At 32.0% G+C, this 111,674-nt stretch overlaps 13 protein-coding genes and 1 long non-coding RNA gene across 26 annotated transcripts; 9 read left to right on the forward strand and 5 right to left on the reverse strand.

The window, feature by feature from the left end:
* LOC109326208 (protein DOG1-like 4) lies at positions 990–1,857 on the forward strand. The gene has a single exon (XM_019558906.1). It carries the CDS (start codon positions 1,027–1,029, stop codon positions 1,711–1,713), a length of 687 nt encoding a protein of 228 aa, XP_019414451.1. The 5' UTR covers positions 990–1,026; the 3' UTR covers positions 1,714–1,857.
* LOC109326724 lies at positions 3,480–13,176 on the forward strand. Its single transcript, XR_002105285.1, has 3 exons — positions 3,480–3,492; positions 8,895–8,902; positions 12,875–13,176. It is a non-coding gene; the product is annotated as an uncharacterized LOC109326724 (long non-coding RNA).
* Positions 8,960–12,544, forward strand: LOC109326721 (receptor-like protein kinase HAIKU2). Its single transcript, XM_019559476.1, has 3 exons — positions 8,960–9,718; positions 9,880–11,772; positions 12,161–12,544. Exons 1-3 carry the CDS (start codon positions 9,043–9,045, stop codon positions 12,541–12,543), a joined length of 2,952 nt encoding a protein of 983 aa, XP_019415021.1. The 5' UTR covers positions 8,960–9,042; the 3' UTR covers position 12,544.
* LOC109326722 (receptor-like protein kinase 5) lies at positions 18,894–22,575 on the forward strand. 2 transcript variants are annotated; one of them, XM_019559478.1, is made up of 3 exons: positions 18,894–21,645; positions 21,960–22,395; positions 22,435–22,575. In XM_019559478.1, the coding sequence occupies exons 1-2, from the start codon at positions 19,152–19,154 to the stop codon at positions 22,361–22,363; spliced, it is 2,898 nt and encodes a 965-aa protein (XP_019415023.1). In that variant the 5' UTR covers positions 18,894–19,151; the 3' UTR covers positions 22,364–22,395; positions 22,435–22,575. The 2 variants fall into 2 exon arrangements, with proteins under 2 accessions (XP_019415023.1, XP_019415022.1); XM_019559477.1 differs by having other exon boundaries at positions 21,960–22,575.
* LOC109326767 (tubulin alpha chain) lies at positions 35,138–37,556 on the forward strand. Its single transcript, XM_019559570.1, has 4 exons — positions 35,138–35,378; positions 35,460–35,694; positions 35,793–36,163; positions 36,713–37,556. Exons 1-4 carry the CDS (start codon positions 35,286–35,288, stop codon positions 37,367–37,369), a joined length of 1,356 nt encoding a protein of 451 aa, XP_019415115.1. The 5' UTR covers positions 35,138–35,285; the 3' UTR covers positions 37,370–37,556.
* LOC109327063 (xylulose kinase) lies at positions 38,420–42,731 on the reverse strand. The gene is made up of 11 exons (XM_019560060.1): positions 42,533–42,731; positions 41,610–42,264; positions 41,379–41,467; positions 40,747–40,811; positions 40,327–40,382; positions 40,022–40,142; positions 39,831–39,905; positions 39,711–39,764; positions 39,522–39,613; positions 39,271–39,445; positions 38,420–38,881 (listed from the first exon to the last, which is right to left on the reverse strand). Exons 1-11 carry the CDS (start codon positions 42,589–42,591, stop codon positions 38,649–38,651), a joined length of 1,674 nt encoding a protein of 557 aa, XP_019415605.1. The 5' UTR covers positions 42,592–42,731; the 3' UTR covers positions 38,420–38,648.
* Positions 44,359–54,690, reverse strand: LOC109326943 (protein FAM135B-like). 7 transcript variants are annotated; one of them, XM_019559870.1, is made up of 17 exons: positions 54,450–54,689; positions 54,065–54,149; positions 53,834–53,971; positions 53,657–53,745; positions 53,095–53,249; positions 52,487–52,551; positions 52,201–52,395; positions 51,990–52,044; positions 50,892–51,137; positions 50,654–50,787; positions 48,148–48,337; positions 47,988–48,047; positions 47,677–47,901; positions 46,394–46,652; positions 46,114–46,319; positions 45,613–45,663; positions 44,916–45,206 (listed from the first exon to the last, which is right to left on the reverse strand). In XM_019559870.1, the coding sequence occupies exons 3-17, from the start codon at positions 53,935–53,937 to the stop codon at positions 44,916–44,918; spliced, it is 2,325 nt and encodes a 774-aa protein (XP_019415415.1). In that variant the 5' UTR covers positions 53,938–53,971; positions 54,065–54,149; positions 54,450–54,689. The 7 variants fall into 7 exon arrangements, with proteins under 7 accessions (XP_019415418.1, XP_019415416.1, XP_019415415.1 ...); XM_019559868.1 differs by having other exon boundaries at positions 53,834–53,998; positions 54,056–54,149; XM_019559869.1 differs by having other exon boundaries at positions 53,834–53,993; positions 54,031–54,149.
* On the forward strand, positions 57,531–61,265 carry LOC109326277 (amino acid permease 6-like). The gene is made up of 7 exons (XM_019558981.1): positions 57,531–57,651; positions 57,772–58,005; positions 58,225–58,318; positions 58,467–58,684; positions 58,768–58,910; positions 60,325–60,552; positions 60,639–61,265. Exons 1-7 carry the CDS (start codon positions 57,546–57,548, stop codon positions 61,062–61,064), a joined length of 1,449 nt encoding a protein of 482 aa, XP_019414526.1. The 5' UTR covers positions 57,531–57,545; the 3' UTR covers positions 61,065–61,265.
* Positions 83,917–88,928, forward strand: LOC109327002 (inositol-tetrakisphosphate 1-kinase 3-like). 3 transcript variants are annotated; one of them, XM_019559964.1, is made up of 11 exons: positions 83,917–84,026; positions 84,112–84,360; positions 84,872–84,953; positions 85,141–85,173; positions 86,662–86,782; positions 86,907–86,999; positions 87,238–87,357; positions 87,456–87,632; positions 87,821–87,876; positions 87,963–88,047; positions 88,275–88,928. In XM_019559964.1, exons 2-11 carry the CDS (start codon positions 84,158–84,160, stop codon positions 88,361–88,363), a joined length of 1,059 nt encoding a protein of 352 aa, XP_019415509.1. In that variant the 5' UTR covers positions 83,917–84,026; positions 84,112–84,157; the 3' UTR covers positions 88,364–88,928. The 3 variants fall into 3 exon arrangements, with proteins under 3 accessions (XP_019415509.1, XP_019415510.1, XP_019415511.1); XM_019559965.1 differs by lacking the exon at positions 83,917–84,026 and having other exon boundaries at positions 84,046–84,360; positions 88,275–88,398; positions 88,490–88,928; XM_019559966.1 differs by lacking the exon at positions 83,917–84,026 and having other exon boundaries at positions 84,046–84,360; positions 88,275–88,398; positions 88,493–88,928.
* LOC109327004 (50S ribosomal protein 6, chloroplastic) lies at positions 89,803–90,265 on the reverse strand. The gene has a single exon (XM_019559967.1). The coding sequence runs from the start codon at positions 90,197–90,199 to the stop codon at positions 89,858–89,860; it is 342 nt and encodes a 113-aa protein (XP_019415512.1). The 5' UTR covers positions 90,200–90,265; the 3' UTR covers positions 89,803–89,857.
* LOC109326150 (ergosterol biosynthetic protein 28) lies at positions 91,911–94,905 on the forward strand. Its single transcript, XM_019558827.1, has 3 exons — positions 91,911–92,098; positions 93,352–93,558; positions 94,527–94,905. Exons 1-3 carry the CDS (start codon positions 91,984–91,986, stop codon positions 94,592–94,594), a joined length of 390 nt encoding a protein of 129 aa, XP_019414372.1. The 5' UTR covers positions 91,911–91,983; the 3' UTR covers positions 94,595–94,905.
* On the reverse strand, positions 95,521–97,404 carry LOC109326232. 2 transcript variants are annotated; one of them, XM_019558933.1, is made up of 2 exons: positions 97,151–97,404; positions 95,521–96,231 (listed from the first exon to the last, which is right to left on the reverse strand). In XM_019558933.1, the coding sequence occupies exon 2, from the start codon at positions 96,188–96,190 to the stop codon at positions 95,693–95,695; it is 498 nt and encodes a 165-aa protein (XP_019414478.1). In that variant the 5' UTR covers positions 96,191–96,231; positions 97,151–97,404; the 3' UTR covers positions 95,521–95,692. The 2 variants fall into 2 exon arrangements, with proteins under 2 accessions (XP_019414478.1, XP_019414477.1); XM_019558932.1 differs by lacking the exon at positions 97,151–97,404 and adding an exon at positions 97,016–97,124.
* Positions 100,948–101,942, reverse strand: LOC109326497 (EPIDERMAL PATTERNING FACTOR-like protein 2). The gene is made up of 3 exons (XM_019559195.1): positions 101,691–101,942; positions 101,530–101,564; positions 100,948–101,380 (listed from the first exon to the last, which is right to left on the reverse strand). The coding sequence occupies exons 1-3, from the start codon at positions 101,917–101,919 to the stop codon at positions 101,123–101,125; spliced, it is 522 nt and encodes a 173-aa protein (XP_019414740.1). The 5' UTR covers positions 101,920–101,942; the 3' UTR covers positions 100,948–101,122.
* Positions 106,940–110,935, forward strand: LOC109327053 (RNA polymerase sigma factor sigC). 3 transcript variants are annotated; one of them, XM_019560043.1, is made up of 8 exons: positions 106,940–107,179; positions 107,429–107,592; positions 107,710–108,282; positions 108,362–108,592; positions 109,394–109,534; positions 109,636–109,836; positions 110,249–110,579; positions 110,634–110,935. In XM_019560043.1, exons 1-7 carry the CDS (start codon positions 107,041–107,043, stop codon positions 110,534–110,536), a joined length of 1,737 nt encoding a protein of 578 aa, XP_019415588.1. In that variant the 5' UTR covers positions 106,940–107,040; the 3' UTR covers positions 110,537–110,579; positions 110,634–110,935. The 3 variants fall into 3 exon arrangements, with proteins under 3 accessions (XP_019415588.1, XP_019415587.1, XP_019415586.1); XM_019560042.1 differs by having other exon boundaries at positions 110,249–110,573; positions 110,639–110,935; XM_019560041.1 differs by having other exon boundaries at positions 110,249–110,935.

Consider the following 111,674-nt stretch of genomic DNA (forward strand, 5'->3'; position numbering starts at 1 on the left):
ACACCAAAATCGATTAATGAAGCAAGTGCTTACTCATTACCAGCAACATATGGGATAAAAAGCTAAGGTAGCAGAAACTGAGGTGTTATAATAACAAGTGAAAATTATCTCAAATTTAATTTTCAAAACAACACTATTGATTAACCACAGTTAGTAACGTAAACAGTAACTTCTATATAATAATCATCATACAAATATAAGTTCTTCTACGACATAAGAAAATATATGCATTTATAAACTAATCATTAGTACATAAGATATCAGTCTGTAATAAATGTTACTTATCCTTTAATAGGAATATGAGTATAATATTATGTATTGACAGTGTAAAAATTTGTACATAGTCAATGTATCATCTACCATTCATTTGAAATATTTTTCTTGAAAAGTCAATCATGATTGAAAATAAATGATGGATGATGTATTGATGGTGTAAAAAATCTTATACTAATAGTGCATACATCTTTCTCTCTATGAATATATACCATCATCCTAATTTAAAATAGCCTTTTAACTCTTGAAAGGGGCTATTGGCGTTTAGAAAGGGTACTATAAGAAGATGCCACAAGTCGTTCCATTTTTTAATCTTTCTTTCTTCTCATTCAACCAAATAGTTGAGCATAACTGTATTTATATATTTTTTATTTTCTTTCTGTTGCACCCTCTACTTGTAGTTACTGACATCATCAATTATAAGCCATATAACAAGTTGTCAAATCACTAGATTCTGACACAAAAAAATAAGGTTTGGTTCTTGAAAATTCAATAAAAACCTAGAGGGTTCTAAAAAGTTCAGCAAGAATGGTTATTTTGACAAACCCAATACGAGAAAACCCAATACATAAGAAGCCCATAAATCATAATAGGTGTATCATCATCATTCATCAACCTTAACAGCTAAGAGAAATAATTATAAAAAAATGATATAATAAAAAAATCGTAGACGCTGTTTGAACACGCCGCAAATTCTGTTTAAAAAGTAGTTAGTCGGTCCATTCCGTTGTAAGTTGAAAAAATTGGAAGAAAATGAAAGTAGAAGAAGAATGGTTTCAACACTTTTTCGAAGGTTGGCTTCTACAAATGCAGAACCTTCTAGATCAACTTCTCAATGTGTTAGCTACACCAGATTCTGTAACCAAAACGGAACACCAGAATCACTTAATCAAAAAAGTGCTTTCTCATTACGAGCAATACATTGAAGCAAAAGCTAAAGTAGCAGAAGCTGACGTGTTACTCATGTTATCACCAACTTGGCTTTCAGCATATGAGAAATCGTTGCTTTGGATCGGAGATTACAAACCTTCATTGATTCTACGCTTAGCAAACGACGCCGTTGAGGGACTAAACGTTCGGCAGAGGGAGATGTTGGAGAAGATGATGAGTGCGATACGAAGGGTAGAAAGGGAAATTGGAACGGAAATGGCGAGGGTTCAAGAAAGCGTGGCGAGTCCAGAGATATTAGGGTTAGTGAGGAAAGTAGGGAGAGTGATGAACGGTGAGATTTGTCAGATGGATTCCACGGTTGAAGGGATTAAGATAGCGTTGGTTGGGGTTGTGAAGAAAGCTGATGAGGTTCGTGTTTCGACGGTGAGGGAAGTGGTGGAGATGCTAACCCCGCCGCAGACGGTGCACTTTTTGGCGGCGGTGACAGAGTTTCAGTTGCGTGTCAGAAGGTTGGGTTTGGAGAGGGACCAAGTTGTGGAATCATGTTGAAACTTGAAAGAGAGTGCCAAATTTCAATTTTGCAAAAATTGTCAAATTACTTGGGTCTTTGTCTTTAATAAAGTTTTAAGGCAATTTTAAGGCAAATTTAGTCTTCACTTTATTTTACTTCAAAATATTATTAAACATCCAAATAATATTGTATGGCACATCTTTTAGTTTAGTATATATTCTGGTATAAATATTTATATATATTTATTAAATTATTCATTATTTATTTATATTATCTGTTATATAGAATAAACAATAATTAAATATGAATAATAAATGATATAATAATAATATATAGATTTTGTTTTCTTTTTTTTCATATGTCTATTACATTATGAATAAGTGAATACTGATATATAGTCTCACTAATATATGAATTTGTTATGGTATTTATTTACTGATTTATTTATCATAAATAAGGGAAAAGATGGATGTCACTAAATTTGTATAAGGATTTAAGTGGAGTTTGCAGATGGTGTACATATTTGTCTTAAATTTTATACAAGTAATATTGATTGATTGACAATATGATTTCTTTTTGTATGGTTTATACAAATTGAGAAGTGCCATATGGTTTTACTTTTTTTACTACTTAATTTTTATTGGCTAAAAACGATAGAGAAAAGTGAAGCACTTGTAATTGTGGGCCATGGGTATTAGGATTGAAATTACTTGTCCTGGATGGTATTTTATTTTATATCTCAAACCAATTAAAATGTAATAGGCTTAGAACAGGAAATGAGACAAAAATTTTCATACTTTGCTAATCAAACTGAAACACTTGAGTATTCTCTTTTTATTTATTATTATTATCATAAGGGTGGAAATAAGTCAGACCGCCTATTAAGGGCTTATTATCTGGCCTATAACATGCTAGGTCATACCAGACTTTTTTCACGAAAAGACCAGACTCAGGCTTTCTTAAAAGTTTATTTAGCTTAACAGACGAAGGTTTAGGCCGCCTAAAAGGCTGTTACCTATTTAGTTATATTATATAAGAATGTTGACATTATACTATTTTAATATAAGCGATATTATATATATATATTAATATAAAAATGTATATAAAAATATAATATAATTATTAGTATTAGATAGACTCAACTAAAAATAAGCTTATAAGCACATTAAAATATAGACATGGTAGCCTATTTCATGAGCAAATAGTATAATATGTATTTAAATAGATTAACAGGTCAAACCAAACTTTTAAACAAGTCAGATCTATACTATAAAATTTTGTTAAACAGACTAACAAATCATGCTCATAGTTCTGTATACTATACAGCTGTCCTACAAACTGTCATCATCAATTTCAAGGCTACAAAAGCTAGCAACAACCCAAAACTAACTGGCCTACACAATCAATACAGCTGTTGGAACAATACAACAATTTGAGTATGCACAATAAAAAAGCCAAGGTCACAACTCAGAAGGCAATCTTCTGTTCATCAGAGTGTTCGGCCAAGGGCCCAAGGTTGTAAAGACCCAATTTGAATAAAATATATTACCTACAAAATCTTAGAAAATATTAAATGACATAAAGAGGTATGATTCGACTAAAATATTTCATTTAGATCATATTTTCGAAACTACATTAAAGATAAATTGAAAAATATAGTGGGAAAAAAATGAGAGTATAATTGAAAATATCCACTTAGGAGCAAGCATCCCCCACACCCCTCCTTGCCTCGTATATATTTTGCACATTTCATTATATTCATGTAATATTCTTTTTGTTGAAAAAAGATTCGTTTACACCAAAGTTAAATTATAATAGTTATACTCAATCTCAATCATTAATTTTTTTAAATTCAACAGACAATTTTTGTATCATGTGGATTCATCTCTTATCTTACGTAAACAAAATTTGTTCTCGTAGATATAGGTGTACAATGTACTCAGGTTTGCTCTTCTCGTTAATAATGGGTTAACCAGTTAAATAAGAATTGTTCTCGTAGATATAGGACTATATCCATATTAAAATTCCTTATTTCGCTTATTATAATACATAGATTTTGCTTAAATTTTCTAGTTTGATTTAATAAAAGAATTTAAAATATATACACTAACACTATAAGTGTTTTTACACTGTCAACAATCATCTATTATTTATGTGTTAATCACTACTGACTTTCAAACAAAAGTATTATAAATCAATAATGTATAATGTGTTGATGATGTAAAAAAATTTACACTGACCGTACATAGATTTTAAACTCTTCAACAAATAGTCTCGACCAAGCTAACTCAATCATAAATGTTTTTTCATCGGATTGGTGCTAAATATGGTGAACACAGTCACCTGCTTTCTTACATTTTCTTGAGCAGGAAAAGAGAAAGAAGTCTTTTTGCTTTTTTCTTTCTTCCTATTTTTGGGTCTGCACTCTGCATCACCGTTTCTATATTTAACGTGTTAAGATATTAATGGGTTAACCAGTTAAATAAGAATTGGGCTTTCATTCCAAGCTAAAATCCATTATCCATTTAATTAAGAAAAAAAATAGTCCTTAAAACATTATAAACTTTATCTCATTTGCAATAGTAATTATAAACTATTTTTTTCTTCTTATTTACCTCTTATGCTTTAATTGTTGATGAGATTGATCATTGAATAAAGATAATATTAAATTAATAGCAATAAAAAATTATGTCATCTATTTTATTTAAACTCAATTGTTAAATCATTATGATTTTTTTATATATGTATTAATATTAATGGATTAATCATTTTTAACTCTTAAATTTACTTATAAACATTTGAATCAATTTTATATTTTAAAATTTTCCTTTAGATTTCAATGCTGGATAAATATGCATTGTTGCATTGCAAATATTTTGAGTTTGATTACAACAGTTCTTTTATTGACCTACTAATAATTTAACAATATATTTATACAATTATCATTTCACTAAATAATAAAATTTAAGGGTAACTAACAAGAATAAATAATTCAAAGTGATAACTTGCAAAAACCATAAAATTTAGGAGAACTATATCCACTTTTCTATTAAAAAAAAAAGAAGAGGGGACTTCCATCAAATTAATGTAAAATGTTCCTCTCATTTTTAATGAGCCTTCTATAACTTCCACAAAAAAGTTGAGACTTCTAACATTGTAGACTTCCCTTTGTGAAGGGATAATATGAGTCATAGATATAAAAACTACATCTGCTGGCTGAACTAGAAATCAATTATATTAGTCAATACTTATCAAAACTAATCATATTAATTAATTTGTATTTAAACCATTAATTATCAAATCAGTTAAGATACTATTGTGATTTTAAACCAATATTTCTTCTTGGGAAGGAACTAATTCATTTCATGGTTTGTGACTACCCCTCTCAACAAATGTATCAAATGAATAATAACATAACTAAAGTTAAACTTTTAATTTATGTTATAAAAATGTTAAAACCAAAATTAAATGAGTAACAAAAACATTTATAGGAAGAAGAAAATTTGTTCCTCTATTATCTTTCACATAGAATAAATATTTGCCGTCTTACTCGTTTGTGTCACTCCTAGTCATGACATTGTCTCGACCCACACAAACTGCTAAGTGCATTCTCATACACATCATAGAATTGTGACCGTACCAGTGTGGTGATGGGACTGAGACTCTAGTCATGGGAAAGTAATTGCATGGCGGAATACACCTCATATTCAAATGTACTTAATTTTGCTATTGATTTTTATTTTATTTTTTATTCAGCATTTTTTACCCTTTGGACTAAGCATTAATCTTAGATTTTATAGTATATTAACCTTATATGATATTTGGACAAACGACTGTATTACTATTAACTCCTTGTTGACTAACTTTGCTATTAATTATTATAAGCATTTCTCATTGAAATTTATTTGATTCAATATCAATTTATGGTATGAAATTAAAATGATCCATGAAAAATATATCAATGTAAATTTCTTGATATGTTTAAAAAAAAGAGAATATTCTAATTTTGAATATGGTCTAACATGCTTGATAGAGTTCATCGAGAGTTTCAATGTTACTATATATTCTACCCGATTTTATTTTTTTTAGTATTATCAAAGATATTTCTCATTTTTTGGTAAGAAATTAACCATTTTATAATTTGTAGTTGTCATTTTCAATAAATGTTGCTTTTTATAGTCCTATTATAATAACATTTAAAAGATTTTGGTATTCATTTTTATTTTTATAAGTCATTTTGCAATTGTATGCTGTATTTATTGAGTTTGCTTTCAGCTCTCATCATTCAAGACATTAAGCATCTAAATTATCTTGGTTATTCATTACAAAACAATAAATCTGTCAACTTTGGAATTGACTTAGATGGTAAAGATGAAGGTGGTAAGACAGTAAAGGTGAAAGATTATATGAATGAAGTAATAAAGAGGTTAATAATTTGAGTCTTACCCCCTGTAAATACTAATATTTGTCTATAAAAATAGTTTTAGGATGATATACTACTACCAATGTTATAGTAGTTTTAAAAATCAAGAAAAATATTTGTTGTTATTAGTATGTGTCATTAAGTTAAAAGTATATTATCATAAGGATTATATTAATATATGTAAAAGGCGAAACAAAAGGATAATCTGTGCGTGAGTTGAGTGGTGAGCATGCATGGTTGATTTCCTATCTACCCAGAGTCTTGTCAAATTATGAGGATGTAGGACATGTTTGGTAAAATTGGTCCAAGGTTGGAAGTCAGGATCCAAAGACTTAAGATTGATAAGTCCACATGTTTAAGAATGACTGAAAATGGTAAAATAGGGAGGACGAACTTATGAGTGAGAAAATTACGAGATATCAGCTACTTCAATCGACCAAGATCTATTGTTCCAAATTAATGATAAAGAAAAAAAAACAAAAAGTAATGAATATTTATATTTTTTAATTGACATGACATAATTTCATTGGTTTGAGATCTACTTTGGGACAACACATTCTTATCTTACTTTGAGTGGCTTACCAAGTCATTATAACCTTGTAATTGTTTTTTTAAACCCCCTAACCAAATATAGCTATGGGCTTCTTTTTATTAAATAATCATTGAGTGGCTTATAATTTTCATCAAGATAGTAATAACTAGTATGGTTTAACATAGTAGCATTATAGTCTAATATATATGATATTCTTATAGTATAAAAAATCTTATGTAACTCTAACCATTATAAATTTCTCCGTTTTTTCTTCTTAAAATGGAAGCTATTGGTGTTAAAGTCAAGATTACATCGTAAAACATTTTTATGTGCTCAACTTCTCATCTTAGTGGTCCTATAACGGATCATAGGCTAATATGTTAAAGAACATCACATTGTGTATTTATAGAATCTGATTCAGTGTATAGTTGCGTAATTGTATTATGTTTCTCTTACCATATGTCCCTATATGCTTGATGCTTCCATTAACTAGTTGTTTACGGTTGGTACAAGTATATTGTGTACATAGCATTCTTTGAACTCTATTTTGGAATGGTCTTTCATCTTTTTCCTCGTGACCCTGCCAAGAATTCTTATGACATGTCACATTATATATTGAATTCTAAAATTATTATTTACATAACAATATAATTTCAAAAATTAATTACATATATATTAATATATTTTTATAAACAACCATATCCATTCATCCAAGCATAATTTTAATGAGTATAATATATATACATTGTATTGTTAATGTAAAAATTTATATATAACCAGTATATTCATAATTTACTTATATTACGTTTTTAAATAATTAACAATAGTTAAAAATAAATAATGAATGATATAATAATAATATATAAAACTCATATATTATTTTAATATAAAAATGGAGAAAATTTTATGATCATTTAATCTTCTAAAATCAAGGATGTTTTTATTATTTGAGCATTTTTTTACTAAATCTCATCCCCACGCAAAAATGATATATGTCATTTATAATCCAATCATTAATAATTAAAATATCATATTGTGATACATACCATTTTCTTGTGGATGGGAGGATTAGTAAGAATATATATTCTTGTGGAATGGAGTATCTCCTTATATAAGGAGATAAGTTATCTCCTTCTGCCAGTGAAATTATGACATGTGTCATGTTTCACCATTTTCTATAAAAATATTTTTAAAAATTAACAAAATAGCACACATGTCACAAGGAGATACATTATTCTCTATGATTTTTCTTTGATTTTGAATGGTAATGAGTTTTTAGAACCACGAGATACTCTTTCAAGTGAACCAATTGTACTGTAAAACTTTCCACGTGGTTCCTTATCTTTTTTTCGCAATATTAATGTGAGTCAATTTTGGCGGCTAAACTTCCGTGTTTCGTTGGCTCTACTCTCCCACCTCATTTAATCATAAACCTTATGCATAAGACTACATTTTGTCACACCCCTCTAACTTTATGTTGTTTGATCGATTGCACACTATAACTCTCACTAGATTTAGATTCGACAACTTTTATCATAACTTTAATTTTATAAGTCCGGTACTTCCCCTTCTAATTGGTCTTTTATGGATTATAATTGTCACTCCCAACAAATACCGTTTACAAGAATTAAATAATTAATTTTTTTGTCATGAAAATTATCAAATCCAATAATAAAGATAACATCTAAACATGAGTTAATAATGGTAGATGTTTAGTAGGAAGCTAAATCCATTATAATCTTCTATATATGTAATTATGGTAGACCTATGTGGTGATTAAAAAATTCATGACATATTTTTTATAAAGAAAAAAAATCTTACTATAATATATATAGGAGTTTTTATGCATAATTCATATGAGAATTTTTATGTATGATTTAATAGATATTTTACACTTACTCGACCTCATTACTTTTTTTTATAAGTAAAATTTTAAAGAGGAATAAATCTTTAAACACATCCTCTACAAAATCCATCCAAATTGCTCTATAAATTGACATTAACAAAAACAAGTAAGAAAAGAGAGAAAATACTAACAATAACAGTCTAAACTTAAGATAAAAATGAATTAAAAATAATCCATATTAATAGGCTTGTGTCTTGTTTTAGTTTTAGCCCATAATCATGACTTGAGCTTAATATGATCCACTATTTTGTCCAAAGACACTTGTGGTTGAAAATTACCACATTCTTCCACAAAGTATACTCGTACTGGAGGTAATCCTCTGAGTGGGAACATCTATAGTAATATGACTAATTTGAAGAAATGTGAGTATGAGTGTGACTGTTACCTTAATAATCTTGATTGGCATTGACCAGTTTCTTATATCTTGCACCATACTCCACTCAAAATGACACATCCAAAACCAAAACACTCTCTGATTTGGTTTCGTGTTCCACTCTCCAACAACAATGTTCACTTCCCTTCAACTCCTTCTTCCACTTCTTCTTATCTTCCTCAACCTTCTAACCACCGTCATTTCTAACGACCGTCAAATCCTCCTCAACTTCAAATCCTCTCTTCACTATTCAAATTCTAATCTCTTTCATACATGGAATGAAACAAACTCTGCATGCACCTTCACCGGAATCACATGCAACGCCGTTAATTCTGTCTCTGAGATCAACCTCTCCGATCAAAACCTCTCTGGGCTCCTTCCTTTACACTCTATTTGCAATCTTCAATCGTTACAAAAGCTTGAACTTGGTTTCAACTCATTTTATGGTAGAGTTAGTCAGGATATTAGAAACTGTGTAAATTTGAAGTTTTTGGATTTGGGTAACAATGGTTTTTCAGGACCCTTTCCTGATATATCACCACTTAACAAATTGCAGTACCTTTTTCTGAATCAAAGTGGGTTTTCTGGAACTTTTCCATGGCAGAGTCTTCTTAACATGACGGGTTTATTGCAGTTAAGCGTTGGAGATAACCCTTTTGATCTTACACCTTTTCCAAATGAGGTTTTGAGTTTGAAGAAGTTGAATTGGCTTTATTTAACAAATTGCAGCCTTGGAGGGAAAGTACCAGTTGGAATTGGTAATCTCACAGAGCTCACAGAATTGGAATTCTCAGAGAATTCTCTCACTGGTGAGTAGTTATTTCGCACTGATACTTCAAAATAGTTGTCGTACTAGTAATCGTATCGTTATTCGATACTTTTTCGATATTTTTCGAGTATATAGTATACATGTTGAAGTTATTTTATGATTTTTTGTGTGCTCTTGTCTTATATGTGTTGTTTCTAACAGGTGAGTTTCCTGCTGAGATTGGAAACCTTCAGAAACTGTGGCAGCTTGCTTTCTACAACAACTCCTTCACGGGGAAGCTTCCTATTGGTTTGAGAAATCTCACTAACCTTGAGAATTTTGATGGCTCAAAGAATAATCTTGAAGGGGATTTATCTGAGTTGAGGTTCTTAAACAACCTTGTTACCTTGCAACTTTTTGAGAACAGTTTCTCTGGGGAGATTCCAATTGAATTTGGTGAGTTCAAAAAGTTGGTGAATGTTTCTCTGTATAGGAACATGTTAACTGGTCCTATTCCTGAGAAAATTGGGTCTTGGGCTGAGTTCAACTTCATTGATGTTTCAGAAAACTTATTGACTGGTTCTATTCCACCATATATGTGTAGCAAGGGAAATATGCAAGCATTGCTCATGCTTCAGAACAAGCTCAGTGGTGAAATTCCATCTACCTATGGAAATTGTTTGACCCTGAAACGATTCCGGGTCAACAACAACTCACTTTCTGGTGTTGTCCCTCCTAAGATTTGGGGATTGCCTAATGCAGAAATAATTGATATTGAACTGAATCAGTTACAAGGTTCAATCTCTCCAGATATCAAAAACGCGAAGAACTTAGCTCAGATTTATGTCAATAAGAATCGATTAGTTGGCGAAATACCGCAAGAGATTACTCAAGCTACTTCTTTGGTGACAATTGATCTCAGTGAGAATCAATTTTCAGGTAACATCCCAGAAGGAATTGGCAACCTTAAACAACTAGGTAGCCTTCATTTACAGAACAATAAGCTATTTGGTTCAATACCAGATTCTTTAGGTTCATGTAATTCCCTCATTGACATTGATCTTTCAAGGAATTCATTTTCACAACAAATCCCTTCATCCCTGGGTTCATTACCTGCTTTGAATTCTCTCAATTTATCGCAGAATGAACTCTCTGGTGAAATTCCAGCGAGTATAGCATTCCTCAGGCTAAGTCTGTTTGATCTTTCATATAACCGGTTAACCGGTCCGATACCACAGACTCTAATCATTGAAGCATACAACGGCAGCCTAACTGGAAACACTGGTTTGTGCAGTGTCAACGCAATAGGCTCTTTCTTAACTTGCTCTTCAGGTTCTGGCATGTCCAAAGATGTTAAAACTCTCACCATTTGTTCCATGGTAGGTTTGGTTTTGTTGCTTTGTCTCACGGCTCTTTACTTGAAGAAGAAGAAGAAGAAGGATGAGAAAAAGAGGTTTGGAAGAGGGCGCTCTTTGAAGGAAGAATCATGGGACTTGAAATCGTTCCATGTGTTAAGTTTCACCGAGGATGAAATTCTAGATTCCATCAAGCAAGAGAATCTAATAGGCCAAGGAGGTTCAGGGAATGTGTATAAAGTCACACTCTCAAACGGGAAACACCTCGCGGTTAAGCACATATGGAACACTGATTTCAGTGCAAGGAATAATTCATGGAGTAGCACTCCAATGCTTGCAAAGCGCGGAGGACGGAATAAATCAAAGGAGTTTGATGCAGAGGTGGAGGCTTTGAGTTCAATCAGGCATATGAATGTGGTGAAGCTTTATTGCAGCATCACTAGTGAGGATTCAAGCTTGTTGGTGTATGAGTATATGCCTAATGGTAGCTTGTGGGATAGGCTTCACACAAGTAACAAAATGGATCTTGATTGGGAGACGAGGTATGAGATCGCGGTTGGTGCAGCCAAAGGGTTGGAGTATCTGCATCATGGGTGCGAGAGGCCTGTGATTCATAGGGATGTCAAGTCTAGTAACATTTTGTTGGATGAATTTTTGAAGCCAAGGATTGCTGATTTTGGGTTAGCTAAGATTGTTCAAGCCAATGTCGGCAAGGATTCCACACATATCATTGCAGGAACACATGGTTACATTGCTCCTGGTTAGTATCTCAGTTCTTTCATTCAACACAATTTCCTTCAAAACTATGTTGGTATTAAGTATTATAACAGTGCTATATGCATGCATTTACACATATATCACTTAGGTAGTGTTTAGTGCGTCGAAATAATGGCATGGAATGGAGTTTTATCATGATGTTCTACTTTTTAGTCTTTTGTTCCATTGTTTTCTGATGTCTACTAAATGATACCTTCATGTTGACATAAGCATTTGATAGATCCATTAGAATGAAACAAAATATAATATATTGCTCATGTGTGATGTTTGAGATATTTTACAAAATAGAACATTCAAACACTTCATTCCATTCTATTTTATTAATGTGCTATTATTATATTTGCTAATATATGATCTTAAAATTGATGCAGAATATGGTTACACATACAAAGTGAATGAGAAAAGTGATGTGTATAGCTTTGGAGTAGTGTTAATGGAGCTGGTAACTGGTAAAAGAGCAATAGAGCCAGAATTTGGAGAAAGCAAAGACATAGTTCATTGGGTTCATAAAAAGGCACAGAGAAAAGAGAGTTTTAGGAGTGCAGTGGAGTCCATAATTCCAGAGATATATAAAGAGGAAGCTTGCAAGGTGTTAAGGGTATCAGTTCTATGCACTGCTACTCTTCCAGCTTTAAGACCTTCCATGAAATCTGTGGTTCAAATGCTTGTGGATGCTGAGCCATGCAAATTGGTTGGTATTGTCATTAGTAAAGATAGGAGTGGAAACAAAATAGGAGTGAATGATGCTAAATAAACAAAAGGTCTTAAGGATTTTGTACATATAGTATAAGGTGCAACTGGTTGAACATTTTTGGATATGTTGGTACGGGATAGTGTATGAGACAAGATCTGAGACACCTGATCTCTATTCTAATCTAAGGTGCCACCTCTGGGGTTAACATATGTTGTTCCATAAGTTTTGTCACTGCATGTATCATTAGTTGTGATTGGTTAGAAAAATAATAAATTATTAATTTTTTAACTTAAATAAAATTATTTAACCAATCATAGACCAATGATACATGCAGTGACACAATTTGTGGTTCAGCAATTGTGCCCCACTTCTGGTTGTTAATTAAGTGTAGAATTAATGTATATTTTATTGGAAAGTGGTAACACTGTAAAAGTGTAAAGTGTTGGTAAGGGCTTCTATAATCTGTATTTCTAAGTTGTATTAGGAAATGGAATACCAGCATGGGAAAAGGGTCTCTACCTAAGAGTCAATAAACACAAGAAGTGAATCCTTTTTCCTTAGAAAATAAGTAGAATAAGGTTCAAATAGTTGGCTTTATTTCTTCAATCTCAATGTATCATGTAAGATTTTTGTTTACAGGTATAATAAAATGGTTGTGATTATAGCCTTAATAAAATTACCATTTCTTTCAACAAAGAAAACGATGGATGTGATTACTTGTGAATTGTGATTAATGCAAATAGCCAAATACCTCCCCCTTTTCGGCATAAGATAATCTAAATCGAATGTGAACTGAATAATATAAGATATAGTCCATTAAGAGTAGGGACAAATTGAATGCTTGGATTGACATACATGAAAATATCAAGTTCCAACTATAATTTATGCACTTATTTATATTTAGTTTAAAATCTATGTATTGATGGTGTAAATGTTTTTTACACTATCAGCATATCATCCACCATTGATTTGTATTACTTTTGTTTAAGAGTCAATGGTGGTTAACAAATCAATGGTGAATAATTTACTGACAGTGTAAAAAACACTTACACCATCGGTGTATACATATTAAATCCTTATACTTATTATGAATTTAATGTGTATACACCGACAGCGTAACTGTTTTTTACACTGTCAGTAACTTATTCACTATTGATTTATTAATTATTGACTCTTAAATAAAAGTAATACAAATATATGATTAATGATGTGCCGACAATGTAAAAAACTTTATAATGCGAGTGCACACATTTTAAACTCATTTATTATTCTCTCCTTGTATAAATTATAGAGGAATTAAGTGACTAGGGGATATATTTGTTCATACAAGTGCAACCAACATTTTTCAATGATATGGTGATTTTTTGTATATTCAATCATTTAGCTATCATGTGTTTGTGTATGAGGTTATAAATGAGAAAGCCAAATCACGTTCTTTTTGTGTTTTTTAGAGGCGGCCATTAATTTTAAATTAATAAAATTATTTTCAAAGGATAAATCAAATACAGAAATAAAAAAATTAGAATAGGCCCACAAAGACTTTGATTGTGCAGTCATTACCATACGTTAATTGCTTCGTAAAATAATTATCACGATAACTATATTTGGACAAAACAAATTGAAATCAGAACAAATTTGAATGTATATTTTATACAATGAAACCTTCTCCCCTTTTTCCTTTGGGTTGGTCTTACTACAATACATTTTATTTTTTGGAATACTTTTGTTAAAATAAATCAAATGTTTCCACTTTCCAAAAATAGGATGAATGAAGACAATAAGCCATAATGGAAGCAAGAGTTGAGAAAAAAACAATCACATTGTGTAAAGAGATAAACGCAGAGTCATAAAAAACCAACCTCAGTTCTATAACTTGACATGCATTTCTATTGATCTTTGTCGCATTTGCAAGTTACTGCCCACCAACTAGCTAATCAGACATGAACCCCTCCTCGCGTGAATTCCTTCTTTTGCTCTTTAGCCTACGAGGTATTAACGACCGTTACTGATTGTTGTTCTCCTCCTAAGAGCAGGTTGTTTTTGCTTTACAAATGTTTGTCACTATTATATACCACATTTGCTATTTTGAGTTAGTTACAAGAATTATATGAAGTACGCGTTCCTATTCTGGTATTGATCCTCACTCATTATGATAAAATTATAGTGTGTTGTTAAAATTTATTGTAGAGGGTGAGATTCTTCTAGTCATGTTAACCTGTTCTATTGATTGTTGATGAAGAATTATAAATTTATGTTAATTAAGGGTCCTTCACTTATTATTTCATCCCATAAACATAACACCTAAATAAAAATATGGGCCAGTACAGTAGGTAAGGTTATGTAAGGTGGGGTTAAAGCTAAGAATATGAGTTTTAAATCTAAATTCCCAAACAAAATGAACATGTTCGGCCCAGTTATTAGGCCCATACCCTATGTAGATGTAGTATTCTCTCCCCATCTTATTTAACCTACGTTGGTCGGAAGAAAGAGAAAAAGATGTATGCACTGACAATGTACAAATTTTATATATTGTTATTGTATCATATACCATTGATATTTAATTATTGTTGACTTTTCAAAAAAATAATAACTCAAATGAACGGTGAATAATGTATGCATGTGTATAAATCTTTACATTGTCAGTAAATAGATTTTACACTCTAGAAGAAAAGGGAATGAAAATTTTATATTTTTCTCATTTTGTTTGTCTTATATATTTACTTTCTTTGCACTAAAAAATCCATGTTTTACTGTATTTTATCATCCTATTATAATCATAATAAATGGGGACAAATATAATTAAATATCCCAAATAGTAATTGAAGAAATAAATCGCTAAATGACTTTCCCATAATTCATTTTCTATTATCCAACTAAACAACGACCTATCATGAAAAATCATAACCACAAGTAAATCGAAAAGTTTTTTTTTTTACCAAAAAAATCAATTAAACCAACCTTTATTTGTCAGTTTTAGGAGTTTAAAATATCTTATAATAATCCAAATTAAACAATAAGACAATGTCATTTTCCTATGATATGAACATTTTTAGGTGAATTTATTAAGAAGATATAACATTATTATTTGTTTTTAATCAAAATTAAATCTTTTCGTACTTCATCCTATTTGAAACCAAATAAATTGATAAGGTATACCACCATAAGGGATAAGAACCAAAGCATTTCGAGCATGTATTCCATCACTGTTACTTCCAACACTTTGTTTCAGAAAAATAATTTTTAAAGCTCAATGCTAAAACTATAGTATATATGCACTCACGCATGCATATATAAACACAAAAAGACATAGGAATCATTTGGCAAAGATTACCATTATAATCTTTTATTATATAAAATAAAATTCTTTGTGAAGCATAAGTTTGATTACAATTACACTTTCTCCATAGCAAGAATTATTATATCCGGTGCAAATAGATTATATTGCCAATACTTACATGAACTTATTTTTTGGTATTAATCTCCTTACCTATGAGTAAGGATTTAATCATTTTCCAATGAGTGTCACTCGCAAGAATCGAACTTTTAACATTTTGTTCATTATAAGATCTAACAACATCTTATACCAGTAGACCAAAGTCTTGTTGGTCCCTATATAAACTTATATAATTGATTTCCTAAATATATTCTTTATTCTTATCCCATAACTTAAAGTTAAAATAGCATTTCTTTGTGGGAATATTTCACTATGTATTGGGACGCGGCCTTCCACAGCATGAAAACTTAAGGTTAGGAGAATAATTATGGTGTGGCAATTGTTAACATTTTTGCTTATAAAATCTTTTGAAATGATTTAAACATTTTGAAGTGTAATGGAAGGAATATGAATAAAGCTGAACCATACATCCTCAAAGGTTTTCTATTCGTCACAAAAGTATAACCATTTTTTTCATGAGAAAAAACAAAAAATATTGGCACCACTAAAAGAAATTGTGGATCCTAGCTAGCATGCTGCAAGTGCAAAGGAAGATTAAAGCAATTCATAAGGAATTGGCATGCCAACAATATGAATAAGGATTCTCAATGAAGAAGATAATTATTATTTTTGTTTTAAGGGTATAAATACCATTTTATTGTATATAAAATGATAAAATATTATGGGGAGAGATCCACTTACTACAAGAGTAAATTTAAAACACTTACTCTATATCCTAGTTATCAATTTTACAGAAATCTAATAATTTGAATTAGTGAATAGATATAAACTGTTAGATTTTCTTAGAATTGATAACTTAAATGTGAAGTAAGTGGTTTAAACTTACTCTTGAAGTAAGTGAATCTCCTCTTAAATATCATAGCATGTTATTTTTATTTTTGTTTTGTATTACTTGTCTTTCTAATACTTGAAAGACGAGGGATAAGTGAATCTCCATTCTACTTGAAATGATACTTATTGGTAAATAGCAAATATCCATCTTTGCCAAATGAACACAACTTTTGGAGAGTGCATCATTGGTTGCTAGTAGCCTTGCACTTACACAATTGAGCACCCATCACAGAGATTCCCACTCATTCTATATGGGCTTAACAACCCCTACTGGGCTTTCACTAAAGGGCCCACCAGAGTGTTACATTACATAATATCTACAGGATAAGTCACATATCAACGAGACGTTTTTAGTGGTATAAGGTCATCCTAGATCTTCAGGATGACCAAAAGGTTAAGAATTCAATTTCTAGAAGTAATATTTGTTGGGAGGGGAGTCACAAACCCCGAAAGGGATTAGTTCTTTAGTATTTAGTAAAGATATATTTTTACTAGTAACAAAAGAAAATAAGACACATCATATCATATTTTTCTCTGTTTTTGCATGCATTTTCCTTATGGCAAGGATCCTGACCCAAACCACTAAACTCCACTCATAATAAACAAAACAAAACATTACAAAATGTTAGGTAACCCCTAACTCAAACATGTTACACGTTTGTTTGATTTAAATATACTTTTTCATCAATAAATAGTAAAATGGTAAAATCACAGATTATATCTGAAGAATTTGACAAAGTGCACGGCTATAACCTACCAAGGCCTAAAAAAACTCTATCCATTCGATCAATCATGAAAAAGTGATTAACAAAACCTTTAAGCAGAAAAATAGAGCTCATATAGGTGAAAAGGGACAAGGAAAAGAAGACCTTATCTCAGCACCTTTAATTTTCCACTGTTACTTGTTCTGAGATAAAACCAAAACAAAAACCTTTTATAACTTTAACCAAAATGTACCTAAAGAATTGGATTGGCGGCTAAGTTCATATTTATCCATACAGCAGAGACAGCATCAATCCATGTTTGGTCTTATTCATATTCTTTCTATAAAACACATCAAGATATATATAATGTATTTGCTTTATCAATTGCATTAATGATAATAAAACAAAAACAACAATAATAATATATATTTAAAATTTTAATTAATATGACATGTTTTTCTTTTATGTGAGATAGAATTTGAGAATATGACTTGTTAGGAGGTAAAAAGGAGAGAGAAAGGGAAAGGAAGATGCACTTGGCATCTATGTACACGTCCAGAAGGAACATGGTACTCTTATCAATTATAGAATATGGTCCATACCCTTTTGATGCAAACTATTCCAAACATAATCAAACCAATCAGGTTTTTTTATTTATGTTGGGGGACAGAAAAAGTAGAAGGAAGATTTCAACGAAAGAGAAAATAGAAATATGAGATACCCTCATATTGCTATAGATAGTTACATACATACATGCACCTTCTCATTACTTCTGCAAAACCAATTCATCCAAATATTATTGCACTTTTTGAAAAGTAAAGTATATATATATATCTATATATATATAACTCAGTGGAATTTACTGTATGAATTAGATATTGAAGGATATATAAGAAATAAGTGGGATTTACTATGCAAGCCAATAACAAGTGCTTATTTAAACCAATAACTCATTATTCTATAATTTATCTCATTTTGAAGGTATATAATTTTTGACACTTATTAATTAAAAATAATATACATGTAGTAGATGATGTATTGTACGAGTTAATAAACGAAACTATCATTTAGTAGCGTTTGAGGATGATAGAGAAAATACTTTATTCTAATTCTCATTTGTGGAATAATTTCTATAAAGCAACTATAAAAGAGAAAAATAAGTAGTATATTGGTTGATAAACACCAAAGGTGCATTTATTCTCTGATATAATCTAATTATTGTGATGAAATATATCTCTATAATAATTTTAGCTACTCTTAGAATCTAAGAGAAATAGATGGATCACACCAAATGTATATTATTTTCTTCTATAAATAAAGTATAAGGGTCCTCTTCAATGAAACATGTGGTGATTATGATCAAATGTAGTTTTATTCTACATATCATGTACATGATATATGATGAGTATAAAGTACTCTTGCATATATATTATTCTCTACATAAGCTAGTGGTAGTGGAGTATAAACATAAAGCTTCTTTATACCAATGATATATGTTCAATTCTTCCATTAGTACTACAGCAACAAGAACCTGCTTTTTCACACCTTAAGCTTTGTCACTCCTATACCAATTAGTGATCCACTACTCCAACCATTCCATCTTATATACATCTCTTACTCATTTACACTAACCATAAACAACAACCCTTCTCTTCTTTTTCTTTTCTCTCAATCAAAAAATGAAACTTTCATTCATTACCATGTTTGTTATAGGAGTAGTACTCATTATTAGTAGCATCTCACAAGTTATGAGTAGTACCAATAACCAGTCTCAGTTTTTTTCTCTTATGAAGGAGTCTCTCTTAGGGAACTACCCTTTGGTTTGGAATGATGGAAATAAATCTGTGTGCCATTTCAATGGAGTTACATGCAACAATCAAAGTGAAGTTATCAACCTTGACCTTTCAGGTTGGTTAATTTCAGGGAAGTTCCCTTCAGATGTATGCACTTATCTGCCAAAGTTGAAGGTTCTTAATCTTGGCTATACCAAGATCAAGTTCAATACACATAGCATACTCAATTGTACTTACTTGGAAGAGCTTAACATGAATCACATGTCCAACACAGGAACTCTTCCAGATTTCTCACCTTTGAAATTTCTTAGAGTCCTTGACTTGTCCTATAATCTATTCAATGGTGAATTCCCCTTGTCAGTGTTTAACTTAACCAATCTTGAGGTGTTGAATTTCAATGAAAATGGAGGGTTCAATCTATGGCAGTTACCAAGTGATGTAGACAGGCTGAAAAAACTCAAGACTATGATCTTGACAACATGCATGGTTTATGGCCAAATTCCACCAACCATAGGGAACATTACATCACTTGTTGATCTTGAATTGAGTGGGAATTATCTCACAGGAAACATTCCAAAGGAGCTAGGATTGTTGAAGAATTTGCAACAACTTGAGCTTTACTATAACCAACAACTTGTTGGTAATATACCTGAGGAGTTTGGAAATCTCACAGAGCTTATAGATTTGGATATGTCAGTGAACAAATTAACTGGAAGCATTCCAGCTTCAGTTTGTGCACTTCCAAAGCTTCAAGTATTGCAGCTTTACAACAATAGTCTCTCAGGAGAAATCCCAGATGAGATTGAAAACTCAAAAACTTTGAGAATTTTATCACTTTATGATAATTTCCTGAGAGGACAAGTCCCTAGTAAATTAGGACAGTTCTCAGGAATGGTGGCTCTAGACTTGTCAGAAAACAACCTTAGTGGTCCATTGCCAGCAGAAGTTTGCAAAGGAGGTAAACTACTCTACTTTCTTGTACTTGATAACATGTTTTCTGGTGAGATACCAGACAGTTATGCAAACTGCAAGACACTTTTGAGGTTTAGAGTCAGTAATAATCGGTTGGCGGGTTCGGTTCCCGAGGGACTACTTGGTCTGCCACATGTTTCAATCATTGATTTGAGTAGCAATAATTTGACTGGTCCTGTTCCTGAGATAGGTGGCAATTCTAGAAACTTGTCTGAACTATTCCTGCAAAGGAACAAGATTTCAGGTGTCATACCTCCATCATTATCAAGAGCTATTAACCTTGTGAAAATTGATTTCAGTTATAACCTTATTTCTGGTCAAATACCTTCTGAAATTGGAAACCTGAAAAGGCTTAATTTGCTTATGTTACAAGGCAACAAGTTAAGTTCTTCTCTCCCAAGTTCACTCTCCTTATTAGGATCCCTCAACCTTCTTGATCTCTCTAATAATCTCTTAACTGGTAGCATCCCTGAAAGTCTCTCAAAACTTCTTCCAAACTCCATAAACTTCTCAAATAATTTACTATCTGGTCCAATTCCTCCAAAGTTGATCAAAGGAGGTTTAGTTGAAAGCTTTTCAGGTAACCCTGGCCTATGTGTGCTACCAGTGTATGCTAATTCATCTTCTCAAAATTTCCCTATATGTCCACATACCTACAACAAGGGTAAGAGGATAAACACCATCTGGGTGGCTGGTGTATCAGTGGTTTTGATCTTTATAGGATCCGGCTTGTTCCTGAGACGCCGATGCAACAAAGAGACAGCTGCAGTGGAACATGATGAGACAATGTCTTCTTCATTCTTCTCTTATGATGTGAAGAGCTTTCACATGATCACTTTCGATCAAAGGGAGATCATTGAGTCCTTAGTGGATAAGAATGTGATGGGACATGGAGGGTCTGGGACAGTGTACAAGATTGAATTGAAGAGTGGTGATGTTGTAGCAGTCAAGAGGCTGTGGAGTATAAAATCAAAGGATTCAGCTTCCGAGGATCGGTTATTCATGGACAAGGCATTGAAAGCAGAAGTTGAGACACTAGGGAGTATAAGGCACAAGAACATAGTGAAACTCTACTGCTGCTTCTCGAGTTTGGATTGCAGCTTGTTGGTTTATGAATACATGCCTAATGGTAACCTATGGGATGCCCTACACAAAGGTTGGATCCATTTGGATTGGCCTACAAGGTATAAAATTGCACTCGGAATTGCGCAGGGTCTTTCGTACCTCCACCATGATTTGCTTCTTCCGATTATCCATAGAGACATAAAGACAACTAATATCCTCTTAGATGTTGATTACCAGCCCAAAGTTGCTGACTTTGGCATTGCCAAGGTTTTGCAAGCAAGAGGGGGAGGCAAAGATTCCACAACTACTGTTATTGCAGGAACATATGGTTATTTAGCCCCAGGTATAATTCTCTTACCATAGTCAAATATAAATTATCAAGTTATCATCATTCAAATCAGTAGAAAAAACTCTATATGCAGATTACCATTGATTATGTATTAAGTGTCTATTTGTGAAACTATTGTGCTTGAATATTCTCATATAACCAAATGGTGCATGTCTTTTTCTTACCAAAAAATGATGATAATGTTTTTTTACCACATTTAATTGAGGTATACACTATTCAATATAAGTAATAGTATTTGGAATTGGTCAATTAGTCCTGTAGTTAGTTGAATATTTATTTAATTCCACTTGTTTTTATGACTGTGACAGAATATGCATATTCACCAAGACCTACCACTAAGTGTGATGTGTACAGTTTTGGAGTGATCTTAATGGAACTACTAACTGGAAAGAAGCCTGTTGAGTCAGAATTTGGAGAGAACAGAAACATTGTTTTCTGGGTTTCAAACAAAGTTGAAGGCAAAGAAGGAGCTAGGCCTAGTGAAGTACTTGATCAAAAATTATCATCTTCATTCAAGGATGATATGATTAAAGTTCTACGGATCGCGATTCGCTGCACTTACAAAGCTCCGGCTAGTAGACCAACCATGAAAGAGGTTGTTCAGCTACTGGTTGAGGCAGTGCCAAGAAACACAGATTCTTGCAAGTTATCAAACAAGACCACTAAAGAAATATCAAATGTCACAACAATAAAGAAAACATTTGAACTATAATTGAGTAGTTTAAAGGTGTAAGAGGGAGCATAAGACAACTACATAAGCAGTTTCTCTTCTATGTAACTGAGAGACTCATTATGTATAGAACAAGTTACTATAGTCTTTTTAACTACATAAGTAGTTTGTATATTATATCTTTGACTCTAGCTTTTGATTGCTCTATATTGCAGCTTCCTTTATGTAATAAACACTATTTGGAAATTTTAGTTTTGACTTTTCTAATGAAAATTAAAATCTGAGATCAAATTGGTACCCATGCATTACAGAAAAGCATAGTATCTATATTTGATAGACCCACAGTTGAAATAATTCAGCAACTTGCTTTGTGGAATTTGTATTTTTTGTTCTTTTCTTTTTATGTTATTTGTCACTTTAATTTAAGAGATACAAGATTGGCTGCAATAAAGGGGCATATATTAAAGCCAGGACCAAAGTTTATGATTCTTAAGAAGCACCTTTTTTTCTTCTTCTTTATGACAATGGATTCTAGATTCTGAATAAATATTAATGCATCATTTGTATATGGAGGGACGCTCAACAAAAGCTATATCCACTGGAAAAATATGAATGGGTTGAATGATTGATGAAGGCATCTAGTAGCCATTTTAGCTCGGGAAAGAGAATAAGGCAACATCATTAAGCTTTTATAATAGGAAAATTTTTTGTCTCAAATACTGTTTCATAGGTTGTCACGTGTCAACGAAAATATATCAATTAAAAATATGATATGATTTATTATTATTGGTGCGTGACACGATTTAGGATTCTTTATAATAGAAGTTGAATGTATTGTCAGAATGAGACCTAGGGAGAGATAGAGAGGGGCATCAACCATGTTTAGCCGTTGGTAGTGTGATCCATAAACCTTCCACTCACAAGTTGCTTAAGAATTTTATGTATGGTATTAATTTTATCAAGATATATATCATATATAGTTTGGTTCCTTAAGAATGTTGTAGGAGAATGATTCACAAATGTTAGGGAAAGGTTTTGTTGAGAGATATTGTACTCACTTCACTTCAATAATATGTATTATGAAACCTTTAACATGTTCTAAAGGCAAATCATAAGCACAAAAACATTAGCACATGCTTGCTACCTAGTATACAAAATTGTATGAATAGCCACACGTGTGTCTATATATCTATGTCTTTGTTCATGCATGTGTATAATGAGTGGTTGGTGGGGTTACCCAATACGAATGTGATTCACAAACACAATATTTCTTTAGGCCTAGTGGAGAGGCCATAAAGAAAAAGAAAAGTAAGAAGGTTCGATAATAATAGAATATTTTTCTTAAATGAAATAGACAGAAGGTATCAACTTCCAAAGCATACTTGGTTATGAGAAAAAGAAGGTAATTTTTAGGACAGTTATGCCTCCATAAAGGCTTCAAATAAGACACATAGAGATACCCTGCAAAAGATTTAATAATGTGTGCATATTCTATATTGATTTATGGACTATATATAATTACAATAGTCAAACTACTAAGTATTAATCGATTACTACTAATAACTCTTTTCTAGTTTCATCAACATAATAATCAAAAGGTTAGATAGATAACTTTCACTTAATCAAATAGTGACCCCAATTAAAAGTAATTGATGTCTATTAGAAAACATACATGTTCATACAACAAGTTATTGTTAAATAAGAATTTAAGTGACCAATTCATCATAAATTAATCTAATATTATAAGGTTCTATTAGATCATCGGTTACACATTCTAATATAGATTAATTCATTATAAAAAAGTGAAATGATATTCTTGATAGTACAAAAAATCATAAATTATTAACCGTACAAACAGAAGTGATATATTACATTATAAAGACAATAATTGTCAACCGACTAGTAGCACACAAAAATCCATCCACAATTTCACATTATCTGTTGAGAACTTGATATTATAGGAAGTGTAACCCCCACTAGGATATGCAAATCCTAGTTAAGACAAAACTAATTTAGTAATAATAAGTTCGAATAGGAAATGAATTTAACATTATTAAGTGTTAACATCGTTGGGAACATTACCATTATTAAGCATTTGAGAAAATTGAAGATGCCAAGTGTGTGTCATTTTCTTTGAAATATCACAAAGCGTGTGTGTTATAGTTGAAAAATGAGTGGCGCAATATTAGTTTAATAATTATTAAATATGATTTTTTGTGCACAATATTTTTATCATTTTTATTTCTCAAGCTCTTGAAAGATATAACTTAATTGAATATAACAAAAAAATTGTTGGTGAGATTGTGTTTCATGGAGATACATTGCATTTTGAGTATAAAATGTTTCACGAATTAACGGAGTTCTTCATCAACAAAGGATTTATATGAATCAACAAATCCTTTCTTCAATAATAATAACTATCTTGATAACTCTTTATAGAAATGTCTAAATTTAAAATTAAAAAAGCATGATCAAGAGATATATCTCTTCAATTTTGAGAATGTTCGCATAGTTTTATTTCATACCAAATGAGTTTCAAGTGAAGCAAAGAAAATAAAATACAATAAGAAGGTATTATTATTCTATTATGTATGTGTTTGAGGAACACTTATTTCATAAAAAATAAGGTATATGCTATATATAGTTGACTTTACATAGCATTTGTAAAAAGTTTCTAGCTATTAGTATCTATCTCATAAGTGAATAATGAGAGTTATTTATGATCTGAGTCAAAAGCTTTTAATTCATTTGTATTTATCAAGTAGTGGGTCAACCAAAATTATTGAAAACTTATAATTTAATTAACAAACTTATCACAGATAAGCATTCTTTACTTATCTAGTTATATTTTCAGCAAATTGTACCAATAATAATTATACATTGGGTCATAAATTACGTATCTAGTTGTCTTAGACCCAAAAATAAATTGACCCTGATCTTAGTTCCCAACCGCAAACACGGTTGATGATTGTTTCAGGCCAACATTCTCAAGGAGTTTCAGGCCCAGCCCATATTAATATGACAAGTTATTGTATCATTATTTATGTATTAACGAATATTGATCCTTAAATAAAAAATAACACATGATGAATAATAACTATACCAACCATATATATATTATTAAGATAAAAAATGTATGTGTTGATAGTGTAAAAGTATTATACATTGTAAATAGGTCATCAATCGTTCATATTTAATCATCATTAAATGTTCAAAAATAACAATACAAATAAATGATACAATAAGTTATGTATAAATCTTTACATTAATAACGTAAAACTTCAATTAATTATTGTGTAGAAAGTACCCTCTCATGATTTTTCAATTTTTATTGTTTTATTACAACCAAAGTATTTTTGCAATAATTTCAAAACGTACGATTATTTGGTAAGTAAAAGAGTTTTGGACATTAAAAATTTATGGTTGAAATGCTAAAAGATCACTCCTGATGTTTTTTTTTTAAATACTACAAATGTGTTATGATGAAATAATGGATTATATCATCAAAATTTCATCCAACGTATAAAATAAGTAGTAAAATCCATTTAATAACAAAGTGTAGGTTCACTACTGTGGAGACTCTTAAACATTCTCATTTGGAGGCACAGAACAGAACATAAAATAAAACAGCTTTTATATGTCTGTCATACATAAATATAGGGACAGAGCGGCTTATAACTTATTCCATTTATTGTTACCAGCACATTTATTAGTTATAAAACAATTACTTAATTACACTCATCTACTTTCTATCTTCCTTTAAATGTACCATCTTTTGTTTTGCATGTTTAACTATTTAAGAAAAACAGGAGATTAATTAAGAAGAAAAATGAAAGAGATAGTTAATATAATAAATAAACAAACTACCATATACCGTATCAGCCTTGTCAGTTTCTTGTTGACATTTTTCGTAAGAGAATATTTGTGAGTTGACTTTAGGGGAATAAAAGAAAATAAACAAATTAATATTTCATAAATGTATTTTATTACTTTCGAAAGAAATGTTTGGCAACATGTTTTGCTTGATTATGCTGCCAAGTTGGTGTTGCATAGAAAAATTTATGGGTATTCTATGTAGTTTTTTTGGTTATCTTATTGTATGTAGTTTCAATAAATATCAATATGTGTAATTTAATTTATATAGGAGTTGAATATGTTAAATGAGTTGGGCCTATGCCATAGTTGTATTTTGGAAAATTTATAATTCACAACAAAATAAGTGAATTGGGTTGAATATTAGAGATAATGACATATGATATTTCAAAAAATTTAATAGTTTAGATTTTAATTTTTTTAATCAGCACATTAATCTGGTCTCACATTCGTACATCGGACTATCAGGTAGGAGAAAATCATAACTCAATAAGCCTAGTCACAAGGCTGAGACTTTAAAGAGTAGGCACGAGAAGTAAAGAACATGAGCAAAAAGGGATAAATCTGAGAAGAAAAAGGAGGTCAATAAAATCTTATAGCTGGTAATAAAGGCCATAAGTCATTTTACACTTTGTCAGTCAAAATATAACTAAGATGTGGAAAATAGTTTAACTTGTGGCAAGGGGTGTTATTGAAGAGAAAAGTTGTAATTGTAATTTTTGTGTATTCATTTAAGGATTTATATACGTAGGGTTGAGCATGACTTGACCGTACTCACTAACTTAGTACAGCCTGATTATGATCGGACCTGAAATTGGTCATGTCTCATTGGGTATAGGTCAGATTTGAGTTCAAAATTTTGACCAAGTCAATATTTAGGGATGGTTAGAGACCAAACATGACTCGGCACGACCCGTCATATGACCACTCATTTATCATGTTTGTATGTATCCCTATTCAAATGTGCACAAAGTAATGACATATTTTTGGTCGAAAGTGTCATTGATTCAATAATTTTTCATTTTATATACATGGTTAATAATACATACACATATATGAATGACAACGGGGCAGGTCGGAATCGGGTTTGTGCTTACCCAAATCCGAAATTCAAAACCCAAATTAAGCTGGATTGAATACAAAGCTACCATCATCAAACCCATCGAGTTTCAAGTAACCCGAACCCGAAACATGTATTTATATATATGTGTTCTATAATTATGTCAAATATATATATATATATAGGTTTTTTATATATGCATAATTTAATAATTTTATATATATTAATCGGGTTAAGGTATCAACTATATCAAACCCGAACCTAAAACTTGGACTTGGGTAAAACCTGTACCCGAACCTAGTTACTTTAGGTTTTCCATTAAATTCGGTTGGGTTCAGACTAGTATACACAAATTTAGTTTTATTGTCATTCCTATATACATATATCATTTTATATGCAAATTACATATTAATAATAATAAACTAGCAAGATACCTGTGCATCAGCGATGCACGGGGCAATACTTCTTTGTTGCAAGATTAATAACACATATTACATGTACATTTATATGGTTAAGAAATATATGTTACTCGTGCGTTCGTATTGTTAAGAACACACATGTGACCCGTACATTCGCATGACTAAAAATACACATGTTACTTGTACATTCGCATTACTAAGAAAACACATGTTACTCATGCATTCACATAGTTAAAACACACATGTTACTTATACATTCATATTATTGAGAATACATGTCTTACCTGTGTATTTACATATTCAATCACATAAGAAAAATAAATGACAATTTTTAATTTGAATTTTCTAATGGAATTAACAAAGTGAAAGTCTGAAACATGATACCATATTATTTTTATTAAAATAAATATTTTAAAATTTATAGAAAATGGAATGATTTTTTTAATGAAAAAATGGAAATCAAATCATTATACTAAATGAGTTTTTTTATTAAAAATATATTTAAAAGTTATAAAAAACTTCAATTTGGAAATTTGATTTTTCAATTATAATAGAGAAAAATTAAAATTCAAAGAATCTGAAATATTAAATTTCAATTGGAAAAGTGTTACAAAACTTTGATGAGGTGTAAAAATGCAATTATTCTTAGATGAATAGTAAACCTTAAATAATATACATAGATTAGTGTAAAGAAATAGTTTGGATGTGAAAAATGATTTTAATCTCATCTAATGCTCAATGTCTACTACATTTAACATAACAAAACATAGGTATTATAAACACTCAATTTTGGTGGGGTAGCGACATAGACCAATCGTTAATTAATATTAAATTATTAACATATAAAATATATAAAAAGTAATGATAGTGTGGGAAAGTACATAGTAATAACATGTGACATGGATGAGTTTTTTTTAATTTTTTAATAACTTAGAACATTTTAAGATGGGAAAATGTGAGGAGAATGTGACATGTGGCATGAAGGGAAAACAACATGTGAGGAGGATGTGACATGTGGCATGAAGAAATTTTTTCATTATATTGTTAATAGATAATATTGAGATGATTTTATCTAAAATGAGTATGCATTATATTTAATTGGGTCTAGAGTCGGGTTCAGGTTTAAAGCTTGAACTAGTCAATATGTAAGGTCAAATTAACTTTGAATATATACTCAAGTTCAAAAAATGATCCGACCAACAATTTATGATCGAATAATGAAAACTATATTCACCCCTAATTATATGTAAGGGCAATAGTATTATATAATGCTATTTTTGTTTTGTTTTGTATGCACTTTTGTCTCTAGACCAACATAGGAGAGATACAAGATCAAGTATTATATAAGTGAATAAAATATTTTATTATATTATGAGATAACTTATCTCCTTAAATTCAATCATTGTTTAACATTTTTTTATTTTATATTTTATAATATATTTTAAAATAAAAATTTATAGAAAAAAGAGGAAAAAAACACATATAATAAATTTAATGAGATAATTTATCATTATACTGAGAAACAGCCTTTCACAAAATCCCTTCCCTAAAGCCAAAAACCTCAACTCCTTCAAATACTCCCTTCTCCAACCAATCAATTTTCCCATTTTAGACATCACTACACAGTACACACAACCCCACCCCCTCTCTCTCTAAAATCCTAGAGAGAGAAAGAAACAATAAAACAACAAAACAAGGTACCTGTTCCTGCTCATGTTCTGTTTTGCAGCAGCATCAACAATGGATGATGATGATGATGACATGGTTATTGTTCTCCTCTTTTCTCTTTCTTTCAATGACCCTTATACCCTTTTCCCTCCCAAACAGGTACATGTTCATCTTCCCTTTGTAAATCAAACCTTCTTCACTTCCATTCATAGACCCTGAGATTGAGAACACCACACTGCAATGTAGCTACCTTTCTCATTTTCATCTCTTTCTTTCTTCATTGCTTCCAAAATGGCAGAACAGAATGGAGCCAGGCATATTATATTACTAAGTATTATATATATCTATATATTATAACTATATATATGTATTTCCAATTTCATCCCCATAATATAAATTTTGTTTCTTTTTTTGGTTTTTTTATCAATATCTGCTTCTGCAACAAAAACAACACCCTTTTGTTTTAAGGGTCATTCTTCTGTTTTTTTCCTTCCATAAGCTGAGATTGAAAGGAAGAAAGAGGAGCATTTAGATTGGTCATAAATCATGGACACTAAAACGCCAAGTAGAAGAAGAAGACAGTGTATCAAGGATTTTCATGATTTGTTGAGTTTCAAATGTATGTATCCTTAAAGTTGTACTCTTTCTCATTACTGATCATTACAGTGACAATGTATGTGTTTTTTTCTAAATTTTTTAACACATTGAATTAGTTTATTAGTTCCTTGTTCTTTATATTTTTAATTTAAATTTCTCGTATCATTATTTTTTGTTTTTGTTCTGTCCATATTCCTGCATGTTGTTTTTCTTTGAGGTTTAGGCATTATTTTTATTTTATTTTTTTCCGCTTTTGTTTTAATCTAACAAGGCTATTTCTGTGATTTGGAGAAGACCCTTTTGGTCAAACGATTCTGTTGAGGTGATTTTTGAGCAGGTGAAAAAAAAAGTCACTGTTTTTATGCAGGAAATATTGTACTAGAAAATGGAGAGAGCAAAAAAAAAAACATTTTGATCACATGTGGTCCATGAATAATATCAGGGAGCATTGTGGAATCAAAAAACTTAGTTACTTTTTCCAACCTTTATATGATTCACTGATGCAGTTTTGCTTGGCTTGTTTCTAGTGTGGCTTGTATTGCATAACACTATGGCCTTATTGTTAGTGAATTTGTCTGATTAGGGGTTTGCAGTTAACTGAGCAATGAACATTGTTCTCATCTTTAGTTTATGATTATATGAATCTAAAGTTCAAGAGCTCCTCACTAGAATACATTGTTCAGAAAGAGACCCCTTTGTTTAGGTGCAAGCATTTTCAGTGGCCTATCCACTATTCCTTTCACCTTTTTTCACTAATTTCTGGTCTAATTTCATATTCATTAATTGTTCTTCTTTAAGATGCATTTGATATAGTCCTATATTTTGCATATTCTATATTCTTTCATTATTATATTGAAACAACTATTTGCTTCCTAATTCCTATAATAAAATGTGCATTCTGTCAAATGATTGAACTCTCTTAGGATAGCATACAGATTCTCTTCATATTATCATTATCAAACAAATACCTTTCTGGATTAGAGATTGAGTGGAATTTCCTAAAACCAAATTAGATTTTGTTTTTCAACTTTTAACCCATTTGTTCCAATTTTTATTGATTGAGATTTTTTCCTCTAATGTCAGTCCTTTCTGTATATGTTAGGTGAGTTTGGTTGTGAGTTGTTTTATTACTGTCAGGCAAGGAAGCAACTATTTCAATGAAAGTCTTCACACTAATTAATTTGAAATTTTCTCTTATGTTCTGAATACTTTGACTATTTGATTTTTCTAACTATGGATGAAAGACCCAAATTTCATTAGCACTGTGCATTTTCTAACATTGTAGGGTTCAGTTTTGAAAGAGAATAGAAAATCTATATATTCTTTTGATGCTTTAGCTTGTCTCTTATTGATTTGTTATGTGCTGAGCAAGTGACCATAGTGATAGTGATAATATGTGAGCTTAAGCTTTCTGCTTTAGTTGCCACTTTTATAGGCTTTAAAGATAATTCTCCGGCACAAAAGGGTAGAGAAGATTAATTAGTAAGCTTGTGCATGTTGGGTGCTAAATCTTTCTCACCAAAATAGTTTCAAAACTTGAGAATTCATTACAGCTCAATTTGCTGTATTATTCCCCGACTATCCACCACATGATGTTGGTTTACTGGTCCAAAAAAAAAACAAAAGGTCAAGATTTTGATTCTCGTAAATGTTACTTGTTGGGAGGGTGATCACACACCGCAAAAGTGATTGATTCTTTATCCTTACCCATAGAGGGAGGAGATATTAGTAAACAAATTCCGTAACTATCTAGTCTAATATATGAGGAAATCTAGTACTTCCGCTTTTCATGTATGATTCCATTACCTTGAGCCATGATTGTTATCCAAACAAAGCACATGATATTGATTCTTCTCACCAGCCAATCACATCATGTTATTTGTCCATTCCCGTTAAAATTTTGTAACTTTCCTCAAACATTACATGCAGTTGATATGGACAGAACAACAAATTTACTGTTCTAATCTGACCTCTATATAATTAATAGTTTTCTCCACATGGAAACATATTATGCTGGATGTTTGAATTTTATTCATGTGACAATATGACATTCTAAAACCTACCTGGTCTATATATATATATATATATATATATATATATATGATTTTAACCCCGATAAATGGTGAAAGTTATATTAGTATTTAGTACTCAAAAACTAACATGATTTTGACGAGTTTCTGTGTTATGGATCAACATGATAGAATATTATCATTTTGTTTACCAAGTCTTGTTTTATCCTCGACATGATTCCATTAGTCGTTTTTAATTGAATATAATGTTGAAGGAAAATGATATATCATTTTATAAATCTCTCTACAACTATAAGAAAAATATCATGTGATATAAAGTAATACTTTATTTATTAATGATTGATTTATAAGTGATATATATTACTTTAGTAGGAAAATATATCATTCCTATGTCTTGGTTATGAGCTATCATATTCTTTAGAGTAAATTACACTGACACCCCTTGAGTTTTAGTGAAATTACACAAACCACCCCTCACTTTTCTACACATACACAAACTCTCATCATTTTTATACTTTCATTATACTGATCATTGCATGAGAAATAAGTGTAATTTTGTGAACAAAAAATGTGATAAATGCAATTAAGTTAAACAAAATATTATATATTGTGGAGACAAGTCTAAATAATATATGAGTCGATACCTTTTTATTATTTTTGGTTCGTTATGATAAAGTATAAGAGCGATTTAAACAATATCTTTTTAGAATTGTTGAACATTTTTTAACCAAAAATAATAAAGATATATTAATTTGTATATTATTTGGATTTTTCCTCACAATATTCCATGTTTTGTTTAACTTAATTGCATTTATCACATTTTTTGTTCACAAAATTACACTTATTTCTCATGCAGGGGTGGTCAGTGTAATGAAAGTATAAAAACTATGGGAGGTTTGTGTAGATATAGAAAAGTTAGGTGTGATTTATATAATTTCACTAAAACTCAGGGGTATAAGTGTAATTATGTATAGCTCAAAAGTTTTGTTGATAGTGTTTTGTTTTCAATGTCAGGTGAGCCCTTTTCTCTGGACGGTGCTAGGATCCAAAGTTCAGTGCTTCCAAAATAATGGGTGCTAGTTTGAGTTTTTTGCAGTGCTGTTGTGAAAGTCCTCCTACATTTAGTATGAAATATGATTAAGCCTTTGAATTTAAAAATTGTGTAAAGATGATCCTAAACTTTTTGGTTCAAATGTAATATTATTTAGTATGAAATGTAATATATTTATGGTTGGTTGGAATTAAAAATTACAAGATCACTAAGTGTGATAGGTCGAATCAATTTTAATTGTGGCTAAAATTACATATTTTCAAACATCAAATTAAAATAAGATAATAAATAGGAGTACATTGATTCAATAAAGTTATACAATATTAAGAGTGAACCACTAATAAAGTCTTAGTTTAGTAATATGTAACACTTTACTTAATTTCCAAATAAATCAAAATGTTAAGAGTTTGATTCTCGTGAACGACACTTGTTAGAAGTGATAATTACGTATCCTAAAATAAATTAGTTGTTTATCTATAAGATGAGAGGATATCTTAGTTATAACAAAATAAATAAATAAGAGAAAACATGAGAAACCGAATTAATTTATTTTGTGGTCATGTAGAGTGACCAAAATTAAATATTTTTAGATAAGATAATAAATTTGAAGCTACACTAAAAAATGTGAAGCTAAATATAGATTGATGCTGTAAATTCCAAACAACCTCAAAATCACATCAAATTATAAACTATTGTGAAATATAGACAATGCAGTCCACATCAACTACCATAAAATTGCATGCAATAAAATCTAGAAACTATTCAATAAATTCATCACAATAACAAATTAAACATATATTATATTGGTTTAGATGGATTAAATTGAATTGAATCGCTTACACCTCTAGTTGGCTGTTATTATGCTTCTGTTTATTTATATCAGACTATTATATTGGTAACAAAACATTTTAATTTATGAACTAGAGTGAGTGTTGATAGCCCACCATTGAAGATAGCATGTGACCCATATATTGGGTCCATTCACCTTCTCATGGTCATGGATGCACTCTTCTTAGTTACCCTTTTTACCTTTTGCAAGAAAACTAAATATGAAGAGTTAGTTAATTAAAATAAGTCTAAAGATGGAGAAAATAAAAAATACAATATATTAATGTTTGGCAAAATTAGATCGTAGTTGTAAGCTTATAGTCATGTAGTCATTAACTCCCAGCTCATAATTGTTGCAAGTTTATTTTATCTGAAGATAAAGTGAGACAATAAAAATAATAAGGTTTTTTAATTGGAGGTAATTAATATAAATTTTAAAAAAATTGAAGGTAAAATTAATAAGCAAATTATTAAAAGTTACTTTCATTTTTTTCTTCTAAATATTATTTCAAGTAACTTTTTGGAAAATTATTTTAAAATACTACAAATTTCATATATATTTTTGTACTACAAATAATGTCTCTCAACCTTTTTGGATAAGAAATTAATTTCTTCTGAGGTCTGTCTCTCTCAACAAATGTTGTTGTTAGAAATCAAACATTTAATCTTTTAACTATCTTATGATCTACTAAGATCTTATACCACTATTGGTCATCATAGGGACTTAATGAAACCTTATACAAATAGATTAATCTTTATTACAAATTTAATCTTTAACATGTACAAACTCCCTTCAATTATTATCAAGGTTCCAACACCTTATTGATTGAATGAAAAAGCTCCGATTGACCAACATATGTCGGTTCAAGTGATATGTGTTTGATTCCCCTTTAGTAATATTTTGGGTTCGAATTTTGTAGATGAAAAAATATATACTGAGATAATTAGTCTTACATACCTATGAATATTTTCGACTCGAACAGAATTGACTGCAGGACGAAAATATGTTTCTGAAACAAAAAAAGAAGAATGTTAATTTGGGTTATGGCAGCAACATAAACCAATGGCATTCCTGGAATTTCGTATCTATCCGAATCAAAATCAAAATTCAAATAGACCGAAACGGTTAGTAGAGAGAGTGAAAGTGGGTCATGTCTGTAACATAGAAATTCAAAAATAAAATAACCCTTTATGAGCTGTCAAACCATGGTTAGCGTAACTCTGGTTAATCTTAAACCACACATTTCAAATTTAGCACCTTCTTTTCTTTTTTCCTCCCTATATAAATCCCCACACAAACATTTCCACACACAACAGAAAACAGAAAAAGAAGAAGAAGGCGTCTTAATAAACGCCACTTCAACCTCATTTCTTTCCTCTCCAATTCCCTTCTCTTATTTTCTTTCCTCTCCGATTCCCTTCAATTTTTCCTTCGAAAATGAGAGAGTGCATTTCAGTCCACATCGGTCAAGCCGGTATTCAAGTCGGAAACGCATGCTGGGAACTCTATTGCCTCGAACATGGAATTACGGTAATTTTAAGATCTAGGGTTTTTGAATTTCAATAATTGTTGATTTTGTTCTGATTCTGTTTTTTCTTGTTTTTTTCTTAGCCTGATGGACAAATGCCGAGTGATAAAACCGTTGGCGGAGGAGACGATGCATTCAACACGTTTTTCAGCGAAACCGGTGCCGGAAAACACGTTCCTCGCGCTATCTTCGTAGATCTGGAACCAACCGTCATCGACGAAGTGAGAACCGGCACCTACCGCCAACTCTTCCACCCTGAACAACTCATCAGCGGCAAAGAAGACGCCGCAAACAACTTCGCACGTGGCCATTATACAAGTAACCAACAAACTCAACCGTTTTTCCTATTGGAATCTCATTTCAAATTTTCAAGCAAACTAAAACGCTGCGTTTTGGTGTCATTGTTGTTGTTGCAGTTGGAAAGGAGATTGTGGATCTGTGTCTCGATAGGATTCGTAAGCTTGCAGATAATTGCACCGGACTTCAAGGTTTCTTGGTGTTCAATGCGGTTGGTGGAGGAACCGGTTCGGGTTTGGGTTCGCTTCTTTTGGAGCGTCTCTCTGTTGATTATGGTAAAAAATCGAAGCTAGGTTTTACCGTTTATCCTTCACCACAGGTTTCTACCTCAGTTGTGGAACCTTATAACAGCGTCCTTTCAACACATTCCCTCCTTGAACACACTGATGTATCTGTTCTCCTCGATAATGAGGCAATCTATGATATCTGTAGGCGCTCACTTGATATTGAACGCCCTACCTACACCAACCTCAATCGCCTTGTCTCTCAGGTATATATATACACATTTCTATGTTAGTTTTGAAAGGAATGTGCCTTAGAATCATAGATTATTTGAAATTTCAATTTGATCAATCAAATTATGGTCAAATGGGGTTGATTTTTACAGATAGCTCTGATTCCTAAATTGGATTAGAGTGTACATTTTGATGTAAAATTTTATTTGTATTTGATGATTTTGGAACACTAAATCAAATAGTGGAATTAATTTAATTTGACGAGGTTTTGAATCCCTGATTCGTAAAATGGGGTTGATATTTAATTTAATTAGATTTGATCCTGTTGACAATCTGTCCAATTGATAGCCCTGATTGTTGGAATTATTAGTTAATTTAATTAACTGTTGAGGTTGTGGTTATGTTGAAACTGTAGGTCCGAAATTGAAATTTCAAGTTGATTTTATTTGACTTGGCTGAAATCCTTAGTTGGATTTGAATTTGAATTTGTTTTGACTAGGTTGCTACTCTAAAATCTAAATTTTGATTTTAATTTCATATGATGGGTTGGAACTCTAAATCCTAAATTGAAATTAATTTTGCAGGTGATTTCGTCCCTGACTGCCTCACTGAGGTTTGATGGAGCTTTGAATGTTGATGTAACTGAGTTCCAAACCAACTTAGTTCCTTACCCAAGGATTCATTTCATGCTTTCCTCATATGCCCCTGTTATCTCTGCTGAGAAGGCATACCATGAGCAACTTTCTGTTGCTGAGATTACCAACAGTGCTTTTGAGCCATCTTCCATGATGGCGAAATGCGACCCTCGCCATGGCAAGTACATGGCTTGTTGTTTGATGTACCGTGGTGATGTTGTACCAAAGGATGTGAATGCTGCTGTTGCTACCATCAAGACCAAGCGAACCATTCAGTTTGTGGATTGGTGCCCAACTGGGTTCAAGTGCGGTATCAACTACCAGCCACCAACTGTGGTTCCTGGTGGTGACCTTGCCAAGGTTCAGAGGGCTGTTTGCATGATATCAAACTCGACCAGTGTTGCTGAAGTGTTCTCCAGGATTGACCATAAGTTTGATCTCATGTATGCGAAGCGTGCTTTTGTGCATTGGTATGTTGGCGAGGGAATGGAAGAGGGTGAGTTCTCTGAGGCTCGCGAGGACCTTGCTGCTCTTGAGAAGGATTATGAGGAGGTTGGTGCCGAGTCCGGTGATGGAGAGGATGGTGAAGGAGATGATGACTATTAGACTGAATTTTTAATATGTCACTGCTTCCTGTTATGTACTTCTTTTTATCTGGGACTTAAACTATGTGTCGTTTTTATTAATTTGTTGGATGTTGCTTGTGATCAATGTTAGTGCTTTTTATAGCACAAAATCTTGCGTTTCAAATATATTTGATGATCGTTTGTGGGCTTATATTTTGCTTATGTTAAACCAAACGAAGAAAGATCCATTGTCTCTTTGAGAAGTACTATTGGTAGTATCAAAATTGGAATAGAACAGCAACAATTCCTTGCGCTTGCTTTACATGCTAGCAACAGCTAACGTGGCTATTTGATCTGTCTTTCACCAGGTTTTCTTACCCTCAAGTCGAAAGTGATTTTAGGTAAAGTTCTCTTAAATCTTACGACCCAAAATCCCTGGTAGTATCCATTTCCGAGATCAATCACTTCTCAATTTATATATCTCGTCTTTGAAGTAAGAAATTTCAACTAATCCCACATCTGTTGAGTTGCGGTGTCAATGATATGGATTTTCCCCCAACTCTGACACTGTCATCTATTATTTCTTAGTATTAACCATTAGCTATAAACTACGGTCCTGATTGTTTATCAATAATAATGTCACTTGTGTCTTCTTTTCACACTCACCACTCGCGGTGAACTGTTGTTCCACTACCATTTTCACTATCTCACTTTCTCCTTCTGTTCTTCCTTGCTTGATGCATCATACTAACGTTTTAAGTTTGGTTTTTTGAACGCAACAAACACTCAAACCGCAGTGGGAAATGCTTATTAAAACCTTCATCTTACCCACAACTTGAAACTTGGGTTCTGTTTGATTCAAGCAATTATATAAACATTTCAATTCTATATCATGGTGACTATTACCAACGCACCAAACATTCGGTTTTGTTAATAGTTTAGAAAAAGTTCACAACATGCAACATCATGGGATTCTTGACGATTTATAAACTGTATTAATTAGCTGATAAGAATGTGCCTGAATCACAATTGTCTTTGGGTCTCCACCATTCATTTTATAACTACAAAAAACTCCTGAAATATATCAAACTTATTTTAGCAAATAGGATTTGAATCATGCATTCAATTTGATGCATAATGTTCACTGCATATAAAAAAAGGTTAATATCTTATTTCAATTTTTAAGTCTATAATAAAGTCAAATAGAACATTGTAATTATTTTATTCAAAGTAATGCCTAGCTTCTTGTAATTACTTTATTCCATTAACAACTATCTATGACATATGTCTTATGCAGCAAAGTGAAGAAGTTGTGTATTTCAACAGCGTCCAAGCTTTTGGACAAGACTATTTTCTATCTCAATTCTCTTTTTCATGAAAGTAGCATACTTAGATACTAGCTCCTGATCTCCAGCATTTGCAGAAAGTTTGCAACTCAGGGATGTTTTCTCCAACTTGTCCATGTACATATCCGATATCGGTAAAAAACCACCCTTCTTGTTGCACAGCCAGCCATGTGCAGCTCTCAATGCCGCTCCAAGAGAAGCTGAGTCTGTTACAAAGTTCGACATTTTTTATTTATTAATTAGGCAAGTTTATCGCTATCAAATAAGAATAACCAAATCATTATATATATATATATATATCGGTTTTTCAATTCCATGCCCACCCGTGGACACAAAATATAATGGACTGTTAATGCGTAACCTACTAGTCACGAGGCAACAACCATACTGTTGCGTCAAGACTCATATTCAATACATGCACTAGCTACCGTGTTTCACCTATATGTATTTTAAACTTCAAAGTCAATAACTTGTCAAATTTCTTTTGAAGGAATGATGAAAGTCATGAAACAGAATTCAGTGGTATCTAATGTAACATAGTAACATGTATATACACGGGTCAAACATCATGCTGAGATTCTCAATTATTGCTTACCAGGTCTTTGAACTGTATAGACATCACAGCCAAAAATTGAAGCTATTGAGCTAAGGATGCTTTCATTTGCTGATGCTCCACCAGTGGCTATAATTCGCTTCGGAGGAGATGGCATCCCAAATCTTTCGGCATGAGCTCGCATTGAGAGAAATTGACCCTCGATCAATGCCCGTACCTGTAGTTTATTGCTCAATACAAAAGTTTGTGTCTAGAATTTCAACTATCGAGATGAATTGCATGTATCGACTAACCTCAGATGGAGGATCAAACTCCTCTTCTTGCTCCTTCAGTCCATCCAGTGAATCGCCTGAGAAATTTTCTATAACATAGCGATGGTAACCAACTGTGGCAAGATACAATTGTTAGTATCTTATTGAGTGAAGCAAGTCACTTTTATTCTGTACAAGCGAATTTAGTGGGCACGAAAAATAATAAGTCACCTGGAAGAGGAGGTAGAATTTCATGGTCCTTGTAGTAGAAACCTAACCTCCCACCTATTAAGAAAAAACGTCGTGAGAATAATTAGGAATATGATTAGGAGAAAGTTATGTGATACTCACCATTTAGGGGTGGTGTTTGCTGCAGAAATTTATTGAAAACATCCCAAGATTTCTCTGCACAATGGTTGCGCACATCTGACAATCGAGATAGGGTTGGGTTAGAAACTAGGACTATAATATTTCACGGGACACATGCAAATAAAACAACAATATATGTATGACATATCAGGCAGCAGTGACACTAACAGTACCTTCTCGGGTAAGGGACCCGTTTTTGTATACCAACATTGTCATGTAACCTTCTGCATCGACCGGATTAGCAAAGACATGTCCTTCTAATCCTGGATTAGGATCCTTGGTGATCATAAACACCTGATCATAAGGCAGAGTATATTAGAATTTAGAACTGAAAGTAGGCGTTAATTTACATTAAGCATATAATGGGATTCTCCCCATGGCAAGGTGCACTGATATCAGTTCCTCCAAGGTTTTCTAATAAGAAATTATGATACACTGACAGAGACAAAGTAAAATGAGAATATGTATCTTAACCTACAGTGTCACTAGTGCCAAGGCTGATGGCGAGATCACCTGGAACGTTTAGGGTCAAACCTGCATATCCAAATATGGTTAATCATTAGAAGATAAGCAGGAAAAATTATCAGACATAAAAAACACTTTTGTATGATGATGCCAGAACAAATCACTAAAGGAATTTAAGTTTTGGGATTTCCATTTTGGGGGAAGATTTTCATCATTTACACTGCAATAAAGTAAACACACTTGTTCTATGTTTTATCTGATATCAGAATCAGCATAACTTCCAGAGAATAAATTGTATATACCGCTTGAAAGTTCAAAGATATTAGTAATATGGTCTGGGAAATATGAATGGCATGCGGAACACAATATGGTGTGGTAAGTGATACAATGTGCAAATAAGATATATATGGCAGAATAGGCGTAATTATAGCACCTGCCACACTATTAGGATTGTCTCCTGACCACTGAACAACCAAGCAGTTCTTGTTGAAGTGGTACCTGATCAGAAACAAATAAAGTCCAGTAATCAATATAAGTATTTTGATTTACCACACGAACAAAACAACTAGATAAAGAACCATAGAAGTTTTCCCACTACACCTTATATGTCAAAAGACAACATAGGCTATTCACCCAGCAAGTGGTTGTCCATAAATTTTATATTCTTTTAATACAACACGGACCTATATTACTCGTCATGGATAACATGCAAATAGATTTGTAGGTCTCAAAAAAACTGAAAATGTATATCATGCAGAATTATGTTTTACTACAATTAATCTAAGCCAACCACATAAGAAATAATTAGACTGGCCTAATTTGCTTGGCAATTATCGCAATTCCACGAGTGGTAAGTATTTGAGTAAAAATGTATTCATAATCATTTCAAATTTTAAAGGCAGCAATTTCACTGTAAATCTATATAGTGTAGAAGCGAACTATCAGATTTACTGGAAAACAACAGGATGCCATATAGGTGTTACACAGTGTCTCCTATTTAGCAATACACGACATAAACCTTGTCTGCATTGCAAAATAGAAATATATAAATAATGTGAAGCAAACCTCTCTACAAAATATGGAGCAATATTTCCAGCAACAGCATATGCCGGGGCTAACTTTCCAAGTTTTGACTCCAAACCAGGGGCAGTTGCCTGCAACAGTCAATGAACGTCAATCGTATTGGTTTGGACAAAATTTAGGGATATTTAGCGAAACCATCCAAACCATGGCCATTTTCTAAGATGCATAAAAAACGAATCAATTAGTGAAAGTGAAGGTACTAGCATTACAAACCTCTAGTGCTAATTTAGACCAGGCCCTTTCCTTTATGTCCATCAAATTCATGCCTGAGCCATCTGAGTGATCGATAGCAGCATAATCACCAATGAAAATAGACGCCATGAAGGAGCTAACAATCGAGATCCTCTCGGTGTTCTTATAAACTTCTGGCTGAGTATCAAACACTTTCTTAATTTGGGGGCCGGTAAATCTCTCATACGCACGTGATCCCGTCACTTGAGCCAATTCCATGGCTCCACCACAAGCTTTCTCAATTTCCCTACACTGAACAGTGGTGCTAGAGTCCATCCATATTGGCGATTCGTTTATGGAAAAAGCACTTTCAAGCTGATCTAACAATGACTTCTTAGGATCCAACGATGATAATATCTGAGAACTACCATTCTTCCAATACACACTACCATGTTGTTGTCCACTACCCGAAACAGCAGCAATCTTCCCAAAATCCAATTTTGATTTGGAGAGCTTTTCAAGAATGAGGTCAAGAGCTTCAACCCACATCAAAGTTGGTGAAACAATTCTGCCACTTTCAGAGGGGTCTCTATATACCCCATCTTTAGTCTTGTAATGAGGCAAGCCAGAATCAAAGTGAACCAATTCAGATGCAACAATGTTAAGATTGGAGTCTAGTATAGTTGCCTTTAATGACCTTCAAAAATAAAAAAATTGAAACTTTAAATTCATGCAATTCACATTACACATAGAACATAAGATCATACCATATACATAAAACAACAATGTAAATAAACCCCACAAAATAAAAATTGAAACTTTAAATTCATCAAATAAATTTATTTACATATAACAGAGGATCATATCATACCCATAAAAATGCAATGCAAATAGACCCCACAAATTAAAAAACAAAAGAACACAGAGTGCAACAATTGAGATGCAATTATGGAAGATAAACTTACTGGGTAGAGCTATCAAATCCAAGGAAATAAGAGTCTTGAGGAAGAGAGAAATCTGCCATTGGAGCAAAGCTCTTGAGTGTGGTGTGTAAAATTAGATGATAGAGGTGGACGTGGTTTATACTTTATAGCAATGATTTTGATTTTGGATGAGAACAAGTGATTTGGAATTGGATAAAGATACATCCAAATATAGTTCAAAATTATTTATTGTCAAATTATATTTCCTTCTGAGACCAGCTCAATAATCTCAAATTTTGAGACCGGATAAATTGTGTGGGCCATAATCATTTTATTTCATAAGTTATAGTTTTTTTGGATAGTAGAGTCATACAGTAATACAGTTTTAGTCTATTCATTACATTTTTACAGTTTTTTGGTTTTTAGTGAGTTGTTTTAATAAGAATCGTAATAAGGTTAACTCTCTCAACGAACATTTTTTCTATCCACAAGACTCAAACCCCGGTTCTTGCTTAAGGGAATCAAACATGTACCACTTGAACCAACGCATGTGTGTTGGTAATCGTAATAGGGTTGTTTAAGGACTATAAAATTATTTCTCCATATATTATATTTAATATTTTCTACATAAAAATTATATCTCCAGTTCAATATTTATGCAATTTTTTTACGCTTACATTATTGATCATTTATTTGATAATATTTACTATCACATGAATGATTCAAAGTGAAAAAACTCTTACATTCTTTATTTATTTCCTAAAACAATATTTTCATAGTATGTTAACATTACAATACTTGATAGTGGAGTGCATTTCACTCTAGCTTTATGGTGGAATTCTATTGTTTTTCACAGGAAGGTACGTGCAAACCGACAAATATTTTAAATTTTACGTAACTAACATAAATAATAGCTACTTATTTGAATTCCTACAGGTATATACATGCTTACATAGTACTCTTTCAACACATGAATTTGAGCATTAAACTCATAATCAAATAATTTAAGAGAAACTAACAAAGTGTTGGTATAGTGGTGTAATACCCTATTAAATATCTAGGATGATCAAAAAGTTAAGAGTTTAATTCTTATGAATAACACTTGTTAGAAGGGACAACCACACGGGAGTATATTTGTTGTCCCATAATTAGTATCACTTCATGTACCAGTGATTATGATTGGTTGAAAAAATATATTTAAATTAAAATTTTAATAATTAATCATAATCAGTGGCACATAGAATGATACATTGTTTCGGGACAGCAGATGTCTACCCCAACCACACACACCAGAAAGGATGTTCCTTACCCAAAAGAACGAGGAAATACTCTTAGTAGTACCCAACAAATGTTTTAAGAGACTAAAGTCCATTCACCTAGGACCAACAAAACATTTGTTTATGTTTGAGTTTTGTTTTAGGTATATAGAAGAACAAAACAGTAGCTACTGCAAATGCTGCCAATTAAGATGTTGTAGCCATTGGGCAACAATTTTTGTCAAGAAATCAGTTTTGAAGTTTGCTTCATTGAGAAATATGATATATGGTGCATTCCCACCCGGAGGAGCAAATAACATTTTGGAAATTGAATAAAGCATATCTATTATAGAAAGTGAGAAAACCATACAGTATGCACTCAAATGATTAAGAATTAGGATCTTCAAACTTGAACTTAGCTCTGCTATTTAATAAAAACTTCAATGATTAGCAAATTAAGGAAAAAGTTCTCAACAATGTCAGGTCTCTTCAATACTTTCAGATAGTCTTGTTGCCAAAACAAATTGAATGAATCAAATAACAGACAAGGAAACAATTGAACCCTGATATCATAATTAAAGGATTCAATTATCTACCAAATATATTGGATTTTGTTAGTACTCTTCATTTGCATTTTAATCTCCTGTTCCGCATATAAATATACATACAAATTTGTTAACGAATTCACTAAACTCATAAACTTAGCACTTATCATGTTATATGCGAACAAAGATCTGTTATCCCAAATCTTGTCCTGCGCCAATGAAAATATGTCAATTAAAATCATTATCATTAGGCAGAGACATGATTTCGGACAACAGATTTCTGTTTGTTATATGTTCCTCATTGCATGCCAAATCCCTCCCACATCCCAATGTCTTAGCAGCTTCTGATATGTACTGCGTTAAGGAATATAACATTGAATATTTTGAAATCTACCTAACCTAAAATAATTACATCACTATGCTTCCTTTGACCCTCCCTAAAGCTATTATGTAAACAACCGTGTTTAAAATAAGCATCTTGAAGCCAACTAAATCTGCAGCTTTATGTACCTGCCAACCCATTCTTTGAATAATGGAAACTTGAGCACTTGTGGTCTCAGAAGCCAATACGCGATTTAGAACGCACGGATGCAGGGCAGAGAAGGCAGAAAATCACTGCAACTGCTATTGAAATAGCTCTGGAAAAGACCACATTATGAACTTCATGAAAATGTCAGATTCTAGAAACTCGATATGTGCGGCCCGCCCAATGAAAGAGTTCAAATTCTTGCCATAGGCAGTGGCATCAAAATTGACATCACAACGCATGAAAACTCGATGTTCAGATGGATTGGCACGGATTTGGTCCAAACAATCATTCAGCATCTCTAGGAAGCAGCTACCCTTCTTTGAAGAATCATGTGAAGCAGCCGGGCATGACTCAATTCTAGCAGAATGGTATGGCACATAACCATCCTGAAAAAAGGCTTATCGGTTAACCAAAATAATACTTGAGTAAAAACTAACATGTTACAAGAAAAGAGAAGCCGAGGGCAAAGAAAAAGATAGAAGGGATCGAAACTTCCTTCCTCTACTTAAAAATAACGCATTACTATACTGTACCTTAGAATTTTAACATTGCATTGAATGGTTGGATCTTAATTAGTAAAGATAAAATAATGGTATAACACTTTAAAAGCCTAGTACTTCTGAAGAAAATAAGTTCATCTACCAGCATAAACCATAAAGTAATGCTAACAAAGGCAACTTGTATTTCTACGCAATAGAATATTAAATCCACGTTGATGCGAATGTGAAAAAACCCAATTGCTCTAATAAGAGTAAAATAAATTATTTTAAGAATCATACGAAAAGGCAATACCTGAGGAGAAGATAGTAGGATAATATTCCTAAAATGTTCCAATGTCTTCTGCTGAAAAAAGAAAGAAAGGAGCCGAAAAAAGAACTCTATTAGAACTTCATCAAAGTAGTCAACTCCATATAATGCACAAATAATTCATCCCTTCTACTTCAGGGTTTTGGGAAAGTGACACCTTAATTTCCTTTCAGAAATTGACTCCCCACAACATTGAGCAAAATCATATTAGCTGCTGCTGTCATTTTTCATCAGTCAATTCATCTTCACTAGATATTGCAAATCACATCATTACTTATCAATTTAAAATACAGGGAAAGTTTACTTCGTAAAATAGTTGATATTCAAGAGTTCCAATTTACATCAAAATCGACATGAAATATCAAGCGTAATAAGTGCTTATAATATAACATTATGATTAGTAAAAATCCCACCCCACAATAAGTTGTTCAATAAAATTAGAGTTTAAGTTATTTGATCTCAACCTCTGTAGAACAAGTTCCCTACCTTACACAGTTTATACAGGAACGTATTTTGAAAATCTGGATCGTCTGTGAAGGTGAGCTGATGAATGCACTGTGTGTTTTTCAGCTTCTTGAAAAACCATAATCCAGAATTAAACAATGAGTTTGAACTATAAAGATAGCCCAAGTGTGGACCAGATACTGAAACATATGTATGAAGGTATCTTAAAAATGGTTCCATAATGTCATCTGCAAACACAGGACAAACTTTAGCATCAAATGTCAAACCGATGTAAAGCATCTCACCTAAAATTATGACCCACCTGCAATTGCTGTTCTTATAATGAGGTTACCAATAGAATGACCAACAAAACTAATCTTAATATCACCCAAATTCTCATATTTTGATGCTTTGTCCATTTTGTTTTTGACAAAAGAAACAACTTCCTGAGCTAGCCTTTGTCCCATTTCTCTGAAGTCTCCAGATGTTTTATCTTCATTAGCCTCTGACATAAGAACTTCTACTTTGGGATCCATCAAAAGCCACTGATTCCGGACAAGTCGTAGATCCAGATGATGTCCCTACATGTTAAATGTTGAAGAATAAGCATTTGATCAAATTTTTAGACATACAATGAACAAAAATATGGATTTAGTCCATCAATATTGCTTTGCAACCTAGATGCATCTCAATTGAAAATGATATATTTAATCAGTGATCCCCAACTTTATTATATTTAGGGAAAATAATTAGAAGACTTCACATTCTAAAACTATATTTTACATTTTTGCACGGATCCAGATCATTTGCAGTTATGTTTAAAACTGCAAGAGATCCTGTGCTTTGAATATATATTATCATAAGAAAAAATAATTTTAAAACATGCGATGTAATAGAGTGAATGGTGGTGGCATGACAAACTGCACATCCTGCAGTTATTATAGATGAATGGTATCTAAATCCATTCATCTACAATGGCAAACAACAAACATAATTAAATGACATTATTTTTTATTGGTTGTTTGAGAAATGAGGAGCATTACTTGCTGACTTATTACACCCTTACCACAATAAGAACCAAATCTGATATTCAGGCTTTTAATGGGTTAGTATTTTCAATTTTCCACATTGTTTTAACCAAAGATCAAAACCGACCTACAGTTTTTTTAAAATTCCTATTATATCAGTTAACCCACCAATCATTTACAACCAGGTTAGGTTTCCAGGTCCTCTAAAAGAAAGAACTCAAGTACCAAACCCTGTCACTTTTTGCTTGGTCTGTAATGAGCTGGGCCAAATTGCCCATTTCGGCAGTGCTACAAATAGTTCAACAGTATGTGACTTACCACCAAGCTCTCTCAGTCTCAAATAAGTGGTGAAAGCTAAAAGTATTTGGCTTATAGTTTGCAAACCATGGTTTGACCGATCAGAAAAACATTTTTTTTAAACTTCCACTCAAACTATAGTTTCAGACCGAAAATCGAGATCAAGCACAACCCATGATCTGCCAAAAATGAGTTTGTACACCCCAAACATAGCATGCTAAGTTCTTCATAGAAAGTAAGGCATTGTTTTGAAATAAACTCAATAAGAGCAAAGACATGCCTGAAACCCATGCACAAAGACAACAATCTTCAACAAACGGGCAATACTTTTTGGTGCAGATTTCTTGCCCATAGTATCAAGGCTAGGCTCAGTTTGCATATGTCTCAGGTATGAATTTTGATTGCTATTACGTCGTGGAGTATTCATTACACGTTCAACAATCACAATTGGTACACGTAACGGTTCTCCAAATATATACATGTCTTGAATTGACCTGTTGTTAATCTGCAAAATACCAGTAATCCATTAATAGGCCACATGTAAATCTGAAATAGGAGTTAATGATGCACGTATTCAAGTTGATACCTTACCTGCATTTGTGCAATGCTCCTTCGATGAAGTTCGGCACGTGAAGCTGCACTTTGAGGGGGCTGTATAATGAACAAGGAAATAAAATTATTTTCTCCATGTTCCTTAATGCAACTTGCATGATTCAAAGAACATGAAGAAACCAAACGTACAAACACTTACCTCATCAGGTAACTTCACCAAACTGGGAACTCTTTTATGTCCACCTTGATTTGAAGACTCATCACTCCCATTATTTATATAATGATGAGGCATCTCTACCGTAGAGTACACCATCCATATTGACCACTCGGCTTTTCGATCCTTAGCCCATGCATCATGTAAAAATTCTAGAATCTTTGTTTTGTTATCCCTAGGAAGAAGTAATATTAGCTTATTAAACAAAATATTTTCATGAATGATACATGTTTGAGAATGATCCATGAAGAAACCACAACTTGTAATTCTCAAGCAGTAAATTAGACCTGTTTCTTGTTATATGAGTCAGCATGTAAAATCCTGAAAACGGATCGTGGTTATAATCATTAATGTGGAAATATTTTCTGAAAATGCCCAATTGAGAGGAACAAGGTTGGTATCACTTAGCAACTGTCTGAAACTGTTCCATCTACTAAATTGGCTTTTCAAGCCAAATTATATATTTTTGTGATCGAAATGCATGAAGAAACAAAAAACTACATCGATTACTCTATCAAAGTTTTTAAAGTAGTAAAGATTGAAAAAGTAAAATAAAGTTGACACATTAATCAGATGCAAAAGTGAGAGAACCACACATCTTTGTTGAATTGTAATGAATCTAATGATACAGGATATAAAGCAACCTGTGAAACTTCAAAAATATGTTCCATAAATAGAACAGTTGATCTCCTAGTAAATGAAAACAGTCCAACAGTTCATTCTGAGACAAGGAATATAGCTTTTCAGCATTCAGAAAATCCAGAGTACCATTTTCATCCTATACAGGAAGAGAACAAACAATTAATAACCAAGAAACCATGAAAAAGTATAAATAGAAAAAAAAACAATAATCTCTGTAGCATGAAATAAAAATCTAAGGACCTCAAGACCAGACTGTGGTTGGCCTTGTCCTGAAACTTCAACATCTGTTGCAAACTGATTTGCTTGCAACAATGAATTTAATAACTTCGTATTATTCATTTTCAACAAAAAATCTGAAATATCAATAGCTTGGTCAACAGCTTTGCTAATTCTTTGTAGTTCGTCAAGCAATATACCACGGGCAGTTAATAATGCTTTAACAAGCATGACATTTTTCACATCTACAGAAGCAACTCCACCCAAGTCCTGGTCAGTCACATAAAGCACGGTTTTAATGCTTGAAGAATATCCAGCTAACAAAGGCTAAATATATGCTAAAATGGACGGGAACCCACACCTGCATTATCCCCGATTACTAAGACATGAATACAGCTACAAACATTTTGATTGACATACATCCAATATATGTTAAATAATTTTCACCACATTTTCAGAACAGGAGAAAAGCTATTTACTAGAATTTAGAGGCATAAAATCTCAAAGTTAATCTTGGTTTGTACAATGTTGTAGAGAAGCAAAGGCATAGCATGGTATCTGCTATCGAGGACTTCAGGTCATGTAAGAACTTAGAGCTCCTTCTATCATGTTTATTCTCACATTCATATATCTCGATTACTTTTTTCTGCAATCATATTTATTGGGCATAAATGAAGTCTATACGGAAATCTACTGTTCCGTTAAACTAGGCATGATAGATAATGAAACAGGTGCAGATGATACTCAATGTATAACCTACAAAGGATAGAATGAAATGAAAAAACAGAAAATGCAGTTCACATACAACAAAATATGTGCATGTACTTCTACTGAAACAAATGTACTAGTGCAGAAGTAAATGAATGCAGATAAGAACTCCCCCGCTTGTGATTATGCACAGATGGATGCAGTAGATTTGGTCATACAAGCACACAATAATTTGCATGAGCAGCAAGTAATATGCTAGTCTGCTTGAACCCAAGTGTAGATATAAAGCAAGCAAAAGACACAAACATTAGAGATTGCGAAAAAATATTTGCAATCAATATTTTGCACAAAGTCGCCTTGATCAACACTGCAATGGTGATTTCCAAAAGGAGGCATCCAATGTTCCGAACATACATGGCATCATGTAAAAATTCTAGAATCTTTGTTTTGTTATCCCTAGGAAGAAGTAATATTAGCTTATTAAACAAAATATTTTCATGAATGATACATGTTTGAGAATGATCCATGAAGAAACCACAACTTGTAATTCTCAAGCAGTAAATTAGACCTGTTTCTTGTTATATGAGTCAGCATGTAAAATCCTGAAAACGGATCGTGGTTATAATCATTAATGTGGAAATATTTTCTGAAAATGCCCAATTGAGAGGAACAAGGTTGGTATCACTTAGCAACTGTCTGAAACTGTTCCATCTACTAAATTGGCTTTTCAAGCCAAATTATATATTTTTGTGATCGAAATGCATGAAGAAACAAAAAACTACATCGATTACTCTATCAAAGTTTTTAAAGTAGTAAAGATTGAAAAAGTAAAATAAAGTTGACACATTAATCAGATGCAAAAGTGAGAGAACCACACATCTTTGTTGAATTGTAATGAATCTAATGATACAGGATATAAAGCAACCTGTGAAACTTCAAAAATATGTTCCATAAATAGAACAGTTGATCTCCTAGTAAATGAAAACAGTCCAACAGTTCATTCTGAGACAAGGAATATAGCTTTTCAGCATTCAGAAAATCCAGAGTACCATTTTCATCCTATACAGGAAGAGAACAAACAATTAATAACCAAGAAACCATGAAAAAGTATAAATAGAAAAAAAAACAATAATCTCTGTAGCATGAAATAAAAATCTAAGGACCTCAAGACCAGACTGTGGTTGGCCTTGTCCTGAAACTTCAACATCTGTTGCAAACTGATTTGCTTGCAACAATGAATTTAATAACTTCGTATTATTCATTTTCAACAAAAAATCTGAAATATCAATAGCTTGGTCAACAGCTTTGCTAATTCTTTGTAGTTCGTCAAGCAATATACCACGGGCAGTTAATAATGCTTTAACAAGCATGACATTTTTCACATCTACAGAAGCAACTCCACCCAAGTCCTGGTCAGTCACATAAAGCACGGTTTTAATGCTTGAAGAATATCCAGCTAACAAAGGCTAAATATATGCTAAAATGGACGGGAACCCACACCTGCATTATCCCCGATTACTAAGACATGAATACAGCTACAAACATTTTGATTGACATACATCCAATATATGTTAAATAATTTTCACCACATTTTCAGAACAGGAGAAAAGCTATTTACTAGAATTTAGAGGCATAAAATCTCAAAGTTAATCTTGGTTTGTACAATGTTGTAGAGAAGCAAAGGCATAGCATGGTATCTGCTATCGAGGACTTCAGGTCATGTAAGAACTTAGAGCTCCTTCTATCATGTTTATTCTCACATTCATATATCTCGATTACTTTTTTCTGCAATCATATTTATTGGGCATAAATGAAGTCTATACGGAAATCTACTGTTCCGTTAAACTAGGCATGATAGATAATGAAACAGGTGCAGATGATACTCAATGTATAACCTACAAAGGATAGAATGAAATGAAAAAACAGAAAATGCAGTTCACATACAACAAAATATGTGCATGTACTTCTACTGAAACAAATGTACTAGTGCAGAAGTAAATGAATGCAGATAAGAACTCCCCCGCTTGTGATTATGCACAGATGGATGCAGTAGATTTGGTCATACAAGCACACAATAATTTGCATGAGCAGCAAGTAATATGCTAGTCTGCTTGAACCCAAGTGTAGATATAAAGCAAGCAAAAGACACAAACATTAGAGATTGCGAAAAAATATTTGCAATCAATATTTTGCACAAAGTCGCCTTGATCAACACTGCAATGGTGATTTCCAAAAGGAGGCATCCAATGTTCCGAACATACATGATTCAATGTGTCATGACTTTTATCTACAATGACATCAGTATTGGCAGAATTTCTGAAAAGGGACAAAATGAACAGGTTAATGTGTAATTAAGCAAGCATAAAAATAAATTAGCAATCAAAGCTGCTCTAAAATAAAATTCTGAAGGAAACTAATAATAGGAATGGAAATCTAGTTGGTTCAGGCTGAAAATTAGAACATGTGACAGACCTGGTCCTCTTTGATGCAGATGGGTAAGAGGCAGCTTTCAATAAACTGACATGTACACTTGCATCAACAAGCACTGCATGTAAAGCATCAAAATGGACAGGACAATATGAATGCAATCCTAAAAGAGCTTTAGGAGGAATTCTGAATTCATGGATAGCAGCAGGATAATCATCCAAAGAAGTTTGCAAGTCGGCACTGAGATAATACACTCCAGTCAGCATACCATTCTCATCTAGGTAATATCCACCAAAAAGGAAACAAACATGTGTTTGGGTGACATACTCACCCGTTCTCAACTGTGGGAGCATACATAAGCTCAAATTTCAAAATAGCAGCTGCTGTAGCTAAATCCTGCAATTAAGAGCATCATAAAACAGTTCAAAGTGATAAAGCAATTGAACTGAATGACAAGGAGCTGTGAAAAATATAAGTACTATGTTACTTTGTCATAAAAGGTTAAGTGATCTTCAATGTTGGCTATTTCAGATCCCCATAAGCCACAGAAGTAAACAATTGTATTTTCCCAATACTTGATTTAAATTAAACTATACAGATGAATATAAGCAATACGTCCTAATTTAAGTTTCAAACCTGGTCAATATTACAACCAATCTTTAAATGAACTAATTCATAAACACGGCCTGGGTTTCTTTCTGGCGCATTTGTCATAAACATCAATACATACATGATATATGTGTAAGAAACGCACATGTGCCAGTGCGTATAAACAAATTTATAGGCAATTGAGACGCCAAGTTTGTGAACCATGCTGACAGTGTGATATGCCGAGGGGACTTCGCTAACCGATACTGGCACCCAAGAAAAAAAATTGCCACAGGGTTTACTTTCCCCTTGATACCCCTATACAGCAAAGAAGTTGACAGAGATCATTACCTCAAATCTACTACGAGCTAAGTTGAACGTGATCATCATACATAAATGAATGTCCTGCCTAGCATATTTTATCCGAAAGGGCTGTGTTGAGAAACTGTTGTCTGTATCATCAATCCTCCATAAGCCATATATGCTGCTAGGACCTAGATCAGGAGCTGCAGAACCAAAATTTGAATACCACAGTTAATTTTTTTTTGCATATAAGAACAAGTTCTGTGATAGTTTTCAATTAAATTCCACTAAATAACCCAAAGCTGGCCCGCATATTTGTTCAAGATATAATAATAAGAATGAGGCTAGGAACAATATAAATATATAATAGTATTGTACTGTGATATCAAACGCCAGGATTTAAAGTTTGTACTGAAAGCAATCACCCCAGCAAGAAATAAACAACAGTTATACCACTCAACTGTGGGTTAAATAATTGACAAACTATAATCAAATTATGTAGCTAAGAAGTATTTTTTTTTTATGCTAAAACAATCAGTAATCCTAACTAGGACATAACACACAACCAGGATTTCTTTCACACAACCAAGGCATAGCGTTGATAAACTACCTTCATACTGAACGACTCTAGCTGGAATCCCGTGTGGTATATCGTCTTCACTGTCCTCCCATCTGATAGTAATCTTAATTTGATACCATCTACATAAAACAAAATACATATCAGTTAATCAAGTTAGAAAATTAAATACAATGGAATGGAGTAAAAAAAGTAAAAAGGGATACATACCCTTGTCTAAAAAGGTCAAGATTGTGAAACCTATGAAGATAGATACCAATCTGCTGTATAGTTTCGAACATAGCCACCGGCTCAACCTTAACGGGGCGTGGCATTACATCGGGAAAGCTCCTCTACTAGCTAGCATCACTATTTCAAACCAACAAAACATCTCTCGTTTTCAAGTATTATTAAATGTTAATGAGCATTTTTTAGTTGCAAATTCAAGTGCTACTTTTACCCCTTAACATATCACTCATACACTCCCCCTATTTCTTTACCATCATAATTCATCCATTGATATGAAAACTTGTTTGCAAATTGTAACCTACAAAAAAGGATAATGGCAAAAGCACTAGCATAAGTGAGATTGTAAAGAAAAAAGCATGACATATCTAGCTCTATACATGTGATCATACACCAACTGATGAGGCTCATAATACTATTTACTGAAAAATTAAAACATAAGGTGGTGATGCATGAATGGCATAAGAGTAAAGGCTCAAAGTTCTGAACTGAAAAGTGCCTTTAAGATATCAAAAAGTTCGAATCTTTACGTCAAAATGCAAAATTGCATAAAAGGGCTTTTCTATATAGGTAGCAACAGAAAATAAAAACTGAGAAATACCCCAAAAAAATCTTCAAAAGAATGTGGCAGCAAAACTCAATTGACTCGTAATTCTGAAAATGCAGGTCGTTGGATAGAGAAATTGGAATGGAGAGAGAAGGGAGATCTGAGATTGATTCTAGGGTTTGAAATCGGGAGTGATTGTGGTGGGTATAAAATTATCAATTGAATTGTGAGTGGAAAATTGGAATATGAATGAAAATATTATGAAACGTTGATGTTGTTTTACTTCACTCTTAGAAATGACATTTCTCTTTAATGTCTCTTTCTAATTTCTGTTTCAATCTAACGGCTATCATCATTCCCAAATCACATTGTTTATTTCTTTTTCACCTGGAGTTAAGTTAAAAGTTTATTATTAAATATTTTTTCCACACAAATTGTATAACCAAGTTCAATTATCTATGGCTAAGGAATTAGTGAGAGCATATCCTCCGAATAATTGTTGCCAAAATGAATTGAATATTTTAATCTATCTGATGATTTAGTGTGTGAACATATTCTTGATACTCAAAAAAACATTTATGAACATATTGGGTAGAGTTAATTTTTTATATTTGCAATTTATGTTTTTTATAAATAAGTGTATTCACTCAATAATTGTTGTCCAAATGAATTAAATATTTGATATTTTAATCCATCTTAATATTCAATGTGTCAACACTTTGTTGGTATTCAAAAAAACATTTATGAATATGTTTGACAGACTTAAATTTACATTTGCAATTTAGTTTTCTTAAAAGCGAAGTGTATTCTCTCACGCTATTGCATATGGGTTATTAATCTTTTTTTAGTGGAATGAGTAACTCATGATAGAATATGTTTTCCTCTACCACAGATACCATTAATTACAATCAAATACTAGTCAATGGGTTTTTGTCAATGCTAGCTAGTAACATGGTTGCCATATATTGTGGTTAGTAATGATAATGATAATCAGATGGGTCGAGGTCAGGTTTGCACATACACAAACCCGAATATGAAATTCAAAACTCGAACTCAATGAGGTTGAAAATAAAGATATCATCCCTGAACCGTTGGGTTATGAGTAACTTGAACATGAAAAAAAAACCCCGAAAATTATATATGTACTAAGGAAAGTATGATATTATTTTTGTTTCATTTCTCTCGAACATTTCTATTTGTCTTGTATTATTTCATTTCTTTTATGTTTGAAAATCCAATAGTATGTAAAGTAAAATTAGAAATTAAAAACAATAGACACGTGATAAAATTTTTAATTTTAGTGGGTTCGAGTTAAGATCTTTGCTCTATCAAACACGAACCTGGACACAAAAATTAAACACGGATAAAACCCGTACCCAAACCTAATCACATCGACTTTTCCTCATTAATTTTAGGTTCGGTTCAGGCAGGTAATCATGGGTTCGGTTTGCATTGCTATCTTTCATGGTGGTCGAGAAAAACACAGTAAGGATGAAGGACTTATTGGATTTATAATATGAGGTGGGTGAGGAAAAGCGGAAATGTGTAACTGGTTGGCAATGAAGAACCGACTCAGTATTCGTTTAAAACTCGATTCATTATTTAGTTTGATAAATTTAGTTTATGAATCATATGAGCTAAACTTGAGTTTGAAATTAAGCACGTTAAATAAACGAGCCGAACATGGGTTGGATATAATTCGACTCGTTATGCTCATGAACTGACTCGATATATATACATATAAACTAATTTTTATGTTTATTGTGACTCATAAATTATTTTTTTATATTTATTGTTATTATATATAAAGAAGATTATATTTATATATATAAAAAAAAGTTATTGTATTATATTTCAAATTTTAATTAATTATTTGAGTTGTCCAAATGAATCATTCGAACTAAACCAGATAGTTTACAAACTTTAACAGAGTTAAACTAAAACTAAAAAATAACTCTATTAAACTTGAGTCGAGTTTCGAGTTGAACCGAGTTGAGCTATGGTTTGACTCGGTTCTACTCGTTTCTAGCTCACAAGGACCAAATTTGATATTTATATAATAATATGGGCAGGTGAGGAAATCTGTGGAAAAGAGTAAGGTCCAGAATGGATTTTCATAAATTGTTCATATCGACAAACAGAATTTCAGATGATTCCTGAACTTGTACAACATTTACTGCTATATAATTATCAAGGTTATAGGCGTCACTGCCTAAGTCATGGCATCAATATAGATCATCCATTTTGAAGGTGTAACTCTAGCTGGTTATGAAAACGGAATGGAACTGGTGTGAAGGTTTAGCTATTGTGGAAAATGTTCTGAATTTATATCTAAATGGTTTAATTAAAAGAATATTCAACCTTGTATATAAATCTCAACCATATGTGTTACATATGAAGTAAATATATATATTGTTTATTGGTGGTGATGATTTGTTGCTTCTAATATTGGAACCAATAAAGTGCAGATTTTGTGATGCTAAGCATAGGTGCAACTGTTATGATATCGCCTTATATCATACAAAAGTGTACGTTAAGGTTTCATCTCAAAACCAATTAGTTATTAAAAAGTAGTTCAACAGATATTTAAACAATTCCCGAGATAATAAGATAGACGATATGAAATTTAATTTCGACACATATGATGCCATCACTGCCATGCATATGGTTTTCATAGAAACACACATAAAACAAAATTGTCCAAATAGATGGACGAAAACAATAATTTGGCTAGTGGGTGGGGGGACACACCTCTTCCCATGCCAGATCAAAATATGACACCTTTCATGGTTCAGAGCCTTCTCCAAAATTCCACACTTACTCATAATATCAGCAATAACAAATAAACTTCTACAGAGACACATACGTCACATCATATTTAGAGATAAAAATATTAATATTTTTGATGCTATTATTTATAACTAGATTTTAATTAGAATTAAATTCTTAATGTATTGACAATGTTTTATTGGTTATCTCCACGTATATCTTTAGACACCGTCTTTCTCTGGCAAGGAACTTATGTTAAAAAATATACCAAACCAAAGTACACAAAGCAGAGAAACTCACACCACCTTTTTTCCTCTTTCTCTTTCTTTTTTTCTTTTAGTTAGCCACACTACAGAAACACAGTAATAAGAACTGAGCGAGATGAACACTGATCAGTCTCAAAGGAACAACATGGATATAGAAACTCCTGAAACTTCTGCTGATGGTAGCAAAAACTTGGATGATGATGGACGACCCAAAAGAACAGGTATATATATATATATAGGGAGCTACTCAAGTGAGAACAATTCTCTCAGATAGTGTATTGTTATATTAGATATGATTTATGTTAATGTGGGTTATTGTTATAATGGTGTTTAAATTGAAGGGACATTGGTGAGTGCAAGTGCTCATATAATAACAGCAGTGATAGGGTCAGGGGTGCTTTCTCTAGCATGGGCAATTGCACAAATGGGTTGGGTGGCTGGTCCTGTTGTCCTCTTTGCATTCTCATTTATCACATACTTCACATCAACTCTTCTTGCTGATTGTTATAGGTCACCTCACCCTCTTCATGGCAACAGAAACTATACCTATTCTCAGGTTGTCAAGTCTATCCTAGGTAATACAAATGAATGATGTACTATCAAGGGTATCCCTCAACTTTTTTGAGTAAGGAAACTAATCTATTTCGACTTTTGTGTCTGCTCCTCCCAAGTGTCGCTTACAGGAATTGAATCATTGACTTAGGATCGAATAGGGCCTTATAAATAAAACTTCTCACTACTGAATTCAAATGAAAGTAAATGTAACTTGAATTTGTTGTTTCCAATCTCTACAGGAGGGAGGAAATTTCAGTTGTGTGGATTGGCTCAGTATATAAATCTAGTTGGTGTAACCATCGGCTACACCATAACAGCTTCAATCAGTATGGTGTAAGTTTCATCATAAACTTTTGACTTAATATCACTTTTTTTTGTATATTATAAATCTTAGATTATACATCAATATTAAACTTTTGATATAAACCTTGTTATAAACATATGATAACAAATTAATTCTCTTATGGTAATAATAAATCAGGGCAGTGAAAAGGTCAAATTGTTTTCACAAACATGGCCATCAAGAAAAGTGCTATACATCAAACAACCCTTTCATGATCCTCTTTGCCTGCATCCAAATTGTACTTAGCCAGATACCAAATTTCCATAAACTCTCATGGCTCTCCATTGTTGCAGCCATTATGTCTTTTGCTTATTCTTCTATTGGCCTTGGGCTCTCCATAGCTAAGGTAGCAACAGGTAATTAAGTTTATATATAGATATAGTCATAAATGATTTCTACTATTACATTAAGATTAATGATAATTTGGTTTATTGTGAAGGTGGGAAACATGTAAAGACATCGTTAACCGGTGTGCAAGTTGGAGTTGATGTTACAGGATCAGAGAAGGTTTGGAGGACATTTCAAGCTATTGGTGACATAGCTTTTGCTTATGCTTATTCTAATGTTCTCATTGAGATACAGGCAAGTCATATCTTATATATTAAATATTTATATACAGTCAACACATTATTTATCATTCATTTGTATTTTTTTGTTTGAAGAATCAATGAATAATGCAGTAACGGTGTATAAAACTCATAACTTTTGCGTACATTTTTTTCTCTCTATTATTATTCACGAATACACACCCACATTTATATATATAACTTTTGATTTGCATAGAGGGCCATGCATGCCGATTGCCGACTTACATAAAGAAGAAAGAGAGTTTATCAAGTCCTCTTCACAATAATTTCTATAGAATCAACCTTCTAAAAAATGCGTGCTATTTCTTTTACTGATAATGATATAACTATTTTGCTTTTTCCTACCTAACAACCAGAAATAGTGAATAATAGATTTTTTGGTAAAAATAATGAAATTTCTAATGAGTGAAGTTATTGACACATGATGTATTTAAGAGTTAAGTTATTGATACTCTTCATTCCTTTCATGCACTTTTTGCTAATGAATGATAATTTTGTAAATTTAAAACATGGGATAATAATTAATTAATAAAAAATGCACAAACTGATTTAAAATGGCAGTAGAATTATATAAAAAATCATAGTTTGGCCAAAAAAATTGATGCATTTTCGGTATAGCTATATTAAATATATATTCTCACACTTCTTGAGGATCATGATCACATGCATAATTAATTTGTGGACCAAGTAGCAGACTTGGATTGATATATTGTGTCTCTCAGCAGTTTTCAATGAAAGAGACTCTTTAAAGTTGTAGACTATGAAGCACGGATACTGATACGTGTGTCTACAAAGAATCTATTCTAAAGTCCAACCATATATTCTTATAGTGTATTTATCCTCTTTCTTGTGGTCAATGGTCATTGAATCCTACTACATCAAAGAAACTGAACACATCTGATATTACTACCTATTCAAGGATATGAACTTCCTTATGAAAAGGGTTAATTTCATCCGAAACTTATTAGCAGACATGGAACTTTCTTATGAAAAGGAAGCATCCTATGTTCTGTTAGAGGCCCATACTCAAGGATAGGAGCTTATATTGTTTCAAGCTAGTTATTATGTAGTTTAGCTACATCAGGCTCGACCATATATATAAGAAAATTTGTGTCAAATATAGGTGTGCCTAAATTAAAACATTAGTCTTAAACAAAGCCTAGCACAATTCAGAGGAAGTTAAGTTCCTCAAAAGTGATATTAAGATCTCGATTCGTACCATGTATGGAAATGACTTTGTTGAGAGAGATCGTCGATAATCTTGTCCTGAAAGTTATTAGTCTTCTAATAATATTTCAGAAGAACACACCCTTGGTGTGCAGAAACTAAAAATGGAAGAAAATAATCAGTCTCTATTAACAGAGAAATACCCTGAAAACAAAAAAAAAGTGAAAACCTTATGATTGCAGGATACCCTTAAATCAAGCCCCCCAGAGAACAAAGTCATGAAGAGAGCCAGTTTGATTGGCATATTAACCACAACCCTATTTTATGTGCTATGTGGAACCTTAGGCTATGCAGCATTTGGAAACAATGCACCAGGAAATTTCCTCACAGGCTTCGGCTTCTACGAGCCCTTTTGGCTAATAGACTTTGCCAATGTCTGCATAGCTGTGCACTTAGTTGGAGCATACCAGGTAAATAAACAAATTGAACTAAACCCATTTCCTTGTTCTGCATTCTTTGGCATTAGTATATTGTATTTATCCATTTATATTGGCAGGTTTTTTGCCAACCCATTTTTGGGTTCGTAGAGAGCTGGAGCAAAGAAAAATGGTCTGAGACCAAATTTGTAAATGTAGACCATGCTGTGAAGCTTCCACTATGTGGAACATACAATGTGAACTTCTTCAGGATAGTTTGGAGAACAACATATGTTATTATCACTGCAGTGATAGCTATGTTGTTTCCATTCTTCAATGACTTCCTTGGCCTGATTGGTTCATTATCCTTTTGGCCATTAACAGTTTACTTTCCCATAGAGATGTATATTAAGCAATCCAAGATGAAAAAGCTTTCATTCACCTGGACATGGCTCAAAATATTAAGCTGGGTCTGCTTGATCGTTTCTATTATCTCAGCTGCTGGCTCCATTCAAGGCCTGGCTCAGGATCTCAAGAAATACCAGCCCTTCAAGGCCACACAATAATACTTATCAGGTTCTTATGGAAGAAAAAAGAAAATGTAGTACCTAGTTGCATTGTATATAGGTTCTGAATAGTCCAAGATAAGTTTCAAATTCAGCACTATCATTTGATATTTGTCATCTATGGTACACCCACAACATGTGTCAGCTCGATTCATTAAGCTTGTATCTGCATCAAACCTGTTTAAACTTTCAAGAGCATAATGAAACAGAAACATCCGATTCAACTATCTCTATCCATGATTCATAAACTATAAAGTAATTGGAAAACAATCTACACAAGACAACTCAAGACAAATGACAAGCTCAATCCACTTCCTCTTGTCATAACTCATAAACTACAAAGGACACCTGCTTGGTTGACACAAAGGGAAGATTGTCCTTAGGAAGGATCCAAGAAGCCTAAAAACACTATCACTTTCTTTATCACCTTCAACCGTCTCCTCTGTTCCATCAACCACCCTCTCGAAAACGAGAGATAAAGCCTTCAAAATAGACCAACTGAACCTTCAATGGGAACAGAGTCTGTATCTTCATTATTATCACTCTCATCTTTCACCTCATTGTCTGTATCAGCCTCATTATTACAAACCTCATTTCCTTGCTCATCATCCTCTTCAATCTCTTTATTATCACCTAGTATAGTCATAACTCTTTGTCACATTGAGGAACATGCTCCTCTATTTTAAGTTTCTCGTAAGTCTGAAATTACACTATATTTGTATTGCATTTAACTTGTATTTTAGGACATAATAATTTAGGATTGTTTTTAGCTTTTATTTCTCTTTGTTCGGATTGAGCAGTAGCTATGTTGTGCAGTTTGATGAATTAAAGTAAAAAAGCTATGAAACACAAATATTGATACGTGTGTCGGATACGATATGTATCCGATATGTCAACACGCATTTTTTTTAAAATACAGTATATGATACGTTCAGAGATACGCATATAAAATAATAAAAACACATAAAATATGATAAAATTATAAGTGTAAATCAAAATATACAGAGTAAAAAATATAATAGAAAATTAAAATCATTGCCCTCCATACCAAATCTATCTTATCATATTTTAATGAAAATGAATCTATCTTAAAATCAGTGCTCTCCATAACAAATCTATCTTATCATATTTTAATAAAAACGAATTTATCTTATCCTATTTTATTGAAAATGAATCTATATATCCTGTACTTTACTGAAAATGAATCCATATATCCTATATTTTATTGAAAACGAATCGGATATGTGTTTTAATTTTTATTTATTTTATTTTATTTTTTTAATTTTTGGATACTCTATGGATACGTATCCTTCGCGAATCCGAGCGTATCTGTGTCGGATATGTGTCGGACACCGACACGTGAGGGTGTTTGACAAATCTGTGCTTCAGAGCAAAAAAGAATAGACATTGGTTGCAATAAGATTGAATTCAATGTTGAGGCTATGCGAAGAACAATTGAAGGACCAAAAGAAGTCAGAGATGTTATATTCCTATTTTTTAGATTTGTTTTGTTGGGTTTAGCCCAATATTTTGTAATTAGGATAAATAAGGGTTTTCCCTCAAGGATTTTACATTCTTTACCTTACAATTCTCTAATTTAAAATTTGGGATTCTCTTGTACATCATGAGTGAGTAATTCCCTTTGTTTCTAGGATTGGGGCTATGCTTTACATTCAATAAATATTTGTTCTTACTTCTATTTCATTGAGTGTTATGATTTGAATCATTAAACTGAATTTTATTCGTGTAAGTTGTCTGACCAACAAATTACACCTCTTAGATACATTGGGGAAGGAGAGAGAGGTGAACCCAACTATCCGACCATTCAGTTATTCAAACTAGAATCCTAATTCACGAGAGTAGTATTAGGATTCTCGGGAGTTTCTGGAATTCACATTGGGTTGCTACGAAGCTATTGGATAGAAAGATATAGGTAAAAGATTTGATTGATAATCGCACCACGAGAGTAGGTGGGACTTCAATTGAGTACACGTGTCGCAGCTCGAGAGACGATGACACATATCAAAGAACAATTCACCCTCACAACTTAAAGTTCATGAAAAGGAGCAAAACAAGGATTTGAGAGTATAAAGGCGGTAACCCTTATCCTGAGAACTCTTCCTAAATTAGATTTCAATCCTTTTTTATTATTTTCATAATTATTCTTGACAATTGTTCTAAATTCAATTTTATTCCTTAGTTGAGTTAAGTATAAGTTAATTGTTATAATTAAAGGAGTTTTCCAGTCCTCGTAGGATCGATATTTTATTACTTGACGACATAATCGTGCACTTGCGATTTGCCTTATCAAGTTTTTGGCCCCGTTGCTGGGGAATGTGTCAAAATTTCTTTAATTCTCAATTAATTCATTACTTTATTCTAGTGTATTACGCGTTTTCCTTTTTCTTGGTACCTCTGCAGGTTGCACATTTCGTCTATGCAAAGTTCAAATTACTATTCAGAGCCAAAAAAACTTTTCGTAGAAGAAGGCAACAAAGAGAAAGAGCAAGAGAAAGACGTGCGCGTGTACAAACAATGGATGAACGAGATGAAAAACTACTTCGCGACTACGCAGCCCATAATGCTTGTAGTTCACGTCCTGGAATAATTCGCCCAACTATTGAGGCAGAGAACTTTTCTTTGCCATCTGCTCTGATCCAAATGATGATACAAAACCAATTTGGAGGTGAAGCTCATGAAGATCCTAATGCACATATTGATCAGTTGTTGGAATTCTGTGAGACAATGAGGATTCATGGGTCTTCTGAAGATGTTATTCGTCTCCGCATGTTTCCATATTCCCTAAGAGACCGAGCTAAGATGTGGCTAAGGAATCAAAATGTTGAAATTCAAGCAAATGGCGAACTTTGGGGGAGGTTTTTCTCAACAAATAGTTTCCTCCTTCCAAAATTATGCACTATAGGCACCTCATCCAGAACTCCAGTCAAAGGGATGGGGAATCAATTGCTGAAGCTTGGGAAAGATTAAATGAGTTGACTGAAGTTTGCCCTCATCATGGTATTCCACCTTGGACGTTGGTTCAGAACTTCTATAGTGGGCTAGACTTTCCATCACAGCAACTATTGGACTCTTCAGCAGGTGGTGCCTTTATGTGCAAATGAATTTATGTTGCTTCAAAATCATAGATAATATGGTTTCTGATCATCACCAATGTGCGAATGAGAGGAGACACCATCCAAGAAGAGACCCTGGTGCACAATATTCAGGCAATCAGATGGAGAAGGTAATTTTTATGTTGGAGAACCTTTCCCAAAGGTTTGGAAAGTTAGAAAAGTATCATGCTAATGCTATTGGGTCTACTGCAACATGTAAGGGGTGTGAAGTAAAAGGACATGAGTGGTCTGAATGTCAACACTTCACTGAACCTGAACATGGAGCATTGACTAATGAACAACCTGAATCATGCAACCACTATGACTACAAGGAGAGGAGTGGGCAACAATTCAACTCACTATACAGGCAGAACAATCCCAACCTTTCTTGGAGGAGCAACAACACTCTGAATCATCAATATCAGGATGGACTAGGTAACAGAAAGCCTCCAACAATGTTTCCATAGATACAATCTTCTCCTATTGATCCTACTCTTAAAATATTAATGGAAGGTCAAGAAAAATTGCTTCCTAACTAAAATAAATTTCATGAAGATCAAATCATGATTAATAAAAGTTTTTCAAACATGCTCAATGACTTGAATTCTAAAATAGAAAATCTGACCATCCATGATAAAATGTTGGAAACACAAATTGTAATTAAGGAGTGGGAAGGAACTAAGTGATATTCCTCAAATTAGAAAAAATGCACAAGTGAAATAGGAACATACTAAGACACAACCCCCAAAAGGGGGGCAAAATTTTGAAAAGATATTTAAGTATGTAGCTTCACCACCATATGTACCAACAATTCATTTTCCCCAAAGATTAGCAAAGGCAAAATTAGAAAAGAAATTTGGGAAATTTTTTTATATTCTTAAGAAATTATATATCAGCTTATGCTTCATTGAGGCACTAAAGGAGAAGCATGCATACACAAAATTTCTTAAGGATACTTTATCTAAAAAATAAGACTAGAGGATTATGAAACAATCGCTTTAACTGAAGAGTGCAGTGCTTTAATTCAAAATAAATTACCTTATAAATTAAAAGATCCTGATAGTTTTTCTATCTCATATTTAATTGGAAATACTAGTTTTGATCACACCTTATGTGACTTAGGGGCAAATATGAGTCTCATGTCCTTATCTGTGTGCAAAAAGTTGGAAGTGGGCGAACTAAAACCCACTACTATATCACTTCAATTAGCAGATAGGTCAGTTAAATTCCCTATAGGCATCTTGGAGGATGTCCCTATCAAAGTTAGGAAATTTTTCATTACAGCAGATTATGTAATACTAGATATGGAAGAGGATTCACAAATCTCAATCATATTAGGTAGACCTTTTTTGGCTACTACTAGTGCTATAATTGATGTAAAGAATGGAAAACTTTCCCTAAGCATAGAGGATGAAAAAGTTGAATTTGATATTGTTAAATCTATTAAACAATCTTCTCTTGAGGATTCATGTTTCAAGGTTGATATGCTGAACCAAGTTGTGAAAGAGGAAGCAGCTAGAGTGCAATCTAAGGATCCCTTAGAGAGATGCATAGTTGATGGTGATACTTCGGACATTGATGAGGAAGTGGTTGAGGTTATTGAATTTCTGAATGCAAGCCCAACACTTCCTCACAACCCGCAAGATGAGACCTTGAAGGTAATGCCCAAATTTGAAGATTGAGATGAGGGGAAATCACCTAAAATTGAATTAAAAACACTCCCCTCCACCCCCAGGTATGAATTTCTTGGACTTAATTCATCTTATCCAGTTGTTGTTAAGGCTAAATTGAATAAATTGGAAACTAAAAAATTGTTAAGGGTCCTAAGAATGCACAAGAAGGTAATAAGATACACATTGGATGATATAAAATGTATAAACTCTTCTTTTTGCATGCATAGAATTTTCATGGAAGAAGTGGTTAGGAAAGAAGTGCTGAAACTTTTAGATGATGGGGTAATATATCATATATCTGATAGTGAACGGGTGAGCTCACTTCATGTGGTTCCTAAAAAGGGAGGATTGACTGTTGTAAAAAAAATGAGAAAAATGAATTAATACCAACTAGAACAGTCACAGGTTGGAGAATGTGCATTGATTATAGAAAATTAAACACAATCACTAGGAAAGATCACTTCCCTCTCCCATTCATTGATCAAATGCTTGAAAGGCTTGCTACACATGAACATTTCTGCTATTTAGATGGGTACTCGGGATTTCATCAAATCCCCATTCACCCAGAAGACCAACAGAAAACTATGTTCACATGTCCTTATGACACCTTTGCCTATAGGAGTGCCTTTTGGGCTATGTAATGCCTCAACCACTTTTTAAAGATGCATGACTGCAAAATTTTCTGATTTTATAGAAAACATAATGGAAGTTTTTATGGATGATTTTTATATTTATGGACTTTCTTTTGATGACTACTTAACAAATTTGACAAAAATATTGCAGAGATGTGAGGAAGTGAATCTTGTATTAAATTGAGAAAAATGTCACCTCATGGTGTGCAATGGTATCATGTTGGGGCATTTAATTTTAGGAAAAGGGATAGAGGTGGACATGGCAAAAAATTTAGTGATAAAAAATATGCCACCACCAATTAATATAAAATGTGTGAGGAGTTTCTTAGGCTATGCGAGATTTTCCCGCATATTCATAAAAGATTTTTCAAAAATTGCGAAACCCCTTTCTAACATTTTAATGAAAGATATTGCATTTGATTTTAGTGTTGCTTGCCTAGAACCGTTTTGCAGGTTGAAGGAGGCATTGGTCACTACACCAATATTGCAATCACTAGACTGAAATCTTCCATTTGAAGTGATGTGTGATGCTAGTGACTATGTTGTGAGAGTAGTGTTGGGCAAAAAGAAGGACAAGAAGATGCATGCAATCTACTATGCAAGCAAAACACTTGATGGAGCTCAAGTCAAATATGCCACCACAGAGAAGGAGCTACTAGTTGTTGTGTTTGCCTTCGAAAAATTTAGGTCCTACCTAGTAGGTTATAAAGTTATAGTCTATGCTGATCACCCAGCCCTGAGATACTTGATGAGTAAGAAAGAAGTCAAGCCATATCTCATCCGATGGATTCTCCTTCTACAAGAATTCAATCTGGAGATTGTTGATAGAAAGAGAACAGATAATCCAGTTGCAGATCACTTATCTCGACTTGAACACCCAAGTGGAGAGGAGGAGGACATACCTATTGCTGATTCATTTCATGATGAGCAACTCCTCCTCCTCGACACTGTAGAGGCACCTTGGTATGCTGACTTTGTAAACTATTTGGTCAGCAAAATTCTTCCACCTGAAATGACACCGCAACAGAAAAAGAAATTCTTCTCAGATCTGAAGAAGTATATATGGGATGGTCCTTACCTCTATCGACTCTATGTTGATGGTATTTACAAAAGATGTATTCTAGAAGAAGAAGTGTCAAAGATCCTGAGTTATTGCCACTCTGCCTCTTATGGAGGTCATGCAAGTACTTCAAAAACAATAGCAAAGGTATTCTAATGTGGTTTCTTTTGGCCACACATATTCAGATATGCAAGGAATTTGTTCTCACGTGTGATTCTTGCCAAAAGGTGGGGAACATATCAAAAAGGCACGAACTGCCAAAGAACCCCATCCTTGAGGTGGAGATATTTGATGTATGGGGTGTTGACTATATGAGACATTTTCCTACTTTAAACAACAACAAATATATCTTGGTGGTAGTCGATTATGTTTCTAAGTGGGTGGAGGCAATTTCATCTCTACACAATGATGCTAAAACAGTCATTAAACTGTTTACCAATATCATATTTCCAAGGTTTAGGGTCTCGAGGCTGGTTATTAATGATGGAGGCTCACACTTCATTGAAAGACATTTTGGAAACCTCTTGAAGAAGTATGGTGTTTCTCATCGAGTTGGTACCCCTTACCACCCTCAAACAAGTGGTCAAGTGGAAGTATCAAATCATGAGATTAAGAGCATATTAGAGAAGACAGTATCTAGGAGCAGAAAAGATTGGTCCTCAAAGTTTGATGATGCTTTATGGGCTTACCGTACTGCATATAAAACACCTATTGGTATGTCACCATTCAGGTTGATTTATGGTAAGCCTTGCCACCTTCCAGTGGAACAAGAGCATAAGGCGTATTGGACAGTCAAATTGATAAACTTTGATCTGAAAGTTGCTGTAGAAAAGAGGAAATTCCAACTGCAAGAGTTGGAAGAACTGCGGTTCGATGCTTATGAGAATGCACGTACTTACAAAGAAAGAACAAAAATATGGCATGACAAACACATACTCCGCAGAGAGTTCCAAGTAGGGGAACTAGTTCTCTTATTCAACTCCAGATTGAGGCTCGTTCTAGGGAAGCTAAAGTCTATATGGCCAGGTCCATTCAAAGTCACCAAGGTTTACCCTTATGGAACAGTTGATATATGGAATGAGGAAAGGGGAAACTTCAAGGTGAATGGTCAACGCTTGAAGCATTATCTAGCAAATGAGCGACTGGAGAAACAAACAAACATAGCCCTCTTGGATCCTACATGAGCTACAAATATCAACCATCAAGCTAATGACGTTAAACGAGCGTTTCGTGGGAGACAACCAACACTAGAGGTACATTTTCTAAATTCATTAATTTTAGTGTTTTAGTGTCGGCTTTAGTGCCTCCCTTAGCTTAGAGCTTTGTAGGGGGTGTATATAGTGTCTGCCAAAAAAAATGGTATTGCTGCCCAGGATATTTACACCTAGGCCATCTAGGACATATGACCATTTGAGACATTTTTCTCTTCTTTTGCAGGTACTTCCACTACACTCAATGAAGCCAATCACTTATAATTGACATGTGAGTTAAGGACACTTCATACCTAATCTGTGAGTTTTATTTTTCTTTCTCTTATTGTTTAGATTTTTACATTGCGGACAATGTAAATGTCTAAGCTTGAGGGGGTTTTACATTTAAATAGTTCATTCATTTCATGTATATCATATAGATTTTAAATTTTTTAGGTTGAATATTTATATTATCATGCATTATCATATGTCTCATATATGATCTATCACATGGTTTATTCTATGTATTGTCTATCTGCTTTAAATGAAAAAGAATGCATGAATGATGATTGTTGATCTATGACCCCCATTGAAGAAAAAATTGCTGATAGAATAATAACATGAAATGTATTAGATTTGACAATTGTGAATTAAATTTGGTTAAATAAAGGTCTTTGTTTCATAAGTTTTGCTGAATGTACCAAATGTGAGAATCTTGGGCCAAACCCAATAAGGTTTCTGATTTGAATTGACAATTACATGAAACCTTTTTTCTTTCATGAGTGCATAATTTTCTATGATTGTATATTCTAGAACTTGATTTGTGACCGTTTCAAGATTGAAGTCTGTCTGTATGCATTAAAATGATAGAGACAATTAAGACTTTTTCTTTTGATCTACAACTGTTTGCTATAAACATTAAAAACTCATTAATTGTCCACTTTTGAGCCTTAAATTTAATGATTTTTCATAGCTACTCAAATGGGAGTTTGTGGTAATTTATGATGTTTGGTTGAAGCAATAAGAAAAGTAAAAATGTTATGCGTGATGAAAGAATCCATAGAAATGTAAGAAAAAATATTGATTGAAAAAAGGTCATATGATAAAGTAAGACTATCAAGATAATCTCAATGCTTCAATCAGATGTCTAAAAGGCTTAAGTATTTTGGGAAACATTTGTAAGCATTTTGAATTATCATTTCTTTGACTATCACACCTTAAATCATTCATCTAAGCCCCACTACAACCATTTAAAGACCTCTTGATTTTTGTATGCATTCAAATATAGTGAGTGGCGATTTGGTCTATAATCAAGCCTATGGTAATTTACTTTCATGAAATTTTTTGAGCGAAACACTATGGACTCTTAAACACGTGAGAGTGCTGAGAGAAGAGTGACCCTAATTCATGCAATTGTTATGACTTAAGGACTTAGCTTGAATTAAATTTGTTTATGATTGTCTTGTCTTGATGTCTGGATTGTTTAAAAATAAACATGAGATTGCTTGTTATTTTAGGTCATAATTTCTATATTATTATTCATATATGATTGTAAAAGTTAGACATAATACTTACTTGAGGACAAACAAGAAAGATAAGCTTGAAGGGATTCCACACCAGTTTCTTTGCGAATCTGTGTCACAATGGTGCCACCATTACCTATTACACTACCAATTCTGGAAGCCGGGCAAAGTAAACGAAAAACAACACTCCCAAGAGTAATATCTGATGGCAAAAAACCACTCGACGACTTATGGTGTTTCCCTCTCCCTATCCTTTTCCCATTTGATGCCGAATTCGGTCGCCATTCAAACTGAAACAAGTATAGCAGTCAAAATTATTAATTAATAGTTTAACACTAATAATAATAGAATGAATGGTGGATTATACACTATTTATGTATAAATGTGTACACTACTTGTATATAGATGTTAAACTCATAATAAAAATACTAAAAAAATATAATAATAGTAATGATAATATGATTACAAAGTGTGTGAATGAAATACTACAACTAAAAAATAATTGGAAGTCAAGTACAAAGTGTTAATACAAATCATCTGACCTAACACCTTAATGTTATTTACTATTTTGCGTAATATGAACTAAAAAATGGATAGTGAATGAAGAAAACGGAGTGAACGAAAGGACTCACGGTTAATGAAGAAAACTGAGTGAACGACCAGCATGGAGGGTAAGTGAATTTTGGAATTTGCACTGACATAAGCACTGTTAGGATTATGTAACGGGTTATTTGTACTTATGGCCCAAAATAGTTGAGTCTGGTTTCAACTCCTTAATACTCTTTTTTCACAATTTCAAGGAGTTTTTCTAACGTCAGTATTTTCACTAACAATACGTTGGTCTATGATTCCGTTCGTTTCATAGAAATACCAAAATGTCGATGATTCGATTTTAATATCAAAGAGATAACTACATACTTTAAAAGATGTAAATTCCTTATCTATATAGTAAGAAGCAAATATACTTGGTAATACCAAAAAAATATTGTTCTCTTAAGTCATTTCCCTAATCACATTTTTTATCATAACATGCTCTTTCATTCTCCTACCACCAATTCTAGTTAGAACATGTTTTTGAGAGCTTTTAGATCTTTTACAATTCAATAGATGATGTCTTTCTTCTATTTCTCTTTTGTGTTGCGTTGAATCATGAGTAAGTAATCACCTTAATAATTAAAGTTGGTTACTCTCTTGACAATATATGATGAACAATTAATTGTTTTTTTTATCTTTTATTGAATTTGTATATCATTGATTCAATTGTTGGTATGCTTATTCGTTTAAATTTGTTGATCACATATTTGCTACTTTTAGGTATTTGGGGAAGTACATGAAGGAGAACATGAATACTAGATATATAATAACTAAATTTAAGTTCCAACTCACAAAGGTAGGCTTAATATTTTGAGGATTGGATTGCCTCAAAATGTAAATATCAACTTCAATCTATCTATTTTGTTTGGTACAACAATCATTCGCTTGATTGGTTATGTTTATCCACTCGAATGATGATTATTTATCTAATAAGAATAAATAACAAACCACACACTCTTACTCTTCCCCGCCATTCACCTAGAAACTGATCCCTTAGCTTATTCTACAATAGTTGCTAAATAGAGTCATGATTTCACATTCAATGCTCCAGAGAATTTTGTCGGTACATAAATTTTAAACTCTTATGTAATTGGGCTTGGTAGCTAACAAGTATTTTCTGATGATGTTTAAGGCTTACGCGGCTTGAAGTCACTAATTATATATATATAATATATCAAGCATTTGTATATGTTGTATCCATAATGTTTGTTGCACTTATGGTTATTGCTAGAAACATAGTGTACAACTGTACATAGTGCTTAGATTATGACATATGCAGTAAAAAGTTAAAACTGAACTAAACTTAATTTTTTTCCTCATAAATTAATGTTTACTCTTGTACATAATAGGAGCATGTGCCAAGTTCATCAATTGTGGATGAGAGATGAGGCTTTTGGATTAGGGTGTTATTGTTTTGGAGGCATCATATAAAGTTAGGGTACGATATAAATTTTACTTGAATTAGAAGGGTAAGTTAGATATAAATTTTATTAAAATACAAAGGTGCACATGAGATTATGTACCTAACTGTTGTTTTTTGTGTAAGTACGAGATTGCAACTCAGAGGGGGGTGAATTAGTTGACTTAAAGTTGTAGTAACTTTTTCTGTAAAATGCTAGAGTTAAAGTGCAGCGGATAATATTGCAGAAAAATAAGCAAATATAAAGTAAAGAGGAAAGAGAAAGGAGAGTACATAAGTATTTTATACTGGTTCCTTCTTGTCCACCGAAGGCTACGTCCAGTACTCTTGCAGCTAAGAGATTTTTCACTAAATATTATGAGTTGTAATTACAATATCTCACATCGAGATCTCTATGTACCTTACACACTCACTAATATTTATACCTTGGAAAAACACTTTCCAAGTCGCTCTTTCCCCTTTCTATTCACACCCTTGTGAAAGAAAAATTGTTTGCAATAAATGAAGAAATACAACAATGGCTTTGGATTGCCTTTACAAAGTATGAAATATTATATCACTTGCAATCCAATCAACTCTCGTTATATGCTTAGTAATAATGCTCAATATATTTGTGAAAGCTTTTGAAGCAAATTACTTAGAATAAATTCTCTATTGAAAGTTTAAGAGCTTAATACAAAAAGTGCAGAAAAACAGTGAGAGAATTTATGAGAGTTGTATGAAAGTTGTGTATTGATATTGTGAGAGTTTAGAGTCTTTATATAGGCTTTCCAAATACTCAATGTGCCTTTCTGAAAGTGTAGGAGTTGTTTGGAGTGAAGAGATTTTGTTTGGAGTGAAACCATTTCGTTTTGAAATCTGAAATCTCATTCAACCGTCCTCAGTAATCGATTACTGACATTGGTAATCGATTACCCAAACATACTGTCCACTTGATTTTTAAATTCGAATTTGAGTAATCGATTACACCATTTGGGTAATCGGTTACTCAACTTTTGTAAAACTGGTAATCTGTTACTCAAATGCAGTAATGGATTACTTTTCTCTCACATGTAACTTGTTACTTGAATTAAGTAACCCGTTACACATCTTTTCAAAATTTGTTTTAAGTATTTTCAAAGTGTTTCATTATTCTTTAAAAATAGTTTTGAGCATTACTACTACTTTGCATAAGTAAGAGTTTTAGGATAGAAGTACATATAGAGACTTATTCTAATTTTCTTGAAGCTTTAATCTTCTTTGTCTTCATAAGTATTCTTCTTTTTGGTGATGTTTGTGTCTTCATCAAAACCTTGCCAAAGTCAAGAGTAAAGATCTTCTTCACATTTTGCATGTACTTGGAGATTATGGTTTGAGGGAAAAAAAATATAGTATAAGAGTTTTATATATTGTTTATTATATTATTTATGTTTAATTTAATCATTATTTACTCTTCAAAAATAATACAAATGAATGTATATGATATAATGATATTGTGTATATATTAATTTTCTTTACACTAACAATGCATAAATATTATACTCCTATATTTTTGCCATCAGTATTCCTATACAACCCTTGGCTTCTATTTCTATGATTAACAATATTGTTCCTACTTTGGGTATAATTTGCACATTACTTTCATTATATGATTCTTGTATTTATTTTTAATAATAAAACAACAAAAACACAGTTTTCACACACTTTCTGTCTTGTTCAAATAAGTATGCCCAATAAAATGTGTAACAAAAATAATGTGTAACAATCATTTTCCTTTCATGACACAGCTAAATAATGATCTTTTTAAGCACTTGAAAAATGACCTTTCTACATAAGCCTTATCGCACAGCTTAAATAGGTCAACAAGACTTTATATTTCACCTTAGGCAGCTCCAAAATGCAGACTAAAGTATCTCCTAAACCATTCTTGTAATAGAAACATAGCACTGAAGATAGATCTAGAACAACTATTATGATCTCATATATACTACAAGTAATTAAGGTAAATATAGACTATTTTAGAAGAGAGAATAACTTGTATAGACACAAACTAATTTAATGACTAATATTGTTTTTTTGTATAACCAATGTAATTAAGAATTAATTTATTTCAGGATGTGTGATTGTACTTCCCAACAAATGTCACTATCAGAAATCGAAACTTTGATCCAGTATATTACTTATGGATCTATTAAGGTCTTACATTAATGGGCTAATGTGTCGTTGGTCTAATATTGTTTTTTATCTCATTCTTGAAAAGATGTTATAAGTGAAGAAAATATTCATCTCTTATTTTCGTTTTAGCACCAAAATTTAAATTTATATCATAATCATCTGTATATATTTTTCCAGTAAGGTAATCGTCTATCATTTAACTATTGTTCTTTTTAAAACAACTATTATGATTAATTATAATATAACATGTGTGAAAAAAACTATAGGAATATCACTCCTCTAAATTAATTAGGTTGTATAGGGATAGGAGCATGTACCATTGAAACCAAAAGTGATTATGATGCAATGTTTTGTTTCTTGGTACTTTTGTTCTATTGCATTTAGCATCTCATTTGGTCAACAAATTTCTTTTTTTTATGCTTCAAGCATATCAAACAGTAGTGTTGTACTGTTTCAATTGTCAACACAAAATAGAAACCACCAATCTTCAAATGGCACATATTTCAGTCTCAAATTTCAATTGTCAAGAGACAAGTGTAGGTGGATGGACCCACTGGTTTAAGACATTTAGCTTTGGTCTTTCTCGGACTAATGCCTTACCTTATCTTATAGAGAAAACTTTGCAGCTGCTAGAGATAAACAAATTAATGTATTGAACTTGTTTTTCATATGAGTTGTGCTCAGCACTTTATTTAAGGAATGAGATTCTTTTCGATATTGGACTTTTCAATATTAGAGTGTATGACAAATGAGGAATTTGAGATTGTCTAAGATCGTAGGCAGGAAGAAAAAAAGACAGTCTTATTACAAGCATTTGTGTTCTATGATTCTACCTATTATTCCACAAAACCTTTACTTGAATTTTATGAAACAAAATTGTTTGTTAATTTAGTAAACTAGAATTTTATAACTTTGTCATTGCTTAGGAGATGATACTACCAAGGTTTTAAATTCAAGAATGTAATAGTTTTAGACACTTCTATGTTAAAATTTAAGGAGTCGCTGAAACTATATCATAACCACAATTATAGTCACATTAGTAGTAATGGCCTACAATTGTCGAAGACGTTATGTCTAATATATACTTCGATGTGTATAAATGTACACACTTATGGGAAGAAATCATCTATAAATTTGGAGATTAAATTGTAGGATTTTAAGATGCTGCAGGCACTTAAACTTGGTGGGTTGTGAGTGAATTGCATCAAATTAGTGAAAGTTAAGCATAAAATGAAAGGCAATTATGTAGAGTATTTAAAGTTGACTTGGGTTTATGGGTGTTTTTGGTATGAATGAATATTCTTCTAAAATATCTAATGTGTGGAATCAGAATCATAGTCCACTAGTATCTAATCAATATCATTGCACGTTTCTCATTTTTCATTGGCTCATTTCCACTCATACATGCCTAAAAGTTGGAACTTGTTCCATAATAGTCAGCCAGAATGACCCACCATTTTTTGTCACATGCTATTCCTCACAAGTATTTGTATGGTAATTTAGCATGATTGTGAGTTTTGAGAGTTGTTTAATGTCCTTTCTTAATCAATCAAAGTCTTATAATTGTATTCCCTAAATTTAGGGTTAAGGTCCATGTTTTTAATGCTAAGTTGGTAAGAGCAGATTTGATTCTCATAATAAGCAAGAGATATACTAAACGATATCATCTGTCATTAACAATGTCCAAGGCTAATGACATATTGTCATATGAAAAAGGAACATTTTCAGAAATTAAAAGTAATATTCTAATTAGCTAGATATAAAGAATAAGACATCAATCAAAATATGTAATTTGTCTGTATATTTACACCTCGTCATTAAGTTTTAAAAAAATTGTGCTCAATTAAGAGCCCTCTTTAAGGACATCACAACATAGATCTACACCTTAAAAAATAATGAAACAATACTCTTTTTGTTATTATTTTTTTGGGACATGATGAAAAACTAAAAAAAGAAGGAAAAGGAAAAAAAATATAGTCAATATTTTGTTATGATTGAACTAATGATTTACAAAGGTGGAAAAAGAAAATATAGTTTATGACATTACAATAGCCAATATTGTTTGACCCAAAAAGGAAATAATAGAAATATGAAGTAACACACTCTAGCTCTTTCTCCTGTTTTTCCTTTCTTTACTCCAAAGTGCAAACTTGCTTAACCTTCATAGAAAATCATTACGCCACAAACAAAATGCATTATCCAAAATGAGCATACAGCCTTAAAATATTTATGAGTAAATAACAATGAATAACAATGTTATCCTTGGAAATTTGAAAAATATAAATTTGTCCCCCATGATTTTAAGTTCAGATTAAATTAATCAGTTTTAGGACAAATTATAGGATACAAATTGACTCAATTTAAGATCTTTAAAGACAGATTTAAAATCTTTAGGAACTGTAATACACCAGTTCTGACGTGCGACCTCATAGGCCCATGAATATACTAAGCATACAACCTCTTAAGTTTAAATAACCCATGTAGTATTTTATAAGTAATATATATATATATATAAATCTTTACATATGCATAAATATTTCACCACTAATACAATGTATATGCATTCATCAATATATAATATAATACATTCTATATGTTCACACATTAAAATGCATGTCTAACCTATTTTTTATTTTTATATTTATTTTGTTGCGTGGAAAGATGTGGATACCGGATAAGCACGTTTTCATAACAAGACAATTTAGTACTAATAATAATTAATGAAAGATAGTACTCATCGAATCAAATGTTGCCAAAGTGGAAAAGTGAGCTAGATGCATCAAAATTCAAAAGTATGAAACCATGTGAGTAAATATTAGCAATTAGGATAGAGGTGGATCCTAATCAACATAAATTACAAAGGATATTATAAAAGATGGAAACATTAATTAAAGAAAAAAATTGTCATTATCCTTAAAAAAAGTTTCATTGCCATATTAGATGCATTATCTTTTTCCTCGCTATCTAAGTAATTGTTCATTTTTTTGTTGGCAATTTCAGAAGAGAATAAGAGTGCATGAAAATAGAAAAGATTAAAATATGTAATAGTGAATTAGTTAGGTGATGGGAAAGAGGAGTATTTTATGGCATGAAAATAGGCTAGGAGATAGGAAATTAAGCAAATCCAGCAATTTGTTATTTGTGATTTTGGAAGATAAGGAAACAAAGGGGTTGAGTGTTCGAAATTTAGGACCCTTAAGAAACCATGAATGTATAAATAATGGGTCAAATAATATAAAAAAACATAAAAAATCATAAAAAAAGATTGCACACCATCTCTAAATCCAAAATATAAAGAAGAGCTCATCACTTCGTTTTCTTATAAGACATTCAAATTATCAACCTTAACTTCTTGTGTTAGACTTCAATAAATTTATACTCGACTCTATCGATCTTTGTTTTAAATAGATTCTCTTTTAATATTATCACTCGAGCAAAACAAAACCTTTCGAGTACTCGACTCCTCACAATTGTCAATGCATGGGAGGAACACATGCATTTTATTCATAAACTTGTATTGCTTTTGTCCATCATCTCCAAAGAATTATGTACCCTAGAATCTATAGGCTAGGAGAAAACTTTCTAACCAAGCAACCCACTCTATAATCATGCATTATGCTTATCTTCTTTTTTATTATAAACCTAGTGGGCTGGGATGTATTTACATATTCAAATTATCTTCTATTTCTTGGTGTTAGCTAATAAATTCCAATTCCGATTAAAAATAAAATCTAACCCTTTTTATAATATTCAAGTTGAGAAACCAAATATGGTCTCAAATGATGAATAATGCTACTCTTTTTTGGCTAGTGCTATAAGCTACTTTTTAAATGTTCTTTATGTATGTTGACAAGCGTTGAACTTCGAAGATTGCATGTGAATGGTGGTATATATGCGATCCATTCCATCTTTAACTGCAAACTACGATTTGCATAGTTACTATATATATAAGACTACACTTTTAAAGTAAGAAAAAACGAATTAACTTGTTTTTATTATTTGAAAGTGTGATAGGTTTTGGATTGTACCATAAATCTTCTTTGCCATCAATAAGAAATGCACACCTAAATTTTATAATAACTTAGTTTTTTATAGACAATAAAAATAATTGCACGAAACAGTGAAAACAGTGGATATAACATATACTTATTCTTTGGAATAAAGGTATCTCCATTAATAGAGAGACAAATACATGTTTTTACACTTATTTTTTGTAACAAAAGTGTAATTTTATTATAATCAAAATGTTAAATATATTATTGGAAATTGCACCCTTTATTTTTTGGTAACAAAATTTTCGGGTTGACCCCTCAAAACCATAGAAATTGGCACTGTTTGATGATGAGAGGGGAAGAAGTAAAACGGAGATTCAACGATTTGATTTTTTTTTATAACACGTGTCAGAATCTGAACCAAATATTTAACAGGATCACAACCTTATTATATTAAACACTTTAATAATGTCAATACCCAATTTTACAAAAAATGAACAGAAATAAAGATGGACAGAAGAGATAACAGAAATAAGACATATCAATAATGACTAATTATATTTCAATACATGATTTTTTTTATTGTGATATGAAATAAAGGAATATAATAACGTTAGGATTAACATACACCCATAGGAAATTGAAAAATAATTAAAATATATAAGAATCAAAAAGTGCATGGAGAGATTAAAACATCAAGGATTTAGAAGATTTATAATTAACAAATATCAATATGAATAGAGAATACAAAGTTAGAGGTAAAATAAAGGGATATGACAAATAATGAGGTATACATTTTATTCTATGGCCCTCTAAACTTCCAAACATAAGGTATACATTATATACTTACAAAGTTTTGAGATAAATAGTTACATCAAAAAATTCCCAGAATAAAATTTATCAATAAATAACTTTAATCAATCATAAAATAAATTTTTGATGGAATATGAGTAAACATCCAATTTGACCTCTTAATATATTTGCATGTATCAATTTAGTTCAGAGTCCAAATTGGTTCCTGTAATATTGAGTCGCTACCATTATGCTAGAAGGCTCCTCTAGGAGGGTAATAAAATACTGCATAAGTATTTAAGCTTAATGGGTGACACATTCAGTATATTCATAGGTCTAGGAGATCGCATGTCATAATTGGGTGTTACATGTCAAGCACTCCAAGCTTGAAATGATTGTAATGAACACCACACATACTCTGATACCTCCTCTTGCTGGTGAGCGAATCTTCGTCTCCCTGTCTTGAAATATGAACGTGAAGCATTACTGACGCTTAACCACCATTTGGCACAAGCAATTTCATCCAATGTTTAACCATCTTTTTTTACAGAAGCAAACCAATCATAACAGGTGAAAAAAAGAAATGAGATGAACCTTAATCTTGATTCTTGTATGGTGCTTCAATGAGGAAAAAATTACACACTATAATGTTGTGTGTTTACACACTAACCAAAAATTATTTTTCACCGTTGCAAAATTTTGAAGATAGTTGTGCAGAAATGCATTGAAGCTCCTTTGTTCCTTGCTGGAAGAAATTTTAAGCACCCACAAGATCCATGTACAAGAACTTGAGCTGAAAATGAAAGTAATCTTGGAACCTCTACAACCATTTCTACGGTGAATGATTGGTGTGATGTGTTTGAAAAGAGACCAGGAACCATTCTTCTCTATTCTTGTCATGCTTCTTTCAATTAGTGAAGTCATGACATTTATCACTAATGGTCCATGCTGAATTCATTATCTCCATTTTTTAATATTTGTTGTTGCAGCTGCTACTTCAATAGTCTTTGTTGAATTCCGTATCTCTAAAGATTCGTGCTTGTTGTCTTGCATCATGAATGTTGATGGAGACAAAGAGATGGAAAGCATAAGCGAAAGCCAAAGAATAATTATGTTCTGATACCGTGTTAAAATGGTAGGAGTCATGCTTGGAATCTTCTTGATGAATCAAGAAGCATGAAAGAATACACGAATGAGAAAATTAAAACTTTCTATATTGAATTTAGTTACAAGGAACAAGGGAATCACCATTTATATACTATAATGTCTGACTGAAGTTAATCAATTAATTAAACTTTTAATTGATTAACGAAAACAATACTATAATTATTAAACTGAAATCAACCGACAACTTTAAAAATTTTGCTAAAGAAATTAATAAATACTGTCTCAAGACTTTAACACCGTTAAAAATCCATTATATTAGTTTCTGAATATTTATGATTAGCCGAATCTCTATTCTCGAGTCTCCATATTTGCAATTGGCCGCACTCCTAACCCAGGAGCTTAACTGCTTTGGAATCTTGTCCTTAAAAATATAGCTAACTTTTTAAAGCTTTCTTCGAGGCATTAAACATTAGTCAATGTTATTTCTTTCATTTATTAAATAACTTACGTGCTTTACTACAATTTAATCAACGTTTGTTTTGTTCATTTCAATTTCTTATCTAGGTACCTCCAATGGCCACTGAAAAGTACTACTACCATGGAAGTATCTACTTTTATTTTGTTTATTAAAATGCACTCAGCTCCTAACTGTGCTGCTGCTATTTTTATAGCTAAAAAACTTTTCTATCTGCTAGTTATAGAGAAAAATATGAATACATTAACGGTGTATAAGTTTTATACACTATTATTGTATTATTCATCATTAATATTTAATTATGATTAACTTTTTAAAAAATAATCAAAATAATAAATGAATGATGGAGCGCATGTGTATAAATATTTAAACTATTTGTAATAATGCAAAGTTGGAATGTAGGATATTGTCGGGTTGAGAATCTGTAAGCAGATCCCTGCATGGACTGCCCCTAATATATTATATAAATTTATTTAAATAAACATATGTATTAAATAAGTTTTATATTTATGTACTATAAATTTTTTACACATGCAACAAAAGAATGACCTTATTATAATTTTGGTATCTTATTCCTTTGATTTGCTGCATATAAGAATGTGATAAGTGAGAAAATTTTGTATTAAAAGTAATATTCAGAAATCAACTTATTTTAGTGAAGAATATTCCATCATGGATAAAATATTCTTATCCTCACGTTATGCGGGTAAAGAATGAAGAGATTCTTCCCTCGTTTCAGTGTTAATGATTATGTATTGAGTTAACACTTTTATGTTAATTTAATACAATTTGCTTATAAAAAAATTGATCAAATATATAGTTGTTATCCATTAGGTATATAAGGTTGATTATGATCAATATGGTTTGGTCTTAAGTTCTTAAATTTTGAGTATGAAATTATCCAATTATCCTCAATTTTAAACATTTGAACTTTACCACATGGACCACACATATATTAAGATCTTTGGAGTAAGGGTTGGGGTGACCCATGCTAGGCTGTTATTATAACTTTAGCCACATGTACTTTAGTGTGATTAAGACATCTTTTCCTTACATCAAATTTAAATCATGTGTACTTGTTGTGAAGAAACTTTGGTGTTAATCTTCCTCTCATAAGCGTTACACTTCATGGCCAAAAAGTGTATATGACCTTATCAATATGTGGATAAATGTGGAAACGGCTAGGTCATTTTTTTTTTTGTAAATAAAGGCTTGGTCACTTAATTATAATTTATATGATTGTGAGCATGATCCTCGATTCAAACTTCAAAGTGTTGGTAAATTAAATAATCTATTGAGAGGGGTCTTTTTTAAGCATTTGAATATAGCTTGAGATATTAATCTCTCCAAACTATCTAGTGAGATTTATTTTAAGTTGTAAAATGATAATGTATATATGATTTTGCTGCTAAAGAAACATTCTAAACCCACTAATGTAACATCGAAAATGTAAAACGTGACATATTTAACTTTTTTATTAAATAAAAAATAGTATACATATTATAATTTTACTAGTAGTAAGATATAACTTATCTTATAATATGATATGGGGATATTCTTCATTCTCTTACATAATTAAGTAAATCTCTTACACCACTTCAAGATGATTATCTATAGATATTTGTTTTCTTTGACTTGGGAACATGGATCATCTGTATCAAAGTTTGCTACATTTTTATATTATTTACTCAAAGTTAATTAGACCGTGACAAGATTTAGGGAGAAGGTTTGGGACTGAGGATATGCATCCCTTACTTGAAATGGAATTTGGTCATCTATCCTTAAGCTTCATGTCTCCCTGTCCCGGACCAATAAATGCTTACTAACAAATAAAAAATAAGATTTTATTTTACAAAAACAAAATATTAAATCTATATGTCTATGTATAAGTGGATGAGATAGGATTGAAGATATTATGTTGGGACAGGTCATCTCGTTCCTTGTTTCGTTAGAGATTGATCACGTGAAGGTTTAGAAGAAGATAGAGACAAAGAAAGGTATATTTGGCATGACAAATAGTCCAAAACTCATGTAATGACCACAAAACCTTGAAGTTGAAATCAGGAGAGCCAAGAGCCATGTAATGTTTTGCGGATCAAAATCTTCTAAATAAATTGTTATGAAGGTTTACTTTGATTTTTCATGTTACTCTATATAATATTTGATACAACATGGCTTATTATTTATGAAGATGTAAATATCCTGGTATACAGTAGTAGGTGGAAGATGATAATGTTTTAAAGGCATGAGCATACACAAAGACTCATCATAGGTACACAATACGGATGAGTAGGTCCCTACTCACTCACTTAGTCCACCAAGTATAATTGCATTCGAATATGGTTAAGTTAAGTTTAGGATCAGTTTAAAAATTAGACTCGATTTATATATAGACTCATTATATTTATTTGTATGTGTATTTATTTAATTTATACAAAATAATGATATCATTTAATCAAAAGTATCATTGATTCTATAATTTTTTCATCACATATACATAATTAACAACATATATATTATTTCATATGTCAAATTACATATTTATAATAAGAAGTAATATTACAAATATTTTATAAAAAATGAACCTATATTATTTTAAGGTCGGACAAAACATAACCCTACTCATCTTACATCTTACCCCTGGTTCACACATAAGACCAACACAATTCCCAGGTGTGGAATGATCACATTTCAATATCTTATCTTTTACAACTTAAATCTCATATAATCGGTATTATATATATGAGTTTAAAATATATGAACCGATAATGTAAAGTTTTTTACGTCAGCATATTATCCATTATTGATTTGTAATAATTTTATTTGAAAGTCAATATTAGTTAGCATATGAATGTTTGGAATTCGCTGACAGTAAAAAAAATATTTACGCTTTTATGTATATGTATTAAATGCATTCTATATTACTATTCGCCTGTGATAAAATGAGAAATAATAATCTCCTTAATTTTTTAATAAACCTTATTTTATTATATTTGACTAATTAGTGAATTTTGTTTATTTTTTTCTCAGTGATTAATAATAGCCGTAAAAAGACTATAACATTGATGTTACTTCCCTACACCTCAGCACCACTAACACAATCTCTCTCCTCCCATTGTATATATATATTTGGTCCCTCCCCTCTACTATCTCTCACACTCTTCATTTTGTTTCATTTCATTTCAATTCAAATTTGAACTAACCTCTATTTCCATATCCAAATTCTCTCTTTCATTCATTCATTCTCCGCCAAGAGATTTTCCCTTATACTTAGAATTGAACTAATCAACTTCAACAAACACCGATTTCGAGCGAATCATTTTCCTTCATTTCAATTTCCGATTCACGTATTTTTAGGGTTTGAGAGGATGAGGTTGAGGGAGGAATTACCTTGTAGGAACGGTGATGGTGGTGATGAGAAAGATGAAGTAGTGGATGAGATCCAAAATCAATGGTGTCCAGTTCTTAATTCTGGATTTTCATGTCCAAAAAGAGTGGTTGTGGTTGGATATGCTCTTACTTCTAAAAAGATTAAGAGCTTTTTGCAACCTAAGCTTCAAGGTTTAGCTAGGTATACCGTTAATTCTTCAATAATAATGTAATAGTAACAATGTGTTGGTCCAGTAGTATAAGATACCACTAAATCATTGAGTACAAAAAACAATAACCGATAATTCGTTGTTCCAGTTGCCTTTTTATTACACAAAAATAATAATAAAAGGACATTGATATTTCTTATTTACACTAGACTTGGGTCAATGAAAAATAATGATTGGTTCTTTTTACACCATAATCTGTTCTACTAACATGCGTCGGTTTCATTTCGCTGGGCGAGAAAGTGAAAGGGAATTGTGTAATCTAATGAATATTTGCTAATATGCCAATATATCTTAACCGTTTTTGTTTATTTTATGTTAAGCATGAAACTCTGTTCTGAAAATGTATTATTTTTAAAAGAAAGAACCGTTCAAGAAATCAAAATTAGTGATAGATTGTTCCTGCTTTGTATCATCAGCTTTGCTTTTGTATTTGGTAGTTATAGTTACTGATTACAATTACTACAAATTTTCATTTTCATCCAGGAACAAGGGGATACTGTTTGTCGCTATTGATGATAATAGACCTCTTTCAGATCAAGGACCTTTTGATATTGTGTTGCATAAGGTTATAGTTTTTCCTTTCCTTATATTCTTTTGAAAAATTGCATTCTGTATTTCATTTAACCTTTTTGTTACACACAAAAAAGTTGGTTGTGTTGTGCTTACTGTATATAGTTCCATATTACATGCTGTAATAATTATATGTTGTTCAATTGGGACTGATTCTTCATTTCTTTTTGCGGAAAATGCAGTTATCAGGGAGAGAGTGGCGCCAGGTGCTAGAGGTTGGTTTTATTTGTTTTGTTGGCTTATGTATTTATTTTGTTGATCAATTGTGATAATTATACTTGCTGCTTGGTTATATGTCTTTCATTCTAATTGGGATGATAGGAAACCATAAAGGCTGGTTCTGTCTGACATAATTTGCAGAGTGATTCCTCTATCACTCAATATGAATCTCATGAACCAGTAGTTGAGGTTGAGGACTCAAGGTTCCTGCAATTGGGGATGTTAATACTTTCTTGGCCATCTAGGTGTTTTTGTCATGTTTTCTTTGGCAAATGTTTCCAGATTTTTTTCTCTTTTAGATTCCTTTTCTTTACGCCTTTTAGATTCTTTTTGGTAGATTCATTTCTCTTGAGTGCAATGATACCCTTTTAGGTGGATATGAAGATTCCGTAGCAATTCCAATTTTATATTCTGATCCTCTAGGCTATAGTGTTTGGCTGTTTGCTATATACTCCAGAATAGGGTTAGGTGTCATGTCGTCAACTACCTATAATACTTGGCCAGTTACTGTGACAACTATTCTAATCAGTAACGTGACCTGTTACATGCATATAAAGTTGTACCATCCAAATGATTGTATGTGCATCTATTTATAGCAAGCCCTGAATTTGAAAGAGGAAGAAGATCCAAAAATGTGAATGAGGATGAAGAATTATTAGTAGGGTTAGTAAGGCAAGATGCTGATGTAAACTATGTGGAGAATGTACCCTTAAAATGGAATGCTTTCATATACTAAGATTGACTAAATTAGGATAAGTGTGAAGCATAAGAAATTCATAACTGGCTTATTCTTGTGATACAATTCTTTAGTTCACTCGAGCTCTTCTGCTAACCGGCCTAACCCCATTAGTGCTCAAACCTGCCTACTATAAGTATAAGCAATTGAAAATGTTATCCTTTTGTTTGTTTTTTGTTTTGAAACAAAAATGTTGGCCTTCCTCTATTCATCATTTTTCCTGCTTGGTGGATGGAGATCTTATTCAATTGAAGAGCTAAACCCATTTCTCAGATATCTTGATCAGATTTAAAAAAAAAAACTGATAAAATATTCTACACTGCTTTTAAATAAATAATTGAACTCGCCATTTCTTGGCCAGTTGATCATTAAAGTTAAGCTCTGATGTTTGCATGAATAATGTTTAATCAAGATGCCTTGTTTGCTCTAAGACTTGCATAGTCTTGGACATAGCATTCCAGTGGTCGTTTCAGTGTATTATGATGGAAAATTAGACATTACATGTTTCTTGCCGAACTAAGGATTCTTTATAATTGAGAAACAAGTTGTTTGCTTCATCTTACTATGTCTTATTGGTGAATAAATGTTGTGAAAATTCTTGTGGAGAACATGAGAAGAATAGTGTAGTCTTCGCACATTTTTTTACTGTTTATTCACAGCATATTCTATGTGGTTATTTTTATAATATTTAGAGAAATAGTGATCTATCTTCTTCGTTTTTCACTTATTCTGTCTAGATTTTATTTAGGATTATAGGCAAACACACCCTGAAGTTATTGTTCTGGATCCTCCTGACGCCATACAACATATACGCAATCGTCAATACATGCTTCAGGCTGTTGCTGATATGAACCTTTCTGATTCTTATGGTAATTTTTTCGGTTTACCTTGATTACAGCATCGCTGGATGGGAGTTGATATTGAACTAAGGTATATGTTCAGTCATGTTGAGTCAATGGCTAATGATTTTTCCCATATTTAATACCCATGCAGGCAAAGTTGGTGTTCCTCGACAATTAGTTATCAAGAGAGATGCATCAGCCATCCCAGAGTTGGTTAACAAAGCTGGCTTGACTTTACCCCTTGGTATGTATATGTTGGGCTTCAACTCCTTTTAGATACTGCAGTTATTCAATTTCTAAGAGAATGAACGCTTGAACATCTATTGTTACAAGGGTTGTATTTTTTTACCCAAAGTCATTAAAACTTATGAAATAAGCATGGTAATCCTATCTTTTGCGTCTGATCAGATAACTTATTTACTAATTTTGTGATACTTAATTTGAAGTTTCCTTTTCATGTTTGCCACTTCAAAACATTTTAGTTGCAAAGCCACTTGTTGCTGACGGAAGTGCAAAGTCCCATGAATTGTCCCTTGCCTATGAGCAGTACTCCCTTCAAAAACTTGAACCTCCTCTTGTTCTTCAGGAGTTTGTAAACCATGGTGAGCAATTGCTGTTTATTTTGCAAACTTTTAATCTTAAATGGGTAGAAGCCTGTCAGAATAAATGAATAGCACATGTTATTCTCTTTTTGGTGTAGGAGGTGTTCTCTTTAAGGTTTATATAGTTGGTGATGCAATAAAGGTTGTGAGACGGTTTTCATTGCCTGATGTTAGCAAGTGGGAGCTTTCCAAAGATGCTGGCTTATATCACTTTCCAAGGGTATCTTGCGCTGCAGCTTCTGCTGATGATGCAGATCTCGACCCCAATGTTGCTGGTAAGTCATCATGTCTTAAATGTAGGATTATATAATACTAATTGGTCTAAATTATTATAGGGTTGGGTAGTGATTGTTGACATAATTTTGAGCCCTACCAATTTGTTAAGGTTACATATGCATTGAATTTGTTTTGCATGCGTTTGCTAGTCCTTTTGATCTTGATTTTGTCATTTTCCTCTCTGCAGAGCTTCCTCCAAGACCTTTACTTGAGAAACTGGCTAAGGAGCTTCGTTGGCGATTGGTATTTATTCGAACTCTTTGGTTAAAGGCTTCATGTTATTGTATATAAGGACCTTATGCATTCTCTGTCATTCTTCTCATTTCCAGGGTCTCCGGCTATTCAACTTGGATATTATACGCGAATGTGGAACTAGAGATCACTTTTATGTCATTGACATAAACTACTTCCCTGGTATGCTATCATGTTTATTTATTGCTTCCGATATCTACCACTTTTATTTAAAATATTAAATATCATCTTTCCGATGTGGTCATCCTTCCATCATTGTAAGACTTTTTTCCTTATTCACAAAACAGCTGCACTCCTGCAATTTTGTTAGTATATATTATGGGATTTTGAAGAGTTGCCTTTTAAAAATGTACCATTTAAAAGAAACCATATGTTTTAAAACTTTGCAGGATATGGCAAAATGCCAGAATATGAACACATATTTACAGACTTCCTGTTGAGCCTGGGCCATGGGAAGTATAAGAAAAAATCCGGCTAAATAACTCTGCACTGCGATGGAAGTGTCATCATGGTGTAAGTACATTTTTCTCTCATTTACAAATTATAGCTGCAGTACCTTGAAAAGACCCATGTTCCTAATTTCTGCATTTTTGCACTATTTGTATAGTGACAGGATAAACAGCAAAGGCTCTTGTTTTAGGAACACTGGCCAGTACAGAACAATTGATAGTCTTACATTGTGCTCAGAACCTTGTAAAGTCATTTGATTATCGAATATCACTACTTGGGTCTTGTGCCAATCCAGAAGTTCCAGCCAATACTTGATGATTGAAGATCCAACTTCAGTACTAGCTGCAATTTGAAGGATTTGTATTCATGAAATGGAGGTGGTGTTAACCATGAATGTTGTAATGTGACCTTCATGCTTGATAGGTTGAAGGATTTCAAATGTATTGACTGTTTTTTTGCTGTATATAGGTATAGATTTTTTAAGTAGGAATCTGATGCCTTTTGGTTGTGAAACTTGAATGTTGTTAAAGATTTGGTTATATTTATTCATGTTGGCTAAGTAAGAATTCTCCAATACTCTTTTGCCTCATTCATTACTCATGTGAGTGACTTAAACTATAATAACCTATCATCAACAAATCTAATCGTTCAGATATTGCTATACTTCAAATACTTTCTCGCCCCTTATCTACAAAGAATGGTTAGAGTTTATGACACAGGCCCCTAATATAAGATCTGCAGATATATGGTGGATTCTTTTTCCTGGAATGAATGCTTGTGTATATTAATAGGTTTTGAATAACTCATGTTTGTTTTGAAAAACACTACCATCATTAGGCTTATTTGAAATATTTTACTTCAGTATAATAGTCAAATTGGTACTATAGTATTAACTCATTTGCTAAATAGATTGACTCACACCAAGGCCATGGGATAAGGATAGGGTGTCCTATCCCCTTCTTAATTGTACCTTTGTTAATGTCAGTCTAACATTTGGCATCACAGAGCAGAATTCAACTAATAAATTATATCTGCAAACTTTGAGTGATACAAATTTACATGTGAGTATTTCGGTGTTTATAGAAAGAAAAGAAGAAAAATGTGGAGAGAGTTCTGTTGTCTTATGTTCCAAAGATGATACAACTTAGAGTGTATAAACAGTATATTATCCGCGAAGAATGCCTGGATGGTTAGTAATAGGAGAGAAAAAACCACTATTGTTAAAACCATTTCATACCAGTCAGTTGAACCAGTCCAATACTATTACGGTACAATAATTATACCGGTCATGCAATCATACCGGTCAATACTGGTTATACCGAGCCAGTTTTCAATTGAACCGTACTAATATCACCGGAAAACAATACTAGTGCTATAATTTTGTAAAGCATTTCTCACTTCATAAGAAAGGAGGGTTACAGATATAAAAACAAGCAAATAAAACTAAAGCACGAAATTAACGAAAAGAGTAGCAATAACAATGAACATTAACAACCCATTCAACAATAACATAAGAAAGTAACTAAACAGTGAGAGTAACATCAGATTCAGGTTGAAGAATAACCGTCGAAGAAGCAACATCAGAAGCAACATCAGCAGAAATAACAAAACTCCATTCAGGAGGAAGAGGAGGCAAAGGAGCATAAACAGTTGGTTTCTTCTTAATATCCCATGGTTGTGTCTTTCTTGGTCTTGTCTTCTTATGATGTGCTGTTCCCTTTTTCTGTGGCCGAGAAGAACACTCTATCATTAATCCACCACAGTAATTGTTGTTGTTGTTGATTGGAATTGAGTTAACGTTGTTGATTCCGAATGAGGTTGGTGCTATCATTACTCTACAACCAAATATTGCTGAAACTGACATGTTGTGGTGCTTGATGTTTCTTCTCTGCTTTCTCTCTGTGGTTTGTTTTTGAAACTATCTCATCATCTCTTATCTCTAATCTATGTCTATGTTTTTTTTTTAAATTCCTTAACTACCCCTCGTTTCTCTTTGGACTTTATAACCCCATTTCATTCTTTTGAGGCCCAATTATCAACTCAATATCATCATAACATAAATATCAATATTTTTTTTTATAGTTTTCAATAAGAATTTTAGTTTGAACAATTTCTAATGTATCATATGCTATATGATAATTAAAGCTTCCCATTATAAAAACTCATCCTTATAAATTTTCATCTCAACTACTTTGATCACCACAAATAAAAATTTAAAATAATACTCAAAAATCATGAATGTATGTTAAAATAGATTCTATTAGAGGTCATAAAATATGCTAAAATGACTAATTTTATATACTTTGATATTTTTTACACTATTTCTTGTTTTCCATTTTTTCAAAGACTAAATTGATATACGTGCAAAATTTAAGGATTGACTCAAAAAATAATCTAAACACAATTGGGGTAATAAGGAGTTCGTATCAAATGAACCACAAATATCGATAACAAAAAATCTAGACTCGTGGGTAAAATCCACTGAGATTTGTACGCAAGTCACAAATGAGTACCTATGTATTTTATTAACACATTCTTCAAATTACTCACAATATATACGATAGTCGTAAATATAATGGTACTCATGTCTGTTAGTACTTTCAATATATGAATTTATTTTATATCTTATGAATTTGATTTTTAACATTTACACAATTTAATTTGGTGCTCATATTCAAACAACTTTATTTTTATTTTCTTTTTTCTACGAACAATTACATGACATACAAAATGTTGAAAAAGTAATAATTCTACAAACTTTTTTTTAATCTTTAAAGTATCTAACATATATTTGTGTCTATTGCCATCCCTAAACACAATAGAGTTTGTAGTTTAAAAAGGCCCATTTTCTCCAAAGAATAAAAAAAACCTTCTCATGAGTATTTGGTTGAAAATAGTTTTCAAGGAGTTACTTTAAAGCATAAGTCATTTAAGGAGATTAATTATTTGTTAACAAAAATGATTTATGGTATAAAATTTTATTCGAAAGTAGAGAAAACCGTACCTACGTATAAAGCCAAAATATGATGTTACCACTATCAAAGTGTAATTTATATTTTTTTATTATGTCATTTTCTATTTATAAAAAAAAGCCATATAATCATAGATAACTACTCTCAACATATTAATTATAAGTTAGAGATTCTAATAAAGACAAAAAAATCATAATATAAAATATAATTAATATATAAATATTATAAATCTCTAAAATAAAAGATATAAAAATTGATTATTTTTAAATATGGTAAAATAAGAATGTATATGAAAGTGTTTCAAGAGATATATAAAATTGATTATTTAATGCTTAATAGTCAAAAGTTAGATTGACAAGTTTTTTTATTTGGATTTTCAAGAGAGCAATTTTTGTCCATCGCCATAATGTTTTTTTGTTGATATTATTAAGCCTATCCCTCATATATAGTCTCTTTTCTAATGCATAATGTGGGTTGCCACTTCCGATAAATGTCAGTTTTTAGGGATTTTGAAAGATTAACTTTTTTTATTATAATGAGAATTTATCTTTTATTGTGTTCTACTGTTCTTAAACGTGCTGCCACCGCATAAAAGCCCAAACGTTTACCTTTTAGCCTGTTCTTAAACGGCATCGTTTGAAAAGCTTCGAAGAAAGGGGGAAGAAGAAGAATAATAATGAAGGCGTTGGGATGGTGGCTGATAACGGTGGGGACGCTTCGATTGGCGTCGGTTTGGTTCGGTTTCTTCGACATTTGGGCTCTTCGTCTCGCCGTTTTCTCCAACACTACTAGTATTTTACTTCCCTCTCTTTTTATTCTTTCTAATCACTGATTTATCACATATTTCATCAATACTGTTTTAATCCTTCTTAATTTAACACTTTCTACTTCCATTACCTTTTTAAGCCCTTCGTTTAACATAACTCAGTTTTCAACATCACAGATCTTGACAATGTAATATTGTAACTTGTTATTACGTTATTCTCACACAACTATAAGACTTGTAATGTTATATAGAATGAATGTTGGGTTAGTGGAAATGAAAATGTTGCATAGAGATGAAATTATAAATGAATGAATTAGGGGGAAAAGTTGGATTAACTCCTATTCCTATTGTAGAAAAGATTTTAGAAACATGCCTATATGATTTTGGACAAGTGTGATGGAAAATAGATCAAAATGAAGGTTAGTACAATTCATAAAGGAAGAGAGATCAAGAAAAACCGTTCACGAAACAATCAGGAAAGATTTAGAAATCAAGATATAACATTATGACATCGTTCGATATACCGTATAGTGAGATTAAAACTTGGTTGTTGTTGTAGAGAAGTTTAAACTGTTTTTGCTGTTATTTAGTGTATATGGTTGGAAAGGGATAGTAAAATATTTAGTAACCCATTGACTCTGGACTTCTTTTCGGATAGTTACTCTTTTGATATCCATTCAGTGTTTTGAAATTTAATGCCAGTATGTATATATATAGGTAAAGAAATTGGAATCTGAACCCCTTTATCTATTGTAACCATTTTTGTTGGAAGTATTACATGGTTATTATGCAGTACTTGTAAAGGAAAATATGTTGGGCCGAATTAAACCAAAACAAGCATCATAATTCATTCTTCTATAGTCTAGTTGACTCTTTACTTAAGTAATGTCTAGGGCTTGCATAGCACTACCAGGATTTATTTTCATCATATTGAATAGCCTGATGTTCCATTTGTGCTAAGTATCCTCGGCTTTACAGTAAGTTTGTTTGTTTTGTGAACTGGAAGTCATAGGTTCAAATTGTGGAAATAATCTCTTCGCTTGTGAAGGTAAGACTGTGTGTATCTACCATCCTTAGATCCCACTAGGTGAGAGCCTCGTGCATGAGCTGCCTTTTTAATAAAATTTGCTTGGACTAATAAGAGCATCATGATGCAATAGTGAAGTTGTTTTCCCGCACTTGTTTGAGCTTTTACTATAATTTTGAAGATTATCCTACTAATGTCATATGAATTTTAGAATTCTGAGAACTAATAAGAGTTTTTTAATTATTTTGTAGTGACTGAAGTTCATGGACGGACGTTTGGAACTTGGACGCTTTTGACTTGCACCCTTTGCTATATCTGTGCATTCAACCTTGAAAACAAGCCTCTCTATCTGACTACCTTCTTGTCCTTCATATATGCATTCGGTCATTTTTTAACTGAATACCTAATTTACCGAACGATGGAGATTTCGAATCTGACTACTGTTGGCATATTTGCAGGTATACATATTTTATTATTGTTTCCTGCGAAATTGATACGCATGACATTCTTTTTTTAAAAGAAAAATTTAAACCATTTTTTTGTCTTTCTTTATTCTTTTTTGCCAAAAACTTTTTTAACCTATACTTTGCCTTTTTTAACAATAAAGTTTTACGCCGGTAGTCAATTGTGTCTAGACTTAAGACAAGCTATGTATAGCATCAAGAATACATATGCCACTAAAGCTAAAGGGAAATTTTTACCATACAACTTTAAGACCCAAAATGTTATATGAGACTAAAAGTTGGGCGTTAAAATGTCCACAAGTGAATAAGCTTAATGTAGCAGAGATGTGAATGTTGTTTTGGATTGGTTGATACACTATACATGACATGATTAAGAATGAATGTAGCATAGAGAAACTTGGGGTAACTCCTATTATAGAAAAGATTACAAAATCGCGCTTTAGGTGGTTTGGACATATGTTGAGGATATTGTTCGAAGCTCCAGTGTGGATAGTAGACCAAAATAATGGTTAGTCAAATAGATATCAATGTTTTGCCAATGAACATGAATACATGATACATATAGAGCATTATGGTAACGTTTGATCTATCTAATTGACCCTACCTAGCGAGACTAAGGCTTAATTATTGTGTAATACTATGCCATGTATGTTTAACCTTATGTCCCGAGTTAAATTGGTAGGTCATGTGAATTTGTTGATTTACTACATTCTAGACCCCTATTGAAAAAGCTTGTGAGATACTCAACTAATCAGCTATGATGCTGTCTAGGAATTATTTGGTACTTTAATTTTGCTTCCCATAGTGAATAAGTTAATAAGAAAGGAAGGAAAAGAGAAAATAATACATGTTCTTCATTATTGTTTTTGAACTACCTCACTTTTACCTTATTATTTCCCCCTTATTTTGGCTGTTATTTACTCACAAACTAAACACATTTTAACTTGTAATTCTACTGATAGGAACATCAATAGTATGGATGCTATCACAATGGAATGCCCACCAGAAAGTGCACCCGAAGCACTCTTAGGAAGAAATAGGAGAAAAGTGTGACAATTGCCTTAAACGCCCTTGCTCTTGATTTTAATCTAGAAGGCATTTCATGTTATGATTAAATTCTGCTACCCATTATGACATTGTTGAAGATTTGTTGCTTTATGGATTACAATAATTTATCAAGTAGCTATAGAAGTTTTTATTTCATTTTGTCCTTGCCAAGGTATTTTCTATCATTTTGATGAGGGAATAAGAGTTTTTATTTCATCATTTACAAAGTAAGTTTGAGTTATGATGCAGTAGTAGTAGAACTGTTTGCTTGTGTTTGAATAACCTTTTTATTTCCTATTTTGTTTGAATAACCTACAACTTAGGTTTTGTGCCAGAATTATTTTGGCGAAATAAATAAACATTTGCATCTAACAGTTTCCATCTTTAAAAATGGGTTTGGTGCATCTATGAGTCACACTTCTAAAGGGAGGAATGGGTGGAAAAGTTTTTTTGTTCGTTTGTTTTTGGAATGGTTCGAGAAGTTAGAATTTTTTAGAATGTAATTATGAAATCTTAAATGCCTTGATTCATATACATGGGTAGTCATACTTTTATAAAAGGTACGATTATTAATTTATTATTCCTAAAGTGTCACTCAAGTTCTACGCATTTGAAGTACCTCAAACACCAAATTCGTACCAAGTGATCCCTGAGGCATAGTAATTATTCCTTTTTATGTGAGTATAACTATCCAAGTACATTAAAGAAATCTTGACTTTTCTTGGTCAAATGTTTGTGGTAGACAAATATCATAAGTAAAGGATAAGATTGCTATTATACCCTTTTCTAAATTTTTACTGGTGATTTTTATAACAATTATATTAGTTATATTTAAGAGTCAATAATAATTAATATACTGATAATATATTAAAAAAAATCTTACATTATTAATACATACATATTTTTTCCTCAATAACATTTTTTGAAGTTATTACAACTTCCTCATCATTTTTACAAGTTAATTGATAGTTGATACCATGCTTTTCCCATTTTCTCCCCTTAAATTTCAGCACCACTTCTATTTTCACTCTAAGTACAATTGTGCCATTTTAAGAAACAAAAGCTTCTAACAGCATCAATGTTAAATTGTCACATTCTCTACCACAGTACTTTGTGTTCCTCTCATGGCCACCCTGGATGCACCATTCTCCTTGTAATGATTCTCACTTGTTGCCTGTGTGTTTTTTCCACCTTCATTATGACCTTGATCTTCTAACAAATTATCATCTTCGATTTCTTTCGGCATGTCATCTTCATCTTCATTCTCATCCTTGTCTTCTTCATCAATAAGGTCTTCTATTTCTTCACCTTTGCTATCTTCTGTATCATCTATCAATTCATATGGTTTCTTTATCCATGGCTCCAAAGCTTTTCTACCAAACTTTTTTATTTCATGACCAGCTTTCAGCATTTTGAATATTTTTGAAGAGCTTTCCTCATATGGTTTTTTCTCACTACTTGAGTTTTTGAGTTGGTAAAGCAACCAAATGCAAAGAGCCATCAAAATAAGTATTTTGAAACCTTGCTTTAGCTTGAAGCCTTTTGTCCTTTGATTTCTATTAGGTGTTTGCTTCACCATCGTTTACTTGTAAATTTATCACCAATATGTGTTAGCTGAATCTGTGTAAGGAAGCATGGGTACTTGTAAAAAAACATATAGTAAGTAAGCCAAGGTCTTTCATTGAGTAAAGTAGCCCTAACCCTTGTGAAAAAATAAAGCTTTCTATTCATCAAAGTTAAGAATTCAGCATAACAAAGACAAGAATATTATGTCACATTGAGTATGAGAAATGATTGGTAAGTTACTGGTTTAAGATGACAAGTGACAACAATAAACTCTTCTTTCTTCCAAACACAACTTTGGATTAAGTCAAGAGTCAGAAGAAAATAGCCTGAACTTTAAGGTAGGGACCACACTTGTATCTGAGAATAATAAGCATGCCTGACCAATATGGCAAGATTTCTAACTCTCTTTGACATTTTTCTTGGGTTAAATAGACAGCTTATTTGTCTAATTTCGTTATGGTGAAGGTTATTACTTCTTAGTAGTGTTTTAGTGCACAAAACTGTTAACATATCAGAGACATGGTTATTCAAAGTGGCAAACTTTCCAAATCTCTAGCAAGTTAAAAACAAAGCAAGATTGTGTTGTGTGTTATTCAGTTTGGCTCTCTCATCAAAGCCACAAGTGTTGTTTATTCTAACTAAATATAGAAATGCAATCCACAGATATCACTGTACTTTAAGCTGTTTTGGTATATAAAGACAAATATTGCACGAGAACAAATCCATTGACAGAAAAACATAAAGCCATATCCTAGTTAATTAAACCAAAGGCTTTCCAGAACAATTAACATAAAAAGAACAAAATGAACAAAAAAACTTCACTATATTAAAAACTTACACCCTTCTCACAAGCTTTGTAAGATATAGTGAAAATTATATTATAGTTGATATTTTTCTGAGACATGTAAAGAACAGGAACATAAAGAGGAAAATAGATAGAAGGAAATGAAGAAGAGTGAGGATATATACATACATGCAATAATAGCTATGGCTGAGGGAAAAGTGAGTGGAAAATGAGTTGTTGGTATAAAACTTTTGAAGTGGAATGCAAGAAGTTGGTATAAGTTAGTAGAAGGAAGAAGAGAAATGAGGAAATGAGGATATGTTAGAATCTAAAACAGTGAGTGAAATGCACTAAGTTTGTGTGCACTATGTACCAAGGATGAGTCAGTGAATTATCAGAGAGAGATAGAAAGATAGAGACAAAGAAGAGAGAGAGAAGATGGAAAAAGCTCGTGAATGAAGTGTAGAGAGGTCACGGACTAGCTAAAGCCACACGTGATACATTTACATGCGTACCTTCACACCTCTTTTCTCTTTCTAGTGTTTAGAGAAATGGGTAACATGGTATAGTACTTAGATTAACTTAGATATGGTGTGTTCAGATCTCAATTCTCCTTTAGCAAAGTCTCGGGTTCGATTCTTGTGGATGAAAAAAATGTCTGCTAGAAGAGTTAGCGCTACATACCTATGAAGTTCCTTGTCTCTAATGCCATGATACATGTGGGAAACAAAAAAAAATGTCAATATTAATATTAGGAGCAGCCATAATAGCCCAAAAAAATTAGTTCATCTTCAAAGTGCATAAAAAATCATAAGACTTTTGCATTTACAAGAGGGCAGAGGCTATTTATTCCTAGGAGGAACAATGATCCTTTCCTACACGTTACAAGAACAAAAATAAAAAATATTATGATATTTTTATATTATAAAGAAATAACAAATTATCTTTAGAATAAAAGCAAAATCAAGAATTGTCATCTACTATGTAGAAACTTTCTTCTAGTGTTCTGTTACGCATGAACAATGATCACATGTTCCAAAAAGTTCTCATCACCATATTTCAAACCAATCATCATATTCGAATAAGTAACATACAAAAGTTATTTTATACTTTTATAATTTTTTTAATTATATAACAATCTTTAATTGGATTAAGACAACACTGAAACACCTAAACTGGACAAGTAATCTCAATTCTTTATACGTGACAAGTGAGCTGCACAAGACATAAGTAATTTCCAACTTCAAATATTTTATTTATATAAAAAAGAATTATTCCCACAAAATATGTTCCTTCTTATATTTATTAATTATTACATTCCAATTATTAATTTGTTCAAGATTTTGTTGAATGTAACAACTTAGGGTCCAAACCATGCTGGATTTGAATGAATTGATAGTAAATATTAAGATGTTTATATAATGTTAAATCTTAAAATTTCAGAAGTAAAAATTGAAACTAAATTATATTTTAAATTGCAAAACAAATATCCAACATAAATACGACAGCTTTTAAGGTTGGTACGAATTCTTTATCCCAACGTATGTGTTAGCCTATATTTCTTGATTGGTGTTGCTCGGTCCAATTTGCCCTGTTTTAGTAGTGTGTTGCTTTTGGGCCTGCCTAAAAAAATAAAAAAGTTGAAGAGAAAATTTGCACCAAGGTTTTATATTTTTAAGTACATTAATAAATTAATTAGCAATATATATCCACACTTCTTATTATTCCTGAATTTGGTAAATAAATGTCTATTATGCTCATTTGCTTGCTTATATAACCAAGATATTTTGTGACACAATATTAACTTAATTATAAATATATCCACATTAATAAATGTTTCTTGATACAAATAAAGACCACTCATATATTCATAATTCATGTACAATATGTAACATGTTTTCCTTTTTTTTTTTTTTCCATTGGACTAGTTTCTCCCAAGAAAATCCTGTTAATAGTTTGAATTTATCTATGAGTGATGACAAAGGATGATGAATGCTCTGTCCCCTTATACCACCTGGTAACGTGTGAGTAGCAAATTAAGAGTGTCATTAAATACTTTACCGTGCATGAAGAACAAAAATGTGACAGATTAGTCACATTACTTCCATATACGTAATTATTAGAGTGAATTATAATAGCAGTTTTAATAAAATTACATAAATTTTTTAAAATTTACATGAACCACCCTTAATTATATATATTATATATACAATACATTGATTACCCAATTAAGAAATAAGTGTAATTTCTTAAACAAAAATAGTGACGAGTGTAATTAAGTCAAACAAAATATGGTATATTGTGGAGACAAATTCAAATAATATAAATTTTGATGTATGTTCATCATGTTTTATTCGTTACAAACTACATTAATAAGTCTACAAAGGTATTTAAATTACTCTTAATACTATATTGTAATTAACCAAAATAATGAATAGACATTGATTCTTATACTATTTAGATTTGTCTTTACGATATACCATATTTTGTTTGATTTAATTACACTCGTCACTATTTTTTATTTAAGAAATTACATTTATCTATCTTAGTGTAATATACTATAGTCAATGTAATATATATGTATAATTAGGGATGGTTTATGTAGATTTCAAAAAAGTCTAAGTAATTTGTATAGTTTCACTAAAACTTATTTAAGTATCACTGTAATTCCCTCTGATTATTATATTTATTCACATGATAAAACTAGTCTAGATTTGGAAGTAAAAAATGAAGTAAAGTGTAAATAATGTTTATGGAATTGCAACTGGATAATATTTGTTAGATATAACAAAAGTTCAAAAGTTTGTTGAAAACAATACTTTCAACAAGTTGTTGTGTGTAAGGTTTTTCATGACGAAATAAGAATATTTTATTTTATTTTTCATTGTGTTATTTTTATTTTTACTTTTTGTTCTTAAATAAGAACAATTTTTTGTTGTTTTTAGCTAAAAGAAAATGAGGAGATATGTAAATATTGTGGGATAAAGATAGATGTTATTGAACCCAAATAAGAATATGAATTATGTTTGCTATTGTGAGAGAAAAATATATTTTTATTTTATGAGAAGTTATAATAAATTATAAAATAATGTATAAGATTCAAATACGAATGAAAAATTTATTTTCAATAGTAATTATGTAACACATTTAATTAGATTTGGATACAAATGAGAATAAAAAGATACAAGTGAATGCAACTCAATGGACCAAATTCCAGTTTTCACAGTGAGAAAAAGATGTATATACCGACAGTATAAATTTTTTATACTATCACTCTATTATCTATCATTTATTTTCAATTATATTTGATTTTTCATAAAAATTAATCTAAATGAATAATAGATAATATACTGATTGTGCATAATTTTTTACACTGTCAATGCATCAACATTACACTGACAATTAATTTCAGGTCATTAAAACCTTTGAGTAGGTAGACTATGTTGAGAGTTAATTAATGAAGTATATAGATAGATATCTACCTCAAAATTTTCATCACTCATAAACGTTAGTGACAGCTAATAAATATGAGAATAAGTGTGAATAATATGAATGAGATCACTATGCATGTATGCTGTCGTGGACTCTATGTTATGTCCCTTAGATATGGTTGGATTACCTCATCAACTTTTCTGATTTCTGATGCCAAAATCTTAGTCTTGTAGAATACGAAAACAGAACTACTTTCTGACACTATTTTCTATCTTCTTCTTTAGATTTCCTTATCACTATTTTGCTATGAAACCCATCAAAAAATTTCAGATATTTCATGTTATATACCATTTTTTTCCTTTCTCTGCCATTTTAGAATAACATAAAAGGAAAAAAAAATGTTCAGGGAAGAAGATACCCAGAGGCCAGAGGTATATGCTAATTTATAAGCAGAAATATGGTCATAGTAAATTTTGATTCTGAGATGAAAATTATATAGTATAGTATAGTATACTACGAAATGAACAAAGAAAAGAAAAGTACATAGATAACAAGATGCTATTATGATATACAAAACAAGTTAGTTGAACAAAAAAGAAGCCAGAAATATATGCTATATGCCAAATCTATATCATATAAAAAGGTGAGAAATTGAAGTCATACACACAATTATTCTCAAAAATAAATATATGGGTTGTTTTGTTTGCCCTCATAATTTCAAGTTTTCAATCATGGGTTGAAAAAGTAGTCCCCACATTTGCATTTCCAACTCATGGGTTTGTAGTTGGAAAGGTCATCACTTCTTGAAGAGTGAGTAATGGCTCCTGAAGTAGAATAATAGCTTCTATGTTTTTGAACTATAGGTTCAACAGGGACCTTAACTGCTTCACAATGGCCACAAGTTCTGCACCTTCCTTCACATTTTGGAGGTCTTGACCCTATCTGAGATTTTACCACCATAACCAATCCCTTCTCTTTCATACCCTTCTGCACATAAATGCATATAAACATAAATGTGTATAGTGTTAAGTATGTTGTTCAAAATTTATGTCTAAACAGCATTATGTATAGAATATAGATATCAAGTTAGTATTTGAGAAATAGAATAATTCACTTTATAGTAGTTGAATTGGTACCTGTGCAACTTCAATAAGATTGGAAATTGCTCTTCCTGCATGCATATATATATATATATATATACACACATAAAAATAATCAAAGTTAGATAACAAAAAATATATTTTTTCTAACTGAAAACAAAACAGAAGAGTGGTGTATATATATATAAGTATATAACCTTCAGCCATGAATACAATATTGGTGAAGATAGATGTTGAAGCAAAGAGAATAATGAGGTAGCATATGATAATCTGTATATATTTGTGGCAGCAGAGGCAAATTTGAGTTCTGCCCATCTTCTGAACTGAAGAAAGAGACTGCAGAAGAAGGGAGCAGTTAAGTTTTTTTGAGTTAACTAAGGCTACAAACCTTGATGGAAGATAAATGAGAGTAGAAAAAAGAACCATGTGTGTGACAGAAAGAGAGAGAGAGAGGGGAAGGTGTTGATATATATGTGGCAGTGTAGAAAGCAGTGAAGCCAAAAATTCTGAAAAGGGTGTCCCAAACTTGGGTCAGCCATTGAATGCCACGCCTATAATGTAATAATGTAAGGGAAATCACCCTTTTTAGTTTACCCCCTTGTTATTTCGAGTTTTGTCATTAATATTTTACTATACTCAAATTATTCACTATATCTTAAGTTGTCATTAATATTTCATTTGTTACATTTACTAAGGATGTTGTCAAATTGGTCCATCCACTATATTCAGCATATTTGATAGATAGTAGAGTTTTTTTCTGGAAGAAACTTTGTTCATAAAAATAAAACATGTTTCATTTTCATAATCTTAATCTGTTGGCTTTAAAATTGGTTAAACTTTTACTGCAAAAAAGCTTAAATGTATGCTTCGTTTCATTTAGTATGATTTCAATTCATATATTACAAATTTGGACTTTGAGAGAAAGAAAGGTGTGTTACTCATTAAGACACATAAGCTACCTCGTTTGTTGAGAAAACTCAAAGTTATGTCATATGGAGACAACTCCTGAAGCAAGACGAGCAAAAATAGGCATATATCCTGCTCAAGCAACCTTACCAATACATAGTTTATGCCTTCTATATTCTTACGTATTATTTGTTGGAGGGATACTCACCCAACTCAAAAAATGATTAGTTCCTTACGAAAAGTTAAAAAATATTTTTAATAGTACAAAAAATAATAATACACATAATAATATAATGATTATGTAAAAAACTTTAGTAAAAACTAAGATGTTAAACTCCACCAAAATATAATAGAAAAATCAAATAAAAATAACCAAGTTCACATGCACATGAAATGAGAATGATGAGTTTATTTGGTTTACAAATTACATACATTCATTTTTATATTACCTCCTTTAAAGGGAAAATTTGATATTGTAACACGCCAAGCATGTCATATATTTTTTCCCAAGGAAGTCACGGAAGATATATGAATCTATATTATAGAGAATACAGAATAGCATGTTAATTAAAAAATGATTGATAATTGATTGAATATCAGTTGTAATATGAAATAGTGAAGCATTAATGCATATGCTTGAACTATGTAATGGTGGGTCATTTGAAGTGAAGGGTTTGTGTCTTCAAAGTTGTAAGATAAGAAGCAGTTAGGACCACTGAAATGACTGAACTCTACAGTTTCTTACTGTAAGCAGATCATGTGCCACTGCTAGTCCCACAGTATATAACACAGAAATTAAAGGGAGACTAGACTAAATAATATATTCCAGCTGCCATAGCATTATCAGATCGGATCAGTTGTTCCTAACGGTATCTCATTCCCTGTCATAAATCAATTATATATTGACACGTGAATAAAAGAAAATTTTTAAAAACAAAAAATAATAAAATGGAGCATTCTGATTTGCTTAGAACATGAAGTGAGACATTATTTAGGACATGTGATATTTATCCATCTTCTTTCTTTTCTCTTCTTCTCAGTAGGTGTCACTTATGCCATTAAAAGATATTCATCAAACAAAATAGAAAATTATGTAATACTATATTATTGGATGAGATAGGGTTGAAAATAACAATATATAGTAGATGATCTTCATCATTTCTCTTCTCAAATATTTACTTACATTGATCCTAACAATTGGTGATAAATGTAGTAGGAATATATTATATGGTTCATGATGAATGGTATGAATCACATTTTTATTGTTGATTTAGATTAAACTTATTTATTTTTAAGTCATTAATTCATTATTATTGTGGGAGATGCCATTAGAACCATTAGTTATGGATCATATAATAAGTTCTACATAAAATATGTTAATATCCCCAATTGCATCATATTTTTCATAAATATTAATGTTGGGATGAAATGTATGATGATTAAGTCAAACATCTCTCATTTAGATTTAGATCTTCTCCTAAAAATTTATTTCTTGATGATTAATTATTTGAAATACAAGAATAATAATGAATAACAAAATAATTATTCTTTATAGCATGGTCCTGCTAGTGACAAAGGGGGTTATGGTTCTATATGATGTGTTTGAAGAAGTTTGAAACTTGCCTGAATGGTACAATGTGAGAGAAATCTCTGCTTCATACCACTCAATCTAACATCACTGTGGTCCCATCTCATGTTGTTTGATTCCTCATAATTTCCTCTACAAATGTTGCTATATGATATATTTTTCTAATAATGATTCAAAAATTTAAGTCATCAATTCTTTATCTCCACATGTAAACTACAAAAACAAATGAAGGCAGTGGTCACTCCTGGGTTTCATTTGTATCTTCGTTTCATATCTCGTCCAATAAAAATGTGACACTTAATTTAAAAAAATCCTAAAAACATAAGATAACATTTTTATATTATTTTAAGAAAGTTGATTGACTATAGATATAAATACATATTTATTTTGGGACATAAGATTTCTAGTGGTTTCTATATACCAAACAATTAGCCACTAGTCTTTTGGATCATTAACACACTAAATCTTACTAGCTGCTCCATTTGAGTCATCAAACAAAATGAAGAAAAGTGAAATGCTGCTTTCTCCATAGGCTTAAATCCACATAACATTGGAAACTGCTATTTACCAGTAAATTTTTTGCCTTCAATATTGGAGTGTGACCATTAAATAATGGGTCAAGTTTTAAACCCATATATAAAGAGCACTACATTAGGCTCGGTCCTAACAATAGTTGAGCCCATTATAGAGGCCCTGTCCAGACACAGATGATTGTACACTTTTTAGTGGCAAATTTACACTATTGATACACATTGATTGAAATATTACTGTCTTGGTACACCTTTTAAATTATTTACCATTTGGTATACTTTTGAGAGAATCGTGCCGAGTTTTGTACAAAATCGTTAATACAGTTCTCGAGTTTCTTTCTTTTTTAAAACCCTCACAACTCGTTATTGAGATTTCCGATTTTAGTTTTTTAATATTTTCTATACAACTCTGGGGGACGAGTTTCATGTTGCTTTTCTTAGCAATATCCAACTAAATATGCAATGCTTATTTTCCTTAATATTTGAAGGATTTTTAGGTTACATTTCTAGGATAATGTTAGCAATAGTTTTTCTACTTGATTAAACTTCTATGTTTTATACTTTCAGATTCATGTAATATTATATTATGTAATGTTGTCTTTATTATGATTTTGTGTGAATTCATGTAATACTTTATTATGTTGTCTTTTTCCTTCCTGAAAAAAATATTATTTTTTAACATTATCTCAAAATTACGTAATATTATATTAAATGAATCTAAAAGTATAAAATATAAGTTTAATCAAGTAGGAAAAAGTATGACTAATATTATCCCAGAATTTTCACCTAAAAATCCTTCAAATATTAAGTAAAATCAGCATTGCATTGAGTTGGAGGGATTGCATTTTGCCAAACTAAGAAAATATTAAAAAACCAAATTGTCAATCTTAATAACGAGCTATGAGAGGTTTTAAAAAAAGAAAGAAACTCAGGAACTACATTAACAATTTTGTATAACTTTGCACCATTACTCATAATTCTCCCAAAAGTATACTAAAATGGTAAATAATTTAAAATGTGTACTAAGACTGTAATATTTCAGTCAAGGTACATTTGCAGTGTAAATTTGCCTTTTTTAGCCATGGAATGGGATCGCCTTTCCCAAAATCAGTGTGTCCCCTTGTCCCAAGTCAATAGGGTTTTTCCAAGTAATGCACATATGTTACTTTAAGTTTTTAAATTTTTTTTTAATAAAGTGTCAATTTTTTAATGGATTGGGACAGGAAAATACGACAGGAATGGGGACAGGTGATCTGTGTCCTTTAACCATTGCTATCTTATTTTTTTTTAGCATGTGCTCCATAAATACTAACTTTATGAGGATCACATTTTGAGTCTCATAATATTGTACCATTTCATGTGTCATGATCTATGATTGGTTAAAAAAGTATTTAATAATTAAATTTTTAACTTAAATATATATTTTAACTAATCACAATTCATAGCACATGGAGAAAAATATGTGCTCCCCTTTTAGACTATGATTATAAACTTTTAAATAAAACATGGAATATCATGTCATGCTCGCCCTAAACATGGGCAGGGCAGGCTAATGAGTCGCACTAAATTAAAAAAAAAACTAAAAATGATACAATACATGTAACATTGCAATATATTATATATCATTATATTGTCTCTTATTTTTTATTTCACTGCTGAACATTGCAATATTCATGTTATCATACTTGAGATTAGATGGATGCATAGTGTGACTCAAAATACAAAATATAACATTTTGTTTTGCATAAATCGGTCATACACTTAATTAGTAGAATATTATATTTTGAAAATTTGATACGTTGTACACTTGTACTTGAGTGGTGAGAACATTAATTATTTTTTTCATACTTGGCCTATCAAATTTCTTATTGTACTATTCAATGATGCTCATGAGCCGCATTGTCCCCCGTTTGAAATGTCTGTGGATGAAAAGGGAATGTTGGGCGAATATTTTAGGGCAGATGTACACATTTTTCATGCCCTGTCCGCCCAAATTGTGCGGGCGGACCCACCGGCATAGCCCAAATTCCAACGATAGTTATAAGTACCATATAAAAAATGAGTGTAAAATCTATACACTGTCAATGTAAAGAATTATACACTTACACTAGATCATCCGCTATTTATTTCAGTTACTTTTTCTAAAAAATCAACAATGAATAAATATCAAGAGTAGATAATACAATGATAGTATATAAAAATCATACATTGTCAATCCATGCATCTTTTTCACATAAAAAATGGTATGTTTATTTTTGTTTATTCCTTTTTATTTATTTATAGATACCATATAATAAAAAAAAAATTATATATATTGATAGTGTAAGAGTTTTTTATACTATCATTAGATAATCATTCATGCAAAATAAATAATAATATTGGCTAAAAAAAGTGTTAAAGAAAAAGGAATTAAAAGTAGAAAGTGGAAAAAATGAGAAGAGTTTGCAGCCATTGGGAGGGAGATGAAGAATTGGTGGTGGAAGAAGTGACATGCGATATCTTTATTAGAAAACTCAACTTGTTATGTCATTCTACTCAATTTCCTTTTCAATTTACATAATGGGATTGCTTAACCTTAGGCTCAATTATAATTACACTTCTTCTGCTATTCACTCTCCTCATTTCTTCATCAATTCACCCATCAAGCTTTCTTCTTCTCAAGGTCACTTTTTTTCATTCATTATATCATTTTTTGTTCATAATACATTTTCATTTAGATCATGTATTAAAAATGCTGTTGCTTTTTAGATAAGTATGATAATTATCAATTATGGGTCTGTAGTCCACCTATTTAGTTATATTTCTGCTCCTTTATTATCTGAAACTAATAACAATGAAAAAAAAATAGTTTTTTTTATCATATGATTTTGTTCATTATTGATTTCTTATCATAATGTTTTTTATGATGCAGCTGGTGGCAGAGAAAGTACTTTCAATTCTGAGAGGATACCTTCCCTTTCAACAGTTTATGAGGAAGTGGAAACTTCTCATAAATGCTTTCCAAGGACATTCACTTGTTTTTCGTCAGCCTTGGGAATCTTGGATAATGATTCTTTACAAAGACAAGAAATTAAGGTTCAACACAGTTTTTTTATCAAGTCATATGATATTGTCATTTTCTGGTACCAGTGCTTGTTATGTTATTATATTGTTAAGTAAGTCCATTAAATCTTACAGGTGTTTCTTTATCAGGTAAACAAAGGAAAGAGGTCGCGGAGTAGTGTGCTTGAAGTAATTGATGATACCCGGATGCCTTTTGGAGAAGAGATATCTACGGCCTCGATGAAGTATCAAACTTTCAGAGGAATACATTTTCGTTTGTTATTGGAAAACCTTGGTACTTTGGAAGAAACTTTTGCTGATTCTGAAGCACAGAAGTTGAGAGATGATATTATGTTGCAACTAGGAAAGCTTGGAGCTCTAGAATTTTTCGAGGCCTGTCTGTCAAGAGCTATTGAACCCTCGCGTGTCTTGGACTTTACGAATGGCCATCCTAATCAATTTGGAGAGCAACGGAAAAACAGCAGAGTAGACGAATACATGGATAAAGTTGTTGTTCATTCTAGTCGGAAAAAGCAAAATAAAACAAGAAGAAAGAGAGCATTTACTGCAACAGAAATTTTGTCTCCATCGTTGCCTTTGAAGGCTGATCGGGAACAGGAAGAACTACTGTTTGTGCGAACTTCTTCCGTAAAAAGAGAATCAAATGGTAAAAATAGAATAGTGGTTGCTAGAAGGGAGGCAGAAATGTCAAAAGCAATAAAGGTTAGTTTAATTTCAACAAAATAGAATGAGCTGGTACCATGCTTTATGAATGAAACATTTAAAGTATGTACTACTCTAGGTACTTGCAGAGTTGGAGAAAATTAGTGCAGCAATAGAAGATGATACCAAGCAAGTAGCGAGCTTGAGTAACTGGGCAGAAGCAGCTGGAGTTGATGAGCAGGTGCTTAAGCAGAAATTACTTTATGGCCAGTATTGTCGGGATGAGCTTATACGAAGTACTCGTCCCTTAGTTCTATACGTTGCTAGGAAATACAAGGGTATGGGAATAGCAATGGAAGATTTGCTTCAGGTTTGTTCCAATTGTTATCGTGTGTAGTTTTCTTTGTCATTTTTATAGTTGACTAGTAGTTTTGTACCTGACTTTTTGCCTGAATGTTCACATCGCATTTATTGATGTGGAAGAACCTTAGTCTCCTAATAATGCATTAGATATTTGACGATCCCATAGTGAACAACTTGTGGCCGTTAAAATCACTGCAAATCATTCAAGATACTTTGCATACAAGAGAGAAGGGCGGGGTGGGGAGGGAGGGACAAACACTGGGTTAATGGATATCAATTCATAGAAAAGGGAGGTCATGCAAATATATGACATGGTACTTACACTTACCCGACACAAATTTAAATTTCTGCAGTTTATCCCTTCATTTCAGAAACATCCGTTACATTACATCGCCCTTCAATGTTCATAAACAATACACTTGGTAAGTTTTTTACTATCAGGCACATGAATCTCACCAAAATGTGTTGATATTTGTCTTCTAAACTAGATAAAAATGGGAGAGATTTTGTTCTGTTGATAAACTGCAAACAGAGAAATCGGTAGGAGGGGTTACAAATTCTGTGTGAACAGAGAACACTTGAAATACTGAGTACTATATTGATATTTAACATGAAAGGACCATTGAAAGAAGTTACGAGATGCTACCCTTGGTAATTTGTGCTTTGATTTATGTTTTCATGAAATTGACTAATAGTATAAATATTGAATAAAAATATAATTGTGGACACAGACATGATATAGTTACATGATTGTCCCCTTCCTATTAGCTTCTCACTGCACTGCAACTTTTTTCTCCATGTTTCATAGGCAGGATATGTAGGTGTTCTCCAAGGTGCAGAGAGATTTGACTGTACACGGGGGTACAGATTCTCAACGTATGTGCAGTACTGGATAAGAAAATCAATGTCAAGAATGGTGTCACGATATGCTCGAAGTATTGTAGTCCCTGTATGTTCCTTTTCTGGACATGTTATTTCTTATTAGCAACTTTATGCCAGAAAGACGTTGTATTTGATCTTCTTTTGTTTTCCTCTTCATTATTCTTTTAGTGGTCATTGAGCAAGGCAATAAATCAGATACAGAAAGCACAAAAATCCTTGAAAAATGCCTGTATGAAATGCCCGGATGATTATGAAATCGCAAAGATGACGGGTCTTTCTCTGGATAAAATTAGATCAGCTAGCAATTGTTTGCGAGTTGTTGCTTCAATTGATCAGAAGGTAGGGGACTGCTATAGTATAAAATATATGGTAAGAATCAAAATTCCTTTAATACTTCCTTCTCTTGCACGCCACTATAATTTTTTGTGCTGTATGATTGTTCTCATGTTTTTTTCTCCTAATCATCATATTCATTATTGATAAAGAAACCAAAGGTGCAAATCTCAGTACATGCCAAGCAGCATGACAAAAGTCTATGCCTTTCGGCAAAGAAAATAAAAAGGAAGATAAATTACTTGGTTGATCCAATACATTAATAAATTCTTGATGTTTAATAATTGTTTTTACAGCCATTGGTATTCTCATAAAGCATATAGTTTTGGGCAATAACTACTATAGGAAGGAAAATATATAGAAACACTATAAACTCTTGTACAACATTATGTAAATGTTGTTATTGTTATTCTAGTTATAAGCTGTTTCATGGCATTGATGCCTGCAGGAGTTTATGCCTGATACAGCAGTAGGGAGTCCCGAAGACGCTGTCATGAAGCAGCACATGAGAAAAGACATATATGATCTCCTGAATTGCTTGGATTCTAGAGAAAGACAAATATTAATCCTACGGTTCGGCCTAATTGATCACCAGCCCAGGTCTCTTCAGGATATAGGGAGGCTTTTCAAAGTTAGCAAAGAGTGGGTGAGAAGGTTAGTGAAGAATGCGCTATCAAAATTACGGGACAAATCATCCGTCTCGAATTTAAATGTTTATCTAGGTTTGGATTTGTAGATTACCATTGGCTTTGGGAAAGTTTTAATATCATCATCATCATTTCTAGCTTCATATGAGGAATCTAATACAAACTCTTGGCCCATAATAGTTGCACCATTGTGGTGAAAAGCGCTATTAATTGTTGCTGTTGCAGCATCACACCATACTAAAGATATGTTAGATGTATTTTAGAGAGTCTGAGTTCTATGATGTCAGTGTAAATGATAAATCATGTGATAATGTTTATAGCTATTCTTAGCTCTGGTCATGGAAATAAATTGTGTAATATTGTAGCTGCCTCTGAAGTGGTTATGGTTTTCAAAACAAGATGAGGCTTCCAACATTTCTTGTTTGTTCTTGGGAAAATGTCTGGAATGTTGTAAGATTATGTGTAACTCTAGCATGCAAAATTGAGTTTATAATAAACTTGTAAATTCTTTTACACATTTCATCCTTCTCTCTATCCCCAACTTAATTTGTTTAACAGGTACCAAGTATATTATGATAGAGTCAGACTTTTCTCCATTACGGGAGATGACAATTCTGTTTTTAGTGTATTTTTAAGGATGAAAATGTAATCTTAGTACAAATTAAAAGAACAAGTGTTAACGTCCTTTGTTTTTTCTATGTATTTCAACATAACTGTCATCTCGAGTAATGAAGAGGAGTCTGACTCATTGTAATCCTATCATATTACTCCACAATTTGAAACCAATGGAATGCCTTACATTCTTGTTGAGAATACAGAAGTACAAGAGTTGAATGATGAGTCTAGAAGGGTAGATTTAGATTTGGTAGAAGAGTGGCTAGGAAATAAATAAATGCTGGGGGTGGTGAAGAGAAGTTTTCAAGAATGAGGCGTAGTAACAAAAAAAGAGAGCTAACAATGTAGTAAAGAACCTTAATGAAGGAATGAAAAAAGATGGTTCAACCATGGAATGCCTCCAACTATAAACATTTGACCTTAAAATAGACCACACACTATAAACATCACACCATTCATTTTATGGTATAAAAATCATCTAAGATTTTGACAATGAGAATAACTTGAAAATATGTTTGTTTATGATATATATTCATGAGAATAGATTCTATAATTATCAAAATTCTCAAATTCTAAAAATATTATTTTATTTATCACTTGAGTTTTATAGTT

Source organism: Lupinus angustifolius, chromosome LG14, assembly GCF_001865875.1.
Source record: "Lupinus angustifolius cultivar Tanjil chromosome LG14, LupAngTanjil_v1.0, whole genome shotgun sequence".
Classification (NCBI taxonomy): Eukaryota; Viridiplantae; Streptophyta; class Magnoliopsida; order Fabales; family Fabaceae; genus Lupinus; species Lupinus angustifolius.

Coding starts and splice junctions, on each gene's coding strand:
- LOC109327063 (XM_019560060.1), bottom strand. CDS start 42,591: ATGGCAGATTTCTCTCTTCCTCAAGACTCTTATTTCCTTGGATTTGAT. Junction 39,614..39,710: donor AATTCTACCTCCTCTTCCAG/GTGACTTATTAT, acceptor ATCTTGCCACAG/TTGGTTACCATCGCTATGTT. Junction 38,882..39,270: donor CTATACAGTTCAAAGACCTG/GTAAGCAATAAT, acceptor ACTTTGTAACAG/ACTCAGCTTCTCTTGGAGCG.
- LOC109326722 (XM_019559477.1), top strand. CDS start 19,152: ATGAAACTTTCATTCATTACCATGTTTGTTATAGGAGTAGTACTCATT. Junction 21,646..21,959: donor ATATGGTTATTTAGCCCCAG/GTATAATTCTCT, acceptor TGACTGTGACAG/AATATGCATATTCACCAAGA.
- LOC109326721 (XM_019559476.1), top strand. CDS start 9,043: ATGTTCACTTCCCTTCAACTCCTTCTTCCACTTCTTCTTATCTTCCTC. Junction 9,719..9,879: donor CTCAGAGAATTCTCTCACTG/GTGAGTAGTTAT, acceptor TGTTTCTAACAG/GTGAGTTTCCTGCTGAGATT. Junction 11,773..12,160: donor ACATGGTTACATTGCTCCTG/GTTAGTATCTCA, acceptor AAATTGATGCAG/AATATGGTTACACATACAAA.
- LOC109326497 (XM_019559195.1), bottom strand. CDS start 101,919: ATGGTTCTTTTTTCTACTCTCATTTATCTTCCATCAAGGTTTGTAGCC. Junction 101,565..101,690: donor TATTGTATTCATGGCTGAAG/GTTATATACTTA, acceptor ATATGCATGCAG/GAAGAGCAATTTCCAATCTT. Junction 101,381..101,529: donor ATCTTATTGAAGTTGCACAG/GTACCAATTCAA, acceptor ATTTATGTGCAG/AAGGGTATGAAAGAGAAGGG.
- LOC109326208 (XM_019558906.1), top strand. CDS start 1,027: ATGAAAGTAGAAGAAGAATGGTTTCAACACTTTTTCGAAGGTTGGCTT.
- LOC109327004 (XM_019559967.1), bottom strand. CDS start 90,199: ATGTCAGTTTCAGCAATATTTGGTTGTAGAGTAATGATAGCACCAACC.
- LOC109327002 (XM_019559964.1), top strand. CDS start 84,158: ATGAGGTTGAGGGAGGAATTACCTTGTAGGAACGGTGATGGTGGTGAT. Junction 86,783..86,906: donor GAACCTTTCTGATTCTTATG/GTAATTTTTTCG, acceptor ATACCCATGCAG/GCAAAGTTGGTGTTCCTCGA. Junction 87,633..87,820: donor TCTCGACCCCAATGTTGCTG/GTAAGTCATCAT, acceptor TCCTCTCTGCAG/AGCTTCCTCCAAGACCTTTA.
- LOC109326767 (XM_019559570.1), top strand. CDS start 35,286: ATGAGAGAGTGCATTTCAGTCCACATCGGTCAAGCCGGTATTCAAGTC. Junction 35,379..35,459: donor GCCTCGAACATGGAATTACG/GTAATTTTAAGA, acceptor TTTTTTTCTTAG/CCTGATGGACAAATGCCGAG. Junction 35,695..35,792: donor CGCACGTGGCCATTATACAA/GTAACCAACAAA, acceptor TTGTTGTTGCAG/TTGGAAAGGAGATTGTGGAT.
- LOC109326277 (XM_019558981.1), top strand. CDS start 57,546: ATGAACACTGATCAGTCTCAAAGGAACAACATGGATATAGAAACTCCT. Junction 57,652..57,771: donor TGGACGACCCAAAAGAACAG/GTATATATATAT, acceptor TTTAAATTGAAG/GGACATTGGTGAGTGCAAGT. Junction 58,319..58,466: donor ACAGCTTCAATCAGTATGGT/GTAAGTTTCATC, acceptor ATAATAAATCAG/GGCAGTGAAAAGGTCAAATT.
- LOC109326150 (XM_019558827.1), top strand. CDS start 91,984: ATGAAGGCGTTGGGATGGTGGCTGATAACGGTGGGGACGCTTCGATTG. Junction 92,099..93,351: donor CGTTTTCTCCAACACTACTA/GTATTTTACTTC, acceptor ATTATTTTGTAG/TGACTGAAGTTCATGGACGG. Junction 93,559..94,526: donor TACTGTTGGCATATTTGCAG/GTATACATATTT, acceptor TTCTACTGATAG/GAACATCAATAGTATGGATG.
- LOC109327053 (XM_019560041.1), top strand. CDS start 107,041: ATGTCATTCTACTCAATTTCCTTTTCAATTTACATAATGGGATTGCTT. Junction 109,535..109,635: donor CTCGAAGTATTGTAGTCCCT/GTATGTTCCTTT, acceptor TTATTCTTTTAG/TGGTCATTGAGCAAGGCAAT. Junction 109,837..110,248: donor GCTATAGTATAAAATATATG/GTAAGAATCAAA, acceptor TGATGCCTGCAG/GAGTTTATGCCTGATACAGC.
- LOC109326232 (XM_019558933.1), bottom strand. CDS start 96,190: ATGGTGAAGCAAACACCTAATAGAAATCAAAGGACAAAAGGCTTCAAG.
- LOC109326943 (XM_019559871.1), bottom strand. CDS start 53,937: ATGCCACGCCCCGTTAAGGTTGAGCCGGTGGCTATGTTCGAAACTATA. Junction 52,396..52,486: donor GCTCCCACAGTTGAGAACGG/GTGAGTATGTCA, acceptor GTATTATCTCAG/TGCCGACTTGCAAACTTCTT. Junction 51,138..51,989: donor GTCATGACACATTGAATCAT/GTATGTTCGGAA, acceptor GTGACTGACCAG/GACTTGGGTGGAGTTGCTTC.